Source organism: Triticum aestivum, chromosome 2D (assembly GCF_018294505.1).
Source record: "Triticum aestivum cultivar Chinese Spring chromosome 2D, IWGSC CS RefSeq v2.1, whole genome shotgun sequence".
Taxonomy (NCBI): Eukaryota; Viridiplantae; Streptophyta; class Magnoliopsida; order Poales; family Poaceae; genus Triticum; species Triticum aestivum.
Genome location: NC_057799.1, coordinates 577,507,301 through 577,651,479, shown reverse-complemented (window position 1 = coordinate 577,651,479; position 144,179 = coordinate 577,507,301). Strand labels below are relative to the sequence as shown.

General features: G+C 45.7%; 5 protein-coding genes, 2 long non-coding RNA genes and 3 pseudogenes across 8 annotated transcripts; 3 read left to right on the top strand and 7 right to left on the bottom strand.

Annotated features, from left to right (window-relative positions):
• Window positions 1-38,306: 38,306 nt before the first annotated feature.
• LOC123050090 (BTB/POZ and MATH domain-containing protein 2-like) lies at window positions 38,307-40,497 on the top strand (annotated as a pseudogene).
• A 3,632-nt stretch (window positions 40,498-44,129) lies between these two features.
• On the bottom strand, window positions 44,130-46,014 carry LOC123050088 (amino acid permease 6-like; annotated as a pseudogene).
• A 12,765-nt stretch (window positions 46,015-58,779) lies between these two features.
• Window positions 58,780-62,198, top strand: LOC123054647 (uncharacterized). 2 transcript variants are annotated; one of them, XR_006426281.1, is made up of 3 exons: window positions 58,780-60,191; window positions 60,500-60,581; window positions 61,846-62,198. It is a non-coding gene; the product is annotated as an uncharacterized lncRNA (long non-coding RNA). The 2 variants fall into 2 exon arrangements; XR_006426280.1 differs by having other exon boundaries at window positions 60,500-62,198.
• Window positions 62,199-67,954: 5,756 nt separating this feature from the next.
• Window positions 67,955-70,189, top strand: LOC123050087 (protein IQ-DOMAIN 19). Its single transcript, XM_044472931.1, has 4 exons — window positions 67,955-68,622; window positions 68,839-69,066; window positions 69,158-69,802; window positions 69,935-70,189. The coding sequence occupies exons 1-4, from the start codon at window positions 68,203-68,205 to the stop codon at window positions 69,953-69,955; spliced, it is 1,314 nt and encodes a 437-aa protein (XP_044328866.1). The 5' UTR covers window positions 67,955-68,202; the 3' UTR covers window positions 69,956-70,189.
• Window positions 70,190-99,392: 29,203 nt separating this feature from the next.
• LOC123050086 (BTB/POZ and MATH domain-containing protein 2-like) lies at window positions 99,393-100,309 on the bottom strand. The gene has a single exon (XM_044472930.1). The coding sequence runs from the start codon at window positions 100,289-100,291 to the stop codon at window positions 99,509-99,511; it is 783 nt and encodes a 260-aa protein (XP_044328865.1). The 5' UTR covers window positions 100,292-100,309; the 3' UTR covers window positions 99,393-99,508.
• A 1,000-nt stretch (window positions 100,310-101,309) lies between these two features.
• Window positions 101,310-101,855, bottom strand: LOC123050085 (BTB/POZ and MATH domain-containing protein 2-like; annotated as a pseudogene).
• Window positions 101,856-103,319: 1,464 nt separating this feature from the next.
• LOC123055957 (BTB/POZ and MATH domain-containing protein 2-like) lies at window positions 103,320-123,148 on the bottom strand. Its single transcript, XM_044479751.1, has 2 exons — window positions 122,588-123,148; window positions 103,320-103,960 (listed from the first exon to the last, which is right to left on the bottom strand). Exons 1-2 carry the CDS (start codon window positions 123,146-123,148, stop codon window positions 103,436-103,438), a joined length of 1,086 nt encoding a protein of 361 aa, XP_044335686.1. The 3' UTR covers window positions 103,320-103,435.
• A 1,029-nt stretch (window positions 123,149-124,177) lies between these two features.
• LOC123050084 (BTB/POZ and MATH domain-containing protein 2-like) lies at window positions 124,178-124,994 on the bottom strand. Its single transcript, XM_044472929.1, has one exon. It carries the CDS (start codon window positions 124,958-124,960, stop codon window positions 124,178-124,180), a length of 783 nt encoding a protein of 260 aa, XP_044328864.1. The 5' UTR covers window positions 124,961-124,994.
• A 984-nt stretch (window positions 124,995-125,978) lies between these two features.
• On the bottom strand, window positions 125,979-127,058 carry LOC123050083 (BTB/POZ and MATH domain-containing protein 1-like). The gene has a single exon (XM_044472928.1). It carries the CDS (start codon window positions 127,056-127,058, stop codon window positions 126,120-126,122), a length of 939 nt encoding a protein of 312 aa, XP_044328863.1. The 3' UTR covers window positions 125,979-126,119.
• A 512-nt stretch (window positions 127,059-127,570) lies between these two features.
• Window positions 127,571-128,915, bottom strand: LOC123050082 (uncharacterized). The gene is made up of 3 exons (XR_006423707.1): window positions 128,362-128,915; window positions 128,093-128,200; window positions 127,571-127,832 (listed from the first exon to the last, which is right to left on the bottom strand). It is a non-coding gene; the product is annotated as an uncharacterized lncRNA (long non-coding RNA).
• Window positions 128,916-144,179: the final 15,264 nt, after the last annotated feature.

The window sequence follows — 144,179 nt, the reverse complement described above, 5'->3', positions numbered from 1 at the left end:
CACACTGAGTGAAGTTTTCCTTTTTCTTTATCACCTGGACTCCAAAAGTCCACCTCCACCATAGCTCATGTACCAAGTAGAGTGAATTTTCCAAAATTCTTCAGCTCCACCAATTTGGCCTTGTTAGGAAATCTCATGAGAAAGGTTTTGGGGCTCTGAAATTTTGCTCTCCAAGTCCACCCCCAATCAAACATTTTGTTGAATCCATAAGCAACTGTGGTTTCATTTAGTTGACCAGAATGTATCGTAACCAATGCCATAGGATTTGTGTGTTCAGCAGCTACTATGTCTTTTGTATTTTAAACCAGAAGACACCCCAGGCCCCTAGCTCCATACCCAACATACTTAGAAACTGGTTTAACTTGTTTTAACACAGTGCATTCTTCAGTATTGTGGGGTGGCCTCTGACACACCACACAGAACACCTTGTTTTTGCAGTTAATCTTTAGATGTCCCTGTTCTTTGCACTTGACACAGAATATCTCTTTGTTATTCCATGTTTCTTTCTTTTTTGCTGCCTCTTTAGCTCCTTCCTCTTTTGTTCCCCCTTGTGTCTGTAGGATCTCCTGTTTTGGTATATTTGAGAGCAGGTACTGATATTGTTGAGCCATTTGTTCTTGTGGTATGAAGCCAAATTTCCCAAGACCCATTCCAACAAGAACCATTTGTGGGAAGTTGCTGTTACTCATCATTGGGAAACCTCCAGCCATCTGAACGTGTCCTCCCTACATTCCCATCTGCTAAATATTAGGATTGCCAACTGATACGTCCATTTTGCATCATGCTTTTATATCGATATTTATTGCATTATGGGCTGTTATTACACGTTATGTCACAATACTTATGCCTTTTCTCCCTTATTTTATAAGGTTTACATGAAGAGGGAGAATGCCGGCAGCTGGAATTCTGGGCTGGAAAAGGAGCAAATATTAGAGACCTATTCTGCACAACTCCAAAAGTCCTGAAACTTCACGGAGGCACATTTTGGAATTAATAAAAAATACTAGAGAAAGAATCAACCAGAGGCGGCCCACACCCTGGCCACGAGGGTGGGGGCGCGCCCTACCCCCTGGGCGCGCCCCCTGCCTCGTGGCCCCCCTGGCAGGCCTCCGGTGCCCATCTTCTTCTATATGAAGTCTTTTACCCTGGAAAAAATCATAAGCAAGCTTTCGGGAAGAAACACCGCCGCCACGAGGCGGAACCAATCTAGGGCTCCGGCGGAGCTGTTCTGCCGGGGAAACTTCCCTCTGGGAGGGGGAAATCATCGCCATCGTCATCACCAACGATCCTCTCATCGGGAGGGGGTCAATCTCAATCAACATCTTCACCAGCACCATCTCCTCTAAAACCCTAGTTCATCTCTTGTATCCAATCTTTGTCCCAAAGCCTCAGATTGGTACATGTGGGTTGCTAGTAGTGTTGATTACTCATTGTAGTTGATGCTAGTTGGTTTATTTGGTGTAACATTATATGTTCAGATCATTTATGCATATTAATGCCCCTCTTATTATGAACATGAATATGATTTGTGAGTAGTTACGTTTGTTCCTGAGGACATGGGAGAAGTCTTGCTATAAGTAGTCATGTGAATTTGGTATTCATTCGATATTTTGATGAGATGTATGTTGTCTTTCCTCTAGTGGTGTTATGTGAACGTCGAATACATGACACTTCACCATTTTTTGGGCCTAGAGGAAGGCATTGGGAAGTAATAAGTAGATGATGGGTTGCTAGAGTGACAGAAGCTTAAACCCTAGTTTATGAGTTGCTTCGTAAGGGGCTGATTTGGATCCATATGTTTCATGCTATGGTTAGGTTTACCTAAATACTTCTTTTGTAGTTGCGGATGCTTGCAATAGGGGTTAATCATAAGTGGGATGCTTCTCCAAGAAAGGGCAGCACCCAAGCACTGGTCCACCCACATACCAAATTATCAAAGTAACGAACGCGAATCATATGAGCGTGATGAAAACTAGCTTGACGATAATTCCCATGTGTCCTCGGGAGCGCTTTTCTCTATATAAGAGTTTGTCCAGGCTTGTCCTTTGCTACAAAAAGGATTGGGCCATCTTGCTGCACCTCATTTACTTTTATTACTTGTTACCCGTTACAAATTACCTTATCACAAAACTATCTGTTACCGATAATTTCAGTGCTTGCAGAGAATACCTTACTGAAAACCGCTTGTCATTTCCTTCTGCTCCTCGTTGGGTTCGACACTCTTAATTATCAAAAGGACTACGATAGATCCCCTATACTTCTGGGTCATCACCAACAACAAACCCATTTTCAGGTCCTGTCTCCCCAATCCCAGTCTGAGATATCTCTTGCTGATTTCCAAACCTGCCTAAATTGAATCTGCCTGGCTTGTTGTAACCATCTCTGTCATTTCCTGTCGATGCTCCTTCCCCACCAGATCCACTACTATTAGTCCCGGATCCCCCTCTAAAGTTCCCATTGATACGTCTCCAACGTATCTATAATTTTTGATTGCTCCATGCTAATATTATCTTCTGTTTTGGACATTATTGGGCTTGGAATGAAACCTTGGGGAACGTGATTTTTGGAACGAACAAGATCCAGGAGACATGGACCCTACGTCAAGCAAAAAGGAGGAGTCCACGAGGTATGGGGCGCGCCTACCCCCCCCCCCAGGCGCGCCCTCCACCCTCGTGGGCCCCCTGTTGCTCCACCGACGTACTCCTTCCTCCTATATATACCTACGTACCCCCAAACAATCAGATACGGAGCCAAAAACCTAATTCCACCGCCGCAACCTTCTGTACCCACGAGATCCCATCTTGGGGCCTGTTTCAGAGCTCCGCCGGAAGGGGCATCGATCACGGAGGGCTTCTACATCAACACCATAGCCTCTCCGATGAAGTGTGAGTAGTTTACCTCAGACCTTCGGGTCCATAGTTATTAGCTAGATGGCTTCTTCTCTCTTTTTGGATCTCAATACAATGTTCTCCCCCTCTCTCGTGGAGATCTATTCGATGTAATCTTCTTTTGCGGTGTGTTTGTTGAGACCGATGAATTGTGGGTTTATGATCAAGTTTATCTATGAACAATATTTGAATCTTCTGAATTCTTTTATGTATGATTGGTTATCTTTGCAAGTCTCTTCGAATTATCAGTTTGGTTTGGCCTACTAGATTGATCTTTCTTGCAATGGGAGAAGTGCTTAGCTTTGGGTTCAATCTTGCGGTGTCCTTTCCCAGTGACAGTAGGGGCAGCAAGGCACGTATTGTATTGTTGCCATCGAGGATAACAAGATGGGGTTTTTATCATATTGCATGAATTTATCCCTCTACATCATGTCATCTTGCTTAAGGCGGTACTCTGTTCTTATGAACTTAATACTCTAGATGCATGCTGGATAGCGGTCGATGTGTGGAGTAATAGTAGTAGATGCAGGCAGGAGTCGGTCTACTTGTCTCGGACGTGATGCCTATGTACATGATCATACCCAGATATTCTCATAACTATGCTCAATTCTGTCAATTGCTCAACAGTAATTTGTTCACCCACCGTAAAATACTTATGCCCTTGAGAGAAGCCACTAGTGAAACCTATGGCCCCCGGGTCTATCTTCATCATATTAATCTTCCAACACTTAGTTATTTCCTTTGCTTTTTACTTTGCTTTTATTTTACTTTGCATCTTTATCATAAAAATACCAAAAATATTATCTCATCATATCTATCATATCTCACTCTCGTAAGTGACCGTGTAGGGATTGACAACCCCTTATCGCATTGGTTGCGAGGATTTATTTGTTTTGTGTAGGTGCGAGGGACTCGTGCATAGCCTCCTACTGGATTGATACCTTGGTTCTCAAAAACTGAGGGAAATACTTACGCTACTTTGCTGCATCACCCTTTCCTCTTCAAGGGAAAACCAACGCAGTGCTCAAGAGGTAGCAAGAAGGATTTCTGGCGCCGTTGCCGGGGAGGTCTACGCAAAAGTCAACATACCAAGTACCCATCACAACCCTTATCTCCCGCATTACATTATTTGCCATTTGTCTCTCGTTTTCCTCTCCCCCACTTCACCCTTGTCGTTTTATTCGCCCTCTCTTTTTCGTTCGCCTCTTTTTCGCTTCCTTTTTGTTTGCTCGTGTGTTGGATTGATTATTTGTCATGATGGCTCAAGATAATACCAAATTATGTGACTTTACCAATACCAACAATAATGATTTCCTTAGCACTCCGATTGCTCCTCCTACCGATACTGAATCTTGTGAAATCAATGATGCTTTGTTGAATCTTGTCATGAAAGATCAATTCGCCGGCCTTCCTAGTGAAGATGCCGCTACTCATCTAAATAGCTTCGTTGATTTGTGTGATATGCAAAAGAAGAAAGATGTTGACAATGATATTGTTAAGTTGAAGCTATTTCCTTTTTCGCTTAGAGATCGTGCTAAAGCTTGGTTTTCGTCTTTGCCTAAAAATAGTATTGATTCTTGGAATAAGTGCAAAGATGCTTTTACCTCTAAGTATTTTCCTCCCGCTAAGATCATCTCTCTTAGAAACGATATCATGAATTTTAAGCAACTTGATCATGAACATGTTGCACAAGCTTGGGAGAGGATGAAATTAATGATACGTAATTGCCCTACTCATGGTTTGAATTTGTGGATGATTATACAAAAAATTTATGGAGGATTGAATTTTGCTTCTAGAAATCTTTTAGATTCGGCCGCGGGAGGCACTTTTATGGAAATCACTTTAGGAGAAGCTAATAAACTCCTAGATAATATTATGGTTAATTATTCTCAATGGCACACTGAAAGATCTACTAATAAAAAAGTGCATGCGATAGAAGAAATTAATGTTTTGAGTGGAAAGATGGATGACCTTATGAAATTATTTGCTACTAAGAGTATTTCTTCCGTCCTAATGATATGCCTTTGTCTACTTTGATTGAGAATAATAATGAATCTATGGATGTGAATTTTGTTGGTAGGAATAATTTTGGTAACAACGCGTATAGAGGAAACTTTAATCCTAGGCCTTATCCTAGTAATTCCTCTAATAATTATGGTAATTCCTACAACAATTCCTATGGAAATTTTAATAAGATGCCCTTTTAATTTGAGACTAGTGTTAAAGAGTTTATGAATTCGCAAAAGAATTTCAATGCTTTGCTTGAAGAGAAATTGCTTAAAGTTGATGAATTGGCTAGGAACGTTGATAGAATTTCTCTTGATGTTGATTCTTTAAAACTTAGATCTATTCCTCCTCAGCATGATATCAATGAGTCTCTCAAAGCCATGAGAATTTCCATTGATGAGTGCAAAGAAAGAACCGCTAGGATGCGTGCTAAGAAAGATTGCTTTATGAAAGCGTGTTCTTCAAATTTCTTTGAGAATAAAGATGAAGATCTAAAAGTTATTGTTGTGTCCCCTATTAAATCTTTGTTTTGCAATATGAATCTTGATAATGATGGGACTGAATATGATCCACCTTTACCTAGAAGGCGTTCCAAAAATTCAGAGGTTTTAGATCTTGATGCTAAATTTGATAAAAGTGGGATTGAAGAGATCGCGTTAGATGTTGATAAACCCACTATTTTGGATTTCAAGGAATTTAATTATGACAATTGCTCTTTGATAGATTGTATTTCCTTGTTGCAATCCGTGCTAAATTCTCCTCATGCTTATAGTCAAAATAAAGCTTTTACCAAACATATCGTTGATGCTTTGATGCAATCTTATGAAGAAAAGCTTGAGTTGGAAGTTTCTATCCCTAGGAAACTTTATGATGAGTGGGAACCTACTATTAAAATTAAGATTAAGGATCATGAGTTCTATGCTTTATGTGATTTGGGTGCTAGTGTTTCCACTATTCCCAAAACTTTGTGCGATTTGCTAGGTTTCCGTGATTTTGATGATTGCTCGCTAAACTTGCACCTTGCGGATTCCACTATTAAGAAACCTATGGGAAGAATTAATGATGTTCTTATTGTTGCAAATAGGAATTATGTGCCCGTAGATTTTATCTTTCTTGATATAGATTGCAATCCTTCATGTCCTATTATTCTTGGTAGACCTTTCCTTAGAACGATTGGTGCAATTATTGATATGACGGAAGGGAATATTAGATTCCAATTTCCATTAAAGAAAGGAATGTAACACTTCCCTAGGAAGAAAATAAAATTACAATATGAATCTATTATGAGAGCCACTTATGGATTGCCTACCAAAGATGGCAATACCTAGATCTATCCTTGCTTTTATGCCTAGCTAGGGGCGTTAAATGATAGCGCTTGTTGGGAGGCAACCCAATTTTAGTTTTAGTTTTTTTGCTTTTTTCTTCTGTTTAGGAATAAATATTTGATCTAGCCTCTGGGTAGATGTGTTTTTATGTTTTAATTAGTGTTTGTGCCAAGTTAAACCTATAGGATCTTCTTGGATGATACTTATTTGATCTTGCAGAAATTTCCAGAAACTTTCTGTTCACGAAAATAATTTTCAAAAATCACCAGAACGTGATAAAATATTTATTCCAATTGCTGCTGATCAATAAACAAATTTCCTAGGCCGTCCTATTTTGGATGATTTTTTGGAGTTCCAGAAGTTTGTGTTAGTTACATATTACTACAGACTGTTCTGTTTTTGACAGATTCTGTTTTTCGTGTGTTGTTTGCTTATTTTGATGAATCTATGGCTAGTAAAAGAGTTTATAAACCATAGAGAAGTTGGAATACAGTAGGTTTAACACCAATATAAATAAAGAATGAGTTCATTACAGTACCTTGAAGTGGTCTTTTGTTTTCTTTCGCTAACGGAGCTCACGAGATTTTCTGTAAGTTTTGTGTTGTGAAGTTTTCAAGTTTTGGGTAAAAGATTTGATGGATTAACGGAACAAGGAGTGGCAAGAGCCTAAGCTTGGGGATGCCCATGGCACCCCCAAGATAATCCAAGGACACCATAAAGCCAAAGCTTGGGGATGCCCCGGAAGGCATCCCCTCTTTCGTCTACTTACATCGGTAACTTTACTGGGAGCTATATTTTTATTCACCACATGATATGTGTTTTTCTTGGAGTGTTTTGTATGATTTGAGTCTTTGCTTTTTAGTTTACCACAATCATCTTTGCTGTACACACCTTTTGAGAGAGACACACATGATTCGGAAATATTAGAATACTCTATGTGCTTCACTTATATCTTTTGAGCTATATAGTTTTGCTCTAGTGCTTCACTTATATCTTTTTAGAGCACAGTGGTGGATTTGTTTTATAGAAACTATTGATCTCTCATGCTTCACTTATATTATTTTGAGAGTCTTAAAATAGCATGGCAATTTTCTTTAATTATATCATGAGGAATTTGATGCTTGATAATTGTTTTGAGATAAAAAGGTGGTAATATCATAGTTGTGCTAGTTGAGTAATTGTGGAATTGAAAAATACATGTGTTGGAGTTTGTGATTCCCGTAGCATGCAAGTATGGTGAACCGTTATGTAACAAAGTCGGAGCATGAAGTATTTGTTGATTGTCTTTGTGTGGCGGTCGGGATCGCGCGATGGTTAACTCCTACCAACCCTTCCCCTAGGAGCATGCGTAGTAGTTCTTTGCTTCGAGGGCAAATAATTTTTTGCAATAAGTATATGAGTTCTTTATGACTAATGCGAGTCCATGGATTATACGCACACTTACCTTTCCGCAATTTTCTAGCCTCTTCGGTACCGCGCATTGCCCTTTCTCACCTTGAGAGTTGGTGCAAACTTCGCCGGTGCATCCAAACTCCGTGATATGATACGCTCTTTCACACATAAACCTCCTTATATCTTCCTCAAAACAGCCACCATACCTACCTATCATGGCATTTCCATAGCCATTCCGAGATATATTGCCATGCAACTTTCCACCGTTTCATTTATCATGACATACTCCATCATTGTCATATTGCTTTGCATGATCATGTAGTTGACATTGTATTTGTGGCAAAGCCACCCTTCATAATTCTTTCATACATGTCGCTCTTGATTCATTGCATATCCCGGTACACCGCCGGGGGCATTCATATAGAGTCATGTTTTGTTCTAAGTATTGAGTTGTAATTCATGAGCTGTAAGTAAATAAAAGTGTGATGATCATCATTATTAGAGCATTGTCCCAAGTGAGGAAAGGATGATGGAGACAATGATTCCCCCACAAGTCGGGATGAGACTCCGGACTAAAAAAAAGAGGCCATAAAAAAAAGGCCCAAATAAAAAAATGAGAGAAAAAGAGAGAAGGGACAATGTTACTATCCTTTTACCACACTTGTGCTTCAAAGTAGCACCGTGATCTTCATAATAGAGAGTCTCTCATTTTTTCACTTTCATATACTAGTGGGAAATTTCATTATAGAACTTGGCTTGTATATTCCAATGATGGGCTTCCTCAAAATACCCGAGGTCTTCGTGAGCAAGCAAGTTGGATGCACACCCACTTAGTTTCTTTTTGAGCTTTCATATACTTATAGCTCTAGTGCATCCGTTGCATGGCAATCCCTACTCCTCGCATTAACATCAATTGATGGGCATCTCCATAGCCCGTTGATTAGCCTCGTTGATGTGAGACTTTCTCCTTTTTTGTCTTCCCACATAACCCCTACCATTATACCTTATTCCACCATAGTGCTATATCCATGGCTTGCGCTCATGTATTGCATAAGAGTTGAAAAGGCTGAAGCGCATTAAAAGTATGAACAAATTGCTTGGCTAAAACCGGGGTCGTACATGATATGAATACTTTGTGTGGGGAAGATGGAGCATAGCCAGACTATATGATTTTGTAGGGATAACTTGCTTTGGCTATGTTATTTCGATAAGACATAATTGCTTAGTTAGTATGCTTGAAGTATTATTATTTTTATGTCAATATTAAACTTTTATCTTGAATCATATCAAATCTGAACATTCATGCCACAATGAGAAGAATTACATTGAAATTATGCCTAGCAGCACTCCGCATCAAAAATTCTGTTTTTACCATTTACCTACTCGAGGACGAGCAGGAATTAAGCTTGGGGATGCTTGATACGTCTCCAACGTATCTATAATTTTAGATTGCTCCATGCTAATATTATCTTCTGTTTTGGACATTATTGGGCTTTATTATTCACTTTTATATTCTTTATGGGACTAACCTATTAACCGGAGGCCCAGCCCAGAATTGCTGTTTTTTGCCTATTTCAGAGTTTCGTAGAAAAAGAATATCAAACGGAGTCCAAACGGAATGAAACCTTTGGGAACGTGATTTTTGGAACGAACAAGATCCAGGAGACTTGGACCCCACGTCAAGAAATAAAGGAGGAGGCCACGAGGTAGGGGGCACGCCTACCCCCCCCCCCCCCGGCGCGCCCTCCACCCTCGTGGGCCCCGTGTTGCTCCACCGACGTACTCCTTCCTCCTATATATACCTATGTACCCCCAAACGATCAGATACGGAGCCAAAAACCTAATTCCACCGCCGCAACCTTCTGTACCCACGAGATCCCATCTTGGGGCCTGTTCCGGAGCTCCGCCGGAAGGGGCATCGATCACGGAGGGCTTCTACATCAACACCATAGCCTCTCCGATGAAGTGTGAGTAGTTTACCTCAGACCTTCGGGTCCATAGTTATTAGCTAGATGGCTTCTTCTCTCTTTTTGGATCTCAATACAATGTTCTCCCCCTCTCTCGTGGAGATCTATTCGATGTAATCTTCTTTTGCGGTGTGTTTGTTGAGACCGATGAATTGTGGGTTTATGATCAAGTTTATCTATGAACAATATTTGAATCTTCTGAATTCTTTTATGTTTGATTGGTTATCTTTGCAAGTCTCTTCGAATTATCAGTTTGGTTTGGCCTACTAGATTGATCTTTCTTGCAATGGGAGAAGTGCTTAGCTTTGGGTTCAATCTTGCGGTGTCCTTTCCCAGTGACAGTAGGGGCATCAAGGCACGTATTGTATTGTTGCCATCGAGGATAACAAGATGGGGTTTTTATCATATTGCATGAATTTATCCCTCTACATCATGTCATCTTGCTTAAGGCGTTACTCTGTTCTTATGAACTTAATACTCTAGATGCATGCTGGATAGCGGTCGATGTGTGGAGTAATAGTAGTAGATGCAGGCAGGAGTCGGTCTACTTGTCTCGGACGTGATGCCTATACACATGATCATACCTAGATATTCTCATAACTATGCTCAATTCTTTCAATTGCTCAACAGTAATTTGTTCACCCACCGTAAAATACTTATGCCCTTGAGAGAAGCCACTAGTGAAACCTATGGCCCCCGGGTCTATCTTCATCATATTAATCTTCCAACACTTAGTTATTTCCTTTGCTTTTTACTTTCCTTTTATTTTACTTTGCATCTTTATCATAAAAATACCAAAAATATTATCTCATCATATCTATCAGATCTCACTCTCGTAAGTGATCGTGTAGGGATTGACAACCCCTTCTCGCGTTGGTTGCGAGGATTTATTTGTTTTGTGTAGGTGCGAGGGACTCGCGCGTAGCCTCCTACTGGATATATACCTTGGTTCTCAAAAACTGAGGGAAATACTTACGCTACTTTGCTGCATCACCCTTTCCTCTTCAAGGGAAAACCAACGCAGTGCTCAAGAGGTAGCACCCATCTCTGTTCCTCCAATCATAACCATCTTGATCTCTCTCATCCTGCCTGTTAAATCCTCTGCCAAAACTACCATACTTGCCATAGAAATTACCACTTCCACCAAGGTTGGTCCCTGAAGGAGTCCTGGACTAAGGGGTCCTCGGGCGCCCGGCCTGTTATCCATGGGCCGGACTAATGGGCCATGAAGACATGAAGACCGAAGACTATGCCCGTTTCGGATTGGACTCTACTTGGCGTGGAAGGCAAGCTAGGCGACCTATTATGGAGATTTCCTCCTATGTAACCGACCTCATGTAACCCTAGATCTCTCCAGTGTCTATATAAACTGGAGAGCATAGTCCGGATAGGACAGAGATTCATTACCATATACTCATAGGCTAGACTTCTAGGGTTTAGCCATTACGATCTCGTGGTAGATCAACTCTTGTAACACTCATATTCATCAAGATCAATCAAGCAGGAAGTAGGGTATTACCTCCATAGAGAGGGCCCAAACCTGGGTAAACATCGTGTCCCCCGTCTCCTGTTACCATCGATCCTAGACGCACAGTTCAGGACCCCCTACCCGAGATCCGCCAGTTTTGACACCAACATTGGTGCTTTCATTGAGAGTTCCATTGTGCCGTCGACGAAAGTTTTGATGGCCCCTTCAATCGTCAGTAATGACGTGGTCCAAGGGGAAACCTTCCTCCCCGGACAGATCTTTGTATTCGGCGGCTTCGTACTGCGGGCCAACTCGCTCAGCCATTTGGAGCAGATCGATAGCTACGCCCCTGGCCATCAGGTCAGATTCGGAAGCCTGAACTACATCGTGGACATCCATGGAGACTTGATCTTCAACGGATTCGAGACCGCGGCAACCGCTCCCCTTTGCCCCGATGAACATGGCTTAAACCTGTCATCGGGCCGCATAAAGGAGATAGCTCCTGTAACAACTCTAGCCTTAGATCCGGAACAGATCAAGTCGTCCGAAGATGGGAGACTCAACCCCATCACGGTGGCTACCGAGTCTGCGGCGTTGGAGCCGCGCGCAGATCCCACTTCATACGATACCTGCATCAACAGAACCCCGGACTCGTCTCCGATATCGAGTTCTGAACCCTGCGAGCTCGCGGATACCGAACTCGATCATTTATCGATATTCAAGTTCAGCTCCGCAGATGTCTTCCAACACTCGCCCATGGGCGACCTACTAAACTTACTAAAAAAACCTATCCCTGGCAGACGGATCGTCGCCGAACTATGTTCGGTTCGACCTTACGGCGGATGATGGAGAATTTTGCTTCCCACCCGCCACCCACTTCATAGCCACCGTCAAGACCCAACCAACATGACGGGCCTCTGCTCCGAAGACATCGACGGTCTGGACGACGATGTGGGGCAAGGCCAGAGCTTACTATCCGCTAGATGCGGGGTAACCACTTCCTGGTATGACGTGTGCATGGTAGACACACCCAACGACGATCTCGACGATGACAAGGAAGATCTAGTCGAGGATAAGCCTCCTGGTACACAGTCCAAACACCTGCGCCCCCGGCGCCACTCTCAGTCACGTCACTCAAGAGAAAACAATACTAGCATCGGAGGCGATAACACTTCGGACAACGAACGCCCTGTTGAGACGGGATCCAAAGAGGAGGACTAGGAAAACAGGCAAGATAGCCCTGATGAACAAGTCACATTCGGAGACTCGGAGGATAGTAATTATCTACTACTCTTCGAGGAAGAGGAGAGCCTCGGCAACGAGGAATTCATCGTGCCTGAGGAACCTCTCGAGCAGGAGTGCTTTAAACGCCGACTAATAGCCACGGCAAGGAATCTAAGAATAAAGCGGCTGCGGCTTCAAGCAAGCCAAGATCTGCTCAATGATAAATGGACCGAGGTCCTGGCCGCCGAAGAATACGGCCTTAGCGGCCCAGACAAAAGCCACCACAAGTGTAGGTGGCTCCCTCAATACGATGGCAAGGCGTTGGAGCCCACACCACCATTGAATAAGCCGGTAGGCCGACAACAGTTCTGTCCGGACAAAGCAGCAACCCAAGCAGAGCACCATACCAACCCATCCGGCAGTCCAAGCAAGAATAAAGAAGCTCGGGGGAACACTCGCGACATCCAACAAGACCTGGAGGGTAGAACAGGACACACAAAATCGACACACAGATCGCGGAGACATGCCCCGGCCAGTAATAACGGTTATCTATTCGGACACAACAGACCCGAGCACGCTCGGTCCGAAAACCGTAAGAGGAGTCCGCCGGAGGTGCTTCACAGTGTGGCCCAACATAGAGGAGCCGCACACCCTCTTTGCTTCACCAACGAGGTAATGGAGCACGAATTTCCAGACGGGTTTAAACCCATCAACATAGCATCATACGATGGAACAACAGATCCCGCAGTATGGATTGAGGACTATCTCCTCCATATCCACCGGCTCGCGGAGACGACCTTCATGCCATTAAATACCTACCTCTCAAGCTTAAGGGGCCAGTGCGCTACTGGCTAAACAGTTTGCCAGAAAATTCTATTGGCAGCTGGGAAGATTTGGGAGACACCTTTTGTGACAACTTCCAAGGAACATATGTCCGGCCATCAGATGCCGATGACTTAAGTCATATTGTCCAACAGTCCGGCGAGTCAGCCAGGGAACTCTGGACTAGGTTCTTAGTCAAAAAGAACCAAATTGTCGACTGTCCGGACACGGAAGCCCTTGCGGCCTTCAAATATAGCGCCCGGGACGAATGGCTAGCACGTCCCCTCGGCCAGGAAGGACCTAAATCCATGACAGCCCTTACCGCTCTAATGACTCACTTTTGTGCGGGAGAAGACAACTGGCTCGCTCGTAAAAACAACAATGCCAGCGACCCGGGCACTTCCGAAATCCGAGACGGCAACGGCAAGCCATGACTAAACGAACACAACAGTCGCAGCAATAATGAAAAATTAAGCGACACAGCGGTCAACGCCGGATTTCGCAATCCGAAAACCGGTCAACGGAAGAAGCCATTCAAGGCAAACCAGGATGGACCATCCACCCTCGACAGGATATTGGACCGACCTTGTCAGATTCACGGTCACCCTAATAAGCCAGCTAATCACACCAACAGAAACTGTTGGGTCTTTAAGCAGGCAGGCAAGCTTAACGCCAAACACAATGGCAGGAGGCCACCAGGCGATAAAGACGACGGAGTGGCTCGCCGGCCGAACACCAGGGGCCAGAAACAGTTTCCCTCCGAAGCTCGACCACTCCCGGAACGGAAATAGCAGTTCGGTTTCCGCCACCCACCCGCCATACCGACAAGATTCACACCACGCATACATCACTATGCGCTCAAGATACCATGGGCACCGGCGGAAGCACAATACGGGCAACCCTGCAAACATTCCCGTAACGTTTTTTATCTGTTTTCCATATTTTTCTTTATTATCTCTTAAAAACAAGTGACCATCAGGACAACATCTAATCGGACTCTATTGGAGTTCGGATCCGTACACTCACCTAAGGGGCCACTTCTGTTAAGGACTCCCCTCCCCGAGGACGGGTGGCGCAGACGTGCGACAGGAGGTCCAAAACAGCCTTTTTGTAGACCGCACTCTTTATTTTGAGCCTGTACTATGCCTTTTTCCTCCGTTCTCGACCCCGAGCATGTCAAATAGCCGGGTTGTGGTTTTTCTCTTCTTTTTATATATATGAATTTATCATTGGCTTATTGCTCCACTCCCAGTAAACTTCATCCGAACAAATCTTCCATACTCTTTCTACAACGAGTACGCCCGTAACGGCGGTGTTACAAAGACGCACCTCGGCATAACTTGCCAGGGGCTCGGTATGGGAACAAATGAGTCGCCAATAAAAGTCCGAACAGCTCTATAGCGTAATTTGGCGTCGCAAGTTTGGTCTTATATGCATCAGCTCCGAATCATTGTCTTTGGTCAATAGTTGGGTTGCCCGGCTCCTGTGCTTGCTACCCTATGTTCCGCTCTATCGGCTAGGGTAGTAAAGCGAGAACTACTGCGATTGTGCCCTGGCTTTGACCAGATGAGCACCTCAGTAGAGAAAGCCGAAAACTGACTGTCATGATGCGGCGAGAGCTGGTCAACCACTTGACGATTTATCTGAATCTTTAGCGATTCTCCGTGTTACACGAAGGATCTTTTTCAGATCAAAACATGTAAGGCAAAATATTACGATACGCCACATACATACCAGGGGCTATGTCATAGCCCCACCATAAAACTCCTATGGCTAAGTGAAAGTGTTAACGCCCTATAGTCCGATTGCCTGGTTCGCTGCATTATCACCTCCTTTATGGACCAAGACGTTGGATAAAGAGTGATTCAATGCTTTTCCGAACACCCCCGTATTTCCTACGAGGGGGCTGAAGCCGACGACTGGAAAACTTTCAAATTACATTAAAACGGCCGCACAGGAGGAATACAAGCTTTCGAGCAAAAAATAGATTAACTATAAAGTTGTCTGTTACAACCCTTGTACACATCACTCGAATATTATGTCTTTCGAGCATTGACCCTCTATCAAGCGGGCGGCCTCTAGGACGTCTCCAAAATAATGCTCCGGTTCCGGACGGTCCTTGCCTTTGGGTGGACTCTTCGTTGCAACATCGATGGCCTTCATCTTCCCCCAGAATGTCTTGACTCGGGCGAAGGCCATCCGTGCACCTTCAATGCACACCGACCGCTTCACAGCGTCGATACGCGGCACCACGTCAGCAAGCCGCTGCACCAGGCCGAAGTAACTACTTGGAACAGGTTCAGTCGGCCACAAACTGGCCATGATGTTCTTCATGGCAGCGCCGGATATCCTATGTAGATCGGCCCACTGGGACATCTGTTCATTCAGCAACAGAGGGTGCTTCAACGCGCCAAATTGTGACCAGAAAAGCTTCTCCGTTGCATACCCCTCTTGCGCCTGATAAAACTGCGCCGCATCAGAAGAAATCTTCGGCAAGTCTAAAAAATTGTCCGGAGAACTCCATACTTGGTTAAGCTGAGCATAGTTCGGATCGCCGAACTTAGCCTGTAGAAAAAAGGGCTTGCCAGCCACAACCTCCCCAGCTTGCCGGATCTCCTCACGGGCTGCTCTGGATTCAGACCGCGTTTCTCTCGCCTCTCGTAAGGCCTTGTCAAGTTCAGCCGTTTTGGCTTCATTTTCCTTCTCAAGAAGTTTACAGTGGCCAGCTGCATTCTCTAACTTGCACGCCATGGTAGACATTGCCTCCTTGTCCTGGCGCCGCGCGGCTTGTTCGGCCTTCAATTCAGTCGATGCTTTGTCGGCAGCCGCATTATTAAACCGGGCCTGCTCCTTGGCCCGGGATAGCTCCGCTCGAAGGGCTTCCACGGCGGCAGCACCATCTGCATTGATGCACATTTCATATCAAACTCTCTTCAGAGTCAGGCTTACATTACAAGCATATTGGTGTAAGGAATGCTCGAAATATATACCTTGCGAGTCATCAAGACACCTGTTGATCAAAGCAATGTCATCCTCCGCAATATCCGGCTTTCGCCGCAGTTCGGTTACCTCCGAATTTCGGGCAGTGGCAGGAGGGGAGACAGCCTGCATTCCAAATTAAACCAAGGTTAGTAACTGAAAATACCTTTTCGATCCTCCGATCACTTCCTTTGGAAGGCGATCCGAGTCTCAGGGGCTACTGCATACACAACAGGTGCATTCTGTCAATATTATTCAATTGGCAACATTACATCACAAACCTCAAAACCTCTCAGAAGGCTCGTAAAGGCCTCGTTCAACCCGCTCTTCGCGGATACAACTTTTTCGACCACCGTAACCATTAAGGCACGGTGCTCCTCTGAAACGGACGCTCGTCGCAGCATGTCCGTCAGCGTCTCCGGCACTCCTGGGTCTTCGGACACCGCTGCCGGAGCACGACGTTCCTTTGAAGGAATCCGCTTACCCGCCTCCAGCATTGTCTCCGGTTGTAAACCAGACAGTTCGGGGCCGTCATTCTTAATCCCCGAACCCTGAGTGACAGAGGCACCACCTTCGGGTAGCTCCTTCCTCGTTTCCTGCGCTACTTGCCGGTTGGGAGGAGCCCTCCGGGACGACACCTCGAGATCATCCGCCCTGTTAGGCGAGGAGGACGGAGAAGGCGTGTCGCTCTCCATCATCTCCGGAAGAAGGTCTCCCGAGGAGGAGGATGATTGAGAAACACCAGGCGTTAACCTGCGAGGATGCACATATGTCGGAGGGTTATTCCAGTAATAAGAAAGGAATGAGGTAGGGTTAAAGCGCCCTACTCCACTTACGGTCTGGCCGGATGTTCGTCCTCATCATCAAGCTCAATGACGACATCGCTTGCCCGGCTCAAGCCGCCCGACGAGGGAATTTTCCCTTTCTTGGAAGGCTTCCCCTCCTGACCTCCAGAAGCGGCCCTCTTCTTGCCATGAAGTGCCCCCTCCACACCTTTGCCCCTGGGCAAAAGGGTTTCGGTTTCCCCGAACACGGCGCCTAAATCACCCTTAGGATGGGCATCTCCTCTGGGCTCCCCGCTCTCGCCTCCCTCTGTAGACACCAGGTACGGTGTCAGGATCAACATCCGCGTCAGTAGGGCGGACGCGGGGTCTTCGGGAAGGGGCGCCGGACACCAGATTTACACCGCTTTCTTTATCCAGTCCTGTATAAGGGCAGGTTGTTTAGTGTCTTGTCAAGAGATGCTTGAATGAAAGGTGTGCGGGGATTAAATATTTACCGGAGTGTCCGGATGATTGCAGTCGAGGCCAACGTCTTCGGTGGTGTCCGGCCATTGCTCTCGCTCCCCAAAATATAACTTCCACATTCCTTCATGCGTAGTACCGAAGAAGTGCTGAAGAGTCCGCCGCCCTTCTGGATTGAACTCCCACATACGGAGAGGCCGCCGTTGACACGGCAGGATCCGGCGGACCAGCATTACCTAAACGACGTTCACAAGATCGATGCCCTTCTCGGTAAGACTTCGGATGCGACCTTGCAGAGTTTGCACCTCATTAGCGGATCCCCAGTCCAACCCCTTGTTGATCCATGAAGCAAGATGAGTGATACGTCTCCGTCGTATCTACTTTTCCAAACACTTTTGCCCTTGTTTTGGACTCTAACTTGCATGATTTCAATGGAACTAACCCGGAGTGACGCTGTTTTCAGCAGAATTGCCATGGTGTTATTTATGTGCAGAAACAAAAGTTCTCGGAATGACCTGAAACTCCACGGAACTTATTTTCGGAAAATATTAAAAATACTGGAAGAAGAATCCACGTCAGGGGGGCCTCCACCTGTCCACGAGGGTGGGGGCGCGCATGCCCCCCTGGGCGCGCCCCCTGCCTCAAGGGCCCCCTGTTGCTCCACCGACCTCAACTCCAACTCCATATATTCGTGTTCGGGGAGAAAAAATCAGAGAGAAGGATTCATCGCGTTTTACGATACGGAGCCGCCACCAACCCTAAAACCTCTCGGGAGGGCTGATCTGGAGTCCGTTCGGGGCTCCGGAGAGGGGGATCCGTCGCCGTCGTCATCATCAACCATCCTCCATCACCAATTTCATGATGCTCACCGCCGTGCGTGAGTAATTCCATGGTAGGCTTGCTAGACGGTGATGGGTTGGATGAGATTTATCATGTAATCAAGTTAGTTTTGTTAGGGTTTGATCCCTAGTATCCACTATGTTCTGAGATTGATGTTGCTATGACTTTGCTATGCTTAATGCTTGTCACTAGGGCCTGAGTGCCATGATTTCAGATCTGAACCTATTATGTTTTCACAAATATATGTGAGTTCTTGATCCTATCTTGCAAGTCTATAGTCACCTACTATGTGTTATGATCCGGCAACCCCGAAGTGACAATAATCGGGACCACTCCCGGTGATGACCGTAGTTCGAGGAGTTCATGTATTCACTATGTGTTAATGCTTTGGTCCGGTACTCTATTAAAAGGAGGCCTTAATATCCCTTAGTTTCCACTAGGACCCCGCTGCCACAGGAGGGTAGGACAAAAGATGTCATGCAAGTTCTTTTCCATAAACATGTATGACTATATTCGGAATACATGCCTACATTACATTGATGAATTGGAGCTAGTTCTGTGTCACCCTATGTTATGACTATTACATGATGAACCGCATCCGGCATAATTCTCCCTCACCGATCCAATGCCTATGAGCTTTTCACATATTGTTCTTCGCTTATTTACTTTTCCGTTCCTACTGTTACAATCACTACAAAACCCAAAAATATTACTTTTGCTACCGTTACCGTTACTTCCATATTACTTTGCTACTAAATACTTTGCTGCAGATACTAAGTTATCCAGGTGTGGTTGAATTGACAACTCAACTGTTAATACTTGAGAATATTCTTTGGCTCCCCTTGTGTCGAATCAATAAATTTGGGTTGAATACTCTACCCTCGAAAACTGTTGCGATCCCCTATACTTGTGGGTTATCAAGGCTATTTTCTGGCGCCGTTGCCGGGGAGCATAGATCTATTCTTTGAGTCACTTGGGATTTATATCTGCTGGTCACTATGAAGAACTTGAAAGACGAGAAAACAAAAATTTATCCCTCAGCTACGAGGGGAGGTAAGGAACTGCCATCTAGCTCTGCACTTGATTCACCTTCTGTTTTGAGTAAGCTTGCGACACCTAAACCTGCTTCTGCTATTCATTCTGATATGTCGCATGTTATTGATGATGCCACTTCTGCTATGCATGATACTTATGATGAAACTACTTCTATGCTTGATACTACTGTGCCACTTGGTGAATTTCTTGATGAACAACTTGCTAGGGCTAGAGAGAATGAAATTATTGAAACTGATAATTTTGATGATAGTGATGATGAAGACTCCCCCCCTAATAAATATGAATTGCCTGTTGTGTCTGAGGGTTATGTTCTGGATGAAGAAGCTGCTAGAGCTATTCTTGCTTGCAATGATAGAAGTGATCTTAAGAAGTTATTAGTTAAATGGAAGCAGCAATCTATTAATGCTAGAATGAAACCTGACCCTGCTTTTGCTACTTCACCTATCTGTGTTACTGATAAGGATTATGAATTCTATGTTGATCCTGATATAATTACTTTGGTTGAATCTGGTCCTTTTTATGGCTATGAATCTGAAACTGTTGTGGCACATCTTACTAAATTAAATGATATAGCCACTCCGTTCACTAATGATGAGAGAACTCGCTGCTTTTATATCCTTAAAATATTTCCGTTCTCATTAAAGGGTGATGCTAAGATATGGTTTAATTCTCTTGATCCTGGTTGTGTGCGTAGTCCCCAGGATATGATTTGTTACTTCTCTACTAAATATTTCCCTGGTCATAAGAAACAAGCTGCTTTAAGGGATATATATAATTTTGTGCAAATTGAAGAAGAGAGTCTCCCACAAGCTTGGGGGAGGCTTCTCCAATTACTTATTGCTTTGCCTGATCATCCTCTGAAGAAAAATGAAATACTTGATATCTTTTATAATGGACTAACCGATGCTTCCAGAGATTACCTGGATAGTTGTGCTGGTTCTGTTTTCAGGGAAAGAACACCGGATGAAGCTGAAATTCTATTGAATAATATGTTGACAAATGAAAATAATTGGACACTTCCTGAGCTAACTCCTGAGCCTATTCCTAAACCAACTCCGAAGAAAAGAGGTGTTCTATTTCTCAGTCCTGAAGATATGCAAGAGGCAAAGAAATCTATGAAAGAAAAAGGTATTAAAGCTGAAGATGTTAAGAATTTACCTCCTATTGAAGAAATACATGGTCTTAATTTACCGTCTGCTGAAGAAATATATGATCTTAATTCATCACCTATTGAAGAAACACATGGTCTTGATAACCCGACACAGGTACTAAAGGTAAATTCTCTCTATAGATTTGATGAAGGTGATATCCCTCGTCATAAGTCTGCTAGCCAATGCTTAGATGAGTTCGATAATTTTATTGTCAAACAAGAAAACTTCAATGCTTATGTTGGTAGACAATTGAAACACAATTCCGATATGCTTGAACACTTGAGTGATTATATGTCTAGAGTTAAAGGTGAACTTAAACTCATTAGTAAACATGCTTCTATGGTTACCACTCAAGTAGAACAAGTACTTAAAGCTCAGAATGATTTGCTCAATTAATTAATAGTAAGAATAATGATTATGCTGTTAGAGTGGCTACTAGAACTGGTAAGATGACTCAGGAACCTTTGTATCCTGAAGGTCATCCTAAGAGAATTGAGCAGGACTCTCAGAGAAATAATTTAGATGCACCTAGTCCTTCTAAAAAGAAGAAAAAGAAAAATGATAGGACTTTGCATGCTTCTAGTGAACCTGATGCTAAAACACCTGAGAATCCAAATGATATTTCTATTTCTGATGCTGAAACACAATCTGGCAATGAACATGAAACTAGTGAAAATGTTAATAAAGATGTTCATGATGATGCTCAACCTAGTAACGATAATGATGTAGAAATTGAACCTGTTGTTGATCTTGATAACCCACAATCAAAGAATCAACGTTATGATAAGAGAGATTTTGTTGCTAGGAAACACGGTAAAGAAAGAGAACCATGGGTTCAGAAACCCATGCCTTTTTCCTCCCAAACCATCCAAGAAAAAGGATGATGAGGATTTTGAGTGCTTTGCTGAAATGATTAGACCTATCTTTTTGCATATGCGATTAACTGATATGCTCAAAATGAATCCTTATGCTAAGTATATGAAAGAAATCATCACGAATAAAAGAAAGATACCGGAAGCTAAAATTTCCACCATGCTTGCTAATTATACTTTTAAGGGTGGAATACCAAAGAAACTTGGAGATCCAGGAGTACCCACTATACCATGATCCATTAAAAGAAACTATGTTAAAACTGCTTTATGTGATCTTGGAGCCGGTGTTAGTGTTATGCCTCTCTCTTTATATCGTAGACTTGACTTGAATAAGTTGACACCTACTGAAATATCTTTGCAAATGGCTGATAAATCAACTGCTATACCTGTCGGTATTTGTGAGGATGTGCCTGTTGTGGTTGCAAACGTTACTATTTTAACGGACTTTGTTATTCTTGATATTCCCGAGGACGATAGTATGTCTATTATTCTTGGAAGACCCTTCTTGAATACTGCAGGGGCTGTTATTGATTGCAACAAAGGCAATGTCACTTTTCATGTAAATGGTAATGAGCATACGGTACACTTTCCGAGGAAACAACCTCAGGTCCACAGTATCAATTCTATTGGAAAAATTCCATCGATTATTTTTGGAGGTTTTGAATTTCCTCTTCCTACTGTCAAAAAGAGATACGATATTCTTATTATTGGGGATGTCCATCTCCCAGTTGAGGTAACATAGTGTTATTCGAAATTTCTCCGGTTCCATGTTAGTCGGAATGAGTTTGTTAACCAGACTTGATCAACCTTGTTAGTGGATTCCTTTTGATGAGCATGAGATGGATGAAACTAGAAGGCACAACCTTCTGTACCTTCTCTCTACTTTCTGTTATTTAGTTGAAATAAAGTAAAAATAGTTTTTTTTGTCTGTTTTCTGAATTATCCGTGCAATATAAAAATACCCCGATAAAAAAGTTCTCCAAATACCCCGAAATTGAAATATGATTTTTCTAGAATATTTGAGAATATCTGGCACTGAGAACACAGCAGGGGGAGCAAACACCTGGCCACGAGGGTCCAGGGTGCGCCCCCTGCCTCGTGGGCCCACGGTGGCTCCCCTCCACTTATTCCTGCACCCACACACTTCTTCTTCCTCCCAAAAAAACACTATCCAGCTCAAGCACGAGTTCTAGCTCATTTTGCTGCGATTTTTGATCTCCTTGCTCAAAGCACCTCTCACAAAACTGCTTTAGGGGATTGTTCCTTGGTATGTGACTCCTCCATTGGTCCAATTAGTTTTTGTTCTAGTGCTTTATTCATTGAAAATTTCTGCTGCCTAGGTGACCATGTTCTTGAGCTTGCATGTCAAATTTATATGGTTCCAAGTAGTTCTAATGCATGATATAGGCTCTAGGCACTCGTAGGAGTAGTTGCTATCAATTTTGTTGAGCTTGGTTCACTTTTGTTTGAAGTTACTAAAATTTTCAGAAATTTTTCAGAGGAAGAAATATGTTTAGGAAAATGTACCAAGGTGGTTCTTCAAGGAAGCAAGGACCCAGGCTTGCAATGCGTGATGCTGACGATGAACCACCAAGGGACGCTCCAGTGCGGCCTTGTGAATGGCCTTCAAAAGACTTTATGGATCGAGCGGAAATCAAGGAAGAATTTAACGCATATTTGCGTAACGCTGATCTTGTAAGCTTCGAGGCAGAAAAGTGCCGCCGGTACCACTATCTCACTAGTTCATTTGTGAGGAGGTTTGAATATTCATCTTCACGTAATTCTCAAACTGTCATGTTTGATCTTTATGAAAATTCTTATACTATGGACTTAGAGGATTTTACCACTGCTTGCAAACTTCCACAATGGGGTAGTACTAGTGAACCTTGCAAATCTGAATTTAGAGAATTTCTTGCTAGTATAATTGTGGGCGAATCTAGAGATATAGCGCAAGCTACCATAGGGAGCATTCATTTTCCTGCTATACATTATTTTGCTCTCTTTATAGGTAGGTGCATAAATGGTAAGGATGAAGCATGTCACATGTGTGCCTGACCTCAGTATTCTTAGGAGTGCTATGTTAGGAGATAAATCTTATAATTTGGGAGCTATTGTTGCACGTAGGTTGCATAATAATAGATTTAATGGAGATTTCTTTGGTGGAATTTATGCAACCCGCTTAGCTGATTTTCTTGGTGTAACCATACGCGATGATGATATTGAATTGCCTCCTACTTATCTAGACTTTAATGCTATGGTTTACCATCAAGTTGTCGAGAGGAATGAACCACCTCTCCAGTACAGACTAATCTTTGACAGGCGTCACGCCGTAAATATTGTTCTTCCTGCCCCTACTCTCTTTGACTTTCAGGCAAAGGGGAGACATTTTATAACCAGAGAGGAGGCGGAGGAGTATAAGAGGAGGGCTGAGATAGCTCGCCTCCAAGCTGCAGCACACGATGCAATGACCGCTGCATCTCAGTATGACCCCGGTTATAACTTTGGATATCCGCCAGGCCATCCGTGGCAATAAACCAACTTAGGCCAAAAGCCTAAGCTTGGGGGAGTACGTATTTCCCACCGACATTACATTTATGTTTACACACTCATTGCTAGATGTCGGTGCTCATACTCTTTCATTGTACTATCCATGCTAGTTTATTTTCTATTTATGCTTTCTTCTTGTGTGTTTGAAAAACCTTAAGAAAAACAAAAAAATAGTTTTAGCTTTTATTTAGTTTACTTTTCCTGCTGTAGTAATAATTAAAAAGAAAACCCAAAAAGATTCCCGTTCTTCTTTTGCTTGTTGGGAGCTTTCCCGTGTAAATAGTTTATTCTTTTCTTTTCTTTGGGGGTCTATAGGAGAAGACCATGATGAAATTGTTGAAATGGCTCTTATATGCATTATTGTTGATTTAACCAAGAGTCCATATTGCCTTGTCTTCTCCTGTTTATTGAATGCTCGCAGATTCTAGCTTAGTCCAATGCACGTGCACTCTTATTATTATTCACATCATTTGGTCGTGCAAGTGAAAGGCAATTATGACAATATATGATGGACTGATTGAGATGAGAGAAGCTGGTATGAACTCGACCTCTCTTGTTTTTGTAAATACGATTAATTCATCGTTCCTGATTCAGCCTATTATGAATAAACATGTTTGCAATGACAATTAGAGATTATAGTTACTTATGCCATGCTTGATTAGCTATGAGTTATAATGGTTTACCTTGCGTGCCAACATGCTATTAAAATGGTTGTGATGTGGTATAGTGGGGTGGTATCCTCCTTTGAATGATTCAAGTGACTCGACTTGGCACATGTTCACACATGTAGTTGAAACAAATCAACATAGCCTTCATGATATTTATGTTCATGGTGGATTATATCCTACTCATGCTTGTACTTAATGTTTATTAATTTTAATGCATGTTCATGACTGTTGTCGCTCTCTAGTTGGTCGCTTCCTAGTCTTTTGCTAGCCTTCACTTGTACTAAGCGGGAATACTGCTTGTGCATCCAATCCCTTAAACCCCAAAGTTATGCCATATGAGTCCACCATACCTTCCTATATGCGGTATCTATCTGCTGTTCCAAGTAAATTTGTATGTGCCAAACTCTAAACCTTCAAATGAAATTCTGTTTTGTATGCTTGAATAACTCATGTATCAACTAGGGCTGTCTGTATCTTCCATGCTAGGCGGGTTATTCTCAAGAGAAGTGGACTCCGCTCCTCACTCACGAGAAAATGGCTGGTCACCGGGATGCCCAGTCCCATGCTTTATGCAAACTAAATCAAAATAATTGCAAACAAAACTCCCCCTGGGACTGTTGTTAGTTGGAGGCACTCGTTGTTTCGAGCAAGCCATGGATTGATGCTTGTTGGTGGAGGGGGAGTATAAACTTTACCATTCTGTTTGGGAACCGCCAATAATGTGTGTAGCATGGAAGATATCGCCATCTCTTGGTTGTTATGTTGACAATGAAAGTATGCCGCTCAAAATATTATTTATCTCTGCTTTAAAATCGAGCTCTGGCACCTCTACAAATCCCTGCTTCCCTCTGTGAAGGGCCTATCTATTTACTTTCATGTTGAGTCATCACCCTCTTATTAAAAAGCACTAGCTGGAGAGCGCTGTTGTCATTTGCATCCATTACTATTAATTTATATTGGGTATGACTATGATTGGATCTCTTTTACCATGAATTACAATGTCTAGTCAGTCCTTGATCTTTAAAGGTGCTCTGCATTTATGTTTTGCGGTCTCAGAAAGGGCTAGCGAGATACCATCTTGTTATATCATATCATGATTGTTTTGAGAAAGTGTTGTCATCCGAGATTTATTATTATTGCTCGCTAGTTGATTATGCCATTGACATGAGTAAACATGAGACCTAAATGTTATTGTGAATATGGTTAGTTATAATCTTTGCTGAAAACTTGAATGCTGGCTTTACATATTTACAACAACAAGAGCAAACAGAGTTTGTAAAAGTTTTTCTTTATCACTTTCAGTTTATCAACTGAATTGCTTGAGGACAAGCAAAGGTTTAAGCTTGGGGGAGTTGATACGTCTCCATCGTATCTACTTTTCCAAACACTTTTGCCCTTGTTTTGGACTCTAACTTGCATGATTTGAATGGAACTAACCCAGACTGACGATGTTTTCGGCAGAATTGCCATGGTGTTATTTATGTGCAGAAACAAAAGTTCTCGGAATGACCTGAAACTCCACGGAACTTATTTTTGGAAAATATTAAAAATACTGGAAGAAGAATCCACGTCAGGGGGCCTCCACCTGTCCACGAGGGTGGGGGCGCGCCTGCCCCCCTGGGCACGCCCCCTGCCTCGTGGGCCCCCTGTTGCTCCACCGACCTCAACTCCAACTCCATATATTCGTGTTCGGGCAGAAAAAAAATCAGAGAGAAGGATTCATCACATTTTATGATACAGAGCCGCCGCCAAGCCCTAAAACCTCTCGGGAGGGCTGATCTGGAGTCCGTTCGGGGCTCCGGAGAGGGGGATCCGTCGCCGTCGTCATCATCAACCATCCTCCATCACCAATTGCATGATGCTCACCGCCGTGCGTGAGTAATTCCATCGTTGGCTTGCTGGACGGTGATGAGTTGGATGAGATTTATCATGTAATCGAGTTAGTTTTGTTAGGGTTTAATCCCTAGTATCCACTATGTTCTGAGATTGATGTTGCTATGACTTTGCTATGCTTAATGCTTGTCACTAGGGCCCGAGTGCCATGATTTCAGATCTGAACCTAATATGTTTTCACGAATATATGTGAGTTCTTGATCCTATCTTGCAAGTCTATAGTCACCTACTATGTGTCATGATCGGCCAACCCCCGAAGTGACAATAATCGGGACCACTCCCGGTGATGACCGTAGTTCGAGGAGTTCATGTATTCACTATGTGTTAATGCTTTGGTCCGGTACTCTATTAAAAGGAGGCCTTAATATCCCTTAGTTTACACTAGGACCCCGCTGCCACGGGAGGGAAGGACAAAAGAAGTCATGCAAGTTCTTTTCCATAAGCACGTATGACTATATTCGGAATACATGCCTACATTACATTGATGAATTGGAGCTAGTTCTGTGTCACCCTATGTTATGACTGTTACATGATGAACCGCATCCGGCATAATTCTCCATCACCGATCCAATGCCTACGAGCTTTTCACATATTGTTCTTCGCTTATTTACTTTTCCGTTGCTACTGTTACAATCACTACAAAACCCGAAAATATTACTTTTGCTACCGTTACCGTTACTTCCATATTACTTTGCTACTAAATACTTTGCTGCAGATACTAAGTTATCCAGGTGTGGTTGAATTGACAACTCAACTGCTAATACTTGAGAATATTCTTTGGCTCCCCTTGTGTCGAATCAATAAATTTGGGTTGAATACTCTACTCTCGAAAACTGTTGCGATCCCCTATACTTGTGGGTTATCACTGAATCGGAGGGCCGGGTCGGAACGCAGGCGTAGCCACCCACTTGGAGCCCCGCGGCTCGTTGACATAAAACCACCCCTGCTGCCATAGTTCGGAAGACTCGGCAAAGGATCCTTCAAACCAAACTGCGCTGGCAAGCTTGTTTATGACAACGCTGCCGTACTTCGCCTGCTCCCCCTCTATCACCCGCGGCCTCACATCAAAACTCTTGAGCCACAAACCAAAGTGTGGAGGAGTCCGGAGGAAGGCCTCACACGTGACGATGAATGCTGAGATAAGAAGAACAGAGTCCGGGGCCAGATCGTGAAAATCTAGCCCATAGTAGAACATGAGCCCCGGACGAAGGGGTTAAGCGCGAACCCTAACCCATGGAGGAAGTGGGACACAAATACTACCCTCTCGCCGGATTTGGGGGTGGGAATAATCCGCCCCTCGGCAGGAAGCCGATGAAGGATTTCTGGGGTCAGGTACCTCGCTACGCGGAGCTTTGCAATATCCTCCTCCGTGACGGAAGAGGCCACCCACCGGCCTGAACGGCTGGACCCAGACATGATTGGGGCTGGTGGTGATTGGAACTCGAGGTGGCTGGGGTTGAGGAAGAAGAAAGAGCGGAAGAAAAAGACATGTCTGGGTCCCTATATGAAGGCCCAGAATATCAAGCGTCCCCTCCTGGGTCTTGAAACTTACCTATCCCCAAAGAGTTGTACCCAGGGGACAGTTGGGTTATCCATACCCACATTGTCGAAAATCCCGTGAATAAGGGGACACGATCTCTGCTTTGACAAGATGTGCCAATAAAACCGGTTCCCGAGACGTGGGGCGACGGGCTAGCCAACGGTTGGAAACAATAACCGGGCAGGCGTGATACAATGTCATAAACAGTTGTCAGCAGATTGGGCTCGTGGAGTATTGTATTTTCTGCAATTATATACACAGGTCCGGATACAATCGTCACATCCGAAGACTACCTTGGGGTTTGGAAGAAGGGGAACCCGCCTTGCAATGTCGAAGACAATCTGCGCGCCAGACTCCTCGTCATTGAAGCCAGGTTCAGGGGCTACTGAGGGAGTCCTGGACTAAGGGGTCCTCGGGCGCCCGACCTATTATCCATGGGCCGGACTGATGGGCCGTGAAGACATGAAGATCGAAGACTATGCCCGTGTCCGGATTGGACTCTACTTGGCGTGGAAGGCAAGCTAGGCGACCTATTATGGAGATTTCCTCCTATGTAACTGACCTCATGTAACCCTAGATCTCTCCGGTGTCTATATAAACCGGAGAGCATGGTCCGGATAGGACAGAGATTCATTACCATATACTCATAGTCTAGACTTCTAGGGTTTAGCCATTACGATCTCGTGGTAGATCAACTCTTGTAACACTCATATTCATCAAGATCAATCAAGCAGGAAGTAGGGTATTACCTCCATAGAGAGGGCCCGAACCTGGGTAAACATCGTGTCCCCCGTCTCCTATTACCATCGATCCTAGACGCACAATTCGGGACCCCCTACCCAAGATCCGCCGGTTTTGACACCGACAGTCCCTCTCCCTGGTCTTGGTCTCCAATTATCCTGCCTGCCTGCCATGGTCTCGTCTTCCTCCCAGTAGTTTTCTTCCTCCTCGGAATTCACCCCCTGCTTGCCGCCGCCGTGTGTAGCGACCAGACCTCAAACAGTCTAGTCTCCGTGCATCAGTGTCATCCCTGGATCGGTAATGCTGACACGCACAGTACTTGAAGGATTTATAACAGAGTAGCAATCATACACTTATTACATCGAATAGTTCAAGAGAGAACTTATTACAATAAATATGGCTTAAGGCCATCTAAAACGATAACAGCGGAAGGCTTGGAAGATAAAGTGAGTCCATCAACTCCAACGGCATCACTGAGTATAAGACCATGACCTAAGGCTCCTTACTTGTCGTCTGAAAAGTCTGCAACATGATACGTTGCAGCCCGAAAACGGGTCAGCACATGGAATATGCTGGCAAAGTAACACATAGAGAGTAATGAACAGAGTAATGCTATCACTACATGCATATTTGGCTCCTGGAAAGCTCTATGGTTATAGTTTTGCGAAAAGCCAATTTTTTTCCTACATCAAAGGAATATATTTTATTTAACTACCAAGTTGGTTGAAAATATTGAGAAGGTAAACCCCCTCTCAATCCCAATTAAAAGTAATCATTAACAACCCAACAAAATTAATTAAGTACATGATGATGAGACTCACATGATAATCCAAGAACCAGATACTCAAGATGTCCATAACCAGGCACACGGCTAACCATGATTAGTTTGTACACTCTGCAGAGGTTTGTGCACTTTTCCCCACAAGACTCGATCTCCTCCGTTGGATTTCTCGCACTACATGGTGTTTGAGAAACGGATGACCGAGACACAGTCTTTCAGACGCGTTAGCACCTTACGATGGGTAGACAGTTACACCTACTTTCCCCTACATCTGCTAGTCTACCACTTTAAGAGTTCACACGACTTAATCAACTATGCTAGAGCCCATAATAGCATGTGGCTGCACACGGAAGTTTCTAGTATGAAAAATCTCATGATCCCTTTGAGCCTGGGTGGCGGTCCATAGGAGAATCACATGGTACCCCGGGATTTCCAAAAAATACAGGCAATCACTGGGTTCCCCGGGTGCCTCAATCCACCCAGATGTGAATTTAAGTAGCCACCTTAAGTTAACCATTGATTAACAATCTCACAACTGTCATGTAGTCACTCAAACCCAATCCACGTCTACGAGCATAGCATGGCAATATAAGCAAACGTAGAAGTAACTCCCAAGATTTGAATGCAGGGCAATAGGTTCCTACCTCATCAACTACTTCCCAATACCCACATGTTATCAATCCTACTCATGCAATGTTTGAGGGTGATACTAATGCATAAAAACTGAGTATGAAAGGGATATGATCAAAGTGTTACTTGCCTTGCTGATGATCCGTGAAACCTAGAGACTCGTAGTAGCACGCTTCGCACTCCGGGTACTCTATCGCAAACAAACAATACACACATAGGCAATCAAGCAAGGGTGCACGGGTAGAACTCGAAATAAGAGATCTAACCAGAAAGTTCAACTTAAGAACTCCGGTTTGCAAAAAGAATCAAATCGAACGAAGCAACGAAACTCAAACGGCGAAAGAAACAAGCTTCGTTTACTAATCTGGACCTAAGTCAAATTTTACAGTAGCAAAACTTATTTAAGTTGGTTAAACAGAAAGAGGGTTTCGAGACGAAACTCTTGGCGCTTGAAACGCCTGATTCCGATAAACGAGCGAACAGTTCTACTAAAACGAAAACCAGATCGGAAATCGCGATCGAAAATAATCGCGGAAAATCCGAGAAAAAGAAAAACTGACGAACAGGCTAACGAACGAACGTTCGCTGTCTGCGGTTAAACGACTAAAACCGTTCGTTAAAACGAACGTACGGACGAACGTCCGCTAAATAAACTAAACCAAAAAAAACCGATCTAATAAAAAATAAACCGGGTTTAAAAAAACCCGGGCGGTTCTCTAAAGAAAACCGCCGGCGGCGGCGGGTCGCTACCTCCGGCGAGGTCGGGCGGCGGCGGAACGGGGCGCCGGGCGGCGGGGGCGACAGATCAGGGCGGCAGCGGCTCCGGGGCGGCGGCGGAATCCGGCGGCGGCGGCGCGATCGGGCGGCGGCGGCACGGGTCTCGCGCGGGGCGGGGCTGGCGGCTAAGGTTTCATCCCGGGGCGGGGCGTTGGCCTTTAAAGGCCGCCCGGGCGCAGTGTCCAGGTCGGACACGGCCCGGTAAGGCGGTAACTTATTTTTTTAAATAATTCGGACGTGCAGAAAAAGAAAGAAAAGAAATACTAAACGGACTCCAAAAATCCCGAAATAAATTTTCACCGTCCTCTAAAAACAATCCGGACAAGATGAACATTTATTTGGGCCCAAAAATGCAAACTTGAAAAACGCGTATTTTTCCTAATTCAAATAAAATCCAAATAAAATCAAATATTTGTTTTTAATATTTTTCCTCCAATATTTCATTATTTGTGGAGAAGTCATATTATCCCCTCTCATATATGTTGATATGAAATATTTTTCAGAGAGAAAATAATTAAAACAAATTATCATATTTTCAAAATTTGAGAAAACCCAAATATGAAAATAACGAAATCCCCAACTCTCTCCGTGGGTCCTTGAGTTGCGTAGAATTTCTAGGATCGCAAAACAAAATGCAATAAAATATGTTATGCATGATGATCTAATGTATAACATTCCAAATTGAAAATTTGGGATGTTACACCGTGCCCTTGTCAGGGTTTGGTAGGTGGAGGAAATCAGGTTCTGGGATATAAGGTGGGATCCCTCCTTTATATAGGGCCTCTCCCCCTCTCCTTCTTATGGGCCACCCCCACCCACCACTTTTTTGGGCCTGGGAGCAGCAAGTCCCAACTTGCCAACTTTTCCCCAATTTCTGTGGTCCATAACGTTTCTCCCTCGTCTCTCCTCCCATGTTTCATGCTCTGTCCCTTTCCTCTGAACTTCATCAGCCACTTCTTCCAGCATAGTATTTTCTAGGATTTCAATATCCTTTATATCTTTGTGAACATTCTCAACCTCACAGAAAACCACATCTATGTTATCAATTTCCTCATCATTGAGTTTTTCTTCCTCAATCTTAATATCAGTTAAATATCCAGGGAGTCTGGTTAAATCCCAGACTTTGGTGGCCTTATGCCTAATTTTTATCAATGCCATATCTACTTCATTATTATGATATCTACCCCAATTAGGCGAGTCAATGTGTGTAAATTTTTCCTGACCATCTGTCAAAATTTTAACACTCTGCCCATTATCAACTTCTACTTCAGTTTTCAGAAGCAAACTCTGAACATATATGTTCATTTTTTTTCTTCATCTTACGATTAATCCGCCTAATTTGGCGCTGACTATCAATTTTACGAACTCCACCCCTAGATTCATATGCAGGAGATTTGTAATCAAGCATGGGACAGCAAGCATTACCTGAAGTGGCGACATCCTCGTCAGAATCATCGCCTGAATCTTCACTAGCCAGCCTCCAAAAGCGGTTGCTGGCTAGTGAAGAGTTCAGGCATCAATTCCGGCGAGGCGTGCTGAGCGGCGAGGCGTCGGAGTTGGAGGAGCCGGAGCGAGTCGAGCGGAGCGGCGCGGCATCCTCGCCACCTCCTGTGGTGGCTCTTCCACCGGGTCCTCGTGGAGCACGATCGGAGCCATGGCCGACCCTGGAGCAGGGAGGGCCAAGACCCCCTCGCGGGATCTGAGCGCCGATTCCTTCATGGCCGGGGCGAGATCCACGGTCTCGAAGGAGGTGAAGGCCACCCACTTCCTTGCCACGGATCTCACCGGCGAATCCGCCTGATCCATCGCCCACAACAGAACCTGCAGCGGATGCTTGCGCTCGCCGGGTCCGAAGAGCGATCTCTCCTCCGCCGCCGTCAGTCCCTCGAAAATCGCATCCGCCTCCGCATACATCTCTCGCTTTCTTGTGTACCACAATTCAATCTCTCTCAGACGGGCTTGCAGGCGCGTGTCCCTACCTGCAAACCTCTGCATCTTCTCCTCGTCTATCTCCACCATCTCCGTCACGGACGCCTGCGAGCGAAGGAGTAGATGGGGTGTGTGGGAGAAGAGGTGGGAGGCGAGGGGAATTCGGAGCGAGCTCACCAGATACGTCGCCCGAATTTAATCCCCCACCGGCCGCAATTCCTCTCCCACCGGCCGCATTTCCTCCCTTGCCGGCTCCCGAGGCACCACCCCTGTCCGGGGTCTCCCCTCGATATGAGCAACGTGACAGGGGAACACGATCGTGGCACCAGGGGCTAGCACGATCCCTCCCCCAGTACGCACGTCAACCGTGTACCCCCGCTTGTCGATGACAAGCACCGTCGCCGGGCGCGAGCGCAGAACCACCTCGCCGCAGTGGTACCTGAGAACCCTCACCGCCCTGAAATCCGTGGCGAACCACACCGGCTATCGCTGCGCTTCGGGTTCGCCCGCCGCGTCGCCAGGGAGACGTGTCGATTCGGTCATACCCGTTCGCTCATTTAGACACACTTAGGAAAGTATACCCAGAAATGGAACCTAGAGCCCTGGGAGACGCATTACTTGATGTTGTATGCTGCCACGTCAATAGGGACACGCTTACCCGTTGACCGAGCTCGCGCATATACGGTGTCAAAGGACGTGATGACGCCCTACGGACAGAAGTCTTTAGAAACAGAGATTGAAGGGAGAATGGTTTGAGAGAATCAAGTGCGATTGTATTGATGATTGAGTTGGGTATTTATATGTCCCCAATAGATGCATACAAAGGTTGCTTTACAAGGTTCGCGTCCTCTCAAAGGGGCGCAACATGTGGACAAAAGTAACTTCCTAGTTAGCTTAAGATGTTAGCCAATCTAATAAATTTTAGTTGGCTTAGGATCTAAGCTAATCTATTCCTAACATTCCCCCTTGGACAACACCATTTCTTGAGAATCTCTTGTATAATCTTCGGATCTTCTTGCATAGCCTTTAGAGTGTTCTTGTGTATCCATGAAGTTGTCCTTTCTAATCATCTTGCAATTCTTCATTTTTAGAATCTCTCCAAAAACCTGGTGAAAAAAATAGGAGAAAATGGTACAACATATAATGATTATTTTCTCCCTGATAACTCATATGAGAAAAACCTTGATAGGATAAATCTCATTAGTGAGTTTAGAGATCAATAAATATGCCTTATATACTTCCTTTAAAATCTCCGGTGGGGAAAATAGAAGTATGACATATGACAATGAAGATATCTTACCTCATTTAGCACCTTATATGAGAACCTTGAAAGTAAACCCATAAAGTGAAAAGGAGTGAAAATGAGTTTAATATGATGTGCCAATGTAATTCCTCTAAAACGAAGTGGGAAAATATAAGGAAAGCGAAATGGCATATGTGGACACTTGTATTTATATAGTCTCAAAAAACCTTTTATGAGAAACCATCAGGTAAAACTCATTAAGGGGGAAAAGAGTACAATATGTATGATCTGACGATCATCGACTCGTTATGATTTGGGAGTTTTACTCCCCCTGAAATTTGCAAATTTCAATAATTTTCTTTGCAATACTGTTCTGTATATAACCTTTATGCATTTGAGAAATACAAGTGATAATATCTTGATAGATAATGGTAGGTGATTCTGTTGAATCTTAACCACATAATCTTGAATGTAATCAATCATTTTGTGAAGCCATACAAATTTTATGACGACCCATATAAAGTAATTATACCATAATGATTAATAATAGTATACATTAAAGTATGTGCGAAGACATCCCTTAAAAGGATCTTCGGTGAATTCAGTCCACAATATGGCATTTTTGGGATCAAACAATTATAGCTAATATCTGTATATCACACAATGGTCAATTCTTGATGTTCCTGAGGGATTCAATCAAGATCTTTTGTGCCTTGAAGATATCAAAGGATGTTACTTACACTAACATTTAGTTGGGGTTAGCACTTTGGATAAATTGACAACAAAATATTGTCACACTTTGCAATAATAGTATTGCGATATGGAACTAGAGGTCCCGATGCCACTTCATCATAGATACTATGTATAAAATGAGTTTGCATTCCTGTTAGCTAGGGATAGTATGTGTGTTTGATATGATTTATCCATATTTAATTTCTATCATATTTTATGGATATGTTAAGACTCGTAGATAGGTATTCCTAAGGGAATATGCTCAAGTTATGAACTTGATAGTGTTTGATTTCATCCAAATCTCCGTCTTGATATGATTGTGAGCACCTTTCATGTATTTCGACGATAAAATCATCGACATATACATAGGCCATGTAGAATCCAGTGAGGGGTTTTGTAAATGACTACATGCAAGAAATCTTTATCCGAGTAATCCTTGTTCGTATGTGGTGCAAACCAAGCTGCTAAAAGTAGTGGCTGTAGATGCACTGAGTCTCTTTTCATTTTATACCCTTATTTGTTTTCCTGTGGTGCAATTGATCTGGTGAAGCCTAAAAATGTTAGTTGTAGGGACACTGAGTTTTTTAACATAAAAAATGGAAGTCCACAAGTGCTGACAGAATGTGATTGCTGCATGCAGGGACTGGCTCTCGGATGTTACTCCTTGAGGATGATGCACTTGAAACGCTCTCTGGTGAGTTCCTAGTCTCCCTCCTCTCTCCCTTGTGCCCGATAATGTCTGGCCATCAAGCCATGACTGATTGTGGTACCGACCATCAGGCCAACGCTTAAGAGCCTGGTTGTGTGGTTATGGTCTCTGTGGTGTTTTCCTTCGGCCACCGCAATCTTGTGATTGTGATGATCTTGTTGGCATGTTTATGTTACTTTCTATGAATTAGTTTTGGTAAGAACTAGTGTTTGTTTAGCCTTTTATTTCCAGATGACGTTACACCAGGTGTAATTTCATGAAGTGGCATGGAATAGTAACTAATTGATTAGGGTTATGCGATTGTTTGAGTTGTAATTCAATGAATATATTTGCTTCTTGGACATGCTAGGATTGACCTTTAGAGTTAATATTTCTCGCTATCATTCTTGTCGTGTTTCATAGGTATAAGAACAAATATTCTTTTACCAAGTTTTTGTGTTGATGATAAGAATGTGGCATGCTTCACCTGTTATCATGTGTCGTGTTATGATGTGCACAGTGATGATAGTAATCGTTTGACTTATGAGCTTGCTTTATCAGATTTGCAAGCAAAGTTTTGTATATGTGGCAGTGTAAGTCTGTTGTCAAATATGATTGCATGGGGATTAGGGAGCATTTTGTGGTTTGACATTTATTTGGTTGTCTGGTGGGCATCCTGGTATGGAACTAATAATCTGTGAGCGTGAATCCATCAAGTATCCTACTAACTGGCCCTGTAATGTCTCATGTTTCTACTGCGGCAATGGAGGATGCTATGAAGTGCCAATACCAGCAACTTTTTGTTGGTCGGTATTGTTGAGTACTGGAGTCGGCGCTTTGCATCGGCAACGGGGAAATCTGCCGTGCCGGGGATCTGGGTGGCGGTAGCCAAAGCATAGGACCTCCCCATGGATGAGGAGCTAAAGTGGTTAAGGAAACAAGGAAGTGATATCCCATCGTCCATCGCCGATAAAGAAATCAGGGACTGGCGCACGTACGCCCATCAACCATCGCCGTTTCTCTCCATCTTTGCCATGACCAACAACTCCACGGCCATCGTTAACCATGGCCACATCCTACCTGTGACGTCGTCCAGATGCTCCACGGAGAGCTTCACCGGAGGCCATGGTTTCGAGGTGGCCAGTACCTGCTGCTCGACGGCTTGGGCGTCGGCAAGTACATCAGCTCGTGCGTCTTCAGCGTTGGTGGCTACGACTGGACTATCCAGTTCTACCCAAGTGGTGAATCGGTCCATTTTGCCGCTAAGACTTTAGCATTTTTGTATTGTGTCAGCCAACAGGAAGGTACGAGGGCTAAGTTCACCTTGAACATGCTGGATTAAAAAAATGAACTAGATAAAAAATTCATGAATGGCTCACTTGCATGAAGCCCGGGGCTGGGGCTCCATGCTAAATAGCATGGCACCTTCGGTCTAGCATGACACCTCAGGACAGGGCGTCATGCTTATTTAGCATGGGTGCCATGATTTCTAGCATGACGCCCTAGCTCTGGGTGTTATGCAAATGGGCCATTTTGTGTTTTTATTAATCTATTTTATTTTGTGCTAAGGTTTCAGGAAAGGGAAAGACTTTTCCATTTTTCACCAGGCCAGATGCAGACGTCTGCACGTGCCTTCATCATCGAAATTATGCCACGGGAAATCGACTCGCGGAGGCTGGCTTCGTAGGAAAGATTCCGCAGATATCAGATATTTAGTTCGACAAAACAAGACCAGAGGTCAGCTGTCGTGCACTCGGTAATGCCGACCCTTGGATCTTCTACCATATTCAGAGACTGGCGGAACGCGTCACACATTGCCTCAAGAGCAAGTCGGCGCGTAACCCATCTTTTGGGGAACTTCGTGAACCAGTCAAGGCCTCGTCAAGCTATGGGAAGACAATGTGATCAAGTCAACCCTAGGCCGGAAGGTGCCAAGTCTGTGGGCTTGTTCAAGAGTTACTGGCGGTGCTATGACTCAAGAGTGACTCAAAATGTCGGAAGTCAGCCCAGAAGGCCGACCCAAGACCCCCAGGCCGCCTCACGGCCTCATCTTGTCAGTCCGCCCTAGTAGCCCTCCAGTGGAAGGAATTGTCATCCTTGTCGTGGAAGACGAGGAGGCCGGAGCAACCGGGAGATTCTGACTAGGATTCTATAACCATAGGCCCATGGTGTCATTTTAAGCCGGTGCCATTCTTGTCGATAGGCACCTTAGTCATCACCCTTTTGTATACCTATGATTTCTGATATCATCTTCGTACCTCGTACACCCCATTCAGTCAATACAATAAGAGACTGAGTAGAGTTTTACCTCTAGAGAAAGGGCCTGAATCAGGGTAAATTTCTCTCTTGTTTCCCCTCTTTGCTTTCCGGCTAGTCACAGCACCCTACCGAGGGGTTTGTCAAAATTCACACTGATACTATATCTCCAACCTAAAAACTCAAATATTCTAAAGCTCTATTTTTTGAGTTAATCGGTATTTTCTAAAGTATAATCACTTTTAATGTATTTTTTCAGAGAAACTTGTTGTATTAATTGAGTAGTCAATTTCTAAAGAATTTTGAACCAACTTGTGTAGTATTCCCAACCCAGGACGGTTCAAGTTCTAGCCTTGACATTGATGCTTATATTTTTTTGGATTTATTTCAGGCCTTCCAGCGTGTGCGTTCAGGAGGAGAAAACTTTTCCGTTGACTATGAAGGCGTCTGTTGTGACTTCGTCAACAGGGGTGAGTGTATGTGTGTATATGCATGCATGTTTGCTTCTGTACTGTGTTTTTTTTTTCTAGAGAATCTTTTTCTAGGGAACAAGGCCCCCATTCGGCTCCGGAGCGAGCCTAGTTTCTCATGGGCTGATTTCACTGAAAACTCTTTTCTTTGTCTGGTTGCCCAGCCACGAAGTAGACTCTCTCAGCCCGTCTGCTGCGCCTCTAGTCGACAAGCCGGCGGCTGGGGCGGCGGCGCCTGGGGTTTCTTCCTCTCAGCCTCCACCACCTTCGGGCTCGCCGCCGGTTGGACCTGATCAGCGTGCGGGATTGCGTCCTCTCCTGGCGACGTTGCCGTGCATTGCCCGTCGCGCCCTCGTTCCTCGGCGCGCCGCCCTCCCGCAGCTCCGTCGCCTTCTGTACCACGGTGCGCCGCTGCCCGTTCGTCGTGAACCATCAAGTTGGGTAGGCTTGGTTCAGATCTTAAATATTTTCCTCGATTTGAATGTTCCTCAACTTTTGTAGATGGGAAGCTGCTACGCGTCAACCAAAAGGTGACTTGTTTGGTGTTGAGATCTCATTGTTATCAGATTCATATCTGGGCTGTGTTTCGTTCAAGGTCCGATTTCGCCGGTTGAAACCTGTTGATCTCTCAGTTTAAGGCTCATATTTGCTAGTAGCTTGTAAACTGAATTTTGTCAGAGGAAGTTCTGTCTGCTTCGCAAGCCTGCAACACCCGTTGCATTTTTGTTCACCATGGCCAACAAATCCACCTCTGAAGTTAACCATGGCCAGCTACCCAAGACATCGTCCACATGCTTGACGGAGAGTGTCACTGCGGTGCATGATTTTGAGGTGGCCAGTTACCGTTTGCTGGATGGCATCGGCGTCGGCAAGCACGTTCGCTCAAGCACCTTCAGCGTGGGTGGCTTTGAATGGTTTATGAATTTCTTCCCGGATGGGAGGATGGCAGACTACGCTGGCTATGCATCAGTCTTTCTGGACCGTGTCATTCAACAGAATGACACGCATAATGTCAGGACTAAGTTCAGCTTAAACATGCTAGAGAAAGACAGCGAGGCACAATTAACTAAATGTGGTAAGATGGGTCATGTCTTTCCTCAGCAAAGTCATATTGGGGCTACTGCAGATTTGTTGCGAAAGAGAAACTGAAATCATCGTCGCAAGCCAACAATGGCTTCTTGATTATACGCTGTGTTCTCACCGTCATAAAAGAACCTCGCACCGAGGTTAAGAGGAACACTGTTGTGGTTCCGCAACCGAATCTGCAAGACCAGCTCTGCCAAATGTGGAAGGATGGCCAGGGAGCAGACGTGACATTCAGTGTGGGCGGCCAATTGTTCAAAGCTCACAGATGCTTATTGGCTGCATGGTCTCTGGTTTTCAAGGCGGAGCTCTTGGGTCCGATGAAGGAGAAGGAAACACACTGCATCAAAATTGATGACATCGACACTCAAATCTTTGAGGCTCTTCTTCACTTCATATACACAGATTCCCTGATAGTCGATGAGCACCAGAAAGAAGGTGAAATTGCAAAACTGCAGCATCTGCTAGTTGCCACGGATCGATATGGTTTGGATAGGTTAAATGTGATGTGTGAAAGTAAATTGTCTGAGTGCATTGACGTGGAGACTGTTGCAACAACATTGGTTTTAGCAGAGCAACACCACTGCAAGGATCTCAAAGAAGCCTGCGTTGAGTTTATGGCCCCACGGAATGTTCTACAAGCTGTCATGGCAAGCGATGGTTTCAAACATTTGGTAGCAAGCTGTCCTTTGGTCATGAAGGAGTTACTGGACATGGTGTCCCGTGGTGGCTAGTCCGGTACGTTCAGAGGTCAAATTATCATATGTGGAACTAGTTATGCAGACTGCTATTTTCAATCCATTGCTCGGTTTACCTATGACTTATTACACCGTGATATTGTGATGAGTCGTGTTTGCATTTTTGATGATATTTTTACCATATCAGTTTGATTAGTACTCCATGGCATAACTCCTATTTGAGGAAAAGGCTGTTATCCAAAGGAGTGCTTGGATCATTCACTGGCAGTATAAACTGTAAGATAATATACTGTTGCCCATGCAGTTTATTATTCAGTTCATTCAGAATTTTGCTGTATGATTGAATTTATTGTAGTGAGAATATTATTCGGGTATTATACTAGTACAATTGTCCAAAATTTAACTAATGATCCTCGTGCTTTATTATAGTACAACCGTTCAAATGGTAACTTCAGATTCATTCTATTTTAGACAATTCTGGAGTAACCAATTTTACATGATTGTAGTTCATATTTTATAGTATGCCAAAATAAACAGAATTCGTTCTACCACATATGAGCCAAAAAAAAAAGGTTCTTTCATATTACTAGACACATATGTCAACTAAGTTCGAAAGAAAAGGAAGGGTGTTAAATAATGTTTTTGACTCAATGGAGCATACCATGCATCTACCATAATTGGCTGTTTGCCAAGGTGTGTAGTAGGTAAGTTCGAAAAAAAAGGAAGGGTGTTAAATAATGTTTCTTCTATAATTGTTGTTTCTATTGCCAAGGTGTGTAGTAGGTAAGTTTGAGGTACAGTATCTGGTAGGGCTCCTGCAGTTTTTGGTCGTTTGGTTCTAGTTGTAAGTTTTTTATCTCTCTCTCTCTCTCTTAATATTACACATGCATCCTCCTGCATGATTTGAGAAAAAAAAAAGAGTAAATATCCTTTTCTCGGTTTATCCAAATGAACAAACATAAGTTAACAAAAGGTTTTTTCATAGAAAAACTAAGCTATTCTGTTCACAACTTTGGTTGTTTGGTTCTAGCTAGTTGTAAACTTTTGGTTGTAGGTAAGTTTTAGTACTCCCTCTGTACCGAAATATAGGTCGTTAAAGGATTCCACGTACAAATCTCGTTACACTACGAAATTTTTGAAGTTTCCCAAAATGCCCTCCCACTCGCTAGCCTCACCCACTCGTCACTCACCTCCCTCCCAGATCCCCTCCCTCGTCGCCGGCCTCTCCGCCCCGTCGTCGCCGACCCCCCCTCCCCTGTCGTCGCCGGCCTCTCCTCCTCCGACCACGATTTCTCCCACGGCCTGCGCCAGAAACCCACCACGATTTCTCCCAGGTCCAAAGATCGATATTTTAGGCGCCGGCAACGAGCTTCTAGGCGGCGGAGGCGTTGGTTCTGCGTGCGCCGGTGCTACTGCGACGGCCGGCGGCTTGCGTGTCAAGCCCGTCGCCCTGCTTCCCTCCGACGACCCCGACGCCGCCGCCTGCCCCCCGTGCGGAGTTGGCGGTGGCGGTGGAGAGCCCGCAGCCAGCGGCGTGGGACCAGTTCAAGGAGGAGGTGTGATCATGGAGGAGGACGGTGGCGGTGCAGCAGCAGCTGCTGCTGATGTAGGGGAGCTGTTGACCAGGGAGATCAAGAAGAGGTTGCTGGTCCATGCCCGTGAGAATGGGAATGGCCATGTCCATGTCAATGGAGGAGAAGCAGAGGAGCTCTAGTACAGGAGTACTCCAGTACTCCAGTAATTTTTCAGTAATTTTGCTTGGATATTTAACAAGATTGAACTGTACATGCGTGGAGTAATTTTACTTGGAGTATTTAACAAGATTGAACTTGTCAACATTTAACAGTATTTTTCAGTAAGTATTCTGAACATGCTTCTGGATATTTTTCAGTAAAATTAACTTGTGTTTGCAGTATAACTGTAACTTGTGCTTGCAGTATAAAAGTACAGTATATATCTCCAGGAACAGTACTCTTTTTCTCTACCTCAACAAGGAGTAATACAGTTCTTTTTTGTCACACAATGTTTGCACAACAACCTTTTCTCTCACACACACACATCTCACATGGATGCAATCCATGGCACATTAGACAGAGACATCCTTGTTGAATTATTAGCATCCTACTCCATTTCCAGGAGTACATGAGCAACCTACTGAGCATTAGGAGTATCATTGTGATGCCTGCTTTACATGGGCAAGAGTTTGAGCAAAACAAAAAAATACTCCAAATGCTTCCTTCAGTTCAGTATTTACTCCAAATGCTCAGTTCAGTTCAGTATGATCTCAGTTCTGTTCCAGTGTACTCCAAATGCTCAGTTGAGCACAGAAAGTATAAACTGAAAATTGCAACCAAATGCTAATTTCTGTATTTACTCCAAATTATTGTAAACTTATTCAAAGTTTCCAAATTGTTCAGACAGTAGATGCAGTGGATTCAAAGTTGTTCAAACTTAGCTTAAACTAAGACAGCTCTCGAAACTGGAGTACTGCTGCATCAGCATTCAGCAGATGCAGTAGATTCAAAGTTTTCTTTATCTTAAACTTAGTTTATGATTCAAAGTTTCCTTTAGCTTAAACTCAGAGCAAGTCTCAGTTTATGATCATCAAATTGTTTACTCAGATGCAGAGCGAGTACTGGGCGAGGAGATGAACCTAGGCGAGCAAAATTGATAACTGTGGTAGCAGCTCCTGTGCAGCGGCAAGTACTCCAGCGGCAGAAGATCCTGTGCAGCGGCAATTACTCCAGCGGCAGCAGCTTCGGTGCGCGGCGAGTAGTCCAGCGGAAGCAGCACCTGTGCGCGGGTGAGGGGCCTGGGCGGCAGCAGAGCATCAGCTCGCCTCCACCTGGGTGCGGGCGAGGAAGAGCCCAGCACCACCTCGCCTCCACCTGGGCGCGGGCAAGGAGTAGCGCCTGGACGCAGGGGAGGTGGGGTGGGGGTGGAGGTGGGGGTGGAGGTGGAGGGCGGAGGTGGCGGCGGAGGCGGAGGTAGAAGACGATAGGTGGATTCAAATCAGAGGGGTATTCATGTCATTTCGCCTGTTTTCACCTGGTCGGAACAAAACCTTCGGAACGGAGGGAGTATTACATATGCATTTCTCCTGCATGTTTAAAAAAGGACGCCGATATCGGCGTCCTTTTTTATGCATTTCTCCTGCATATTTAAAAAAAGACGCCGATAAGTGCCACACGTGAGCGTTAGGGGGTCTGCCCACACATTTTGTGTGATGTATAAGAAGAACAGGCCACACGCCTACGCGTGGGCAAAACAAGTAATGCCCACACACCTCTTTTTTTCCCTCCCGATCCCTCTCACACGCGTGCGTGTGGGCGAAATAGATAATGCCCACACGCCCCGTACGTCGGGCCTCGTACCTCGTGGTCCCGCACACCCCGCGTGACAGTCACCGCGCATCCCGCAGTTGTCATGGTCTAGACCCTCATCCATGTTCGTTTAACTGTAGTTGCCATGTCGCTGAACTCCGGTTGCCATGTCGGACAACTATAGTTGCCATGGTTACTCAACTGCAGTTGCTATGTATGGTCTGGTCTATTGCAGTTGCCATGATTTCAAAATTTTAGGAGTTGCCACCCACTAACACTAGGCAGTTGCCATGTAGCACTACAAAAAGGCATGGCAAAAAAACATGTTCGGGTAAAAGAGAGAGTTGCCATGTGCTCACAAGCACGCTAGGGCAGTTGCCATGTAAAGAGAAAGAGTTGACATCTGCTTACGTGCACGCTAGGGCAGTTGCCATGTACCATGCAAAAACACATGGCAACTCGGGTAAAAGAGAGTTGTCATCTGCTTACAAGCAAAGTTGGGCAGTTGCCATGTACCCTGCAGAAACACATGGCAACTGCCAGCTTTGGGTGTGGGCGAGGAGACGAGCGTGTGGGCGAAGTAATAAACGCCGACACACCAGCCCCCTCTACGTGCGTGAAAACTGGTGTGTGGGCGAATTGCTAAACGCCCACACACCAGCCCCCCGTATGGTGAAAAAGGACGTGTGGGCGACCGGATGAATGCCCACACACCAGCTTAATCCTACGTGGCACACAAAAACTGCTAGAACGCGCCAAGATTCATGCAGAATTGGTTGGACAAGGATCCATACGTGTGGGCGAGTTGCCAGACACCCACACGTGTGGGCGTTAGTATTTTCGTTAAAGAAAAGTAAATATCCTTTTCTCGGTTTATCTACGTGCTTCATATGAAACACGCAAATGCACAAACCAACAAGTTTTCTAGAGAAGGCTTGCACACAAAAAAAGAAGTTAACAAAGCTCTTTTTTTATCGAAAAACTAAGCTATTCTGTTCACAACTTGGTCTTGAACGGCACATAGTTTTTGAGCGACTGGGTGATCCCCTGCACGGACGCGACGGTCACGCCCACCGTCACCGCGAAACACACGAAGCTCAGGCTCTGCAGCGCCACCCACTTCCAGGAGGACCTCTTCACTTTGCTCTGCCGGATGTACATCTCCACGGGGAAGTACACGGTGAGCGGCTAGAACCCGAGCGCGCCGAGGAGCCCAAGGATGTCGTTGAAGAAGGGCAGCAAGATGGCAAGTATGGTGCTCACGACGACGAACGCCGTCCTCCACACCATCCTGAACATGTTGACGCCGAACCTGTCGGCGCCGAAGGGATGGTACTGGCGGACGACGAAGTCCGAGCCCGGCCACCGTGCCGCGGCCCAGCTCTCCACGGCGGCGTAGATGGGCTGGCAGTAGACCTGGTAGGCGCCGACGAGGTGCACGACGATGCAGACGTTGGCGAAGTCGATGAGCCAGAAGGGCTCGTAGAAGCCGAAGCCGGTGAGCATGTTCCCGTGCGCCGCGTTGCCGAAGGCGGCGTAGCCGAGGCAGCCGCAGAGCATGTAGAAGGCCGTGGTGGTGGAGACCCCCATGAGGTTCGCCTTCCTCATCGTCTTGTTCTCGGCCGGAGGTGCCCTCACCGTATCCTGGATTTCTATAAGGACCATGGAGTACGAGTAGGCAAATGCGATGTTGCCCAGCGCTTGCAATGTCAGCCATATCTTCTGGGCCGAACTTGCGACGTCTACCCCAATTACGGTGCCACCCATGGTCGTCTTGCCGGTAGCGCCTGATATGGTCTGCGCCAGGGAGAGGCCAACGCCGATGGTGGAGTAGGAGAAGGACATGGCCGCGGCCAGGATAGACAGCCACGCCATCTCGTGGAGGTTGGGGAGCTGGGAGAAGACGTTGCTGAACAATTGCATTGATTGGCACAACAGGCATTTGTTGGAATTAACCCCTGATGATAAAGGCATCGATGAACTAAATGAGAAACTAATTGTGGATGGTGCAAATGGTATTGGTGGGTTGAAGTTGGAACAAATAAAGCCAAATCTGGCCAGATTAGACATTCTTGTGAGAAATTCAGGAAAAGAAGGAGAAGGAATACTTAATGAGAGATGTGGTGCTGACTTTGTTCAAAAGGAGAAGGTTCTTCCTCTTGGATTTGGCCCTAATGATGTTGGTGTCAGGTGAGTCTTGGTTACTGTTTATATTTGCTGCGTTATGTTCACATTGATTGGGAGACCCCGAACACGACCATGTACATGGTGGTGTACACGCCGCAGTCGGCGGAGTGGCCGCCGCTGTGGAAGCAGTTGGCCTTATACAGAGCCGTGGCGCTGGTGGACGCCGTGATGGTGTACCCGATTGCGGTTCCGACGAGGTTGACGTACTGGCAGAGGCCGCAGAACCACACTTGCCCGCTGCCTAGGTAGGACTCGACGGCCTCCATGTAGGTGTAGTTCCTCTTCCCGGCGACGGCGTCGCCGCTGCGGTAGCAGTCGGTGAGGAGCACGGAGGTGTAGTACGTGACGCCGGCGAAGACAACAAGCGTGGCCGGCCCAGCGACCCAGCCAAGCTGCGCCATGGACCAGGGCAGGGACAACACGCCGGAGCCGATCACCGCCGTTATGATGTGCGCGCTAGCTGTCCATACGGTTCCCGTTCTCTTCGGCTTGCCGTCGTCGTCGACGGAACCGTCGCCGATGATCCGCAGACGGTGCTCCGCCGGCAGTCCCCCGATCTCCACATCGACGTCTGCTAGGGCCATCTCGCGCACTTCAGCTGGTCTCGGGGAGCAAGCTGCGATGCGCGCGCCGGGCAGCATCTTATAAGTTATAACAGCACAGGTGATTACTCCGTGTTCCGTCTTCAGTCGATCAAATTGCCTAAACCGACTCGGATCGGATTTGATTTGTTCCCGGGTCTCATCTTTAACTCTGAAGCACGCAACTGCCCTCGACGGCGGTGGTCGGCTGCACGCAGTTACATGTCCATGTGACACACAATTAACCTATCTTTTTTTCCATTATGTTTGCCTTTTCATTTCTTTGTCACATGAAAGATTTTTTTCAATAAAAATGTTTTTTTGGAAGAATGATGAGAAAAACAAAGAGGGAGCAAGTTGTTACGAGCACCAAGCCTAATCCCATTTGTAGTATTCTAGGCGCCGATCGACCGGCCCAAGGCGCCCCTGCACCGTTGGATTCTCCCTCTTCTCCTTCCTTGCGTAGCACGCGTTCCTCACCTGCCAAAAAATCGAGTCGTCGCATACCGCCGCATCAGGAAGAGAGCAACGGTGAGCACCGCTGAATCCGCCATGGATGTGTGCCCACCAACCCTCGAATCACCGCCGGCTCCCCACCACTCGACGCGCTGTCGCCACCCTTGCAGAGCCGGTGCATCACCCCCATCCCCCATCATGGGTGCTTGCAACATGGGGTTTGTCGACTCCGCCCCCCGTCATTGCCGCAGAATACCACTCTAGTTGGTTGCAGCAACCCGGGCTGCTGATTCCAGCTCTGGTTTCGGCCGATTGCAGCAAAACGTCATCGAGGTCGCCATGGGAGCTCGCTTGTGTCCTTCAGGTCGCAACAAATGCAAGTCGTGGTTCCAGCAAAAAAAATACGCTGGTTCCAGCACGGTCCTTTGCCTCGCCGCTGCCATTGCAGCTTCTGCGTGCGTTGGTCGAAGCTTTTCGCATAGCCGGTTGCAACATCTCACCCGCACCATGATCTCGCCTTTGCCCCGTTGTGGCTTCTGCGGTGCGATCCTAGCTTTTTGCTGCCCGGTTGCAGCTTTTCATGGCCTGTTTGCAGCACGGGTTGCCACCGCCGTTGTAGCAAGCATGGTTGGTAATCCTACTGGTCGCTGCTTCGGTTCCAGCAAACAGCGGCGACCAGCACAAAATATATGTCATCGTCGTCGTCACCATTGCCATTGCCATTGCCATCGCCGTCGAGGATCATGCACACTGTCGTCACTGGGGGTGTCTCCCATGGCAACAAACCAACACCCTGGGCTTTGTTGTCCAGTAGGGCTGAGAGCCGCTATGAGAGCCTCTAGGGTGAAGCCACCTTGGTCCATGACGGCGCGCTGTAGAGGTCAGGGTGGACGTCGACTGGCTTGCTCTCTCTGATGGCGGCGATGACGTCCTTCATATCATGAGTCATGTTGCTGAAGACTGTTAGCTCGTCCTCCATCAAGGCTCTCCTCTTCCGCTTCCTACCAAGGACAGGAATGTGCTCACCATCCTTCCTGGGTGTCCGGATACTCGGGCATAGGCGAGCCCAGCGGATGACCAGAGCCCAGGGCATGCTTACCGGTTGCCAGCCCGAAGGAGAAGATCTGCTGCATCTGGTGGTAGTTTTGGATGGGTGTGTTGAGAAACTCTGCGTGCTTGGGGTGAGCCTAAGAAAGAAACAAGACAAAGTGGTTAGTTGGAATGACAATGGTACATAGGATTAAACAGCTGGTTAGTTAGAATGCATGGTTTATGAGCTAACCATGATGTGGCCTTGGTTGTGTTCTGCCTCCAAAAGGATCGAGCAGGTGTCCTCATCCCATGAAGCGTCGCTCGGGTCTCCGAGCTTGGACGTTGTGATCCACCTTGCTCTCCACTTCCCGTGGTGGTTGTAGATCAGGGTCGAGCTGACCATGATGTAGGGTAGAACCCTAGGGGCCCGGTCTTTCACGAAATGGAGGGATCCTACGAAGAACACGAGGGGAACACGAGGGAAAATGCGAGAGAAATCACTCAACCAACAAGATTCGGTCACACATACGCTAGATCTTTGAAACACAAAGAGATACACGATCCACAATCAACAAGGGACGATACATAGGGTAACCAATTCTTCTCCGTGAGGAGGTCTTGAGTTCTTCCCGTTAGGGGTCTTGAATCCAAGTGGATCTTCTCCGTAGAGGCACGGTCTCTCTCGGAGGAGCAGATACAGATGGATGAGCAAGGCTCTATCTCACAAATAAGCTATCACTTTGCTAACCCTAACTAGGGGGAGGAGGAGGTCTATTTATAGTCTTAGTGCAAATGGGGGCGAAGTGAAAGGGTACATGGGCCTCGGGCCCGAAACTCTGCGCAGACAGGTACCGGACATCCGCTGGGGACCGGTTGTCCGGTGGCTCGTGGGCGTCCGGACGTCCGGTAGTCGCCCAACTTCCGCTATTTACATCATGTGAAGGTGTCGCCGGACGTCCGGTTACTTCGAACTTTCGCTAATTTTCCCTCGATGGTGATGGTGCCGGTCGTCCGGTGGGGGCCAGACGTCCGCTCGCTGGGAGGTGTGTCCGGTCGTCCGGTCCTGGCCGGACGTCCGCTCACTGTAGCCTGCGTTGGCTGGGACTTGGGCAGGTTGGGCTTCAGGTGACGGACGTCCGGTCCCGACCGGTCGTCCGGTGGCTGTAGCTTCAATGGCAGCTCTTCCTCTTGTCCCCCGTACTTGGTGTCCTCGCCGTCTTGTCCGTTGGATGTAGCTACTCCATGGCCTTCCTCCAAGTACCTGATCACACATAGTGTTTCCGTTTGAGGTAGCAGCCATGTCTCATGTGTAGAAAGTGGTAGTTCGGAGAGGAGCGAGTTCACCTTATCTTTGATAGCCTTTGCTCGAGCTCTTGTCATTGGTCCAAGTGGTGTCGTGGGAGATGTAGATACATCCATGGGGATGATCGTGGGATGCTCCGCGTCATCTCCCCCTGGGAATGATCCGACCTCGGACCGAAAATTTCATCACTATGGTAGGGCGAAAGATCCTTGGCGTTGAAGACGTCGCTCACGTTGTACTTGTCGCGCGGAGGTCGATCTTGTAAGCGTTGTTGTTGTAGCGTGCTAGCACCTTGAAGGGTCCATCGGCCCGTGGTAGAAGTTTGGACTTGCATTCGTTGGGGAAGCGTTCCTTGCGAAGGTGTAGCCACACAAGATCTCCAATGTTGAATATCATGGGTTGCTTGTTGACGTTGAGCTTGGTCACGAGTCATTGTACTTGGCGCTCGATGGTGTGCCTTGTATCTTCATGCATCTTCTTGAGATAGTTCACTCGTGCACTCGCGTCCATATTGGTGCGCTCTTGTAGTGGTAGAGGAAGAATTTTCAATGGGGACAATGGGTTGAAACCGTAGACGACCTCGAAGGGGGACTTGCCGGTAGTTGAATGTCTTGCACAGTTGTAGGTGTACTCGGCGATGGGTAGGCACTCTTCCCACTCCTTGATGTTCCTCCTGATCAACACACATAGTAGAGTGGAGAGTGTTCGGTTCGTCACTTCTGTTTGGACGTCGGTTTGTGGATGGTAAGCCGTGGAGAATAGTAGCTTGATTCCGAGCTTGGCACATAAGGTCTTCCAAAAGTAACTTGGGAACTTGACGTCGCGGTCCGAGACAATCGTCTTTGGCACTCCATGTAGGCGCAAGATTTCTCTACAAAAAAGATTTGCAACATGTGAAGCATCGTCTATCTTGTTGCATGGTATAAAATGTGCCATTTTAGAGAATCGGTCCACAACAACAAACACGGAATCCTTTACATTTCCAGTTCTAGGTAAACCAAGCACAAAATGCATGCTAATATCTTCCCATGGGTGGTATGGAATTGGAAGGGGTGTATAAAGACCATGAGATTGAGCTTTGGACTTAGCTTTGCGACATGTCAAACATCGGGTGGTGAAGCGTGAGACATCGCGGAACATCTTGGGCCAAAAATAGTTCTTATAGAGCGTAGCAAATGTCTTGTCGCGTCCAAAGTGTCCCGTTAGTCCTCCTCCATGAGATTCTTACAAAAGTAACAAACGAAGAGAAGACTCGGGGATGCAAAGTTTGTTAGCTCTCATAAGAAAATCATCTTTGATGTAATAGCGTTCCCAAGATGTATGGGTCAAACACTTGGCATAAGGAATTGCAAAAGTAGGATCATGCTCATACAAGTCTTTTATGTGCTCGAAGCCAATGACATTCAATTCAAGCTGAGTAACAAGCATGCATATACGGGAAAGCGCATCCGCCACAACATTTTCCTTGCCTTTGATATACTTGATGACATAAGGAAATGACTCAATGAATTCACTCCATTTAGCATGACACTTGTTCAACTTAGTTTGACCCTTAAGATACTTCAGTGTTTCATGATCGGTGTGAAGAATGTACTCATGAGGACGGAGATAATGCTCCCAAACATGCAAGACTGTCACTAAAGCATATAGCTCTTTGTCATAGATGGGATAATTGAGTTGCGCTCCGGAAAGTTTTTCACTAAAGAAAGCTATAGGTCACATCTCTTGCATTAACACACCTGCTATGCCATAACCGCTAGCATCGCAATGAATCTCAAATGGTTTATCGAAGTTGGGTAAAGCAAGCAAAGGAGCATGTCTAAGCAAATTCTTAAGCTCACTGAATGCGGTATCTTGGGATGGTCCCCAAACAAAAGGCGCATTTTTATTACTCAAAGCATGCAAAGGTGAAGCAATGGTGCTTAAATCCTTCACAAATCTACGATAGAAACCGGCTAAACCAAGAAAACTACGCACTTGTTGCAAGTTGGTTGGTTGGGGCAAAGTTTTAATGGAATTGATCTTAGATTCATGTACATGAACACCCTTAGAAGACACAACGAAACCCAAGAAAACAAGCTTATCAACACCAAAAAGGCATTTATCCATATTAGCATAAAGGCGCTCTTTCCTAAGGGTTTGCAACACGGTTCTAAGATTGGTGACATGATCTTTGAGAGATTTTCTAAACACAAGGATATCGTCAAAATAGACCACAACAAATACGCCAATATAAGGTCGAAGAACAAAATGCATGACTCTCATGAAAGTACCGGGTGCTTCGGATAAATCCATTGGCATAACAAGCCATTCATATAAGCCAAATTTGGTCTTAAATGCGGTTTTCCATTCATCACCTTCTTGGATGCGTATTTGATAGTAGCCACTCTTAAGATCAATCTTAGAGAAAATGGTGGCTCCGCTAAGCTCATCTAGCATATCATCTAGGCGTGGAATAGGGTAACGATAACGCACGGTAATAGCATTGATAGGGCGACAATCGGAACACATGTGAAATGTACCATCTTTCTTGGGAACAAGGATTACCGGGATGGCACAAGGGCTCAAACTTTCTCGTACATGGCCGTTGTTGATGAGTTGTTGTACTTGCCGTTGGATCTCCTTAGTTTCCTCGGGGTTGACGCGGTAGGGAGCCTTGTTAGGAAGGGGTGCTCCGGGGATGAGGTCGATTCGGTGCTCGATGCCTCGTAGTGGTGGTAGACCCAGAGGTAGCTCATCGGGGAATACATCTTGGAATTCCTGCAATAGAGAAGATAACACTAAAGGTAGATTGTGAGAGGTGTTAGCTTTTGGTGCCTCGGCCTTGCACAAAAGGACATAGTGCATGACACTTGATGGGTTCTCATACACTTCTCTCATCTCACTTTTGGTGGCAAAATAGGACTAGGTTTTTCTTGTCGCTCATTGTGGAGGCACTCAATTTGGGCTTGTGGCGCTCACTCTCTTTTTGGTGGTTCGCTCTCTCACTATTCTCTCCACGATGGGTGGCTTGCTTGTCGGCGATCACTTGGCTTCACTACAAGAAATATGTCAACTTGTGACCTTCTGTCAGTGATCCTGGAAGAATTGGTCATAAATCTACGACCATTTGAGACCAATTGGTCAAAAGCTATTCGGGGGGGGGGGGGGGGGGCTCCAAACCCTAAACTATATCGACCATTTTGGTCAGAAAGGTTGTAATTTCCTTACACGAAATGGTCATAAAGCAGACAACACTGGTCCGCTGCCTTATGTCTAGCTTATCACGACCAATATAGATGGTCATAACCTTGTAAATTGTGGTGGATTGCTATGACTAGGCGCCACCTCATCAGTTTTGCCTACGTGTCATGTCCATGTGTCAATTTTTGACCTAGGTTGTGAAGCAACCTATATTTCTGTCATTCCCAAAATTCCCAGAACAATCTCATAAATTCTTTGGGTCATATCTTCGTCAAATATGTAAAAATCCTTCCTTGCCTAGTTCAAAAATAATTCAACAATATTCATTTTCCTATTCTGTTCAGAACAACACTTTGTGAAGGAAGTGCTATTTATATATTCTTGATTGCCCTAAAAAATTTTGGGCACCCTTTCCTATCCAAATCATTTCCTCATGACAAAATTCAGCTCCATTTGCCCACTAAATCTTCCTCGGCAAATTTCCAAAGTTTTTGTCCACCTAGAAGCATTGTGAAGGAAGTACCATTTTTATATATCCAAATGACATGAAATTTATACAGTTCTTTCATATGCCCAAATTATCACCCTCCTCCAAATTGCAGCTCGGTCAAATAATCTATGTGAGCCCAGGTTCAATTTATATTTTATGGCCAGATTGGCACATTGCAAAGCAAGTGTTATCTAGACCCCTCCTATTACCCTCAAACTTTTTTGCCACTCTTCCATACCCAAATCATTGCCACATGATAATATTCAGCTCCATTTTCCTGGTAAATATTTCTCAGGAAATTTCCAAATTTTCTATCTCGAGAGAAGCTTTGTGAAGTAAGTACTAGCTAGGCTTACCCAATTGATCTGAAAATTTACCAGGGCATGACCATACCTATGTAACTTACCTACACCAAATTTGAGCTCATTTCATTTATCCAATTTCTCTCGCTAATTTTCCCAAGTTTCTGTCTAGAGAAGAGCATTGTGAAGGAAGTACCACTTTGGCATGTCCAAATGGTATCAATTTCCTATGCCCAAATAACGATCCTCCACCAAATTGGAGCTCAATCCATTCATTATTTTGAGCCCAACTTCAACATTCATATTTTTGTCCAGTGTGGTACTTTGCAAAGCAAGTACCACCTAGGCTCCTCCTTTTGAGCTGAAAATTTGTGAAGGCAGTCTTCTTAGTAGATGATCATCCTCGGCCAAAACTCACGCCCATTGGCCATGTACATTTCCCGTACCGCTAATCAAACACTTTGCTGCTAATTCATGTTTGAGCATAATTCGGTCTCCTCATGAGAATCTTATGTTGTAATTTTCTTCCTAGCACCTACCTGGGGAGTGTCCAACCCACTAGACATGCCTAGGCCGCCCAGAACGCATGGTAACGCCACGGTCACGCGGTGACCACGCGGCGGGCATGCGAGTACGCAAGGACAAAATTATTATAAAATGGACGACCTCCAGGTAATATGTTAACTCATATTGCCACCTAGGAAAAGATCAGAATTAAAATCCAACAGATATATTGGAGATGGAGACCAACTCTTACTAACCTTTCTTTGTTATAATTATTGAGTATCACCTACAGAGATAAGAATTTGCACGTGGCATCTTCTAAAATAACCTGCACACTGCACCACAACTACTGTAACTTAGTGAGTATATATAAAATAATATATAGGATTCATCTGCAGCAATAACAATTTCCACACAACATTCTGTAGATACAAATCTTCAAACAACATTTGCTATCGTTATTTGAGAGTAAAAGATGGCACTGCATCCTAAATTCAGTTCGTTTATCACCCCTTCCAAGTATATGTTGTTACCTACTTAGCTCTGAAATAGAATCATCCCCCGTTTCAACTATTTTATTCTAGGAACCTCCCTTCTGAATCATGCACAGTGCCTGTTACTATGGCAATGAATTTTATCTATGTGAGACTAGAATTTGAGTGCCATCATTCATCTCTTGGTATCTTGTTCTCTGTGATGACTGTTCATTGTTGAGTGCTATATATATACTTTAGTTGTCATGCAGTGCTTGTTGTTCCATATTTTGTTGATGCACCGATAGCTGTTCAAAACTTTAGTAGTGTAGTTATTTTTTTGAATGATTTGGTGTGCATGGAACACTGATTTCTCTTTAATACACTGTCCAAGTCATGACTTTTCTCAACTGGTGCATGTATATATATATATTTGGGTTATAGTCAATTAGAGAATGTCTGTGATACCATGTCTATACTATGTGCCAGTGTAGCTGTACTGATGCTTTGGGTTTCATCCGTGCAGTAGAGGACAAGGGCTTCATGGACAACCAAGGCGCATGGTGCTCGCAAGCGACGAATGGAGTTTGTTCAACATAGGCGCGGATGGAGGAGGACAGAGCACCTCTCTTCTTCCAGGTTCTTCTCCTTACCTTCACTTCTTGTATGTGCCTGTGCTGCAGCTCACCCATGGTCTTGTTTGTCCTGCCGGTTAGTGAGAAGCATCAGGAGGAGGAGCTCAAGAACGACCACCAAGAGGCACCACCGCAGCAGCAGGTAGCACGTCCATCTCCACCTCCCTCTCCCTCTGCTGCCAATCCGTTTTATTAGAATATATTGAGTACATTCTGTCAACTTGTGTGTCAGTAAATTATTGCTGTTCAAGTATAGTAGCTTCTGTCCAAGTGCTCTTCATCTTGTGTGTCGTCTGCAAGGCAATCAAGTTAATTAGATGTTGCTCTTTTCATGTTCTGCTTCATACATACATGCATATGTGATGGCTCCCTGCCTCCCTGCCTGCTACATCTCCGCTTGCATAAATCAAATAGAAGAAAGAAACACTCAGCTTAAAATAATTGTAATGAGCAGCAAATGCCTTTCATTTTACGGGATGGTCATTGTATCATGATAACTGGATCATGTCTATGCCACATACAAATCATTGAGCAGTGTTCCTGATGGCCTGTTACCTTGAATAATAATGTTGACAGGAGCATTTTGGTTGCACGTTCGCGACTTCTTGCTTGAATCCCAAAGTTTCAGATCAACATGGGGTTCAATGTTTGCTTTCCATTCTTATTGTTCGTCTTAGATCGTTCCCAGTTCACTGAATCAAGTTGCCTGACCTACCTATCAGGCAGGCTCACATAGCTGTATCTGTCGTGTCCTTTCCAGTTGGACATGCGCAAGCTGTGTTTTTACATAAGCTCATTTGAAAATCACATACTAGTAGCAGCAAAGTTTAGTGCAATAGTTGTCTGTCAACATTCAGTGCCAGCAGCAAAATTCAGTTATGCACAAGCACCATTTAGCAGCAGCATAGGTATATAGCATTCATTTAGCGGCAGAAAAATCCAGTTCATTTTACTCGTTGCTCTCTTTGGCATTTACAGTCTTGGACTCTCTGGCTGCTCCTCCTCTGGCCAATGGTGAAGCGCCCGACGAGCCCAGCAGCAAGGCAACGCGGCGGGATCGTGCTCCCGTGATCGTCTGAGGCGCCTGCTCTGCTGCTCAAGGTACGATTACCTGTTGATTCCATGGTCTCAATGTTTTTCTCCTACATGGTTCGGAAGGTGAATCTGCCATTTGAGAAGTCAGACTATTGTGGATGTAGCATTAAGCCCGTGGATGTAGCTTTTTTGGCTTACAAAATGTGTGTGTTCTTTGAATTTGGTACAAAATCAGTGCTTTGAAGGATTCAGACATGTAATCAACTGAATTTGTTGGCAAACTGATTAACAAATCTGAAGATGCTTTGATAGTTGGTCAAGGCACAAAGTGTGTGAGTAGCCATTGGTTTTCATTATCAGTAAACAGTCGGTTGCTGTGTAGGTTTTCGATGTGTTGTGGTAGCCCCATCGCTGTTGCGTTGAATCTCATGCCAGCGCTGGTGCACCTGTGGCTTGATGTGCTGTGATCTTTATCTGTGTAGGTTTTGTTTGATGATATGCTTAGATTATGATCATAAGCATGGTGGTTTGATGATGCTGAGGCTGGCTGTGAAATTGAACTGTCATTCATTACATGCTCTGTTAAACCATGATATAGTTGCTGGAACTGAGCTTAATATTCATGTGTGTATGTGTGTGTGTGTGGAGTAAAGTTGTGGTTTGTGCTGCTCCTTTGTAACGTGATGAAACAAAGAATGTCCTTTACTCCTTTACACCTTTTTTGAATGGAGTGTTCATAATATATTGGCTCCACTTTTTCTAATTCTTATCAGCTGATTCATGTAACAGGGTGTCCGTGGAAGGCCCGGTCCTGACTATTGAAGGAGCTACATGTAGAAGAAGAAAACACTTGTAGACCAGTGATTCCCATACTTGTAGAGCTTGTATCAACTAAGCTTGTATTACGTGTAACTTGTAGAACTTGTAAAGTACTGTATATGTAACAGCTTGTAGTACGTGTCATTTGTAGTACTTGTACTGAATCTGGCTATTGTTATTTGAAGTATCATGTGTGTTTTCTGCTTGCCAATTTAACTACTGGTTATTTTCTTACTGTCAAATTGAAGTGTGAAGAATCTAGGCCTAATAGCTGGGACCCACTTATAAGAACCTGACAAGTGGGACCTGTTTGACTAGTGGACCCATTTTATAAAAAAAGAAAACTAAAACTGTTGGTACAAAGAGGCCACGGCCCATGAAATAAGAAGGCTGAATTGCTGGGCTTAGCCCATGAAGTCGACCAAAAATTGATAGAAAAAATATAGAAAGGCTGAATTAATGGGCTCGGCCCATGTAAAACACCGAACTGGACCGGGATGATTCTTGTCAATGACCTTTTCATTTGGTCGCAATTTTGCCACGTCGGATCCGACGTGGCCTGGGCAGAGAGCTAGCGACCAAAACATAAGGTCGGAGGATCAACGACCTTTTGTTTTGGTCGTTGCCTTCCACGACCTTATCCCGTAGAAGGTCATTAATTTCAGTTTACGACTGCCAGCTTTTGACCATCTATTTTTGGTCAAAAAAAGGTCGCAAATGGATAACAATGACCATTCAGTGACCAATAGTGATGGTCGCAAGTTGACATATTTCTTGTAGTGCTTGGAGACATTGGTCGTAGCACATATTCCTTTCCTTTCATCTTGAAGCTATAGTGATTCGTTCGCCCGTTGTAGATGACACCTCGGTCAAATTGACATGGTCGTCCAAGAAGGAGGTGGCAAACGGACATCGGAAAGACATCACACTCCAAAGTGTCTTCGTAAGCTCCGATCTTGAAGGAAACTTGTACCATATGCTCGACTTGGATAGTGCCGGAGTCTCTAAGCCATTGAACTTTGTAGGGATGTGGGTGCTTCATCTTGAACAATTGGAGCTTGGAACATAGTTCTTCACTCGCCAAGTTATGACAACTCCCTCCATCGATGATGACCTTGAAGGACCTTCCATTGATGCCGACCTTGGTATGGAAGATATGGCATCTTTGGTCTTCTTCTTGTTGATGTGGAAGAGTCAAGACCTTGGAGACAACGAGAGCGGGGCTCGGATCTTCGTCACAAAAGACTTGATCATCTTCATCTTCGTTCACTTGTCGATGCATGTCGACTCCCTCAAGGGCTTCCATTTCTCCTTCACTCATGGATTCATATGTACCATCGTCGTTGAAGATCATGGTGCGCTTGTTTGTACATTTGAAGAACTTGTGGCCTCGGCCGCCGCATATGAAGCATTTGAAGGAGCTTGTCTTGATGGTCTCATCGGTTGGGGTAGATGATGATGAAGCTCTCGGCTTGAAGTTGCTTGTAGTATGAGGACGACTTGGGGTGATCGAAGTTTTCTTGTAACTTGACTTTTCGCCGGTGCTTGTAGATGGCTTGGTTGAGGTAGAAGGTATTGGAGTCGTTGAAGCTTGAGAGGTGAAGAAACCATAGGACTTCGATGAGAACTTGGCATACTTGAAGTCATCTTGCACTTGACGTTCCGCTGTGCACTAGCTCGATGAGGTTCGAGTATGGTTGGAAGTCGGCGATCTTCCTGATAGGATGATTGAGTCCATTCAAGAAACTTGCCATAGTTTTCTCATCATCTTCCGTGACATTGGCTCGTATCATGGCAATCTCCATTTCCTTGTAGTACTCTTCAACGGTCTTTTTTCCTTGCTCGAGGAGTTGGAGTTTCTTGAAGAGGTCGCGGTTGTAGTAGGTTGTCATGAAGCATGCTCTCATGACATCCTTCATGTGATCCCAAGTGGTGATGGGTGGTTCACCTCTTGCCGCTCGGCGCTCAATGACTTGTTCCCACCAAATGAGGATGTAGTCTTGGAACTCAAGGGATGCCATCGCGATCTTCTTCTCTTCCTCATAGTTGTGCAAACGGAAGATTTTGTCAACCTTCAATGCCCATGAAAGGTACTCTTCGGGATCATTGCTTCCGGTGAACTTGGGCATGGTGAACTTGAGCTTGCCGTAGTGTTGCTCTTCATTGTGTTGGGGTCGGGGATGATGACGCCTTTGTCGTGGAGGATTGTCAACCTCATGTTGGTCTTGACGTGGTAGATTTCCATTCACTACACCACGAAAAACTTTAGGGGCAATCAACTGCCGGGAAAGGTTAAGTATCCGAGTCACTTATACTGCCGGCAAAGCTTTAACTGCCGGGAAAATATCCATAGGGCATGCTATCTGCCGGCAATAGTTAACCTAGTAGGACAGTTTATCTGCCGGCATCTTCCGGTCAGCCCATCTGCCCGGGAAAGCAAACGAGGGCCGATGCACTGCCGGTATGCAACGTCAGCGGGTATGAAAATTTTGGCCCAAAAAGCCCGCGAGGCAGCCGCGGGAGACACGAAACGGTAGAAGTCACTGGAAGCGCCACGCAGCCCTAATCTCCTTCCCACCTCTTCCCTCAGCCGCCGCACTTACCATCCCCATCCTCTCGCACCGGATCCCGAACCTACGCCGCCGCCCAGTGCCTCGCCCCATCTTCTTCATCCTCACTGCCCCGCCCATCGTCGCCGCCCCATCCCCTTCATCGCCCATGCCGCCGCCAAGTGCCGTCGCGCTCGCATCCCCCACCCACGATGCCGTCTCCGCATCCCCATCCACGCCGCCGCCGGATGTCAGCGGCGAGTTTGGGGGCGACCTCCACGAACCGCCTGGCGGTCTCGCCTCCAGAGAATGCAGTCGAGGTGGGTTCAGCCTGGCGACCGCGGCGAGTTGGGGGGCGACCTCCACGAACCGCCTGGCGATCTCGGCAGGTTCGTTCACCTTGGCGGCCGCGCTGGCGGGTGGGCCTGGTCTTCGGCGCCCTCTACCCGCCCTTCATCTCTTGATGCCTATGGCGTGCCCCCACCATCTTGGGCAATCCTGCAGGTCCAGCTCCCACAATCTCTCATTTCTTCAGCTTTCCTCAGCATGTGTCTGTACTCTGTAAGATGCTCCCTCTTCTACCTTTTCATTCCTCTGTTCTGCTTCTTGCGAATAGTAACTGTATGTATGGTCCGGATAAAATTTATTGTGAGAGTTTTTCTGCATTATAACTATGTACTAAATATGCTCTGTTTTAGTCTCTCATTCCCTTTAAAATCAAATCCCCACCCCAGACATATCTTAATCAATCAAATTTAATGTCCTGTTAAAAAATTTCTGCAGTGCAAAAAGCCCTTTTGATTCTGGGGTCATTGCCTTAAAACAAATAATCATTCTAGTTGGTCTTCAGATATTTTGTTTGCGGTTCTGAATATACAGGGAGCCAGTAGAAGTGACAGAACATGGGCTTTTGTGCAGTAATGCATGGCTCAAGTTTGCTCTGTCTAGAAGCTGCTACTAGCAAATGCAGATGTGGCCAGATGACATCGTGTCAATTGAGTTTGAGTCAGCTAGCATAAAGATTTTGCTCTCAAATGTTGTTCTTTAGTTATACTACTTAATAACACATTTTGTGCCCTGTGGCGTGTTTGTGAGATACTGAGAAGTCTTGCTTCTTTCATTGCGTAGCTAGCCTTTTCTCCTAAAATTTACATGTGGGTGAACAAATTGACCAGAATACTATGTGCCATAAATTCACCTTTTTTCCTAACAGACTTATACTTAGCACTGTGATCTTTGTAGACAAAACCTTGATGGGTCGAAAGCTGTCCAGATGCATCGTGAATGATGGTTGAGATGTGGTGCAAAAAGGAATGGAAAGAAACTTGTGCTTGCAGGGAGCGGAAGCGGATGTGATTGGGGGTCACCATCAAGAGAGTGCTTCCGTGGCTCGCTACGAAAGGAAATAGTGAGTTTGTTGAGTAAAACTATCATCTTTGTTCTTAATTTTTATTGGCTCTCTAATTATTGGCTCTTTAATGAGTAGATACTATGTAGTATCTTGGCACCTCGTTAGGATTAAGACATACATCTATTGGCTCTCTGATCAATACATATTATAGTACTTGCTCTCTCCAAAAAATGGTTGAAAAATGTCAAACCGAAAGTAACAACGATGCTGGCAGTCGTTCATTTATTGTTCCATATACAAGATGCAAAAAACTGGAACTTCATGCTTTGACGTGTAACATACCAAAATTTTATGTTGTTTCTCAGTATGGAACACCCCGGGTAGTTAGCGCATGTTTTGCTCATGCTCCTGGCAAATCCTTTTGGGTCAGAAAGCTTCTGCGTTCTGGTATGCTCCATTGCTCCTTGGTAATTTTTATTCAGAGTGGCTAGTTTCTACTCATTCCTGTTTCGGTCTTTAAGAATAGTTTGGAAACTTAAATGAGGATGTGTTGCTTTCTGCAACATCTGTAAGCTATGTTGTTAAATATTGTTTCTTAAATTACTGCAGAGTTAAGGTTCTTTTTTCCCACTGTATTGCTTTAAAGAATAAGGCCTTAAAGGGTGTGTCTTTAAAACTCTACTAGTATTGTTGTACATTTATTATTCTTGTTGCCGTCACTAGGCATTTTCAATATATTTATTTGATATTCAGAGAATAAGTAGTTTATATGTATTATATGCTGGACGAAAAAAATTCCATATATAAACATGCCATGGCTAATTGGTAATTTTGCTACATGTTGGATGCTTTTTTGACCTTCTGGGAGATATGATATATGAGCAAGTGTTTCAAACTTTTGACCTTTTCGTTAAGTTTATATATAAACTACTACCCTTTGAATATATGAGAATGAATGCCATGTGATAAAAGTTAACCTTGCTTACTGTACTGTGAACTGAACCTGCCTTTTGTCTCTTGGGATGTTGAAATTTCTTAAATTTCTATTACTGCATGCAGACAAATCTATTAGCTAAGCTTCCGCGGAGCTTAGCTAATCGCTACAACTCTGTTGTTCTTAAAATTCTATTATCATCTAGGTTGAGCATTCGTATCATAGTATTTGCGTGAACTATGGTTTGGACTGTGAACAATGCAAAGCTTCTTTATTTGGTAAATAAATGCATAGACAATAGAGGAATCATTTGAGTAGTTCTATGGCATGGTTTGAGATCTTCTGTAGTGCAGAGTTTTCTTGCATTGCTTTGCCTGCGTAGAATCCACTTCCTCGTCACATTTTTCATTTTCTCAGATGCACAGAAGGTAATCTATGTCACTTTTCTCCATCTCCATTGCTTAATGCTCATTCCTTTACATTAGTGCATCTAAGTGGACCATCTATTAGTAATGAGTGTATGTGTTTTCATTCCAGTAAATAAATAATAAGCAATTACATTTGAGATGACTAGGCCTTATATCTGATTCACTCAAACAATTAAATGCATTGTTAAATGTAAAAGCCACATTGTAAATTGCTAAGATCATTGTTTGTTTATAACCTGATATTTGTTCTGTAATCTTTTATCTGGTTGAAGCGATGGAGTCTAGTGAGTAGGTTGTGCTTTTATTAAATACTTGTGAGATGTCGTAATTGGTTTGCTTCTTTTTTCAGGTCTGCTCTTGCACCCACAAGTTTTTAGCTGTGTGTTTTGCGAGCTAAAAGGACCTATTTGTAGAATATAACTCGGCTTTGGATTTTAATATCTTCTGATGGAGTAGCACTCTAGGATGGAATCAATTTCTAACTGAAACTAGATGTATACTGGAGACTTGAACCTATAGATGTATGTATGTATACATGTTGGTTTGTTGTCCTTTTGGCTGTGATGTAGTACTGGACTTATGAACCTGTATGTATGCTGTGATGCAGTACTAGACTCGTGTCCTACAAATGTATACATATGTATGTATGCAGACGTGATGTATTGTTGAGATATATATTATGATGCAACCTTAGTTGACATATGTGTTGTTCCGTGTATACATTGTATTCTATATTATGGCACATAATCGAGTGGAGAGAAATGACAGGTTGAATTAGTAGGTAATTTGTGCGTTGGCAGTGTACTTAATTAAGGGCACAAACACTGCCGGGAATTCTTCTATCTGCCCTGCATTGTCAATCTGCCAGGAAAAATCTATGTGCCGGGAATAGTTCTAACTGTCGGCAAAAGTTTCAGCAATGAAGGTCAGAGGAACTGCCGGGGTTTCCTGTAACTGCCGGGGATTGTATTTCCTGACAGGACTTTCAAGGGCAGTTCGTATATGCCGGCAAAAGGCATTCCCAGCAGTTCTTTTGCCACCACTGGCTGGTTTTCCCGGCAGATAAGGTGACCCCTTAATTTTTGTCATGGTGTAGTGATTGTCTTCTTGCTCTTGGTGAACTTGAGGTTCTTGTCGAGCTTGTGGAGGAGCTTGTCGATGCACACGTGATTGATAAATCCTCTCTTGAACTTCATCGCGAAGCGCTTCTTATTGCTCACGAGCTTGCCGGTTTCGAGTGGCTACGGCTCGACTTGAATCTCGGAGGGCATGTTGCGCCTCAAGTGCTTGAGCTTCACGTAGTTGTTGTTCTTGACGTTGTGCCTCGGCATCTTGTGCAGCTTGGTGTTGGCGCGCTCGCTCAGCCTCTTCTTGTTGTCGTAGGCATTGCCGTTCTTGTGCTTGCGCGAATGTAGCTTGGTTTTGACGATGTCGATGCTCTTGCGCGCGAAGTTGCTCTTGAGAGTCGTTGTCGTGTAGAGGATTGCCGTTTGCTTTATGATCTTGATGCGCGACACGACGAAGAGTGTTCAATATCGGAGTACATGAGCCGGAGATAGTGCCGTCGGAGTGTTGACTCGAGTGGCTCTGTCTTGAGTAGGACAAAGAGGTAGAAGAGCGGTTGACCAACAAGGCACGAATCTCGTCCATCCTTGCATTGCTCTCTTGCTTTTGTTCATCGATCTTGTTGTCGAAATAGTCTCTTGCACGTTGCTCGGAGAGTCGCAAGTCGGTGGCGAGATGGTCGATGCGGTCGCTCATTGCTTGTTGCTCTTGATGCAAAGCTCGTTGTGTGCCAAATAGGTGTATCTTGGTGACGTAGTTGTTGGGGTCGTCGGCTTGTTCTAGGAAGAGTGGGTTGGTAGAAGAACTTGGCCTATCCATCATTCCAAGCAAATATGTGAGTGGGAGGAAGAGAAGAACTTATACCAAATGTACCTTGACCGATGTTGAAGATGGATCATTGATCACTCAATGGGTAACAAGGAAATAGCACAATTGGTACCAATTCTTGTCGGTTCTCACACCTACACAAATAAAAGCTTATGGTGGAGCTTGGTTAGGATGGTGGCACAAAATTAGATGCAATTGTTAGTGAGCCTCGGTAATGTTGGAAAAGATTCACAATTTTGCAAATGCAACAAGTAGATCAATAGCAAGATATGGTACACGGAAACACACACGCAAATAGATAAGTGGGGTCATGCAACCAAGGAATGAGCCACAATGTGGAATCCACGAAAATGCTCTTGTTGCACAACACTAGAGAGACGCTAGCGCGATTGCACAATAGGCAGATATGAAACTTGTGCCCAACCTACTAAGCAAAAATGCAACGACTTCTATCCCAAGTATGCTATATGTATGGTATTCCGGTGATATGATCTAAGATGATCGAGTATGACAATCTTAATGTAGTATGATGCTATGGTTCTTGCTTATAAGCTCTTTGCTTATCTTTCCTCTTTGCTTAAAAGCTTGTTTGGCTCCTTCTCTTTTGAGTTCTTTTCTCATGCAAAACTTCATGAACCAAGATAGCAATTGTGTATGTGATGACAACCTTGTGACACCAGAGATGATACCAAGATATGCACCACAATGATATAGTATGTATGCTATGGGAAGTATGATCACTAATGTGCACAAGTAACATTGCCGGCAATACTCAAAGGCTAGTCTCGATGGGTAAGTTACGGAAAATGGGCTATGTGGTTATCCATGTAATGGCAAGGAGTAGACAAAGATGTCGTCGAAGTTACCGTCCTTGCGTACGGTTGAGGGTGTCAAAACGGTGAAGTGGTCGATGTCGAGTCCTTGGCGAAGATGAGCGGCGGTGATGTTGATGTCGAACCATTCCTAGTTAGCCGAAACACCCTAGGAAACGATGAACCACAACTCAAATTCTCAAAACCAAATGTGTCAAAATTGTGTTGGAGTGCGAAACAAGTAAGCAATGGTGGTTACGGAAAGCGATGGTGGTATCGGGGTGCGTATGCGGAAGTGGAATGGGTATTGGAGTGCGTATGCGGAGGTGGAGAGAAGTGATGGTGGCCGAACTAAACTTTTTCAGTTTTGTCAGGAAACGTCGGCCGTCCGATGGATGTCGGACGACCGGTGGTCAGACGTCCGGTAGCTGGCGGACGTCTGGTGCCTGGGCGATTTCAGGCATGGGATGAACAGCTAGGATTCGTGGTGGAGGATGCAAAATTGGTCAAATCCGAGTGATTTTGTGGATGGAAAGGGGGGAAACGAGGGGGGAAAAGCTAGATCCACTCGTGGCCAAGCAAATCCATGGATCAAATCCAACAAAACTTCATCACACCAACAAATCACAAAAAAATTTGGGGCTATTTTTGATGGGGATTTTCGAAATTGGGGAAGAACACAACAAAATCAAGATAGAAAACAAGGTGCAGGGGCTCCAAATTCGTGATCAACGTGGCTCATGATACCAAGATGATGTAGGGTAGAACCCTAGGGGCCCGATGTTTCACGAAATGGAGGGATCCTATGAAGAACACGAGGGGAACACGAGGAAAACGCGAGAGGAATCACTCAACCAACAAGATTCGGCCAAACATATGCTAGATCTTCGGAACACAAAGAGATACACGATCCACAATCAACAAGGGACATACATAGGGTAACCGGTTCTTCTCTGTGAGGAGGTCTTGAGTTCTTCCCGTTAGGGGTCTTGAATCCAAGTGGATCTTCTCCGTAGAGGCACGATCTCTCTCGGAGGAGCAGATCTGGATGGATGAGCAAGGCTCTATCTCACAAATGAGCTATCACTTTGCTAACCCTAACTAGGAGGAGGAGGAGGTCTATTTATAGTCTTAGCGCAAATGGGGGCGAAGTGAAAGGGTACATGAGCCTCGGGCCCGAAACTGTGCGGAGACAGGTACCGAACGTTCGCTGGGGACCGGTCGTCCGTTGGCTCGTGGGCGTCCGGACGTCCGGTAGTCGCCGGACTTCCACTATTTCCGTTCTGTGAAGGTGGCGCCGGGCGTCCTGTCACTTCGGACTTCTGCTAATTGTCCCTCGGTGGTGATGGTGTCGGTCGTCCTGTGGGGCCGGACATCCGCTCGCTGGGAGGTGTGGCCGGTTGTCCGGTCCTGGCCGGACGTCCGCTCGCTGTAGCCTGCGTTGGCTAGGACTTGGGCAGGTTGGGCTTCAGGTGACGGACGTCCGGTCCCAACCGGTCGTCCGGTGGCTGTAGCTTCAATGGCAGCTCTTCTTCTTGTCCCTCGTACTTGGCGTCCTCGCCGTCTTGTCCGTTGGATGTAGCTACTCCGTGGCCTTCCTCCAAGTACCTGATCAAACATAGTGTTTCGATTTGAGGTAGTAGCCATGTCTCATGTGTAGAAAGTGGTAGTTCTGAGAGGAGCGAGTTCACCTTATCTTCGATAGCCTTTGCTCGAGCTCTTGTCATTGGTCCAAGTGGTGTCGTGGGAGATGAAGATACGTCCATGGGGATGATCATGGGATGCTCCGCATCAGACCACCTATCCACAAAACTGGAACACCTGCTTTGCAACAATGTTCAAGTGCACCTCCTTGAAGCTCTTGTAAGTCATGACCCCACTAGCTGTGATATCACATATCTTGTTAAGCACGAACGTCGACGTGAACGGCTGCCACTTCATGGAGTTCCCCCTGTCGTCCTTCTTATACATCGCGGCTTCCTTTTGAGCAGCAGCATGAGCAGCATTTGGCCGAGCCAACACAAATGGAGGAATCGTAGCCGACACGTCTGAAACAGGAAGCATCTGGTCGATGGGAGGCTAAGAGTCCTCGATGTCGGATGCCGGGAACTGTCTCTAGGACAGGACGATGGCCTGAATAAACTTTTGTGTTCTCATCTCCTACAAGCGTAAGCATCATCAAGACCACACCACACTACACATGGATAGTACGAACTACCACTAAACATGGACAGTATGAACGAAGAGACAGATCGAACAAGCAGTACCACATGCACAAATGGATGATCTAGTTCAACACACCATCTCAAATCATAGCAAGGAGTTCAACAAACTAGCACAAATAGTTGCACACTAGCATACCAGACATCAAGCATGCTGCCAATCCATCCATCACCACTAGCTATCAATCCTTGCCGACATGGAAACAACTCCTAGCATCGGGGACGGAGCTGCCTTATTGGCATTGGGGTCAATAGTACTAATCACCGTTCATTTATAGAAGATGACCCATTGTCATAGATATGACCCCATCAAACTTTTTTTCTAGCTTCGTCCCTGCCTAGCATGCTTCAAATCCATCACGACTAGCTACTAGAACATCACAGTCACATAGACCGAAAGATCTAATCCTACCACATGCTCACAGATCTAGCTACAACTAGTAGAGAGAAGGGGGTGACTGAATTCAAAGACATCATCGGAGCAGCCGCGGAGGAGGGGCTGAACACATCAGAGAAGACGAATCGAATCGCCGCCGGCGGCAACTGGTGGCCGGAGCAGTTGCGTCGCTTACCTCGTCGTCGATGCGGATCCGCGCCGAAGGGAAAGCTCGAGAGGGGGCAAATGGTGGCGGGAGTTTTGCCGCTGCGGTCACGCTGGCTATATAGAGTGACCGAACCGGCGGGCGGTGACGCAAATTCGTCCCACCGCTTTTTCGGAGACGTGCGCGAGCTCCCGCCATCTCTGTGGGCGCGGGAGGTCAGCACCGCATTCCTCTCCTCTGCATCGCTGAAGCCTGGCTCGCTGGAAACAGTCGATCCAGACGTTCCTAGCGGGCTGGCTTAGGAGAGTGCTTTAAGGGGGTGTTTGGTTACAGGGACTTATTGGTATTGGGACTTAAAAAAGTCCCCTTAAGTCCCATCTAAACCAAACAGGAGGGACTTATAGGGACTTAAAGTGGGCATTTGAGACTTATAAAATAAGACTCTCAAGAAGAGTCTTGTAGGGACTTATAGTTGTAATATGGTCTTTTAGTCCATGTTAAGTCCCAGTAACCAAACAGGTAGGGACTTTTTAGAAACTTTGGACTTATAAGTTGGGACTAAAAAGTCATAAGACTTATGAACCAAGGCCTAAGATTCATGCGAGCTAAGATTCTAATGCAAGACAACCAACCAAACAACCCCTTTTCTTTTCGGACAGGTCTAACCAGGCCTAACGCGGGCAACCAACGCACCCTAAATTTTGGATCGTGACCCAAGAGGAATGCTTGGACCCTGGAGGCTGCCTGCAACTGCACATCAAAGCCCGAGCGACTGTTCCAGATTCACATCACGGGGAGCTAAGCAGCCCCAGCGCCTCGTCATCGTGATGCATGAGACAATGATCCATGATTGACATGGACCCCGGCAGGCCAGCTCTAGCTGATCTGAACTCAGCTCAGCTCTCCGAGTACAGTGCACTCACTTGCTGTGTTTGTTTAAAGGCGAAAGATTCTGACTGACAGCCAGCCTTTGTAGGGAAGCTCTCCACGTTCCTCCCGTCCCGCCCGCACATGCGCTCGCCGACCGGGCGCCAATGCCATTGCTCGGCGGCTCGCGTCGGTTGACTGACACGTTGTGCCACTGTTCCAAGCTCGCGCGGCGCGCCGGGGTGGTTGGCTGGTTGGTGATGGCGCTTCCAATGCCTAGCAGGCTTCTTGATTTGTCGCCGGGGGCTATAATATAGTCCGGTCCGTCGGTTCTGTTGTGGCTGAGGGCGGTTCATCGAAGGTGCTCGCAATGGGGAAGGCTGCGAGGTGGCTGAGGAGCATCTTGGCCGGGAAAAAGGATGGCGGCAGGAGAGGGGGCAAGCGGGGGCAGGCACAGTGTGACTCGACGCCTTTGGCTGAGCTGCCGGCGGCTGCCAGCCCGAGGGAGAAGAGGCGATGGAGCTTCCGGAGGCCTGCGGCGGCGGTCAAGACCGCTGCCGGGCCGTCGCCGTTGGCCCAGGAGGCAGGCGGTCTGTCGGTTACGGTGTCGGAGCGCGAGCTTGAGCAGAGCAAGCGCGCCGTGGCGGTGGCCATGGCGACTGCAGCGGCTGCCGATGCCGCGGTGATACGGCTGACACCCCCCGAGGCGGAGGACGACCTCAACCTGTATGCCACCCCTGTCCAGGAGGCCGCAGCCGCGAGGATCCAGGCCACCTTCAGAGGCTACCTGGTGAGCTTGACATCAACAAGTTTGATAATGTGTTACTCCATCCATCTTCATGTGATTAGCTCAGTTAAAACACAATGTTAATACAATGTTGATACATACTGTACTCCTGATTTAGCAATGCACGTTAAATCAAATGTCGATGCAATTGAACAAATTCTGCAGAAACAGAAGCATTTCTTTTCTGATTTGCGCTGAGCATGTGACGTGCTGGTGCAGGCAAGGAAGGCTCTGTGCGCACTGAGGGGTCTGGTGAAGCTGCAGGCGCTGATCAGGGGCCACCTGGTGAGGAAGCAGGCCAGAGCCACGCTCCGCCGCATGCAGGCCCTCCTCATGGCACAGAACCGCGTGCGCGCGCAGCGCATGCGCATGCTCGAGGAGGAAGACCACGCCGCCGCCCCTGTCGACCGCCGGTCGCCGCAGCACCCCAGACGCCGCCGCTCCTACGTAAGCCCGCACGCGAGCGCTAGTACGTAGAACCTTGAGATCGTGCAGGCCGGCATGGTTGAATCAGGGAATGTGTGGCTGCTGCATGCAGGAAATGGACAGGTCCGGCGAGGAGCATGCCAAGATCGTCGAGATGGACATGGGGGAGCCGCCGCGGCGGGGGCGGAGCAGCTGCTCGGTCGCGGCGAGCGAACCATGGTCGAGAGAGCGCCGGCGAGCCGAGTGCTACGGCCCCGGCCACGGCCAGTGCTCGCCAGCGCCGTCGGCGGCGTTCACCGAGATCACGACCCCGCGCGCCTACAGCGGGCACTTCGAGGACTTCGAGCCGGCGACGGCGCGCGTCAGCGCGTACGTGCCGGCAGGTTACGCCGACGAGGGCGAGTCCGCGTCCGAGTTCTGCCCGAACTACATGGCCAACACCCAGTCCTCGCGCGCCAAGGCCCGGTCCCAGAGCGCGCCGAAGCAGAGGCCCGACTCGCCGTCGCCGCTGGAGCGGCAGCCGAGCCGGCGCCGCGGTGGCCCGGCGCCCCTGCCGAGAAGCGTCAAGATGCAGCGGTCGTCGTCGCACGTCGGCGTGCCATCGTCGGCGGCCGCCATGTACGCACAGTACTACCCGTGGGCGGTGAAGCTGGACCGGTCCAGCGCGTCGCTCCATGAGAGCGAGTGCGGGTCGACGAGCTCCGTCCTCACCGCCGCTACCACCGTCGGTTACAGCCGCTCCATGGTCGGATTCGAGGTGCGCGACCATGATTGGATCACAACTTCACAACAAACACACAAATAAACAGAATTTCTTGGTTTCTTGTATTTCTTCATTTGATCGCTGACTGATGAGAACTTCTTGATCTTTCTTCTCGTGTTGTTTCAGGTGCACAGGAACCAGTACTGATGAGTCACTGCTAGCAGAAGCAAGATATAGTAACTCAACTTCAGAACATTCAAAGAAAATGTGCACTGTGTGCGCGTCAAATGTTGGCGCTTGATGCCCTGTGTCTCGATCCCGAGTTGTATGCTTTTTACGAGACTAGCAAATATGTACTATGTGTGTTGCAACGAGAAAAAAACTCATCATACTGCTGTAGGCAAATATACGGTCTAAAACACATCGGTTGATTTTGACGCGCGTCGAAGGTTCCCATGAAGAAGAATTGTATGCTTTCAGGCAGACCATATTTGCAGAACGGCTATGAAATGTATGCATTATTCGGTTGGGGCTAGAATACAACAGACAAAGAAACAATGATTGCTTTGGTAACATGGCCATGAGCGAGTGGACTTGATCAACGCCTGAGGCTAGTCATAGTGGGGAGTAACTTAGAGTAGTGTCATACATATGACACTAGTCTTTGTTACTACCTTCATAGTGCAAAGTAATATATAGATAGTATCATAGATGATTGCATTTATTATGTTATAGACTCATTTTGCTTTGGGTTGCGTTATGTTACAGTAACATATTATGTTACTCCAAACACCTCTCTCCTCATTAGCTATATGCCACATAAGCAAATTTGTCTTGAAATACGCTATGTTACTTGCTAAGTTACTCCCACTATGACCAGCCTGACGCACCTCCCCAGCTGCTAGCCCCGCAAAGATTGCATCTCTTCGTAAAATGATTTTAAGTGAACTTGACAAACTTATTAGGGCACTACTTATGCTACCTAACATCCAAAATTATAGGACCAAGAAGATGCACTGTGCATTTTTTCCCAAGAAAACTTTCCATTTATTTGTCATGTCATGGTAGTACAAAAAACACAGAAATGACAAAAATTGCATCCACATCGTAGACAATCTAGCGACGATTACATGCACTAAAGCGAGCCGAAGATGCGTTGCCGTCGTCGCCCCTCCCTCACCAGAGTAAGGTCAAACTTATATTATAGTAAACGGTCGTGAAGTCGTTGGGCAAAGGCCTCACAAGATTAGCGCACCAGAATAGCACCTGTCAGCGATGAAGAGAAGTATATATCGAAAGGATCAACTATGTATACACATGAACAAAGACTGGATCCAAGCAGATCCATCAAAGACCAGCACCGACCGAATCCCGTGGGATCCAGGAAGACACACCTAAACCAACCCTCCGCCATGCACTATGTATTTTAAATCAATTCACTTCCCAAGTTTAAAGCAATTCACTTCCCAAGATAACCTTATTAAGAGGAATTGGCATGGAAGTCCGCAATGTGTCTTTTGTCACCATGATGAGACAATAAAACATTTATTCTTTCAATGCAAATTGGCTCGTTCTATATGGTCAGTCATCCAAATAGCTTCTGGCTTATATCCTCCTTGTAGTGTTGCTAATGTATTTGACAACTGGTTACATGGGATTGATCACAGGTTTAGAACTTTTCTCAGGGTGGGAGCGCTTGTCGTTATTTGGTCGCTTTGGCTATGTAAAAATGATAAGGGTTTTAACGATAAAAGTACTTCCCTGATGCAGGTTATCTACAGATGTACCGGAACTCTTCGTTTATGGTCCTCTCTACAATGCGTGGAGAATCAAGACCTGTTTACGGAGGTGTGTACATGATTGGAGGCTACGGCGAGGGATACTTTTACCCAGCATGGGTGGCAGCATGATCTTAGGATTGACCACCCTCCGCTTTAGGCGTTATACGGACCCTTTGAAGGGTAACGCAGCAGAAAACAAAAATTTTCCGACCTACGCACCAGCCCAGGACCACTTGTAACACCCTGAGAATCATGCTACAGTAACCCCTGTGATTAAGCTAATCATGTTGCTAAACAGGGCTTGATCACATTGGAATCACCTTCCTTTCAAATTCCTAGCTCAAACTTCAAATATAATTAAAGTGAAAAATAAAAGTTTTCAAAAATTCAAACAAAAATGTTCAGTGGGTGCTAAATAATACACTGGTAATTATGGTGGAGAAAACACATTTTTTATAAAATGTCTAAATACTTTTAAATGAAATAAAACAGAAAAGGGAATAAGCAAATAAAGAGAAAACAGAAAACAGAACCCAGGCAGAGAAAAAGAAAAAAAAGGGGAAAAAGGCCCGCTTCCCCCCCACTGCCCCCCCGGCCCAAACTGGGCCGCAGCCGCGCCCCCGGCCCAGCCCACCTCCTCCCTCGCCCCTTCCCTGTTCCCCCGACCGGGTCGGAACAGGGGCGCGCTGCCGCCCGACCCCCTCGCCGGCACCGACGCCGGAGGGGATAAGGTCGCCAGCTCCCCCGCCTCCTCGGGCCTCTCTCCCACTCACCCCGCTCTCCCTCTCGGCCCCCGCGCCTCCCCCTTCCCTCCCCCGGATCTGCGCCGCCCCCCCTCTTCCCCACGCCCGACGCGCTCGCCGCCGTTCCCCTCGTTCACGCGGCCACCGTGCCCCACTCGCCACCTCGCCGTGTCGTACGACGTCGCCGCCCTCGACTACACCCCCTCCGCCTCTCCGTCGAAGCTCGGAGCCACTGCATCGGCCTCCCCGAGCTCGCCTTCATCTTCGGACGCCGGCGCACCCCCTTCTTCCCCGGCGACGACCTGCTGCTACTAAGCCACCCACGGGCTTTTCTTGCGCCGCGCGGTGAGCTCCTCTACCTCCTCCCCCTCTCCGCTAGCTCGCCCGCGCTCCCTAGCTTCTTCCCCGCGCGCGCCCGAATGCCACGCCGCGGAGCTCGCCGCCGGCGTGTCTCCGGTGACCTTTTGGTCACGGGCTCAAGCCCACAGCGCTCCCCACCGCACGTAGAAGCTCCCCAGCCCCTCCGCTTGGTCGACCGCCTGCCGTAGCCATGTTTCCGTCGGGCACCCGTGCGCGCCGCCGCCTCCGCCGCTCGCCGGCGCCGATTCCGGCCGAGTCCGGCGAAGCCCCGGCCACCCCTGGATGCGGCGCTGCGAGCTCTTTCGAAAGGGCCTATCCCCGTTCCTCCCCGAGCCCCGTAGCGCGATTCCGGCCAAATCCGGCGAAGGACCGCCGCTGTTTTGGGTCGCCGGAGTTGCGCCGGCGCCGGCCGCCGACGTGGCAGGCCTGGGGCCACCCCAGTGCCTCTGCCAGTGGCCCCCACGGGCCCCAGTTGACTGGGTTGACCCAGTCAACTGCTGACTGGGCAGGCCCAGTCACTGACATGCGGGCCCCGCCGCAAAATTAAAAAAAAAAAGAAAAGAAAAAGAAAATGTTTTATAAATAAAAACAATTAGTTTAAATAATCTCTCACTGACAGGTGGGCCCAGTAGTTAATTAACTAAAAGTTAATTAGTTTAATCCTCTGTTAACCCACTGTCTATGACAGGTGGGTCCCCCGTGTCAGTTTGACCAGTCAACCCGGACTGTTGACCGCTGACGTCACTCATACGTCATATCCCTTTTTCTGTTAATTAAATAATTCCAGAAAATCAAATAAACTTTGAAAATTCATATCTTTTAAACCGTAACTCGGATGAAAATGTTTTCTATATGAAAGTTGCTCAGAACGACGAGACGAATCCGAATACGCAGTCCGTTCATCCACCACACCTCCCTAACCTATCGAACTAGCAACTTTCCCCCTCCGATCCGTCTGTCCGAAAACGCGAAACATCGGGGATACCTCCCGGATGTTCCCCCCCTTCACCGGTACCACCTACTGTCGCGTTAGGACACCCCTAGCACCGCTCACTGTCATGTCACGCATCGTCATGCTTATGTTTGCATTGTATTTACTGTTTCTTCCCCCTCTTCTCTCCGGTAGACTACGAGACCGACACTGCTGCTGCCCAGTTCGACTACGGAGTCGACGACCCCTCCTACTTGCTAGAGCAACCAGGCAAGCCCCCCCCTTGATCACCAGATATCGCCTACTCTTCTCTATACTGCTTGCATTAGAGTAGTGTAGCATGTTACTGCTTTTCGATATCCTATTCTGATGCATAGCCTATCCTTGCTACTACTGTTGATACCTTTACATGCAATCCTACATTCTTAGTATAGGATGCTAGATTTCCATCAGTGGCCCTACATTCTTGTCCGTCTGCTGTGCTACACTATCGGGCCGTGATCACCTGGGCGGTGATCGCGGGTATATACTTATATACTATATACATGACACATGTGATGACTAAAGTCGGGTCGGCTCGTAGGAGTACCCGCAAGTGGATCTTTGTGGCGGAGCGACAGGGCAGGTTGAGACCGCCTAGGTAAGAGGTGGGCCTGGCCCTGGTCGGCGTTCGCGGATACTTAACACGCTTAACGAGATCTTGGTATTTGATCTGAGTCTGGCCATTTGGTCTATACGCACTAACCATCTACGCGGGAGTAGTTATGGGTATCCCGGCGTCGTGGTATCAGCCGAAGCCTTCGTGACGTCAGCGACTGAGTGGCGCGCGCCGTGTTGGACCGCTTTGACGTAACCGCCGTGATCGTGTGGGTTGCTAGGTCTGCTCGCGGCCGCGTTCGCAACGTGCAGGTGTGCATAGGGCGATGGGCCCAGACCCCTGCGCGCTTAGGATTAGACCGGCGTGCTGACCGCTCTGTTGTGCTTAGGTGGGGCTGCGACGCGTTGATCTTACGAGGCCGGGCATGACCCAGAAAAGTGTGTCCGGCCAATTGGGATCGAGCGTGTTGGGTTATGTGGTGCACCCCTGCAGGGAAGTTTATCTATTCGAATAGCCGTGTCCCTCGGTAAAAGGACGACCCGGAGTTGTACCTTGAGCTTATGACAACTAGAACTGGATACTGAATAAAATACACCCTTCCAAGTGCCAGATACAACCCGGTGATCGCTCTCTAACAGGGCGACGAGGAGGGGATTGCCGGGTAGGATTATGCTATGCGATGCTACTTGGAGGACTTCACTCTATTCTCTTCTATATGCTGCAAGATGGAGATGACCAGAAGCGTAGTCTTCGACAGGACTAGCTATCCCCCTTTTAATTCTGGCATTCTGCAGTTCAGTCCACTGATATGCCCCTTTACACATATACCCATGCATATGTAGTGTAGCTCCTTGCTTGCGAGTACTTTGGATGAGTACTCACGGTTGCTTCTCTCCCTCTTTTTCCCCCTTTCCTTTCTATCTGGTTGTCGCAACCAGATGTTGGAGTCCAGGAGCCAGACGCCACCGTCGACGACGACTCCCACGGCACTGGAGGTGCCTACTACTACGTGCAGGCCGCTGACGACGACCAGGAGTAGTTAGGAGGTCCCAGGCAGGAGGCCTTGCCTCTTCGATCGTTGCTACTTTTGTGCTAGCCTTCTTAAGGCAAAACTTGTTTAACTTATGTCTGTACTCAGATATTGTTGCTTCCGCTGACTCGTCTGTGATCGAGCACTTGTATTCGAGCCCTCGAGGCCCCTGGCTTGTATTATGATGCTTGTATGACTTATTTATGTTTTAGAGTTGTGTTGTGATATCTTCCCGTGAGTCCCTGATCTTGGTCGTACACATTTGCGTGCATGATTAGTGTACGGTCAAATCGGGGGCGTCACAAGTTGGTATCAGAGCCGACTGCCTGTAGGAATCCCCCTTTCCGCACTCCTTGGCCGAAGTCGAGTCTAGACATTACAAAAACTTTTACTAACATGGCTGTGTGTCTTACGGGCCCACGTCGCCATTGGGTGGTACTAGGATCTTTTACTCCTCGACCTTTACTCTGGGACTCTGAACTCTCTTCTACTCGGGTTAAACGAATTTACTAACTCTAACACTAGGATCCCGTGACCGCGTTCACCCCAAAGATGGATAAGCCATAGTTGTTTCTTAGAATAGTATTTTGAACAATTCACACACTGTCAATTGACTCCTTTGAAACGTCTTTGCTTTCAGATGGAACCCTCGAGGCAGGTCGTGCGCCACACGACGGCCATTGGTGCCTCGGGATCACCTGCGGTGCTAGCTGAGATGATGACCTATCTGGGTTATCGCTGGCACCCTGAGTACACCGTCTACGAGGAGTACCAGGACTTTAACCAGGAGCAGTACCGTGCCATCGTCCACCTCTACTCTCGGGAGTACGACTCCACTACTGTGCTGCACACCGCACATGGTGTTGGTGTGACCATCGATATGGCTGTCCACGATGCAGCCTATGCTGCTCTGACACGTCTTCGTGGAGAGTATCGGGAGTTGGACACCTCCCCTTTCAGGCACATTGCTATCGCCTCTGATGTTGGTGCGGAGGGATACTATATTGCTGCCTACTCCACTGTCACCCGGGAGCCCTTCTACCATCAGCACCTGGTTCTGCATGCTGATGGGCTGGATCGAGCTAACCGAGCTCTTCGCCATGAGATGTACACCACCCGTCAGCACCTTTACCGTGCTCTGACGCTACTGCACCCCTTTGTCCGGTCTGGACAGGTACCGCGTACTGCGATCTACCCAGCCAGGACCGTGATGCCCCACGGTGTTGGTTGGCCAGAGGTGGGAGGCTACTCTCCCGCACTTGGTCCTCTTCTGCCACCTGAGCGTCGGGCTCTACACTTGAGTATCCGCGGCCCCCAGTCTGCTGACGTCGAGGGCTATCCGTTGCCTCACTACCAGCTGCCGGGCTACGATTACCTCCACAGTACCTCTTGGGACTGATGTAGGCTTGATTGTAGTATTAGTTGCAGTCGCCGCGAGCCTGTGTGCCGCCTATGATGTTTTAGTCTATGTACTGAACTCTGTGTACTGAACTCTATGCATGACCCCTTTTGTAAACTATGCCGACTACTATGTAGTAGCTATCGTGCTCCTTTCAATTATGCATGTTTCATCATGAATGATTCTTGTCATTGCAAATTTTCTCAATGCTGAACTACCCCTGTTATATATTAGCAGGATGGTTAGACCAGGTGGTCGTGGTCGTGGTGGCGATGCCCCACCACCACCTGAGTACATGGCTGGTATGATCCAACAGTTCGAACTGAACCGCCAATTCATGGAAAATATGATGGCTCAGTTTCCTCGCCCCAATATGAACCAGCAGCCAGCCCAAGTGACTCTTCAAGATTTCATACGCCTCAACCCAACCATCTACCGCAGCTCAACGCAGCCTTTGGATGCTGATGACTGGCTCCGTGACATCACCTATGAGATGGAGTCTGCTGATGTAGCCCCTGCCAGCTATGTCAACTTTGCTTCCTTCTTTCTGAAGGGACCCGCAGCTCAATGGTGGGACAGCCACAGGCGTACTCTGCCAGCTGGAACAATCATCACCTGGCCAGACTTCCAAGCTGCTTTCCGTGCCCGCTTCATTCCTCAGGGAGTCATGGACCGGAAGAAGCGTGAGTTCCGCAACCTCACCCAAGGCAACAAAACTGTCGAAGCTTATCAGCGGGAGTTTCTGGACTTGTCCCGCTATGCTGAAGAAGACATTGCAACTGATGCACGCAGACAGGAGAAGTTCCGAGATGGACTACAAGCTGACATCAAGCTCGCACTTCTAGTGCATGACTTCGCCGATTTCGCCACCTTGGTGAATAAGGCCATCAATGTCGAGACTGGTCTGCAGGAATACCAGAGCTCTCAGAGGCGCAACCGTGACACGGGCTCATCTTCGGGCTCACCCTCACAGAAGCGTAAGATATGGATCCCGAACAGCATGTATCGTCCAAATGCACCTGCTCCCAGGAAATCTTATGCTGCACCGCGTCTGCCTCCTCCACCATCTAGGCAGTCAAAGCTACCAGCTCCCCCACCTGGGGCTCCTGTTCCCACTCCCGATAATGGTATGTGCTTCAAGTGTGGTCAACCGGGTCACTTTGCCAGGAACTGCTATCAGAACCAGAATCAACTGGCCCTTCCAGCAGCTGGCCGTGGTAACAACCAGCCCCGCAACAACAATGCTAAGTCTTATGGTCGTGCTCATGCCAACCACGTTGATCTCAGCGAAGCTCAAGACCAGCCTGCTACTGTGATGGGTACACTCCTCGTAAATACAGTACCAGCATCCGTTTTATTTGATACAGGAGCATCCCATTCATTCATATCTGCAGAATTTGCATTCCTGCATGGCATTAATTACGAAGAGATAAACACTCCGCTAGTGGTACACACCCCTGCGGGCCAATGTCAAACCACTATGGTTAGTCACGATGTTACTGTTGAAATTGAAGGACTGGAATTTCTTGTCTCTCCCATCGTACTGAAGTCCTGTAGCATTGATCTCATTCTGGGAATGAATTGGTTAAAAGCGCATACTGCTTCAATCGTTTGCACCACTAAGACCGTCCATCTGCTACACCCTTCAGATGAGATAGTTACTTACCAAGCCCATCTGGTGCAAAATGCCGAGGCAAGGCTCTATGCATTGAATGCATTGAACGCTGCACCACTCGAGGGCATTGAAAACATTCCCGTCGTGCGTGAATTCCTCGACGTCTTTCCTGAAGAACTTCCGGGGATTCCCCCTGCTAGAGCTGTCGAATTCATCATCGACTTGAAACCAGGCACCACTCCTATAGCCAAGCGACCTTACAAAATGCCGCCGCATGAACTCCTTGAGCTTAAGGAGGAAATCGACAAGTCTCTTCGCAAAGGATTCATTCGCCCAAGTTGCTCTCCTTGGGGAGCACCTTCTCTCTTTGTCAAGAAGAAGGACGGGACAAACCGGTTAGTTCAAGACTACCGTCCTATAAACCAAGCTACCATTCAGAATAAATACCCTCTTCCTCGGATCAATGATCTGTATGATCAACTGGCGGGTTCGTCAGTGTTCTCTAAGCTCGACTTGAGGTTGGGCTACCACCAGATCCGTGTTCGCGAAGAGGATATCCCAAAGACCGCCTTCGTGACTCGCTATGGTTCATACGAGTACACCGTCATGTCTTTCGGTTTAACCAATGCTCCAGCCACCTTCTCTCGTCTGATGAACTACATATTCATGGATTACCTCGACAAGTTCGTCGTGGTTTATCTGGATGATATCCTGATATTCTCCAAGAACGAAGAAGAACATGCTGGACATCTTCGACTTGTGCTGGAAAAGCTACGAGAACATCAACTATATGCCAAGTTCTCCAAATGTGAATTCTGGCTACCCGAAGTAACCTATCTTGGGCATGTCATCTCTAAGGATGGTATTGCCATCAACCCTGAACGAGTTCAGGCTATTCTTGATTGGACTCCTCCCAAGAACGTTAAGCAAGTCAGAAGTTTTCTCGGTCTCGCCAGCTATTGCCGTCGATTTGTCGAGAACTTCTCTAAGATCGCCAGGCCTCTGACTAACCTGTTGCATAAGGGCGTCAAGTTCCAATGGACAGACAAATGTCAGGAAAGTTTCCAGGCACTCAAAGACAAGTTGACTTCTGCTCCAGTTCTAGCTCCACCTGATACTAAGAAGGACTTCGTCATTTACTGCGACGCTTCCCGTCAAGGGTTAGGCTGTGTCCTAATGCAAGACCGCAAAGTGATTGCTTATGCCTCTCGACAATTGCGCCCTCACGAAGAGAACTACCCAGTTCACGACCTCGAACTTGCTGCAGTCATTCATGCGCTGAAGCAGTGGCGACATTACCTTCTCGGTAATCGTTGCGAGATCTTCACTGACCACCAAAGTCTGAAGTATCTGTTTACTCAGCCAGATCTGAACCTCCGCCAGCAGAGATGGATGGAGCTTGTTGCAGACTTTGACTTGGGTATTTCCTATACGCCAGGCAAGGCTAATGTAATGGCTGATGCCTTGAGCCGCAAGTCTTACTGCAACCACCTCCAGGTTCACAAAGTTCAGCCCTCGCTTGTTGAAGAATTTAGGAAGCTGAACCTCCATATTGTTCCTCCGGGTGCACTCGCTCCCCCTCCTAAGGAGTTTCGCAAGATGAACCTCCACGTTGTTGCCCAGGGTTCCCTCAATACCCTAGTTGCTAAACCAGATCTCGAGGACAGCATCAAAAGGCTACAGAAGTATGACTCTGAAGCCTACAAGATTAAGCGCTACCTCGCAGAAGGAAAGCCCTCATTCTTCACCATTTCTGAAGATGGCACCCTATACTTCAAGGGCCGCCTAGTGGTGCCATGTGCAGAGAAAAACCTGGATATGACACAGGAAGTTATGAAAGAAGCTCATGATACGCCTCTATGTATCCATCCTGGTAGTACAAAGATGTACCAAGACATCCGTCAGAGATTCTGGTGGACTAATATGAAGCAAGACATTGCTCGTTATGTTGCTGAGTGTGACGTTTGCCGTTGAATCAAAGCAGAACATCAAAGGCCTGCTGGAACTCTGCAACCTATCTCTATTCCTGAATGGAAATGGGACCATGTTGAAATGGACTTCGTCACTGGATTTCCCAAATCACAGAAAGGTAATGATGCTATTCTTGTCGTCATTGACCGACTTTCCAAAGTTGCACATTTTCTGGCAGTCAAAGAAACGATCACTGCTAGCCAGTTGGCAACGCTCTATATGTCCAGGATTGTTTCACTCCACGGTATTCCATTGGTTATCAGTTCAGACCGTGGTAGCTTATTCACTTCAAGATTCTGGGCAAGTTTCCAAGAAGCAATGGGAACTCATCTGCCATTCAGTACTGCGTTTCATCCTCAATCGCAAGGACAAGTTGAACGCGTCAATCAAGTTCTCGAAGACATGCTTCGAGCTTGCGTTATTTCCTTCGGCAAGAAATGGGAGGAATCTCTCCCGTATGCTGAGTTCTCTTATAATAATAGCTATCAAGCTAGTCTGAAGATGGCCCCCTTCGAAGTGTTATATGGACGAAAGTGCCGAACCCCCTGAACTGGTCAGAAACTGGGGAACGTCCACTCATCGGACCGGATATTATCCAAGATGCCGAAGAACAAGTCCGCATTATTCGCGAGAATCTCAAGACTGCTCAGTCACGTCAGAAGAGTCAGTATGACCGTCATCATAAAGACATGGTCTATCAACCTGGCGAAAAGGCTTATCTTCGAGTCACACCTATGAAGGGTGCTCACCGCTTCGGGATCAAGGGCAAACTAGCTCCTCGCTATATTGGCCCATTCACTATTCTCGAAAGGCGTGGAAAAGTGGCATACCAACTGGAGCTACCGCCGAACCTTTCTCAGGTTCACGATGTGTTCCATGTGTCACAGCTCCGCCGTTGCTTCAAGGATCCAATCCGAGCTGTGGATCATGAAGTGCTCGAATTACAGCAAGACCTCTCCTATAAGGAGCATCCGGTCCGCATTCTCGACCAAGCTGAACGCCGCACACGTCAGAAGGCGATCAAGTTTCTCAAAGTCCAGTGGTCGCACCATTCTGAAGATGAGGCCACTTGGGAACGAGAGGATCGTCTGCGCGAAGAATACCCCGCACTGTTTCCTTCTACCTCCTAAATCTCGGGACGAGATTTCTTGTAGTGGAGGAGATTTGTAACACCCTGAGAATCATGCTATAGTAACCCCCTGTGATTAAGCTAATCATGTTGCTAAACAGGGCTTGATCACATTTGAATCACCTTCCTTTCAAACTCCTAGCTCAAACTTCAAATATAATTAAAGTGAAAAATAAAAGTTTTCAAAAATTCAAACAAAAATGTTCAGTGGGTGCTAAATAATACACTGGTAATTATGGTGGAGAAAACACATTTTTTTATAAAATGTCTAAATACTTTTAAATGAAATAAAACAGAAAAGGGAATAAGCAAATAAAGAGAAAACAGAAAACAGAACCCAGGCAGAGAAAAAGAAAAAAAAAGAGGGGAAAAAGGCCCGCTTCCCCCCCCCCACTGCCCCCCCGGCCCAAACTGGGCCGCAGCCGCGCCCCCGGCCCAGCCCACCTCCTCCCTCGCCCCTTCCCTGTTCCCCCGACCGGGTCGGAACAGGGGCGCGCTGCCGCCCGACCCCCTCGCCGGCACCGACGCCGGAGGGGATAAGGTCGCCAGCTCCCCCGCCTCCTCGGGCCTCTCTCCCACTCACCCCCGCTCTCCCTCTCGGCCCCCGCGCCTCCCCCTTCCCTCCCCCGGATCCGCGCCGCCCCCCCTCTTCCCCACGCCCGACGCGCTCGCCGCCGTTCCCCTCGTTCACGGCGGCCACCGTGCCCCACTCGCCACCTCGCCGTGTCGTACGACGTCGCCGCCCTCGACTACACCCCCTCCGCCTCTCCGTCGAAGCTCGGAGCCACTGCATCGGCCTCCCCGAGCTCGCCTTCATCTTCGGACGCCGGCGCACCCCTTCTTCCCCGGCGACGACCTGCTGCTACTAAGCCACCCACGGGCTTTTCTTGCGCCGTGCGGTGAGCTCCTCTACCTCCTCCCCCTCTCCGCTAGCTCGCCCGCGCTCCCTAGCTTCTTCCCCGCGCGCGCCCGAACGCCACGCCGCGGAGCTCGCCGCCGGCGTGTCTCCGGTGACCTTTTGGTCATGGGCTCAAGCCCACAGCGCTCCCCACCACACGTAGAAGCTCCCCAGCCCCTCCGCTTGCTCGACCGCCTGCCGTAGCCATGTTTCCGTCGGGCACCCGTGCGCGCCGCCGCCTCCGCCGCTCGCCGGCGCCGATTCCGGCCGAGTCCGGCGAAGCCCCGGCCACCCCTGGATGCGGCGCTGCGAGCTCTTTCGAAAGGGCCTATCCCCGTTCCTCCCCGAGCCCCGTAGCGCGATTCCGGCCAAATCCGGCGAAGGACCGCCGCTGTTTTGGGTCGCCGGAGTTGCGTCGGCGCCGGCCGCCGACGTGGCAGGCCTGGGGCCACCCCCAGTGCCTCTGCCAGTGGCCCCCACGGGCCCCAGTTGACTGGGTTGACCCAGTCAACTGCTGACTGGGCAGGCCCAGTCACTGACATGCGGGCCCCGCCGCAAAATTTAAAAAGAAAAGAAAAGAAAAAGAAAATGTTTTATAAATAAAAACAATTAGTTTAAATAATCTCTCACTGACAGGTGGGCCCAGTAGTTAATTAACTAAAAGTTAATTAGTTTAATCCTCTGTTAACCCACTGTCTATGACAGGTGGGTCCCCCGTGTCAGTTTGACCAGTCAACCCGGACTGTTGACCGCTGACGTCACTCATACGTCATATCCCTTTTTCTGTTAATTAAATAATTCCAGAAAATCAAATAAACTTTGAAAATTCATATCTTTTAAACCGTAACTCGGATGAAAATGTTTTCTATATGAAAGTTGCTCAGAACGACGAGACGAATCCGAATACGCAGTCCGTTCATCCACCACACCTCCCTAACCTATCGAACTAGCAACTTTCCCCCTCCGGTCCGTCTGTCCGAAAACGGAAACATCGGGGATACCTCCCGGATGTTCCCCCCTTCACCGGTACCACCTACTGTCGCGTTAGGACACCCCTAGCACCGCTCACTGTCATGTCACGCATCGTCATGCTTATGTTTGCATTGTATTTACTGTTTCTTCCCCCTCTTCTCTCCGGTAGACTACGAGACCGACACTGCTGCTGCCCAGTTCGACTACGGAGTCGACGACCCCTCCTACTTGCCAGAGCAACCAGGCAAGCCCCCCCCTTGATCACCAGATATCGCCTACTCTTCTCTATACTGCTTGCATTAGAGTAGTGTAGCATGTTACTGCTTTTCGATATCCTATTCTGATGCATAGCCTATCCTTGCTACTACTGTTGATACCTTTACCTGCAATCCTACATTCTTAGTATAGGATGCTAGATTTCCATCAGTGGCCCTACATTCTTGTCCGTCTGCTGTGCTACACTATCGGGCCGTGATCACCTGGGCGGTGATCGCGGGTATATACTTATATACTATATACATGACACATGTGATGACTAAAGTCGGGTCGGCTCGTAGGAGTACCCGCAAGTGGATCTTTGTGGCGGAGCGACAGGGCAGGTTGAGACCGCCTAGGTAAGACGTGGGCCTGGCCCTGGTCGGCGTTCGCGGACACTTAACACGCTTAACGAGATCTTGGTATTTGATCTGAGTCTGGCCATTTGGTCTATACGCACTAACCATCTACGCGGGAGTAGTTATGGGTATCCCGGCGTCGTGGTATCAGCCGAAGCCTTCGTGACGTCAGCGACTGAGTGGCGCGCGCCGTGTTGGACCGCTTTGACGTAACCACCGTGATCGTGTGGGTTGCTAGGTCTGCTCGCGGCCGCGTTCGCAACGTGCAGGTGTGCATAGGGCGATGGGCCCAGACCCCTGCGCGCTTAGGATTAGACCGGCGTGCTGACCGCTCTGTTGTGCTTAGGTGGGGCTGCGACGCGTTGATCTTACGAGGCCGGGCATGACCCAGAAAAGTGTGTCCGGCCAATTGGGATCGAGCGTGTTGGGTTATGTGGTGCACCCCTGCAGGGAAGTTTATCTATTCGAATAGCCGTGTCCCTCGGTAAAAGGACGACCCGGAGTTGTACCTTGAGCTTATGACAACTAGAACTGGATACTGAATAAAATACACCCTTCCAAGTGCCAGATACAACCCGGTGATCGCTCTCTAACAGGGCGACGAGGAGGGGATTGCCGGGTAGGATTATGCTATGCGATGCTACTTGGAGGACTTCACTCTATTCTCTTCTATATGCTGCAAGATGGAGATGACCAGAAGCGTAGTCTTCGACAGGACTAGCTATCCCCCTTTTAATTCTGGCATTCTGCAGTTCAGTCCACTGATATGCCCCTTTACACATATACCCATGCATATGTAGTGTAGCTCCTTGCTTGCGAGTACTTTGGATGAGTACTCACGGTTGCTTCTCTCCCTCTTTTTCCCCCTTTCCTTTCTATCTGGTTGTCGCAACCAGATGTTGGAGTCCAGGAGCCAGACGCCACCGTCGACGACGACTCCCACGGCACTGGAGGTGCCTACTACTACGTGCAGGCCGCTGACGACGACCAGGAGTAGTTAGGAGGTCCCAGGCAGGAGGCCTTGCCTCTTCGATCGTTGCTACTTTTGTGCTAGCCTTCTTAAGGCAAAACTTGTTTAACTTATGTCTGTACTCAGATATTGTTGCTTCCGCTGACTCGTCTGTGATCGAGCACTTGTATTCGAGCCCTCGAGGCCCCTGGCTTGTATTATGATGCTTGTATGACTTATTTATGTTTTAGAGTTGTGTTGTGATATCTTCCCGTGAGTCCCTGATCTTGGTCGTACACATTTGCGTGCATGATTAGTGTACGGTCAAATCGGGGGCGTCACACCACTATGGAGACTGCATACATGGTTTGATCTTTTTCGTTACCGACTCGTAGCGCAGCGGGAAGTAGAGTCGATGACGATCGGCGGTGCAGATCCCCGCAGCTAGGATTTACAATCTCCCAACCGCGAGGATGTATACCCTCATCTGCTCCTCAGACAACCCTCCGGGAGGCGGTCGAACAGCCCCCCGGACGGTGTCGCGGACAGCCCTTCGGGAGGACCTTTGAAAGTCGAACGGTCACTCGGACAGCCCTTCGGGAGGACCTTCGAAACTTGGACGGTCACACGGACAGCCCTTCGGGAGGCACTCACGAACTAGGACCGAAACTACGACCTCTCTACAGAGTTGCACACATACAGTGTCATCTATCCGGCAGGGCTTCGCCGTCCAGAACTAGTTCCTGCCGGAACCCAGACAGCCTTACGGCTCTACGAAACTCTTTTCGTGGGAGGGAGAGAAGAAGCCAGATAATGCATGGCATGTGTATGAGAGCAAAGGATGAGTGTGGAGGGCTGCCCGTCCACCTCTATTTATAGGAAATCCCAAGGGGGTAGGGTAGTTTCACAAAAAACCCAAAATGCACATGAATGAAGTCCTTCCACAAGGACCTAGGAGTGAAACCAATGAACAAGAGGGTCCCCAAGGGGGGATACCCCATGTGGCCGGCCACACCCCCATGAGGGACCCAAAAAATGGCTCCTATCCATCCATGTCATCCCCAAGATTTTTGGAGCAAAGCCCCAAAAGGTGGCTTTCCATAAAGTAACCATAAAGCTGATTTTCACTATTCACGACGACATTTTTCAGCGTCTGATCGAACTGAAAATATTTATGTGGGCTAAGAACATTTCCAGTACCCACTAAAATGATTTTCAACGCGTTCCGAAACAATTCCGGTTTTAGTGATTTTCATCTGCGAAACGCATCTGAAGTGGCTCCGGCAGCTCCGGAACATTTCCGGTTTTTATCTCAGAAAATTCCAAAAAGCTTCCAGAATGATTCTGGCATCCTCCAAGAATTATCAGGCATGTGCCGAAACCAATTTGACTTAATGGTCTATCCCGAAACAACTTTTCGGTATCATCGAAACTTATCCGATGACCTCTCTCTGCGGTACGATCCGCTGTCCGAAACTTTTCGGTGTCCGAAACTTTTTCGGTGATTTTCTCTCAGTCCCTGTCTAGTATTCAGCAGATAGATGACCCTTAAGCATGTGACCCTATAGGTTCGGTGAAGTATAGACATGACCCGGAACCCCTTCCGATCAATGATCAACATCGGAGCCGTGGACACCCATATTGACCCCTATACCCACACGAATAAATATTCGAGTGAACCACCAGTTGCCATGTGTTATTCCTGTTGCTTCGCAATATGTTACAAATACCCGAGGTGAGACATGTTGGCATTCCCGTGGATCAACAACTTGTCCACTATGCTAGTTACCTCGTTACCAGTTTTGTTCTCTTTTCTCGTTTCGTGTTCCGGCATCCCCGTGATCAAATCACAATGTGTCTGGCCAGATGATGATGGACACCGTAACACCGAGAGGGCCCGAGTATATCTCTCCATCGTTGGAGGAGCAAATCCCAATCTCGAGCTATCAACTCACTTAACATACTTTCCCATGAACCCGTAAGCCGCCGTAATAGCCATCCAGTTACGGATGATGTTTAACAAACCCCAAAGTTCATGAAGCAAGCATGAAGAAACTCGATACTCTCATGGTCTAAGGAATGATGCAAAGATTAACTATCTCTGTGTTATAAACCATTAACTTGTGACGAATGTATCTCATAGCATAACATCAATTCGGGTCGATTTAACACAAATGTCCTTCCTGACATTGTGCCCTCAAAATTGCTTGGCATAGACATCCCCATGATTGGGAAAACATAATCATCATGCAACACTTGAGCTAGTCTTAGAGGCACGACTAGGAATACATTTTACCGTTTATTATTCCACGCGTGCATATGGGTTCTCCCAGAGCCTTTATGGATATACGGGCTCGGGAACCACAGCAGTTATAGCATGGAACATAAACATAATTATGAACAGGGAGATAATCAATAACATTTATTATTGCCTCTAGGGCATATCTCCTACAGACTCCCACTTGCACTAGAGACAATAATCTAGCTTACGCTAATGCACTTCACACCTGTGGCACACCGGTGTAAATATGCTTCGCTTGTGGTATAGCCTAATGTCCAGCGGATCTGATGACTTCAGTTCCGTGTGTATCTTTGCATGTCCTCGCGTTTTCACGTTTTCACAAAATTCATATTTTGTGTGGACTTGACTTTGTATGTATGTGAATCACAGGTCGAACCTGGATTCCTCAGACTGAGTTATGGAGCAACTACCTGCAGTAGTGTCCCATTGTCAAAAGCCATCTTGGAACTATACTAAGTTCATGAATGAACTATATGATTCAACATCTTCTTTGTCGCTTCTAAAGCGTCAACATACTTAGCCTTGTTATAGAATTCGCCACAGTAACTAGTTTGAACAAATTCCAACTAACTGTGCCACCACATTGTGTGTTACACAAAACCCTTAATTTAAATCGAAAATCGCATGGAGAAAAGATGAAGACTGTATCGATGTAACATTTTACAACGAACTCTTCATGATCTCTGCTTGCGAGAAAACCATGTCATCAGTGCTTACTCTAGTACTCTGTGACATCTTTCACTGTTGTCCCATGATCAGTAATTTGATCACTTTGGTATCCATACTCGCAACACCTTGGGAGTATCGGACATATCTGGTTGTTTTACATACCATGGAATACATGATTAATCCAAACACAAAAGTGTGTGGAATCTGCATCATGTATTTTACTCATCAGTGTTTTGGGACACCGAGTCTTGCAAAAACTCTTTCCATGTGACTTTGGCAAGAATCACTCCTTGGCGTTTTAAATGCTAAAAGGTTTTAGCATCTTGTCAATATGTATTCCTTGCTTAGCCCCATTAGGTAAATCTATCTCCATAGATCATCATGCCTAATATTGAGGCTATTTAGCCTAAGCACTTCATCGAAAAACTATTTTCAAATGAAGTCCTAATTCATGTCAAGAAATTTATTTCCAATTACCAATGTGCCAAGCACATAAGGTTTTTAGAAATATTATTACGCTCCCACTTACTTTCTTGAATTACAAGCATCTTCGTTACCCATTGATGAAGTCAAAACCCCTTTGACCATTTCATCAAAACACGAAGATTCCAACTCCATTTTGCTCTCTTCTGTCCATTGCTGGAACTCTGAAGTTTGCATACCAACTAGCATCCTCTGGATCGACAAATTACTTTGGACTGTATCATATACAAGTCCTAGCTTTCATTTCCATCAGATGGAAATCCTCTTATCATCCATGTTTCATATCTCATGATTGGAATATGTATTAATTGCTAGTTCAACCCGAACCGACTTTAAGCATCGCTACGATGAAAACAACCTCATCGTAGTCAACTCTTGAACTTGTTATTTCAACAAGTCAAGCTTTATGGATAAAACATTTTTATCCGTATCAGTTTTAAGTTCCATAAATATTCGTTAGACTCTAAGTCTTCCGAAAGGTGTATCAAGGTTTAAATCTTGAATCACTTATATGGAAATTAACTCGGGTTGTATTGGCATTTAGCCAATTCCGGAGTCAGGGCCCATCAACGCTTCCTTGTATATCGTAGGTATAATGTTGTCTAACAACAATATCTCGTTTGCGCACCTGAGAGGTTTGCACGAGCCTTGCCTACGTGGTTCAGCTGCAAGTTCGACCGAAGTTCATACATTTTACTGTAGAGACGTCCGTATCAGTCGCAGTAGGAAACTCTGGAATTACTTCCAAGGTCTCTTTCCTTTGATCTGATGACGTAGATACTGTTTATCTCGTCGAGTTGCACTATTCTCCCACTCACCTTTTTGAAAGAACCATTCTCTTTAAAAGCACACCGTTTCGCGGCAAAACTATTTGCCTCGGTATAGTGAGGGAGGAATACCCAACATTTTTGTATAACCTACAAAGTAGCACTTGTCTGATTTGGAATAGGTTTGTAACCTTTTACACAAGCCCCATATTCCAAATGTTAAGAAAAGATATAACATGGTTGGGCGTACCATACCATGGCTTCATTTCAACAGACCCGATGTAGCTCTTTTCAGTGTAAAAGCCGCAGTCTCTAAAGCATCACTTTAAAAGGGATAATGGCAAATTTATTTATGTCATCTTTGACCTTACCATGTCATAAATGGTTTGATTACATCTCCACGGACTTTCCACTTGCAGTGGTGTTCCGGGAGGTGCAAGTTATGAAACCCCTTTCACAACTCATCAGACATTCGCTAAACATGTAACTCAAATATTCCTTTGTGCAATCAAATTGCAGAAACATAATTTTCTTGTTACAATAACTTCTACTTCATTTTTGAGAACCTTTCGAATGATTTCAAAAGATCCAGACTTACGTCTCATCAAATAAATATCCATATATCTAGTTGAGTCATTTCTGAAGATAAATAAATCCACCACTAACAAGACTTATCGGACTACACACATCAAATGTATGATCACTAATAAGTTTGTTGTTCGTTCCTTATGGCCTGTGAACGGTATTTTAGTCACTTCATTCTTCGGAGGAAAGTTGCAAGTGTCAGATGATTCAAAATCAAAAAGACTTCAAAATCCATCATAATGGAATTTTCCATGCGGGTTCTCCAATGTGACCAAATGTAGTGCCACACTTGTGTGGTATTCTTTTAGTCTTGCGACATTTAGCGTCAGTGTTATGGATGTATCATATTACCATCAATATTCATAACATACGTCCCATCGATGATGGAAGTATGGCCCTTATGTTATTCATAATACTTAACAACAATTGTTGTTTTTATGAACAACTCTTTTGCAACAAACATTGTGCAATGGGCTAGAGTGTATGAAACTCTAAAATGAATTATGAAAGTAAACCCAGAGGTATTGTATTATTATCAATATTCATAACATACATCTCATTCATAATTAAAGTATGGCCCTTGTGTTATTCATAACATCAAACATAAAAAGTTCTCTTATGAACAACCTTCTTGCAAGATACCTTATGCAATGGGATAGAGTTTGTAAAACTCTAAATGAATTATGAAAATAAATACAGACGGCAATACACCGATGGAAGGTATAGTAACATTTACTATGTTCCCTGTGTATACCTTAACCTCATTTCTAGCTAGTCTTTCAGGCCATAGTAGTTCTTACATCGAGTTGCAACAGAATGCAATCGAGCGGGCATTTTTGTGATGAACTCACAATACCCAAGAATTAGTGATTAACATGTTTAACCATAATTCGCAAGAACTATATCTTTGACCAGCCTTCTATACATCAAAAACTTGTATGACATTCATACATGAGCTGGGTATTCCAGTCTTCTTTCCTTTTGCCTTTATACTTCTAACAGTTTAACTTTTAGTATTTCTCCTACTCTCAGAAGAATCACCCAACTTAAGAGTGGCATTAGCCCCGAACTTCCTAGGCGTGTAAGTCATACTAACACCCTTTGGGCACTTCCTTTCTCTTTAAGTTGTTGTTTTATTCACCTTTCATTATATGACAGGCGTTCTTCTGGATCCCTTTCCCAACAGTCAAATGCATAGTAAACACTTTTACTAATACTTGCAAACAAACATTGCTTTGTTTGTATCTGAAAATAATTTTCAGTTCCATGAATATCATATAACTATCCCAACTTTCGAAGTTTGGGTTTCATGGAAGCAAACATATTCCACTTGACCGTAACAGAATTCTAGCTTTTGGATCGAAGGATGAGAGTCACATGATCCATAGCATTAGCGGGAGGATACGGAAAGCATGCGATAGGACAAAGTCCTTCTCGGCACTTTTGAGGACTAGCCTCATATTATGTTACCAATCGTAAAGTTTTAACCAGATATTTAACAACTATTCAATTTTAATAGGGAAGGTGGAAATGCGAGCCATTATTCTACAACTATTATGCAAACCACACTTAGACAGTGTTCAAAATTAATTGCATTGAGAATTAAACATGTTAATTCAATAGTGCGCTCCCACTCAAATCAATATCTCTCAAAATTGATTGTGAGTGATACAAGACCCACATTTGAATTGTTCGCCATTTGTGTAACACCACTGATGACGAAAAATCTCAACCGGTAGGCCAACTTGCCAATCACATCTCTATGTGACTCTTGTTTATCTTTCGATGCGTGTGTTCCGAGCTCATGACGGTCATGCCTGAACGTCAAGACAACCAAGTGATCTCGCTGCGAGGTCTCAACTCACCCGCCTCACACTTCTCTAATCGTTCGTACCCGTGTGACACGGCGCACCCCGAAAAGATAGGTGCCGTGACGGTGCTACACTTGGGAGAACACTAACTACTTGGTATTTTTGTGAGAGAACACCCTAATAAAAAGAGACTACCGCGCAATCAAGAAGGGTGCATCATAAGGGATAAACATCTCAGGCAATTCATAATAGCATGATATGGTATAGCCCTTTCTGACGGAGAAGTATTTCATTTCTTCGTCTTCGGCATTCGTGTTGGTGTTCACCTTCGCGAAGATTGCCACCACCTTGTCGATGCACCAGATAATATTGCTATCTCCATAGCGTATAAAATTAATGCATTACTTAAGGTTGACACGCAGGTCATTAAAGTGCAATCATATGGCTCCAGCCATCATGCCGAATCATGACACGCAGGTCATGTTAATCAAATTACATCATATAGTCATCTCATACATAATCGAATTAGTATGAGCACTGCTATACCACATCACATGCACATCCTGCAAAACCAAGTTAGACGCCTCTAATCGGTTTATGCAAAATTTATTTTATGTGGCTTCTAAGGTTTTGACTTAAACCGCAGCGACCAACGTTCATCATCAAGTATGATAGTTCATGTCGCTAGATTAACTTTGCAGGGTGTATGAAGCACGAGACAATAAAATCTCGAACCCCATACTAAACTTCGTCATACGCATGACCCCCGTGCAGATCATATCTGCATTGCCCTGTCGTCTGCGAATTTCATCTTTCTTTTGACTACGGCAGAACCCAAAGAATTGATAGCACTTCCATGATCAATCAGGATCACGGATTGCCAGAACTTTGTCAAATTCCATCATGCTGTCTCGAGATTGAGCAAACGCAAATTCTAGGGAAGCAACAAGAACATCGGGTAACAGATTTCATCTGTCACCCGCATAAATAATTTTCAGCAATAGATCTCATCTACTACCTAATTATATTATGCAATACCCATACATCTCTATGTATTCTAGATGGCAACCTGCATCTACGCATAGCACAGCTCATGATGCCACTGAAGGGTAACGCAGCAGAAAACAAAAAAATTCCGACCTACGCACCAGCCCAGGACCACTATGGAGACTGCATACATGGTTTGATCTTTTTCATTACCGACTCGTAGCGCAGCGGGAAGTAGAGTCGATGACGATCGGCGGTGCAGATCCCCGCAGTAGAGTCGAAACTCGGACGGTCACACGGACAGCCCTTCGGGAGGCACTCATGAACTAAGACCGAAACTACGATCTCTCTACAGAGTTGCACACATACGGTGTCATCTATCCGGCAGGGCTTCGCCATCCAGAACTAGTTCCTGCCGGAACCCAGACAGCCTTACAGCTCTACGAAACTCTTTTCGTGGGAGGGAGAGAAGAAGCCAGATAATGCATGGCATGTGTATGAGCGCAAAGGATGAGTGTGGAGGGCTGCCCCTCCACCTCTATTTATAGGAAATCCCAAGGGGGTAGGGTAGTTTCACAAAAAACCCAAAATGCACATGAATGAAGTCCTTCCACAAGGACCTAGGAGTGAAACCAATGAACAAGAGGGTCCCCAAGGGGGGATACCCCATGTGGCCGGCCACACCCCCATGAGGGGCCCAAAAAATGGCTCCTATCCATCCATGTCATCCCCAAGATCTTTTGGAGCAAAGCCCCAAAAGGTGGCTTTCCATAAAGTCACCGTAAAGCTGATTTTCACTATTCACGACGACATTTTTCTGCGTCTGATCGAACTGAAAATATTTATGTGGGCTAAGAACATTTCCATTACCCACTAAAATGATTTTCAACTCGTTCCGAAACAATTCCGGTTTTAGTGATTTTCATCTGCGAAACGCATCTGAAGTGGCTCCGGCAGCTCCGGAACATTTCCGGTTTTTATCTCAGAAAATTCCAAAAAGCTTCCAGAATGATTCTGGCATCCTCCAAGAATTATCAGGCATGTGCCGAAACCAATTTGACTTAATGGTGTATCCCGAAACAACTTTTCGGTATCATCGAAACTTATCCGATAACCTCTCTCTGCGGTACGATTCTGCTGTCCGAAACTTTTCGGTGTCCGAAACTTTTTCGGTGATTTTCTCTCAGTCCCTGTCTAGTATTCAGCACATAGATGACCCTTAAGCGTGTGACCCTATAGGTTCGGTGAAGTATAGACATGACCCGGAACCCCTTCCGATCAATGATCAACATCGGAGCCGTGGACACCCATATTGACCCCTATACCCACACGAATAAATATTCGAGTGAACCTCCAGTTGCCGTGTGCTATTCCTATTGCTTTGCGATATGTTACAAATACCCGAGGTGAGACATGTTGGCATTCCCGTGGATCAACAACTTGTCCACTATGCTAGTTACCTCGTTACCGGTTTTGTTCTCTTTTCTCGTTTCGTGTTCCGGCATCCCCGTGATCAAATCACAAAGTGTCTGGCCAGACGATGATGGACACCGTAACACCGAGAGGGCCCGAGTATATCTCTCCATCGTCGGAGGAGCAAATCCCAATCTCGAGCTATCAAGTCACTTAACATACTTTCCCATGAACCCGTAAGCCGCCGCCGTAATAGCCATCCAGTTACGGATGACGTTTAACAAACCCCAAAGTTCATGAAGCAAGCATGAAGAAACTCGATACTCTCATGGTCTAAGGAATTATGCAAACATTAACTATCTCTGTGTTATAAACCATTAACTTGTGACGAATGTATCTCATAGCATAACATCAATTCGGGTCGATTCAACACAAATGTCCTTCCTGACATTGTGCCCTCAAAATTGCTTCGCATAGACATGCCCATGATTGGGAAAACATAATCATCATGCAACACTTGAGCTAGTCTTAGAGGCACGACTAGGAATACATTTTACCGTTTATTATTCCACGCGTGCATATGGGTTCTCCCAGAGCCTTTATGGATATACTGGCTCGGGAACCACATCAGTTATAGCATGGAACATAAACATAATTATGAACAGGGAGATAATCAATAACATTTATTATTGCCTCTAGGGCATATCTCCTACACTCTTCATGTTTTTGTATTTCGCCTTTTTATTTTTTATTTGTGTGAGAAGACATGTTTTGGCTGTGTGCATCTTAGTAATGCAGAGGCCGGGTGTAATGCTTAAATCTCTTAAGTAATAAAGCGCCCCTTTTCGAAAAATAAAATGAACATACTCCCTCCGTTCAAATATATAAGACGTAATACATTTTTAAAGGTTGCCTTTAACTACCAGTTACAGCAATAATAAATGACATGATTATCAAAAACTATCCTATACGCGAAAGTTCTATTGATATACCTATTAAATCTTATGTCTGGTATATTATAAATCTTATCAATGGTCAAAGACAACCTCAAACAGTGTATTAGGGCATCTCCAACACGAACCATCAAACCGCCTGGAACCGTTCCGACCGCCCGGTCTGAATGTGTTTTGCCATCCAAAATGGTCATGTATCCGTCTGCTTGCTAGTCCGGACGTTTTTGCCCCGCAAACCAGAAGCAAACCAGGTAGGGGTGTCTGGACCGTTGTCACGCATGCCTCCCATAACTTGGCCTCACCCAAAACCCTCTCCCTCGCCCGCGCCTATTCCTGCCCGAAGCGCCTATTCCCGCCCGGTCTGCATTGACGTCGGCCTAGGGCATACATGGCCTCTCACTGGCATCGGCATTGAAGTGGCCCGCTGGCCAAGGGCGCCACCCGTGCCACGTCCTTGCTGTCCACGCCTATTCAGTGCCAGAGTGATGTTACTGGATGGGACGGGAGGGGACGGATATCTACCGCGCTTGATCAATGCATGTCCATCTATGTGCCGTCATTTAACATGCACGTCGGCCTAAAAACTAACTCTGGCTCCCTCGCATTGACACCCCCGGACGTCTGGCCTCGTCGGTATGCGCTATTTAAAGGCACCCATCTCCATGCTCGAACCACAGCACACCAAATCTGCTCCACCTTATCCTCCCATGCACCACATCCGCCATGACCACGAGCGGAAACGCATTGTGCGAGAGCCTCTCAATGGAGCAGAAGCTCGAAGTGGCTCCCCTTGCGGCTGCCTGGCAGATCCTTCGTGCAAGAAGAATAGAGCCTCTTAATGGTGTTATCGTACATCCACGTTGATGGAGACTTCAACCCACGAAGGGTAACGGTTGCGCGAGTCCACGGAGGGCTCCACCCACGAAGGTTCCACGAAGAAGCAACCTTGTTTATTCCATCATGGCCTACGCCCACGAAGGACTAGCCTCACTCGGGTAGATCTTTATGAAGTAGGCGAGCTCCCTGCCCTTACAAACTCCTTGGTTCAACTCCACAATCTCTTGGAGGCTCCCAAGTGACACCTAACCAATCTAGGAGACACCACTCTCCAAAAGGTAATAGACGGCGTTGTTGAAGATAAACTCCTTGCTCTTGTGCTTCAAATGATAGTCTCCCCAACACTCAAACACTCTCTCACAAATTTGGCTTTGGTAGATGAGAGGATTGAATGGAAAGCAACTTGGGAAAGACTAGAAATCAAGGTTCAAATGGTTGCATTGGAATTTCTTGATCTCAACACATGATTAGGTGGTTCTCTTCTTAGAAAATGAGTACTGGAAGTTGTGCTTCGTTATAATGGCTCTCTTAGAGAGTAGGTGGTGGTGGAGGGGTATAAATAGGCAGCACCAAAAATCCAACTGTTACAAGCCTTTGACCCAACTCGGTGACACCAACGTGAAAATCTCGGTGAGATCGACTAGTGTAAAAGACTTGACCGTTAGGCTTTTCAGCGAGATCGAACAGAACATCTCGGTGAGACCGAAGTGCAATGGTTAGGTGAAGACCTCGTTTTGGAAATTCCGATCGGTTCATCTCAATGATGCCGAAATGAAGCGGCTTCATTACAGAAACTTGGTCAGGCTATCTCGGTGAGACCGAGATACATTTCGGTTGTACCGAAGTGTTAGGGTTTCGCGTGTGGCGGTGTATGGAATCATCTCGGTGGGTCCGGATGGGAACTTTTTGGTGGGACCGAGATGCACATTTAGGGTTTTGGATAGGAGTGAAGTGGAGAAGTAGTTGAGGATTTTGGAGCAATACCACTAAGCACTTGAGCAATTGAGTCATTATTGAAACCCCATCCCCTTTTAATAGTATTGGCTTTTCTATGGACTCAATGTGATCTTGGATCACTTAACCAAAAATATAGAGTCTTGAAGCTTTGCCAATCTTTGTCCTTAGCATTTTGAGGGGTCCACATTTACTAGCCCTTGCCGTGTCAATCATTGATCTTCTCTAAAATCTGTCATCAATAAGCATTAGATCAACGACTTATATGTTGTTATTAATTATCAAAACCATCCGGGGATTAGTTGCACTTTCACAAGTGTGCTTGCCACTTTTCATACGAAACCGAATATGATGCTTCGTCGGTGAAAAAAAAACAAAAATAAGTGAAACATTTGGAGGTAACATTTGTCGTTCAAATTGTTCTTTTTGCACAGATCAAAATACTTAAGCTTTCGTCCTAAAAATTTGCAGGTAAGGTTTTGGTGTGACAATGAACACATTAAAAAAACAATTTTTTTACATTTGCAAAAAAACATTTTTGGTGGGAAGGAGCATATACTCTCAAGAGCAGAATTGGATTTCCGTAAAATAGAGTAACATGATATGTTACCATCACATAAGGCTTTCCAACGTAAAATGAGTCTACAAAGTAATGAATGATGATACTGAAAGTGCCTTGGAGCACTCGGCGACTACGCCCACTGGAATCGCTCCCATTCAATCGTCTTGAGATCCCAGCCACTATATTAAGGTCGTATGTATTAGATGAATTTGCACCATGTATAGATTTCCAGCGTTTTCGTATAAACGAACTCCACGCGCTATCTGCAACAACTACCAACGCCCACCAAACCCAGCATCAATTCAATGCACCCCCGCTCCTCATCCTCCCATTACTGCCCTTCCCCTCCTTCCCCACAACCCAGGACACCTGATTCTTCCCATCGAGCTTGCCATGACCGGCGACCCTGTGCTGCCATGGCCGGCGACACCACGTCCTCCATGGAACCAAGTCTTGCGTTCTGAAGGCCAGTGACAACGTGTGTGTGTGTGGAGAAAGCCAGGTAGCCGTCGTTGCTGTGCTTATCACGTTCTGGCACCGCGTCTGCCCTAGGCGCCGACTCCATGTTCTGCGTTCCGGCGGCCAGCGACAACATCGCTGCCGGCACCGCTTCCTAGCAAACCTCGTCCGCGTCACGGTCATCCCCGTCGCCATAAAACTCGGTATGGCCATGCTCCGCCTCGGCAACGGTGCCATGTACACCGTGCTCGCCCTGCTCGTCGTGGGCTTCATGCTCGTCGTGGCCGGCGTCCTGGACCTTGGCTTGCGCATGGCTCGCGTGCACCGAGTCTCCGACCCTGCCCCCGCTTGATAGCCAAGAATGTGATGTCAATCCACTTTGCCTCAGCTGAGCTAGCTCGCATGTGACACAAGTACACAACAGATTCGTGGGGGCCTAATAAATGTGATTCAATGTATACCAGCAAGTATCTACTGCGTATAGGTTCAAAGCAAAATTAAACTGCATTTATAGAAGCCATCCCGAGACAAAAACGTACTCCCTCCGTCTAGGTGAGTAAGTCATCTTAGGTTGTGCACCATGACCAAGGAGGAGAGGAAAATGAGAGACTTTAATGTTTATTTGCTAATTAATAGCATTGCATGCAATGAGCTAACCACTGCATGTCGTGTTTGGTAGTCTCAAGTCAATAAAAGCATGCACACCCCTCATCTCTTATTGGTTGATATGTCAAGAAACAAGAAACGAGATAGAAGTTAATGCACCGCGCCTAAGTGTTTTGGGATTATTTGGTTTTTCGTAAGATGACTTACACACCTAGACGGAGGGAGTACGTGTGGATTTCAGGGGGGGTGAGCTCCCACGAGCTCCTCGTCCGCGTCCATGATGATACCTATGTTATCACATCTATGACACTAGTACTCACTATGCATGTTACCAATCTAAGTTACTCCCCATTATGACAAGCCTAATATTGCACTCTCTCCGATTTATATTAATTGTCAAATCAACAACAATTAATATGGATCAAAGGGAGAAGCATATTCACTCATGTTCAGATAATCATACCTCCTTTGCTCCTAAATACTAGAAACAACAATTACGGAAGAAAACCGCCAGAGTCAGTAGTGAGAGTTGGCAAACGCCCATTTACTCGCATCAGTTTTTAACATCCATTAGATTGAATCATTTCACAAATCAGCACCGTTCAAGATATGCATCGTTTAGATTTCTGTCATGTGCAGAGCAATTTCGAAACATTATTGAAGACCCTTCTTTTTCTTTCAAACTTTGTTTACATATGTGTGTGAGTGTGTCTAGTAATATGAACGAACTTAATGATAATAAGAGGACTTCTGACAGTTTGATTTTTTGGGGGGCTTAAAATAGAACAAATTCTCTTTATTTTGGTAAACTAAAATATGAACTACAATCGTGTAAAACTGGTTACTCTAGAATTGTCTAAAATAGAATGTATTTGAAGTTACCGGTGATACAGTAAAGCATGATGTACTATGTAAATACATAAACTGGTTACTCTTTAATTTGAAGTTACTGGTGATACACTCAAGAAGTTACCGGTGATACACTCAAGAATTATTCCACAAGGTTCATTAGTTAAATTTTGGACAGTTGTACTACTATAATACATGAATAATATTCTCACTACAATAAATTCAATCATACAGCAAAAATCTGAATAAACTAAATAATAAAGTGCACGGCCAACAGAGCATTATCTTGCAGTTTATACTGCCAACGAATGAGCTAAACACTCCCTTAGAGGAAAGGTTAACTACTTTTTTCATCAAATAAGAGTTATGCAGTGAACAAGTAATCAAACTGATACGGTAAAAACAGCATCAAAATGCAAAGAAGAAACATCACAATATCACGGTAAAAAGTCATAGGTAACCAAGGATGATGGATAGAAACTAGCAGTCTGCATAACTAGTTGCACATATGGCAATTTGAGCTCTGAACCGGACTAGCCACTACGGGACACCATGTCTAATAACTCCTTCATGACCAAAGGACAGCTTGCTACCAAATGCTTGAAACCATCAGTTGCCATGGCAGCTTGCAGAACATTACGTGGAGCCATAAACTCAATGCAAGCTTCTTTGAGATCCTTGCAATGGTGTTGCTCTGCTAAAACTAATGTTGTTGCAACAGTCTCTACGTCAATGCACTCAGACAATTTACTTTCACACATCACCTTTAGCCTATCCAATCCATATCGATCCGAGGCAACTTGCAGATGATGCAGTTTTGCAGGTTTGCTTTCTTTGTAGTGCTCATCGACTAGCATGGAATCTGTGTATATGAAGTGAAGAAGAGCCTCAAAGATTTCAGGGTCGATGTCGTCGATTTTGATGCACTGTGTTTCCTTCTCCTTCATGGGACCAAAGAGCTCCGCCTTGAAAACCAGAAACCATGCAGCCAATAAGCATCTGTGAGCATTGAACAATTGGCCACCCACACTGAATGTCACATCTGCTCCCTGGCCATCCTTCCACATTTGGCAGAGCTGGTCTTGCAGATTCGATTGCGGAACGACTACATTATTCCTCTTAACTTCCGTGCGAGATTCTTTTACCACTGTGAGGACACAGCGTATAATCAAGTAGCCATTGTTGGCCTGCGACAATGATTTCAGCTTCGGCTTCTCAATGAATTTTCTGTAGCCCCTATATTTTTTTGTCCCAGAAAAGACATGGTCTACCTCATCGAATGCAGTTATTTGGGCCTTACCGTCTTTCTCCAGCATGTTTAAGGTGATCTTAGTCCTCACATATTGCGCGTCTTTCGCTTGGGTGACATGTTGGAGTATAAGTCTTTTTAGAGATTCCACTAGAAACTACATACAGATGTATATATAAATACTTTAGAGTATAGAGTCACTTATTTTGCTTCATATATAGTCCATAGTGGAATCTCTAGAAATATTTATATTAAGGAACGGAGGGAGTAATAAACTTAACAACGGAGAACACTGACGCATCATATATATACTCTCGCAATTTAATACTATACTGCAAGTAATCAGCCAGCACTCTCTTAATAAAGTGAACCATGATTATGTTACTTAGTAACATGAATTATGCCTTGAAGTAGATAAAAGTTGTCATCTGCATACATGCATTGTAATATACTTCATCACGTAGCAAAAATCTGAGGTCTGTTTTGAAACTGTCTCCACATTTTTACTGCAAGTCTGCAACTAATCTGCCACATGCTCTCTAAAAAACCCGAGATAACAACAATGTTAGTTACTATCATAATTATGTATTTAAGTAGTAATAAAGATTATATGATATAAAAATGGCATTACAAAGCGTCCATGGATGCATCATAACATCATGGTAACACATGCATATTATAATGTACTCCCTCTTTTCTGGTTTATAGGGCTCAATTTAAAAATCTCACCAACCAAGATAGATGGTGAGTGGTGGAATACTTTTTGTAGTTTGCAAAAACACCTAATTAATACTCTTGTTTTCCTCAAAAAATTATGTTTATCAATGCATTAATTGTAATGCATGCATGCATAAAGTACATGCATTGGTCAATTTTCTCTTAATACTTGCATGCAATGATTTAATGCACTTTGAAATCTAAACATGTGATGGAAAACAACCAAATTGAGCCTTATAAAATGGAAAAACTAAAATTTTAAGATAAGCCCTATAAACCGAAAAGAAGGGAGTAGATAACTGAACATGGCTAACAAAAATCTAGTACCCTGCATAAACATAATTAAGCACATGATCATCTGTCCACTGTCCTCTAAACTATTCACCATGGGACACCTTGTCCAATATATCCTTCATGACGGAAGGACAAGTTGCTACCAAATCCTTGAATCCATCAGTTGCCATGACAGCACGTAGGACTTTAGGTGGAGCCATGAACTCAACGCAAGCCTATAGGACATCCTTGCAACCGTGTTTCTCTGCTAAAACCAGGGTCGTTGCAACCGTCTGCACGTCAATGCTTTCACACAGTTTGCGTGCACAAAGCACCTTCAACCTGTCCAATCTAAACCGATCCGCCGCAACCAGCAATTGCTGTAGTCTCGCAGTTCTGCCTTCTTCGTAATGCTCGTTGTCATCTGGCAAGGAATCTGTGTAGACAAAGTGAAGTAGCCCCTCGAAGCTTGAAGGCTCAATGTCTTCAATATTGATGCATTGTGTTGCCGTCTGCTTTGTCGGGCCAGAGAGTTCCGCCTTGAAGACCGGAGACCGTGCAGCCAACAAGCATCTGTGGGCTTTGAACGATTGGTCACGAACAATGAATGTGGCGTCTGCTCCTTGTCCACCCTTCCACATCTGCTGGAGATGGCCTGCCAGATCCGGCTGCGGAAGCAAGAATAGTTTGTTCCTGTTAACCACAACGTCGGGCTCTGTGATGACGGTGAGATCGCACCTTATGGTCAGGGAGTGGCCACCGCTGTCGCCGGCTGACGGTTCCAGCTTCGATTTCTCGACTAATTTGAAGTAGCCCCAGCAGTCACTTTTGGGCGAGAAGACATGCTCGATCGCGCCATGGTTGGTTAGCGATGCCCCGCCATCTTTCTCCAGCATGTTGAAGGTGAACCTGGCTCTCACATCCTGAGCTGGGTCGACACAAAATAAATTGGCCGAAGCATGGTTGAAACTATTTGGGCGAAACCCGATGACCCAGTTGTGGCCGCTGACGCTGAATCGGCTCGAGCGAACATACCTGTGGGCGCCCGTGCGGTCGAAAAGAGGGAAACTGGGCATCTCGAAATCGTGAGTCGCGGTGAAGCTCTCCGCGAGGCATCGCAACGATGTGCGGTTTCTAGCAATGGCGGAAGAAAATCGCCGGACCGTGGGCACTCGTATCATCATGCGCTTCATCGGGAATCACGTACGGGATACCTTGCTTGCACTTTCAATTGTCAAATCAGCAACAATTAATATGGATCAAAGGGAGAAGCATATTCACTCATGTTCAGATAATCAAACCTCCTTTGCTCCTAAATACTAGAAACAACAATTACAGAAGAAAACCGCCAGAGTCAGTAGTGAGAGTTGGCAAACGCCCATTTACTCGCATCAGTTTTTAACATCCATTAGATTGAATCATTTCACAAATCAGCACCGTTCAAGATATGCATCGTTTAGATTTCTGTCATGTGCAGAGCAATTTCGAAACATTATTGAAGACCCTTCTTTTTCTTTCAAACTTTGTTTACATATGTGTGTGAGTGTGTCTAGTAATATGAACGAACTTAATGATAATAAGAGGACTTCTGACAGTTTGATTTTTTTGGGGGGCTTAAAATAGAACAAATTCTCTTTATTTTGGTAAACTAAAATATGAACTACAATCGTGTAAAACTGGTTACTCTAGCATTGTCTAAAATAGAATGTATTTGAAGTTACCGGTGATACAGTAAAGCATGATGTACTATGTAAATACATAAACTGGTTACTCTTTAATTTGAAGTTACTGGTGATACACTCAAGAAGTTACCGGTGATACACTCAAGAATTATTCCACAAGGTTCATTAGTTAAATTTTGGACAATTGTACTACTATAATACATGAATAATATTCTCACTACAATAAATTCAATCATACAGCAAAAATCTGAATAAACTAAATAATAAAGTGCACGGCCAACAGAGCATTATCTTGCAGTTTATACTGCCAACGAATGAGCTAAACACTCCCTTAGAGGAAAGGTTAACTACTTTTTTCATCAAATAAGAGTTATGCAGTGAACAAGTAATCAAACTGATACGGTAAAAACAGCATCAAAATGCAAAGAAGAAACATCACAATATCACGGTAAAAAGTCATAGGTAACCAAGGATGATGGATAGAAACTAGCAGTCTGCATAACTAGTTGCACATATGGCAATTTGAGCTCTGAACCGGACTAGCCACTACGGGACACCATGTCTAATAACTCCTTCATGACCAAAGGACAGCTTGCTACCAAATGCTTGAAACCATCAGTTGCCATGGCAGCTTGCAGAACATTACATGGAGCCATAAACTCAATGCAAGCTTCTTTGAGATCCTTGCAATGGTGTTGCTCTGCTAAAACTAATGTTGTTGCAACAGTCTCTACGTCAATGCACTGAGACAATTTACTTTCACACATCACCTTTAGCCTATCCAATCCATATCGATCCGAGGCAACTTGCAGATGATGCAGTTTTGCAGGTTTGCTTTCTTTGTAGTGCTCATCGACTAGCATGGAATCTGTGTATATGAAGTGAAGAAGAGCCTCAAAGATTTCAGGGTCGATGTCGTCGATTTTGATGCACTGTGTTTCCTTCTCCTTCATGGGACCAAAGAGCTCCGCCTTGAAAACCAGAAACCATGCAGCCAATAAGCATCTGTGAGCTTTGAACAATTGGCCACCCACACTGAATGTCACATCTGCTCCCTGGCCATCCTTCCACATTTGGCACGGAGGGAGTAATTATGTATTGTAATATATTTCATCACGTAGCAAAAATCTGAGGTCTGTTTTGAAACTGTCTCCACATTTTTACTGCAAGTCTGCAACTAATCTGCCACATGCTCTCTAAAAAACCCGAGATAACAATAATGTTAGTTACTATCATAATTATGTATTTAAGTAGTAATAAAGATTATATGATATAAAAATGGCATTACAAAGCGTCCATGGATGCATCATAACATCATGGTAACACATGCATATTACAATGTACTCCCTCCTTTCTGGTTTATAGGGCTCAATTTAAAAATCTCACCAACCAAGATAGATGGTGAGTGGTGGAATACTTTTGGTAGTTTGCAAAAACACCTAATTAATGCTCTTGTTTTCCTCAAAAATTTATGTTTATCAATGCATTAATTGCAATGCATGCATGTATAAAGTACATGCATTGGTCAATTTTGTTGGGGAACGTAGTAATTTCAAAAAAATTCCTACGTACACGCAAGATCATGGTGATGCATAGCAACGAGAGGGGAGAGTGTTGTCCACGTACCCTCGTAGACCGACAGCGGAAGCGTTATCATAACGCGGTTGATGTAGTCGTACGTCTTCACGATCCAACCGATCAAGTACCGAACGTACGACACCTCCGAGTTCTACACACGTTCAGCTCGATGACGTCCCTCGAACTCCGATCCAGCCGAGTGTTGAGGGAGAGTTTCGTCAGCACGACGGCGTGGTGACGATGATGATGTTCCACCGACGTAGGGCTTCGCCTAAGCTCCGCAACGGTATTATCGAGGTGTAATATGGTGGAGGGGGGCACCGCACACGGCTAAGAGATCTCAAGGATCAATTGTTGTGTCTATGGGGTGCCCCCCTGCCCCCGTATATAAAGGAGCAAGGGGGAGGCAGCCGGCCAAGGGGAGAGGCGCGCCATAGGGGGGAGTCCTACTCCCACCGGGAGTAGGACTCCTCCTTTCCTTGTGGGAGTAGGAGAAGGGAAGGGGGAAGGAGAAAGAAGGAAGGGTGCGCCCCCCTTCCCTAGTCCAATTCGGACCAGACCATGGGGAGGGGTGCGGCCACCTTTTGAGGTCTTTCTCTCCTTTCCCGTATGGCCCATTAAGGCCCAATACGAATTCCCGTAACTCTCCGGTACTCCGAAAAATACCCGAATCACTCGGAACCTTTCCGAAGTCCAAATATAGTCGTCCAATATATCGATTTTTATGTCTCGACCATTTCGAGACTCCTCGTAATATCCCCGATCTCATCCGGGACTCCGAACTCCTTCGGTACATCAAAACTCAATAACACTGTCATCGTAACGTTAAGCGTGCGGACCCTACGGGTTCGAGAACTATGTAGACATGACCGAGACACGTCTCCGGTCAATAACCAATAGCGGGACCTGGATGCCCATATTGGCTCCCACATATTCTACGAAGATCTTTATCGGTCAGACCGCATAACAACATACGTTGTTCCCTTTGTCATCGGTATGTTACTTGCCCGAGATTTGATCGTCGGTATCTCGATACCTAGTTCAATCTCGTTACCGGCAAGTCTCTTTACTCGTTCCGTAACACATCATCCCGCAACTAACTCATTAGTCACAATGCTTGCAAGGCTTATAGTAATGTGCATTACCGAGTGGGCCCAGAGATACCTCTCCGACAATTGGAGTGACAAAGCCTAATCTCGAAATACGCCAACCCAACAAGTACCTTTGGAGACACCTGTAGAGCACCTTTATAATCACCCATTTACGTTGTGACGTTTGATAGCACACAAAGTGTTCCTCCGGTAAACGGGAGTTGCATAATCTCATAGTCATAGGAACATGTATAAGTCATGAAGAAAGCAATAACAACATACTAAATGATCGGGTGCTAAGCTAACGGAATGGGTCAAGTCAATCACGTCATTCTCCTAATGAGGTGATCCCGTTAATCAAATGACAACTCATGTCTATGGCTAGGAAACATAACCATCTTTCATTAACGAGCTAGTCAAGTAGAGGCATACTAGTGACGCTCTGTTTGTCTATGTATTCACACATGTATTATGTTTCCGGTTAATACAATTCTAGCATGAATAATAAACATTTATCATGATATAAGGAAATAAATAATAACTTTATTATTGCCTCTAGGGCATATTTCCTTCAGTCTCCCACTTGCACTAGAGTCAATAATCTAGTTCACATCGCCATGTGATTTAACATGAATAGTTCACATCACCATGTGATTAACACCCATAGTTCACATCGTCATGTGACCATCACCCAAAGGGTTTACTAGAGTCAGTAATCTAGTTCACATCGCTATGTGATTAACACCCAAAGAGAACTAAGGTGTGATCATGTTTTGCTTGTGAGATAATTTTAGTCAACGGGTCTGTCACATTCAGATCCGTAAGTATTTTGCAAATTTCTATGTCTATAATGCTCTGCATGGAGCTACTCTAGCTAATTGCTCCCACTTTCAATATGTATCTAGACCGAGACTTAGAGTCATCTAGATTAGTGTCAAAACTTGCATCGACGTAACCTTTTACGACGAGCCTTTTGTCACTTCCATAATCGAGAAACATATCCTTATTCCAGTAAGGATAATTTTGACCGCTGTCCAGTGATCTACTCCTAGATCACTATTGTACTCCCTTGCCAAAATCAGTGTAGGGTATACAATAGATCTGGTACACAGCATGGCATACTTTATAGAACCTATGGCCGAGGCATAGGGAATGACTTTCATTCTTTTTCTATCTTCTGCCGTGGTCGGGTTTTGAGTCTTACTCAATTTCACACCTTGTAACACAGGCAAGAAACTCTTTCTTTGACTGTTCCATTTTGAACCACTTCAAAATCTTGTTAAGGTATGTACTCATTGAAAAAACTTATCAAGCGTCTTGATCTATCTCTATAGATCTTGATGCTCAATATGTAAGCAGCTTCACCGAGGTCTTTCTTTGAAAAACTCCTTTATGCTTTGCAGAATAATTCTACATTATTCTGATCAACAATATGTCACTTACATATACTTATCAGAAATGTTGTAGTGCTCCCACTCACTTTCTTGTAAATACAGGCTTCACCGCAAGTCTGTATAAAACTATATCCTTTGATCAACTTATCAAAGCGTATATTCCTACTCCGAGATGCTTGCACCAGTCCATAGATGGATCGCTGGAGCTTGCATATTTTGTTAGCACCTTTAGGATTGACAAAACCTTCTGGTTGCATCATATACAACTCTTCTTTAATAAATCCATTAAGGAATGCAGTTTTGTTTATCCATTTGCCAGATTTCATAAAATGCGACAATTGCTAACATGGTTCGGACAGACTTAAGCATCGCTGCGAGTGAGAAAATCTCATCGTAGTCAATCCCTTGAACTTGTCGAAAACCTTTCGCAACAAGTCGAGCTTTATAGACAGTAACATTACCATCAGCGTCAGTCTTCTTCTTGAAGATCCATTTATTTTCAATGGCTTGCCGATCATTGGGCAAGTCAACCAAAGTCCATACTTTGTTCTCATACATGGATCCCATCTCAGATTTCATGGCCTCAAGCCATTTTGCGGAATCTGGGCTCACCATCGCTTCTTCATAGTTCGTAGGTTCGTCAAGGTCTAGTAACATAACCTCCAGAACAGGATTACCATACCACTCTGGTGCGGATCTTACTCTGGTTTACCTATGAGGTTTGGTAGTAACTTGATCTGAAGTTACATGATCATCATCATTAACTTCCTCACTAATTGGTGTAGGAGTCACAGGAACAGATTTCTGTGATGAACTACTTTCCAATAAGGGAGCAGGTATAGTTACCTCATCAAGTTCTACTTTCCTCCCACTCAGTTCTTTCGAGAGAAACTCCTTCTCTAGAAAGGATCCATACTAAGCAACGAATGTCTTGCCTTCGGATCTGTGATAGAAGGTGTACCCAACTTTCTCCTTTGGGTATCCTATGAAGACACATTTCTCCGATTTGGGTTTGAGCTTATCAAGATGAAACTTTTCCACATAAGCATCGCAACCCCAAACTTTAAAAAACGACAACTTTGGTTTCTTGCCAAACCACAGTTCATAAGGCGTCGTCTCAACGGATTTTGATGGTGTCCTATTTAACGTGAATGTAGCTGTCTCTAATGCATAACCCCAAAACGATAGTGGTAAATTGGTAAGAGACATCATAGATTGCACTATATCCAATAAAGTACGGTTATGATGTTCGGACACACCATTATGCTGTGGTGTTCCAGGTGGCGTGAGTAGTGAAACTATTTCACTTTGTTTTAACTAAAGGCCAAACTTGTAACTCCAATATTTTACCTCTGCGATCATATCGTAGAAACTTTTATTTTCTTGTTACGATGATTCTCCACTTCACTCTGAAATTCTTTGAAGTGTTCAAATGTTTCAGACTTGTGTTTCATCAAGCAGATATACCCATATCTGCTCAAATCGTCTGTGAAGGTCAAAAAATAATGATACCTGCTACGAGCCTCAATATTCATCGGGCCACATACATCTGTATGTATGATTTCCAACAAATCTGTTGCTCTGTCCATAGTTCCGGAGAACGGCGTTTTAGTCATTTTGCCCATGAGGCACGGTTCACAAGCATCAACTGATTCCAAAATCCCATCAGTATGGAGTTTCTTCATGCGCTTTACACCAATATGACCTAAACGGCAGTGCCACAAATAAGTTGCACTATCATTATTAACTTTGCATCTTTTGTCTTCAATATTATGAATATGTGTATCACTACTATCGAGATCAAACTAACCATTTTCATTGGTGTGTATGACCATAGAAGGTTTTATTCATGTAAACAGAACAACAATTGTCCTCTAATTTAAATGAATAACTGTATTGCAATAAACATGATCAAATCATATTGATGCTCAACGCAAACACCAAATAACACCTATTTAGTTTCAACACTAATCCCGAAAGTACAGGGAGTGTGCGATGATGATCATATCAATCTTGGAACTACTTCCAACACACATCGTCACCTCGCCTTTTACTAGTCTCTGTTTATTCCGCAACTCCCATTTTCGAGTTACTACTCTTTAGCAACTGAACCAGTATCAATTACCGAGGGGTTGCTATAAACACTAGTAAAGTACACATCAATAATCTGTATATCAAATATACCTTTGTTCACTTTTACTAGTCTCTGTTTATTCTGCAACTCCCGTTTCAAGTTACTACTCTTAGCAACTGAACTAGTATCAATTACCGAGGGTTTGCTATAAACACTAGTAAAGTACACATCAATAATCTGTATATCAAATATACCTTTGTTCACTTTGCCATCCTTCTTATCCACCAAATAGTTGGGGTAGTTCCGCTTCTAGTGACCAGTCCCTTTGCAGTAGAAGCACTTAGTCTCAGGCTTAGGACCAGACTTAGGCTTCTTCACTTGAGCAGCAAATTGCTTGCCATTCTTCTTGAAGTTCCCCTTCTTCCCTTTGCCCTTTTCTTGAAACTAGTGGTCTCGTCAACCATCAACACTTGATGTTTTTCTTGATTTCTACCTTCGTCGATTTCAGCATCACAAAGAGCTCGGGAATTACTTTCGTCATCCCTTGCATTCTGTAGTTCATCACGAAGTTCTACTAACTTGGTGATGGTGACTAGAGAATTCTGTCAATCACTATTTTATCTGGAAGATTAACTCCCACTTGATTCAAGCGATTGTAGTACCCAGACAATCTGAGCACATGCTCACTAGTTGAGCGATTCTCCTCCATCTTTTAGTTATAGAACTTGTTGGAGACTTCATATCTCTCAACTCGGGTATTTGCTTGAAATATTAACTTCAACACCTGGAACATCTCATATGGTCCATGACGTTCAAAACGTCTTTGAAGTCCCGATTCTAAGCCGTTAAGCATGGTGCACTAAACTATCAAGTAGTCATCATATTGAGCTATCCAAACGTTCATAACGTATGCATCTGCTCCTGCAATAGGTCTGTCACCTAGCGGTGCATTAAGGACATAATTCTTCTGTGCAGCAATGAGGATAATCCTCAGATCACGGATCCAATCCGCATCTTTGCTACTAACATCTTTCAACATAATTTTCTCTAGGAACATATCAATAATAAATACAGGGAAGCAATAACGCGAGCTATTGATCTACAACATAATTTGCAAAAATACTATCAGGACTAAGTTCATGATAAATTTAAGTTCAATTAATCATATTACTTAAGAACTCCCACTTAGATAGACATCCCTCTAATCCTCTAAGTGATCACGTGATCCATATCAACTAAACCATGTCTGATCATCACGTGAGATGGAGTAGTTTCAATGGTGAACATCACTATGTTGATCATATCTACTATATGATTCACGCTCGACCTTTCGGTCTCCGTGTTCCGAGGCCATATCTGTTATATGCTAGGCTCGTCAAGTTTAACCTGAGTATTCCGCGTGTGCAACTGTTTTGCACCCGTTGTATTTGAACGTAGAGCCTATCACACCCGATCATCACGTGGTGTCTCAGCACGAAGAACTTTCGCAACGGTGCATACTCAGGGAGAACACTTATACTTTGATAATTTAGTGAAGGATCATCTTATAATGCTACCGTCAAACAAAGCAAGATAAGATGCATAAAGGATTAACATCACATGCAATCAATATAAGTGATATGATATGGCCATCATCATCTTGTGCTTGTGATCTCCATCTCCGAAGCACCGTGCTTGTGATCTCCATCTCCGAAGCACCGTCATGATCACCATCGTCACCAGCGCGACACCTTGATCTCCATCGTAGCATCGTTGTCGTCTCGCCACCTTATTGCTTTTACGACTATCGCTACCGCTTAGGGATAAAGTAAAACTATTACATGGCGATTGCATCTCATACAATTAAGCGACAACCATATGGCTCCTGCCAGTTGCCGATAACTCGGTTACAAAACATGATCATCTCATACAACACATTATATCACATCATGTCTTGACCATATCACATCACAACATGCCCTGCAAAAACAAGTTAGACGTCCTCTACTTTGTTGTTGCATGTTTTACGTGGCTGCTACGGGCTTAACAAGAACCGTTCTTACCTACGCATCAAAACCACAACGATAGTTTGTCAAGTTGGTGCTGTTTTAACCTTCGCAAGGACCGGACGTAGCCACACTCGGTTCAACTAAAGTGAGAGAGACAGACACCCTCCGGTCACCTTTAAGCAACGAGTTCTCGCAACGGTGAAACCAGTCTCGCGTAAGCGTACGCGTAATGTCGGTCCGGGCCGCTTCATCTCACAATACCGCTGAACCAAAGTATGACATGCTGGTAAGCAGTATGACTTATATCGCCCACAACTCACTTGTGTTCTACTCGTGCATAGCATCAATGCATAAAACCTGGCTCTGATACCACTGTTGGGGAACGTAGTAATTTAAAAAAAAATCCTACGCACACGCAAGATCATGGTGATGCATAGCAACGAGAGGGGAGAGTGTTGTCCACGTACCCTCGTAGACTGACAGCGGAAGCGTTATCATAACGCAGTTGATGTAGTCGTACGTCTTCACGATCCGACCGATCAAGTACCGAACGTACGGCACCTCCGAGTTCTACACACGTTCAGCTCGATGACGTCCCTCGAACTCCGATCCAGCCGAGTGTTGAGGGAGAGTTTCGTCAGCACGACGGCGTGGTGACGATGATGATGTTCCACCGACGCAGGGCTTCGCCTAAGCTCCGCAACGGTATTATCGAGGTGTAATATGGTGGAGGGGGGCACCGCACACGGCTAAGAGATCTCAAGGATCAATTGTTGTGTCTATGGGGTTCCCCCCTGCCCCCGTATATAAAGGAGCAAGGGGGAGGCAGCCGGCCAAGGGGAGAGGCGCGCCATAGGGGGGAGTCCTACTCCCACCGGGAGTAGGACTCCTCCTTTCCTTGTGGGAGTAGGAGAAGGGAAGGGGGAAGGTGAAAGAAGGAAGGGTGCGCCCCCCTTCCCTAGTCCAATTCGGACCAGACCATGGGGAGGGGTGCGGCCACCTTTTGAGGTCTTTCTCTCCTTTCCCGTATGGCCCATTAAGGCCCAATACGAATTCCCGTAACTCTCCGGTACTCCGAAAAATACCCGAATCACTCGGAACCTTTCCGAAGTCCAAATATAGTCGTCCAATATATCGATTTTTACGTCTCGACCATTTCGAGACTCCTCGTCATATCCCCGATCTCATCCGGGACTCCGAACTCCTTCGGTACATCAAAACTCAATAAAACTGTCATCGTAACGTTAAGCGTGCGGACCCTACGGGTTCGAGAACTATGTAGACATGACCGAGACACGTCTCCGGTCAATAACCAATAGCGGGACCTGGATGCCCATATTGGCTCCCACATATTCTACGAAGATCTTTATCGGTCAGACCGCATAACAACATACGTTGTTCCCTTTGTCACCGGTATGTTACTTGCCCGAGATTTGATCGTCGGTATGTCGATACCTAGTTCAATCTCGTTACCGGCAAGTCTCTTTACTCGTTCCGTAACACATCATCCCGCAACTAACTCATTAGTCACAATGCTTGCAAGGCTTATAGTGATGTGCATTACCGAGTGGGCCCAGAGATACCTCTCCGACAATTGGAGTGACAAATCCTAATCTCGAAATACGCCAACCCAACAAGTACCTTTGGAGACACCTGTAGAGCACCTTTATAATCACCCATTTACGTTGTGACGTTTGGTAGCACACAAAGTGTTCCTCCGGTAAACGGGAGTTGCATAATCTCATAGTCATAGGAACATGTATAAGTCATGAAGAAAGCAATAGCAACATACTAAATGATCGGGTGCTAAGCTAACGGAATGGGTCAAGTCAATCACGTCATTCTCCTAATGAGGTGATCCCGTTAATCAAATGACAACTCATGTCCATGGCTAGGAAACATAACCATCTTTGATTAATGAGCTAGTCAAGTAGAGGCATACTAGTTACACTCTGTTTGTCTATGTATTCACACATGTATTATGTTTCCGGTTAATACAATTCTAGCATGAATAATAAACATTTATCATGATATAAGGAAATAAATAATAACTTTATTATTGCCTCTAGGGCATATTTCCTTCCAATTTTCTCTTAATACTTGCATGCAATGATTTAATGCACTTTGAAATCTGAACATGTGATGGAAAACAACCAAATTGAGCCTTATAAAATGGAAAAACTAAAATTTTAAGATAAGCCCTATAAACCGAAAAGAGGGAAGTAGATAACTGAACATGGCTAACAAAAATCTAGTACCCTGCATAAACATAATTAAGCACATGATCATCTGTCCACTGTCCTCTGAACTATTCACCATGTGACACCTTGTCCAATATATCCTTCATGGCGGAAGGACAAGTTGCTACCAAATCCTTGAATCCATCAGTTGCCATGACATCACGTAGGACTTTAGGTGGAGCCATGAACTCAACGCAAGCCTGTAGGACATCCTTGCAACCGTGTTTCTCCGCTAAAACCAGGGTCGTCGCAACCTTCTGCACGTCAATGCTTTCACACAGTTTGCATGCACAAAGCACCTTCAACCTGTCCAATCTAAACCGATCTGCCGCAACCAGCAATTGCTGTAGTCTCTGTTGGGAATCGTTGCATAATTTAAAATTTTCCTACGTTCACCAAGATGCATCTATGGAGTATACTAGCAACGAGGGGAAGGGAGTGCATCTACATACCCTTGTAGATTGTGAGCGGAAGCGTTCCAATGAACGTGGATGACGGAGTCGTACTCGCCGTGATCCAAATCACCGATGACCGAGTGCCGAACGGACGGCACCTCCGCGTTCAACACACGTACGGTGCAGCGACGTCTCCTCCTTCTTGATCCAGCAAGGGGAAAGGAGAGGTTGATGGAGATCCAGCAGCACGACGGTGTGGTGGTGGATGTAGCGGGTCTCCTGCAGGGCTTCGACGAGCTTCTGCGAGAGAGAGAGAGAGAGAGAGAGAGAGAGGTGTTGCAGGGGAGGAGGGAGGCGCCCAAGGCTGTTGTGTGCTGCCCTCCCTCCCCCCTTATATAGGCTCCCTGGGGGGGCGCCGGCCCCAAGAGATGGGATCTCAAGGGGGGGCGGCGGCCACAAGGGGGGAAGGGGTTTCCTTGCCCCCCAAGGCAAGGGGGAACTCCCCCCTAGGGTTCCCAACCCTAGGCGCATGGGGGGAGGCCCAAGGGGGGGCGCCCCAGCCCACTAAGGGCTGGTTCCCTTCCACTTTCAGCCCACGGGGCCCTCCGGGATAGGTGGCCCCACCCGGTGGACCCCCGGGACCCTTCCGGTGGTCCCGGTACAATACCGGTAACCCCCGAAACTTTCCCGGTGGCCGAAACTGGACTTCCTATATATAATTCTTCACCTCCGGACCATTCCGGAACCTCTCGTGACGTCCGGGATCTCATCCGGGACTCCGAACAACTTTCGGGTTTCCGCATACATATATCTCTACAACCCTAGCGTCACCGGACCTTAAGTGTGTAGACCCTACGGGTTCGGGAGACATGCAGACATGACCGAGACGCCTCTCCGGTCAATAACCAACAGCGGGATCTGGATACCCATGTTGGCTCCACATGTTCCACGATGATCTCATCGGATGAACCACGGTGTCGAGGATTCAATCAATCCATATGCAATTCCCTTTGTCAAACGGTATGTTACTTGCCCGAGATTCGATCGTCGGTATCCCAATACCTTGTTCAATCTCGTTACCGGCAAGTCTCTTTAATTGTACCGCAATGCATGATCCCGTGACTAACGCCTTAGTCACATTGAGCTCATTATGATGATGCATTACCGAGTGGGCCCAGAGATACCTCTCCGTCACACGGAGTGACAAATCCCAGTCTCGATCCGTGCCAACCCAACAGACACTTTCGGAGATACCCGTAGTGCACCTTTATAGTCACCCAGTTACGTTGTGACGTTTGGCACACCCAAAGCACTCCTACGGTATCCGGGAGTTGCACGATCTCATGGTCTAAGGAAAAGATACTTGACATTGGAAAAAGCTCTAGCAAACGAAACTACACGATCTTTTATGCTATGCTTAGGATTGGGTCTTGTCCATCACATCATTCTCCTAATGATGTGATCCCGTTATCAATGACATCCAATGTCCATAGTCAGGAAACCATGACTATCTGTTGATCAACGAGCTAGTCAACTAGAGGCTTACTAGGGACACGTTGTGGTCTATGTATTCACACATGTATTACGATTTCCGGACAATACAATTATAGCATGAATAATAGACAATTACCATGAACAAAGAAATATAATAATAACCATTTATTATTGCCTCTAGGGCATATTTCCAACAGTCTCCCACTTGCACTAGAGTCAATAATCTAGTTACATTGTGATGAATCGAACACCCATTGCGTCCTGGTGTTGATCATGTTTTGCCCTAGGGAGAGGTTTAGTCAACCAATCTGCTACATTCAGGTCCGTGTGTACTTTACAAATATCTATGTCTCCATTTTGAACACTTTCACGAATGGAGTTGATGCGACGCTTGATATGCCTGGTCTTCCTGTGAAACCTGGGCTCCTTCGCAAGGGCAATAGCCCCAGTGTTGTCACAGAAGAGAGTCATTGGGCCCGACGCATTGGGAATCACCCCTAGGTCGGTAGTGAACTCCTTCATCCAGACTGCTTCCTGTGCTGCCTCCGAGGCTGCCATGTACTCCGCTTCACACGTAGATCCCGCCACGACGCTTTGCTTGCAACTGCACCAGCTTACTGCTCCTCTATTCAATATATACACGTATCCGGTCTGTGACTTCGAGTCATCCAGATCTGTGTCGAAGCTAGCGTCGACGTAACCCTTTACGACGAGCTCTTCGTCACCTCCATAAACGAGAAACATATCCTTAGTCCTCTTCAGGTACTTCAGGATATTCTTGACCGCTGTCCAGTGTTCCTTGCCGGGATTACTTTGGTACCTTCCTACCAAACTTACGGCAAGGTTTACATCAGGTCTGGTACACAGCATGGCATACATAATAGACCCTATGGCCGAGGCATAGGGGATGACACTCATCTCTTCTCTATCTTCTGCCGTGGTCGGGCATTGAGCCGTGCTCAACTGCACACCTTGCAATACAGGCAAGAACCCCTTCTTGGACTGATCCATATTGAACTTCTTCAATATCTTGTCAAGGTATGTACTCTGTGAAAGACCAATGAGGCGTCTTGATCTATCCCTATAGATCTTGATGCCTAATATATAAGCAGCTTCTCCAAGGTCCTTCATTGAAAAACACTTATTCAAATAGGCCTTTATACTTTCCAAGAATTCTATATCATTTCCCATCAATAGTATGTCATCCACATATAATATGAGAAATGCTACAGAGCTCCCACTCACTTTCTTGTAAACACAGGCTTCTCCATAAGTCTGTGTAAACCCAAACGCTTTGATCATCTCATCAAAGCGAATGTTCCAACTCCGAGATGCTTGCACCAGCCCATAGATTGAGCGCTGGAGCTTGCATACTTTGTTAGCATTCTTAGGATCGACAAAACCTTCCGGCTGCATCATATACAACTCTTCCTTAAGGAAGCCGTTAAGGAATGCCGTTTTGACGTCCATCTGCCATATCTCATAATCATAGTATGCGGCAATTGCTAACATGATTCGGACGGACTTCAGCTTCGCTACGGGTGAGAAAGTCTCATCGTAGTCAACCCCTTGAACCTGTCGATAACCCTTAGCGACAAGTCGAGCTTTGTAGATGGTCACATTACCATCTGCGTCCGTCTTCTTCTTAAAAATCCATTTGTTTTCTATGGCTCGCCGCTCATCGGGCAAGTCAGTCAAAGTCCATACTTTGTTTTCATACATGGATTCTATCTCGGATTTCATGGCTTCTAGCCATTTGTCGGAATCCGGGCCTGCCATCGCTTCTTCATAGTTCGAAGGTTCACCGTTGTCTAACAACATGATTTCCAGGACAAGGTTGCCGTACCAATCTGGTGTGGAACGTGTCCTTGTGGACCTACGAAGTTCAGTAACTTGATCCGAACCTTCATGATCATCATCATTAACTTCCTCCCCAATCGGTGTAGGCACCACAGGAACATTTTCCCGCGCTGCGCTACTTTCCGGTTCGGAAGGGGTGACTATCACCTCATCAAGTTCCACTTTCCTCCCACTCAATTCTTTCGAGAGAAACTCCTTCTCCAGAAAGGACACGTTCTTGGCAACGAAGATCTTGCCTTCGGATCTGAGGTAGAAGGTATACCCAATAGTTTCCTTAGGGTATCCTATGAAGACGCATTTTTCCGATTTGGGTTCGAGCTTTTCAGGTTGAAGTTTCTTGACATAAGCATCGCATCCCCAAACTTTTAGAAACGACAACTTAGGTTTCTTCCCAAACCATAATTCATACGGTGTCGTCTCAACGGATTTCGACGATGCCCTATTTAAAGTGAATGCGGCAGTCTCTAAAGCATAACCCCAAAATGAGAGCGGTAAATCGGTAAGAGACATCATAGATCGCACCATATCCAATAGAGTGCGATTACGACGTTCGGACACACCATTTCTCTGAGGTGTTCCAGGCGGCGTGAGTTGTGAAACTATTCCACATTTCCTTAAGTGTGTACCAAATTCGTGACTTAAAAATTCTCCACCACGATCTGATCGTAAGAATTTTATTTTCCTGTCACGTTGATTCTCGACTTCACTCTGAAATTCCTTGAACTTTTCAAAGGTTTCAGACTTGTGTTTCATTAGGTAGACATACCCATATCTACTTAAATCATCAGTGAGAGTGAGAACATAACGATATCCTCCGCGAGCCTCAACACTCATTGGACCGCACACATCGGTATGTATGATTTCCAATAAGTTGGTTGCTCGCTCCATTGTTCCGGAGAACGGAGTCTTGGTCATCTTACCCATGAGGCATGGTTCGCACATGTCAAATGATTCGTAATCAAGAGACTCCAAAAGTCCATCTGCATGGAGTTTCTTCATGCGCTTGACACCAATGTGACCAAGGCGGCAGTGCCACAAGTATGTGGGACTATCGTTATCAACTTTACATCTTTTGGTATTCACACTATGAACATGTGTAACATCACGTTCGAGATTCATCAAAAATAAACCATTGACCAGCGGGGCATGACCATAAAACATATCTCTCAAATAAATAGAACAACCATTATTCTTGGATTTAAATGAGTAGCCATCTCGAATTAAACGAGATCCAGATACAATGTTCATGCTCAAAGCTGGCACTAAATAACAATTATTGAGGTTTAAAACTAATCCCGTGGGTAGATGCAGAGGTAGCGTGCTGACGGCGATCACATCGACCTTGGAACCATTCCCGACGCGCATCATCACCTCGTCCTTTGCCAGTCTCCGTTTATTCCGTAGTTCCTGTTTTGAGTTACAAATATGAGCAACCGCACCGGTATCAAATACCCAGGAGCTACTACGAGTACTGGTAAGGTACACATCAATTACTTGTATATCACATATACCTTGGGTGTTACCGGCCTTCTTCTTGTCCGCTAAGTATTTGGGGCAGTTCCGCTTCCAGTGACCACTTCCCTTGCAATAAAAGCACTCAGTCTCGGGCTTGGGTCCATTCTTTGACTTCTTCCCAGTAACTGGTTTACCGGGCGCGGCAACTCCCTTGCCGTCCTTCTTGAAGTTCTTCTTACCCTTGCCCTTCTTGAACTTAGTGGTTTTATTCACCATCAACACTTGATGTTCTTTTCTGATCTCCCCTTCCGCTGATTTCAGCATTGAATATACCTCGGGAATGGTCTTTTCCATCCCCTGCATATTGTAGTTCATCACAAAGCTCTTGTAGCTTGGTGGAAGCGACTGGAGGATTCTGTCAATGACCGCGTCATCCGGGAGATTAACTCCCAGCTGAGACAAGCGGTTGTGCAACCCAGACATTCTGAGTATGTGCTCACTAACAGAACTGTTCTCCTCCATTTTACAGCTGAAGAACTTGTCGGAGACATCATATCTCTCGACCCGGGCATGAGCTTGAAAAACCAGTTTCAGCTCCTCGAACATCTCATATGCTCCATGTTTCTCAAAACGCTTTTGGAGACCCGGTTCTAAGCTGTAAAGCATGCCGCACTGAACGAGGGAGTAATCATCAGCACGCTGCTGCCAAGCGTTCATAACGTCTTGGTTCTCAGGGATTGGTGCTTCACCTAGCGGTGCTTCTAAGACATAATCTTTCTTGGCTGCTATGAGGATGATCCTCAGGTTCCGGACCCAGTCCGTATAGTTGCTGCCATCATCTTTCAGCTTGGTTTTCTCTAGGAACGCGTTGAAATTGAGGACAACGTGGGCCATTTGATCTACAATACATAGTGTAAAGATTTAAGACTAAGTTCATGATAATTAAGTTCATATAATCAAATTATTTAATGAACTCCCACTCAGATAGACATCCCTCTAGTCATCTAAGTGAAACATGATCCGAATTCAACTAGGCCGTGTCCGATCATCACGTGAGACGGACTAGTCAAGATCGGTGAACATCTTCATGTTGACCGTATCTTCTATACGACTCATGCTCGACCTTTCGGTCCTCCGTGTTCCGAGGCCATGTCTCTACATGCTAGGCTCGTCAAGTCAACCTAAGTGTTTTGCGTGTGTTCCGAGGCCATGTCTGTACATGCTAGGCTCGTCAACACCCGTTGTATTCGAACGTTAGAATCTATCACACCCGATCATCACGTGGTGCTTCGAAACAACGAACCTTCGCAACGGTGCACAGTTAGGGTGAACACTTTCTTAAAATTATTATAAGGGATCATCTTACTTACTACCGTCGTTCTAAGCAAATAAGATGCAAAAACATGATAAACATCACATGCAATCAAATAGTGACATGATATGGCCAATATCATCATGCTCCTTTGATCTCCATCTTCGGGGCACCATGATCATCTTCGTCACCGGCATGACACCATGATCTCCATCATTGTGTCTTCATGAAGTCGTCACGCCAACGATTACTTCTACTTGTATGGCTAACGCATTTAGCAACAAAGTAAAGTAAATTACATGGCGTTATTCAATGACACGCAGGTCATGCAAAATAATAAAGACAACTCCTATGGCTCCTGCCGGTTGTCATACTCATCGACATGCAAGTCGTGATTCCTATTACAAGAATATGATCAATCTCATACATCACATATATCATTCATCATGTCTTCTGGCCATATCACATCACATAGCACTTGCTGCAAAAACAAGTTAGACGTCCTCTAATTGTTGTTGCAAGTTTTTACGTGGTTTGTAGGTTTCTAGCAAGAACGTTTTCTTACCTACGTATGACCACAACGTGATTTGCCAATTTCTATTTACCCTTCATAAGGACCCTTTTCATCGAATCCGTTCCGACTAAAGTAGGAGAGACAGACACCCGCTAGCCACCTTATGCAACTAGTGCATGTCAATCGGTGGAACCTGTCTCACGTAAGCGTACGTGTAAGGTCGGTCCGGGCCGCTTCATCCTACAATGCCGCCGAAACAAGAAACGACTAGTAGCGGCAAGAAGAATTGGCAACATCAACGCCCACAACTTCTTTGTGTTCTACTCGTGCATAGTAACTACGCATAAACCTGGCTCTGATACCACTGTTGGGAATCGTAGCATAATTTAAATTTTTCCTACGTTCACCAAGATGCATCTATGGAGTATACTAGCAACGAGGGGAAGGGAGTGCATCTACATACCCTTGTAGATTGCGAGCGGAAGCGTTCCAATGAACGTGGATGACGGAGTCGTACTCGCCGTGATCCAAATCACCGATGACCAAGTGCCGAACGGACGGCACCTCCGCGTTCAACACACGTACGGTGCAGCGACGTCTCCTCCTTCTTCATCCAGCAAGGGGAAAGGAGAGGTTGATGGAGATCCAGCAGCACGACGGTGTGGTGGTGGATGTAGCGGGTCTCCTGCAGGGCTTCGACAAGCTTCTGCGAGAGAGAGTGAGAGGTGTTGCAGGGGAGGAGGGAGGCGCCCAAGGCTGTTGTGTGCTGCCCTCCCTCGCCCCCTTATATAGGCCCCCTGGGGGGGCGCCGGCCCCAAGAGATGGGATCTCAAGGGGGGCGGCGGCCACAAGGGGGGAAGGGGTTGCCTTGCCCCCAAGGCAAGGGGGAACTCCCCCCTAGGGTTCCCAACCCTAGGCGCATGGGGGGAGGCCCAAGGGGGGGCGCCCCAGCCCACTAAGGGCTGGTTCCCTTCCACTTTCAGCCCACGGGGCCCTCCGGGATAGGTGGCCCCACCCGGTGGACCCCCGGGACCCTTCCGGTGGTCCCAGTACAATACCGGTAACCCCCGAAACTTTCCCGGTGGCCGAAACTGGACTTCCTGTATATAATTCTTCACCTCCGGACCATTCCGGAACCTCTCGTGACGTCCGCTCATCCGGGACTCCGAACAACTTTCGGGTTTCCGCATACATATATCTCTACAACCCTAGCGTCACCGGACCTTAAGTGTGTAGACCCTACGGGTTCGGGAGACATGCAGACATGACCGAGACGCCTCTCCGGTCAATAACCAACAGCGGGATCTGGATACCCATGTTGGCTCCCACATGTTCCACGATGATCTCATCGGATGAACCACGGTGTCGAGGATTCAATCAATCCGTATGCAATTCCCTTTGTCAAACGGTATGTTACTTGCCCGAGATTCGATCGTCGGTATCCCAATACCTTGTTCAATCTCGTTACCGGCAAGTCTCTTTACTCGTACCGCAATGCATGATCCCGTGACTAACGCCTTAGTCACATTGAGCTCATTATGTTGATGCATTACCGAGTGGGCCCAGAGATACCTCTCCGTCACACGGAGTGACAAATCCTAGTCTCGATCCGTGCCAACCCAACAGACACTTTCGGAGATACCCGTAGTGCACCTTTATAGTCACCCAGTTACGTTGTGACGTTTGGCACACCCAAAGCACTCCTACGGTATCCGGGAGTTGCACGATCTCATGGTCTAAGGAAAAGATACTTGACATTGGAAAAAGCTCTAGCAAACGAAACTACACGATCTTTTATGCTATGCTTAGGATTGGGTCTTGTCCATCACATCATTCTCCTAATGATGTGATCCCGTTATCAATGACATCCAATGTCCATAGTCAGGAAACCATGACTAGGCTTACTAGGGACATGTTGTGGTCTATGTATTCACACATGTATTACGATTTCCGGACAATACAATTATAGCATGAATAATAGACAATTACCATGAACAAAGAAATATAATAATAACCATTTATTATTGCCTCTAGGGCATATTTCCAACAGCCTCGCAGTTCCGCCTTCTTCGTAATGCTCGTTGTCATCTGGCAAGGAATCCGTGTAGACAAAGTGAAGTAGCCCCTCGAAGCTTGAAGGCTCAATGTCTTCAATATTGATGCATTGTGTTGCCGTCTGCTTTGTCGGGCCAGAGAGTTCCGCCTTGAAGACCGGAGACCGTCCAGCCAACAAGCATCTGTGGGCTTTGAACGATTGGTCACAAACAATGAATGTCACGTCTGCTCCTTGTCCAGCCTTCCACTTCTGCTGGAGATGGCCTGCCAGATCCGGCTGCGGAAGCAAGAATAGTTTGTTCCTGTTAACCACAACGTCGGGCTTTGTGATGACGGTGAGATCGCACCTTATGGTCAGGGAGTGGCCACCGCTGTCGCCGGCCGACGGTTCCAGCTTGGATTTCTCGACGAATTTGAAGTAGCCCCGGCAGTCACTTTTGGGCGAGAAGACATGCTCGATCGCGCCATGGTTGGTTAGCGATGCCCCGCCATCTTTCTCCAGCATGTTGAAGGTGAACCTGGCTCTCACATCCTGAGCTGGGTCGACACAAAATAAATTGGCCGAAGCATGGTTGAAACTATTTGGGCGAAACCCGATGACCCAGTTGTGGCCGCCGACGCTGAATCGGCTCGAGCGAACATACCTGTGGGCGCCCGTGCGGTCGAAAAGAGGGAAACTGGGCATCTCAAAATCGTGAGTCGCGGTGAAGCTCTCCGCGAGGCATCGCAACGATGTGCGGTTTCTAGCAATGGCGGAAGAAAATCGCCGGACCGTGGGCGCTGGTATCATCATGCGCTTCATCGGGAATCACGTACGGGATAGCTTGCTAGCACTTTCAATTGTCAAATCAGCAACAATTAATATGGATCAAAGGGAGAAGCATATTCACTCATGTTCAGATAATCATACCTCCTTTGCTCCTAAATACTAGAAACAACAATTACGGAAGAAAACCGCCAGAGTCAGTAGTGAGAGTTGGCAAACGCCCATTTACTCGCATCAGTTTTTAACGTCCATTAGATTGAATCATTTCACAAATCAGCACCGTTCAATATATGCATCGTTTAGATTTCTGTCATGTGCAGAGCAATTTCGAAATATTATTGAAGACCCTTCTTTTTCTTTCAAACTTTGTTTACATATGTGTGTGAGTGTGTCTAGTAATATGAACGAACTTAATGATAATAAGAGGACTTCTGACAGTTTGATTTTTTTTGGGGGGCTTAAAATAGAACAAATTCTCTTTATTTTGGTAAACTAAAATATGAACTACAATCGTGTAAAACTGGTTACTCTAGAATTGTCTAAAATAGAATGTATTTGAAGTTACCGGTGATACAGTAAAGCATGATGTACTATGTAAATACATAAACTGGTTACTCTTTAATTTGAAGTTACTGGTGATACACTCAAGAAGTTACCGGTGATACACTCAAGAATTATTCCACAAGGTTCATTAGTTAAATTTTGGACAATTGTACTACTATAATACATGAATAATATTCTCACTACAATAAATTCAATCATACAGCAAAAATTTGAATAAACTAAATAATAAAGTGCACGGCCAATAGAGCATTATCTTGCAGTTTATACTGCCAACGAATGAGCTAAACACTCCCTTAGAGGAAAGGTTAACTACTTTTTTCATCAAATAAGAGTTATGAAGTGAAGAAGTAATCAAATTGATACGGTAAAAACAGCATCAAAATGCAAAGAAGAAACATCACAATATCACGGTAAAAAGTCATAGGTAACCAAGGATGATGGATAGAAACTAGCAGTCTGCATAACTTGTTGCACATATGGCAATTTGAGCTCTGAACCGGACTAGCCACTACGGGACACCATGTCTAATAACTCCTTCATGACCAAAGGACAGCTTGCTACCAAATGCTTGAAACCATCAGTTGCCATGGCAGCTTGCAGAACATTACGTGGAGCCATAAACTCAATGCAAGCTTCTTTGAGATCCTTGCAATGGTGTTGCTCTGCTAAAACTAATGTTGTTGCAACAGTCTCTACGTCAATGCACTCAGACAATTTACTTTCACACATCACCTTTAGCCTATCCAATCCATATCGATCCGAGGCAACTTGCAGATGATGCAGTTTTGCAGGTTTGCTTTCTTTGTAGTGCTCATCGACTAGCATGGAATCTGTGTATATGAAGTGAAGAAGAGCCTCAAAGATTTCAGGGTCGATGTCGTCGATTTTGATGCACTGTGTTTCCTTCTCCTTCATGGGACCAAAGAGCTCCGCCTTGAAAACCAGAAACCATGCAGCCAATAAGCATCTGTGAGCTTCGAAGAATTGGCCACCCACACTGAATGTCACATCCGCTCCCTGGCCATCCTTCCACATTTGGCAGAGCTGGTCTTGCAGATTCGATTGCGGAACGACTGCAGTGTTCCTCTTAACTTCCGTGCGAGATTCTTTTACCACTGTGAGGACACAGCGTATAATCAAGTAGCCATTGTTGGCCTGCGACAATGATTTCAGCTTCGGCTTCTCAATGAATTTTCTGTAGCCCCTATATTTTTTTGTCCCGGAAAAGACATGGTCTACCTCATCGAATGCAGTTATTTGGGCCTTGCCGTCTTTCTCCAGCATGTTTAAGGTGATCTTAGTCCTCACATATTGCGTGTCTTTCGCTTGGGTGACATGTTGGAGTATAAGTCTTTTTAGAGATTCTACTAGAAACTACATACAGATGTATATATAAATACTTTAGAGTATAGAGTCACTTATTTTGCTTCATATATAGTCCATAGTGGAATCTCTAGAAATATTTATATTAAGGAATGGAGGGAGTAATAAACTTAACAACGGAGAACACTGACGCATCATATATATACTCTCGCAATTTAATACTATACTGCAAGTAATCAGCCAGCACTCTCTTAATAAAGTGAACCATGATTATGTTACTTAGTAACATGAATTATGCCTTGAAGTAGATAAAAGTTGTCATCTGCATACATGCATTGTAATATATTTCATCACGTAGCAAAAATCTGAGGTCTGTTTTGAAACTGTCTCCACATTTTTACTGCAAGTCTGCAACTAATCTGCCACATGCTCTCTAAAAAACCCGAGATAACAACAATGTTAGTTACTATCATAATTATGTATTTAAGTAGTAATAAAGATTATATGATATAAAAATGGCATTACAAAGCGTCCATGGATGCATCATATCATCATGGTAACACATGCATATTATAATGTACTCCCTCCTTTCTGGTTTATAGGGCTCAATTTAAAAATCTCACCAACCAAGATAGATGGTGAATGGTGGAATACTTTTTGTAGTTTGCAAAAACACCTAATTAATGCTCTTGTTTTCCTCAAAAAATTATGTTTATCAATACATTAATTGTAATGCATGCATGCATAAAGTACATGCATTGGTCAATTTTCTCTTAATACTTGCATGCAATGATTTAATGCACTTTGAAATCTGAACATGTGATGGAAAACAACCAAATTGAGCCTTATAAAATGGAAAAACTAAAATTTTAAGATAAGCCCTATAAACCGAAAAGAAGGGAGTAGATAACTGAACATGGCTAACAAAAATCTAGTACCCTGTATAAACATAATTAAGCACATGATCATCTGTCCACTGTCCTCTAAACTATTCACCATGGGACACCTTGTCCAATATATCCTTCATGACGGAAGGACAAGTTGCTACCAAATCCTTGAATCCATCAGTTGCCATGACAGCACGTAGGACTTTAGGTGGAGCCATGAACTCAACGCAAGCCTATAGGACATCCTTGCAACCGTGTTTCTCTGCTAAAACCAGGGTCGTTGCAACCGTCTGCACGTCAATGCTTTCACACAGTTTGCGTGCACAAAGCACCTTCAACCTGTCCAATCTAAACCGATCCGCCGCAACCAGCAATTGCTGTAGTCTCGCAGTTCTGCCTTCTTCGTAATGCTCGTTGTCATCTGGCAAGGAATCTGTGTAGACAAAGTGAAGTAGCCCCTCGAAGCTTGAAGGCTCAGTGTCTTCAATCTTGATGCATTGTGTTGCCGTCTGCTTTGTCGGGCCAGAGAGTTCCGCCTTGAAGACCGGAGACCGTGCAGCTAACAAGCATCTGTGGGCTTTGAACGATTGGTCACGAACAATGAATGTCGCATCTGCTCCTTGTCCACCCTTCCACATCTGCTGGAGATGGCCTGCCAGATCCGGCTGCGGAAGCAAGAATAGTTTGTTCCTGTTAACCACAACGTGGGGCTCTGTGATAACGGTGAGATCGCACCTTATGGTCAGGGAGTGGCCACCGCTGTCGCCGGCCGACAGTTCCAGCTTGGATTTCTCGACGAATTTGAAGTAGCCCCAGCAGTCACTTTTGGGCGAGAAGACATGCTCGATCGCGCCATGGTTGGTTAGCGATGCCCCGCCATCTTTCTCCAGCATGTTGAAGGTGAACCTGGCTCTCACATCCTGAGCTGGGTCGACACAAAATAAATTGGCCGAAGCATGGTTGAAACTATTTGGGCGAAACCCGATGACCCAGTTGCGGCCGCCGACGCTGAATCGGCTCGAGCGAACATGGGCGCCCGTGCGGTCGAAAAGAGGGAAACTGGGCATCTCGAAATCGTGAGTCGCGGTGAAGCTCTCCGCGAGGCATCGCAACGATGTGCGGTTTCTAGCAATGGCGGAAGAAAATCGCCGGACCGTGGGCGCTGGTATCATCATGCGCTTCATCGGGAATCACGTACGGGATAGCTTGCTAGCACTTTCAATTGTATCGTTATCTGTATATTCTGTTTATTAGTTATCCCCGATTCCTTGCAAGTCCGTTATGATTATGTGGTTGTTGACAACAAATTTCTGTATCCTGGTTTTCCAAAATATAGACAAGGGTATCAAAATCTTACAAAGCTCTTGTACTCCCTCTGTAAACTAATATAAGAGTGTTTAGATCACTACAATTTATATTAGCTTATGGAGGGAGTATTCTTTAATTTGCTTTTGAGGGGTGTATTCGGGAAATTATTAGCAATGTGGAATCTCTGCTCCGTGCACACTGGCTGGGTCCACCACGTTGGTTTGCCCTCTTTTTGTTGCGAGAAGACTTTCAGTCTATTCATCTTCAATCATAACAGTACAATGAATACCAAAAAAATAAAAATTACATCTAGATCCGTAGATCACCAAGCGACGACTACAAGCATTGAAGCGAGCCGAAGACGCGCCGCCGTCATCGCCGCTACCTCGCTGGAGCCAGCAAAACTTGTTGTAGTAAATAGTCGGGAAGTCGTCGTGCTAAGGCCCCGTAGGTCCAGCATAGCAAAACAACAACTGTTGCTGATGAAGAGTAGCGTCGATCAAAACGATACAACCTGAAGACACACGAACATAGACAAACTACGACAAGATCAAAGCAAATCCACTAAGGACAGAACCGCCGCAGACACACCCCCACATGCCCACCGTCCAGTGGCGGAGCCAGAATTGAAGCAAACCCTGGGCCAAAAAAATTCAACGAGATGAAAAATCTTTACTGCGTAAAACTACCATCAAAATGTGTCATATATACCAAAAAAAATGTAAAGTTTGTCAAATTTTACAAAGCTTGACTTTGACCAAAGTTTATATGCAAACTTAAAACAACGCAGGGAGTACTATAGCATGAATTAGCTTTTTTTGCATTAAGGAAAAAACATCCTTTCTGTCAAAAGAAAACACACTTCACTTGGGTACGTGATACATTAGTAATGATTTACCTGAAAGAAATATGTCGGAAGTTCTTGTCGGGTGTATTCATTTGCTCGGACGAAAAATTCTCCTGCTGCAACTTTTTGGCACCGTGCACAAGGTCAGGCAAACAGGTCCTGTGAAGAAAATGAACATACTAAATACAAGAAATCTGCTTCAATTTAAAGCAACAAAAACGAGCAGATCTTAGACATCGCTGTGTGCACATCAGTTTGAACCAGCCAATGCATTGAAATGTATGAAGAATAAATCATCAGAAACACGTTCAAGTTCTCACCTTCATATAATCAATCTGGTCAATACGCCCACTCGAGAACTTCGCTAGCGCTGGAGTAATCTGTCAAGAAGGGCGACGGGGCAACGCGCTGGCAGCCCAGGAGAGGCGGCCGCCGTGGCAGCGGGGAGCAGGAGCCGGGAGGGGGAGCACCGGTGCAGGGGACGGACGGCTGGTCGGGGAGCATTAAATCGACTGCACGGCTGCTCGTCGCACGAGTTAGGTCAAGGCCGCTCCTTGCGCGTGGAAGGAAACTGGGAGGACAGAAGACGAGACCACGTCTTCGGCCCCTTCGTGCGTGGCTGCGTGCAGTGCTTGGTGGGCTACAACCCGGGCCCAACTCGAATCCTAGGTAGTATGGCGTGAAACAAATTTCTCGGAAAGAAGTATACAAATCACCCCCAAATCCAATCTTTGGGATATATGCCCCCCTGAACTCAAAACCAGGACAAATCACACCCTTAAATTATTAAAACCGGGTTAATAGCACCCTTTAGTGGTTTCAATCAAATCTTCAGCGGTTTTTGTCTCCACTGATGCCAATTAGATGCTGACAGGGCAAGAAAACTTTGAATGGGTCCCATTAGCCAGTTCTCCCCTTACTTCTTTCTTTCCTTTTCCCCTCGTTCCCTTCCTTTCTTTCCTTTTCCCCTCGCCTCCAGAATCGCTCTTCCGTTCGCTAGGGCTCGGCCGCCGTCGCCGTCCGCCGTCGCCTTCCGCTGTCGCCGCCCGTCGTACCCGCCGTCGCCTGCTACTTGCCTGTCTCCGAAAGAAACAATGTGTCCAGGTGCGTGCGCCTCCATCTCCGCTGCTCCTCTGCTTCATTTCTGGTGTCGTTCGTCGGCAAAATCGCGAGCGCCGGTGTACGATCGTGTGCGCCGCAGAGGTGTGGGTTTGGGTGAGGGGAATGGGGTGTGCAAAATTCTGCCCATTCCGTAGTCAGCCTCCTCACAATGAAACTGTAGCTTGCCTACTGTCCAACTTTGTTGTGGTTTTCACTGTACCACATGAGAGCAGCCGCTGACAGCTTGCTCCGTTCAAGTGGCAGCGATAGGATTTGTGGCGTGAGAGCAAACTGCCCCGTTCAAGTGAAAAGAGGGATCTTCCTATATGCCCTGTTCAAGTGCATTTTGGGTGATGCCCTGTTCTGTATATGAAAAGAGGGATCTTTTCGTTAGGAAAAAGGTGCAGAACTTGGTGCAGGACAAACTAGTCTCTATTGTGCAAAGTAAATGGGGCTGAATGAACTCCCATTGCTGGAGATTTATTGTAGATGACTACCATGTTTGGTTTTGGAGAAAAGTGCACTTTTTTGTCTGAATGAACTGAATTTGCACTGTTTCTATGTTAGTTCAGAGTAAATTATCTGCTATGCTAGTTCTTTGTGTATATCACAACAAGAATTTTTCTCTGAATGTTAGTTCTTTGTGTCTCAATTTGTAGGTTCACCTGGTCCCGATCCATTGGACAACTTCTTTGTCAGGTTTCACTATTGTGGATCATTTCAGCAAGTGCATGGAAAGCTGGATTACATTGGGGAATTGGTGGTAGAGTTGGCCATCCCAAGGGATTATTTCTCCTATGCAGAATTATGTAACTATGCAGAAGATATGTATCACGTGGAAAGAGGTCACTGCAAAGGTACTTACACCTACAAATTGCATTGGTTACCTCCAGGAAAAAAACCTCAAGGATGGTCTGATGTTCATATGTGATGATGAGTCAGTGAAGAGGATGGACATTGGAATAATAGATGGCTATGCTGATGTTTTTGTTGAAGAATTGGACATGCCAATTCAGCAACACTTTGACAGTGATGAAGAAATGCACCAAGAACAAACCATGTTATCCGCTAGTGATGAGCAATTTGACATACATGCAGGTGATGAACAGATTGACATATGTGCAGGTCTGTTGTCAGTAAATGTAGGAGAAACTTACTCTAGGCACAGTGGGACAAAACTACCACTTATTAGTGTGCAAGTTGTTGACACTGCAGTGGTTGATGAGTTGTTCCTTGAAAAGGTGGCAGGTGCAGCTGGAAGTGCTCAAGTTAGTGCATCATCTGCTCATGAAACACAGAGAGAAGTTGCTAGACCTGTTAAGTTGCAAGTCAGAAGAAGGGCAGTGGCACAATCTACTGCCACTACAACTGAACATGAGACCATCACTGAACAAGTTCCAGCAACAGAAGCACCTCCTACTGCTACACTAGTTAGTGCAGATCATGAGATTGCAACTGAACATGTTCCAGCAACAGAAGCACCTCCTGTTGACAAATCTGATGAAGAGGACACTGAGTATGAACCAATACCTGATTGCAGTTCTGGAGAAGATTCAGAGGCAGAGGAACTGAGAAAACTTGCAAGAGAGATTAGCAGGAATGAGAGAGCTAAGAAGCTTGGACAGAGAAGTGGAATTATAATGCAAGACAATAAAGTGCAATGTAAATCTGATGAGGATTTGGATGCTAGTTTCGAAACTCCATATTTTGACTCTGATGAGGATGATTTCTCTTATGATGAAGAAAGTGATGGAGAAGGAGGTACCACTATGGTAAGAAGGAAGAGCAAGTGGCCTAGGTTTGATAGCAAAGCTGAAAAACCCAACTTTCAACTTGGCATGGTCGTTTTCCGAAGCAGAGAGCACATGAAGAAAGCAGTGATTTCCAGAGGTGGCTGAGGAGCATCTTGGCCGGGAAAAGGGATGGCGGCAGGAGAGGGGGCAAGCGGGGCCAGTCACAGTGTGACTCGGCGCCTTTGGCTGAGCTGCCGGCGGCCGCGAGCCCGAGGGAGAAGAGGCGATGGAGCTTCCGGAGGCCTGCGACCGCCGCCGCACCGTCGCCGTTGGGCCAGGAACCAGGCGGTCTGTCGGTGTCGGTGTCGGAGCGCGAGCTTGAGCAGAGCAAGCACGCCGTGGCGGTGGCCATGGCGGCCGCCGATGCCGCGGTGATACACCTGACGGCCCCCGAGGCGGAGGACGGCCTCAACCTGTATGCCACCCCTGTCGAGGAGGCCGCGGCCGCAAGGATCCAGGCCACCTTCAGAGGACCTGGGTCGTATGCCCCCTGTCGTGAGACAGTTGGCATTCACCGCACGCAAAAAACTTTATTTCTTCTCAACCTTCCAGTGTTACAAACTCACGCCATAGTGCATGTATATATATGTCCACACGTATGGCTCTAGAACTAACCATGATGGCAAGACCTACTCGCACTCGGCTTGATTACTTTTCTAATATAAACTCACGGGCAACCTTGATTCCTATTTGGACATATAACCAAACTAAGCTATCTAAGCCTACTCGAATACTTGTTGCATGCAAGCCGGACTCACTAGGAGATTAACCTACTATCAGTCGAACTACTACACCAACATGAACAAGGCTAGTAGTAGTACCCAGCGTGGAAACCAACCGGATATACTAGTACACTAACTAAACTAATTACGTGACAGTAATCATACTAGTACACTAAGGCCTTGTACAATGGGAGGTGCTTAAGAAGATGCTTAGTAAAATAAACCGAGTTCTTCTTAAGCATCGATGCTTCTTTCTATAGGACAGACACTTAATTAAGCGTCTATCCTATACAAATAAGCACCGGTGCTTATGAAAAAATCGGTTTATTTCTCTAAGCACCTATCCCAAGCACTTTGCATTGTACAGGGCCTAAGTAAACTAATTCCTTTTGCGGACCGGACATTGGCCCCCTTCACTCCCTCCCGTGTGGCGACCAGGAGGGACAACCCTAGCGTCGTCGACCTCGGCCTCCTCCTCCCCTCACCCCCCCCCCCCCCCCCCCCCCCCCCCGTCTGGCAAAGCTTGGTCGGCATCGGTGGCAGCGGGGCTCCTTCTCCCCTCGCTAGTTGGTGGTTGCACGGGTCGGTTACTTCCAGCGGTGGTGGTGCGCTGGCGGCAGGGCGCAGCGGCACGGTGGTTGGTGGTCGGCGGCAGATCCACATGCATGTTGCCTTTACCTAGGGCTGGAGGGCTGCGCGCGAGGCGCCCTCATGGTGGCAGTGACGGATGCATCCGGGGCGGCGGCGGTCTCCTTCTTCTCTGGATCTGGTGCAGCGGGATGCAGGTGGCGGCGGGCCTGCTCGGCTTCGGCTAGATCCGGCCGGATTTGTTGCGGGACGCCGGCAGGTGGCGCCGGGTGGCGCGGGGAGGCGGAGCTGGCGCTCGCGCGGCTGTTCGACGGCCGGAGATGCCGGACGCCATGACACTAGTAGAAAAAGGGCCATTTGTCCCGGTTCGTAAGGCCCATTTGTCTCGGTTGGGGAACCGGGACTAAAGGGTCGGTACTAAAGCCCTATACCTTTAGTCCCGGTTCTTATACCAACCGGGACAAATGGGCCTTCACGTGGCCGCTGCGGCGAGCCCAGGCAGGAGGGCCTTTGGTCCCGGTTGGTAGCACCAACCGGGACCAAAAGGCATCCACGCGTCAACAGCTAGCAGGAGCTGAGGTTTTTGTTTTTTTAAAGGGGGTGGGTTTAGGGGGTTTTGGGTGGGTTAATTTAGGTGTTTCATATATTGTGTTAGCTAGCTAATTAATAGAGAGAAGTGTCCTCTCTTATCTCCGTGCTTGCTCGACACTACGTACTATACGTATAGAGAGGACTCGACACGCTAGCTAGTAAGCAAATGAAGGAAACCATTAAGTACAGAAGATCGTCATGAACATATGCATACAGAGAGAAGTGATATCGACCTCTCCTTCTCCGAGAGATTGGTCGAACAACAAGTTTTCGTATATCTATCCGACGCTACTGGCTACACATATACAATATAAGATCTCTTACAATATAATCCCCTAATTATATATGAACTCAAGTTCCACATGGTATTCTCCGTCTTTATTGATCATGTGGTCAAGAAAGAATCCCGCCAATTCCTCTTGAATTGCTCGCATACGATCTTGTGCTAGGAGTTCATCCCGCATCTGAAACATCTAATTTGAAGAAGAGGGTCAATACATATATATGAATGAATGAAACTCAACACAAATGATGGTAATAAAATAAAATTGTGAATATTATTGCTTACGCACTTCATATTGTTTTTTAGAGTAACCCCGCTCACAGGTCGTGTGGCGGAGGGACTCGCAAACGTAGTATCCACAGTAATTATTCCCGGCTTCCTGTCACAACCACTTTACAAGAAACATAGGTCAATCAAACTGATAAGCAAGCATGCTAAATGGTATTGATGAAACTAGTGCTTTAATCACTAGGAGATGCGCGGAACTAGCTAGTAGTACTTACTTTCAGGTGTGTACATCGCAGGTTCCCCGGCAGTCCCGGAGCTTGTGCGGTGAATTTTTTCCAAACCTTGCCAGACAAAGAAAACAATTACTTGATATCAGGAAATGAACAAAGTTGCCGATATGGTGCGATAATTATCGATTTAACTTACTTCTCGAGCATTTCAGTCATGTCCGCATACTCCTGGTGATCTTTTCGTCTCGAGTCTAAGACAGTTACTAGTCCCTGCTCAAGCTTAATCTCTAGGAGAATATAGTGGAACCTGCGCACGCATGCATAACTCATCAATTACATTACTATAACCTCGACTAATAAGGGAAACCGAATATGCACAAGACAATAACACTCACTTGAAGTTTTAAGGAAAGAGTATTATATCTTTGTTTTGATTTATTACCAATGATCGTAGCAAGTTGGCCTCGGTATCTTTGTCATGAAATTTAACCGTAAATGCATCTATGAGATTTGTGTTAATGAACCCAATATCACCGATTTGTCTTTTCTTCAATTCGTCGATCTTCAATCTGCATAATATAGTGAGGATAATTATATATACATGCAATGAAAGAGCTGAGCTATATATAGAGACTTAATGACAGAAGTAGTACTTATAAACAATAGCAAGTGACCGTTAATTTATCGAGGGCCTTTTGATTGAAAAACTGGAAGAACTCCTCAAATGGAACAGACAACAGATCAATTCCAACAAGGTCATGCTCCTCTTTAACTCTCAGCGTCAAAGTATCCTTCCCCCCAGACTCTCTGCAGGTTTTCATGTACCAATCATGGAATCTTCGCATCGTCGTTGTTAGAGATCTTTCATCTTTGACGAGAGGTTTCCCGTAATGGTATTTGTGTTCGTCCACCTCCATTGTATCATAATGTACATCATCGGGCAGGTAATCTCCAAGATTGGTACTGGGCAAAATCTCTGGATGATTAGCGACGATATCGCTAGACACCTTGAGCGGGGGGCACGATTGGTTCGCTTGTTCGCCGAGCTGGGCAATTTTTTTCCTAGCCCATCGTTTTGCTAACCTTTGATCACTGATAGTACTTCTCGACCACTCCGCTTCGATATATTACCTTTGAATAATGCGATCATAGTTGGATTGCGGCAGAGAAGGTGGTGGTCGCTTCAGGGCATCGATAGTGCGCTTCGCTTTCACCGGATCTATCTTCTCCTCCGGAGGTGGATGTTTCTTTGCGTTCACCGCTTCAAAGAAGTCCCTCACTTCGGCTTTCATGATCTTCGCGTTTTCCTCCACGGTCCTCTCGCATGGTAACTTCTCTAGAGGCTTGAGCGAGGGACCGAATCTGTATTGCCTCTCGCATCTGGCTGTACTACTAGACGCCAGAGCAGATGGAGCGGCTGCAGCTGTCTTCTTTCCTTGCTTACGAGGCGGAAGAGAAGGACTACGACGCGCCGGAGCAGCCGGAGCGGCGGCGGGTCTCTTCCGCCCTTGCTAACGAGGCGGAAAAGGAGGAGGCTGGCTACTCGGGCGCGCCGGCGCGGGCGGAGAAGGAGGCGGAGTGCCGCCACGCGCCAGAGAAGGAGGCGGAGTGCCCTGATCACTCGCCGGGGGAGGAGGCGGAGGAGGAGGCGGAGTGGCCTGACTCGCCGGAGGAGGAGGAGGAGGCGGAGGCGTCCAGTTAGGAAGGTTGATGAGCTCCTTCCACCATAGGCATATGGAGTCTTCAAAGCAGAACCCAGCCGAGTCTCCCCTTCACCGGTAGGGTGGTCAAGCTCGAGGTCCTCAAATCCCTCCGTTATTTCGTCCACCGTCACCCTAGCATATCCTTCTAGAATTGGACGGCAGTGAAAAGTTGCGCCGGGTTCAGGAGGTCAAACAGAGCTGACAGCCACCTTGACTTTGAAGTTCTACCGTTGCGTCATAAGGTGGCAATGTTGATGAAGGAAATATGCCCTAGAGGCAATAATAAAGTTATTATTTATTTCCTTATATCATGATAAATGTTTATTATTCATGCTAGAATTGTATTAACCGGAAACATAATACATGTGTGAATACATAGACAAACAGAGTGTCACTAGTATGCCTCTACTTGACTAGCTCGTTGATCAAAGATGGTTATGTTTCCTAGCCATAGACATGAGTTGTCATTTGATTAACGAGATCACATCATTAGGAGAATGATGTGATTGACTTGACCCATTCCGTTAGCTTAGCACTCGATCGTTTAGTATGTTGCTATTGCTTTCTTCATGACTTATACATGTTCCTATGACTACGAGATTATGCAACTCCCGTTTACCGGAGGAACACTTTGTGTGCTACCAAACGTCACAACGTAACTGGGTGATTATAAAGGTGCTCTACAGGTGTCTCCGAAGGTACTTGTTGGGTTGGCGTATTTCAAGATTAGGATTTGTCACTCCGATTGTCGGAGAGGTATCTCTGGGCCCTCTCGGTAATGCACATTAGTTAATCCTTGCAAGCATTGCAACTAATGAGTTTGTTGCGGGATGATGTATTACGGAACGAGTAAAGAGACTTGCCGGTAACGAGATTGAACTAGGTATTGAGATACCAACGATCGAATCTCGGGCAAGTAACATACCGATGACAAAGGGAACAACGTATGTTGTTATGCGATCTGACCAATAAAGATCTTAGTAGAATATGTGGGAGCCAATATGAGCATAAAGGTTCCGCTATTGGTTATTGACCGGAGACGTGTCTCGGTCATGTCTACATAGTTCTCGAACCCGTAGGGTCCGCACGCTTAAAGTTTCGATGACAGTTATATTATGAGTTTATATGTTTTGATGTACCAAAGGTTGTTCGGAGTCCCGGATGTGATCACGGACATGACGAGGAGTCTCGAAATGGTCAAGACATGAAGATTGATATATTGGAAGCCTATGTTTGGATATGGGAAGTGTTCCGGGTGAAATCGGAATTTTACCGGAGTACCGGGAGGTTACCGGAACCCCCCGGGGGCTTAATGGGCCATAGTGGGCCTTAGTGGAAGAGAGGAGAGGCGGCCAGGGCAGGGCCGCGCGCCCCTCCCCCCTAGTCCGAATAGGACAAGGAGAGGGGGGTGGCGCCCCCCTTTTCTTCCTCTCTCCCTCCTCTTTCCCCCTCCACTCCTAGTCCAACAAGGAAAAGGGAGGGAGTCCTACTCCCGGTGGGAGTAGGACTCCTCCTGGCGCACCCCTCTTGGCCGGCCGCACCTCTCCCCCTTGCTCCTTTATATACGGGGGCAGGGGGCACCCTAGAGACACAACAATTGATCGTTTGATCTTTTAGCCGTGTGCGGTGCCCCCCTCCACCATAGTCCACCTCGATAATACTGTAGCGGTGCTTAGGCGAAGCCCTGCGTCGGTAGAACATCATCATCGTCACCACACCGTCGTGCTGACAAAACTCTCCCTCAACACTCGGCTGGATCGGAGTTCGAGGGACGTCATCGGGCTAAACGTGTGCTGAACTCGGAGGTGCCGTGCGTTCGGTAGTTGATCGGTCGGATTGTGAAGACGTACGACTACATCAACCGCGTTGTGCTAACGCTTCTGGTTTTGGTCTACGAGGGTACGTGGACAACACTCTTCCCTCTCGTTGCTATGCATCACCATGATCTTGCGTGTGCGTAGGAATTTTTTTGAAATTACTACGTTCCCCAACAGTGGCATCCGAGCCTGGTTTTATGCGTTGATGTTATATGCACGAGTAGAACACAAGTGAGTTGTGGGCGATATAAGTCATACTGCTTACCAGCATGTCATACTTTGGTTCGGCGGTATTGTTGGATGAAGCGGCCCGGACCGACATTACGCGTACGCTTACGCGAGACTGGTTCTTCCAACGTGCTTTGCACAGAGGTGGCTGGCGGGTGTCAGTTTCTCCAACTTTAGTTGAACCGAGTGTGGCTACGCCCGGTCCTTGCGAAGGTTAAAACAACACCAACTTGACAAACTATCGTTGTGGTATTGATGCGTAGGTGAGAACGGTTCTTGCTAAGCCCGTAGCAGCCACGTAAAACTTGCAACAACAAAGTAGAGGACGTCTAACTTGTTTTTGCAGGGCATGTTGTGATGTGATATGGTCAAGACATGATGCTAAATTTTATTGTATGAGATGATCATGTTTTGTAACCAAGTTATCGGCAACTGGCAGGAGCCATATGGTTGTCGCTTTATTGTATGCAATGCAATCGCCCTGTAATGCTTTACTTTATCACTAAGCCGTAGCGATAGTCGTAGAAACATAAGATTGGCGAGACGACAACGATGCTACGATGGAGATCAAGGTGTCGCGCCGGTGACGATGGTGATCATGATGGTGCTTCGGAGATGGAGATCACAAGCACAAGATGATGATGGCCATATCATATCACTTATATTGATTGCATGTGATGTTTATCTTTTATGCATCTTATCTTACTTTGATTGACGGTAGCATTATAAGATGATCCCTCACTAAATTATCAAAGTATAAGTGTTCTCCGTGAGTATGCACCGTTGCGAAAGTTCTTCGTGCTGAGACACCACGTGATGATCGGGTGTGATAGGTTCTACGTTCAAATACAACGGGTGCAAAACAGTTGCACACGCGGAATACTTAGGTTAAGCTTGACGAGCCTAGCATATAACAGATATGGCCTCGGAACACGGAGACCGAAAGGTCGAGCGTGAATCATATAGTAGATATGATCAACATAGTGATGTTCACCATTGAAACTACTCCATCTCACGTGATGATCGGACATGGTTTAGTTGATATGGATCACGTGATCACTTAGAGGATTAGAGGGATGTCTATCTAAGTGGGAGTTCTTAAGTAATATGATTAATTGAACTTAAATTTATCATCAACTTAGTACCTGGTAGTATTAGCATATCTATGTTGTAGATCAATAGCTCGCGTTATTGCTTCCCTATGTTTTATGTATGTTCCTAGAGAAAACTAAGTTGAAAGATGATAGTAGCAATGATGCGGACTGGGTCCGTGATCTGAGGTTTATCCTCATTGCTGCATAGAAGAATTATGTCCTTGATGCACCGCTAGGTGACAGACCTATTGCAGGAGCAAATGCAGACGTTATGAACGTTTGTCTAGCTCAATATGATGACTACTTGATAGTTTAGTGCACCATGCTTAACGGCTTAGAATCGGGACTTCAAAGAAGTTTTGAACGTCATGGACCATATGAGATGTTCCAGGAGTTGAAGTTAATATTTCAAGCAAATACCCGAGTTGAGAGATATGAAGTCTCCAACAAGTTCTATAGCTAAAAGATGGAGGAGAATAGCTCAAGCAGTAAGCATGTGCTCAGATTGTCTGGGTAGTACAATCGCTTGAATCAAGTGGGAGTTAATCTTCCAGATAAGATAGTGATTGGCAGAATTCTCTAGTCACCATCACCAAGTTAGTAGAACTTCGTGATGAACTATAATATGCAAGGGATAACGGAAACAATTCCCAAGCTCTTCGTGATGCTGAAATCGACGAAGGTAGAAATAAAGAAAAACATCAAGTGTTGATGGTTGACGAGACCACTAGTTTCAAGAAAAACGGCAAAGGGAAGAAGGGGAACTTCAAGAAGAACGGCAAGCAAGTTGCTGCTCAAGTGAAGAAGTACAAGTCTGGTCCTAAGCCTAAGACTAAGTGCTTCTACTGCAAAGGGACTGGTCACTGGAAGCCGAACTGCCCCAGGTATTTGGCAGATAAGAAGGATGGCAAAGTGAACAAAGGTATATTTGATATACAGATTATTGATGTGTATTTTACTAGTGTTCGTAGCAACCCCTCTGTATTTGATACTGGTTCAGTTACTAAGAGTAGTAACTCGAAACAGGAGTTGCGGAATGAACAGAGACTAGTTTAGGGTGAAGTGACGATGTGTGTTGGAAGTGGTTCCAAGATTGATATGATCATCATCGCACGCTCCCTACACTTTCGGGATTAGTGTTGAACCTAAATAAGTGTTATTTGGTGTTTGCGTTGAGCATGAATATGATTTGATCATGTTTCTTGCAATACGGTTATTCATTTAAGTTAGAGAATAATTGTTGTTCTATTTACATGAATAAAACCTTCTATGGTCATACACCCAATGAAAATAGTTTGTTGGATCTCGATCGTAGTGATACACATATTCATAATATTGAAGCCAAAATATGCAAACTTAATAATGATAGTGCAACTTATTTGGGGCACTGCCGTTTAGGTCATATTGGTGTAAAGCGCATGAAGAAACTCCATGCTGATGGGATTTTGGAATCACTTGATTATGAATCACTTGATGCTTGCGAACCATGCCTCTTGGGCAAGATGACTAAAACGCATTTCTCCGGAACAATGGAGCAAGCAATAGATTTGTTGGAAATCATACATACTGATGTATGTGGTCCGATGAATATTGAAGCTCGTAGCGGGCATCATTATTTTCTGACCTTCACAGATGATTTGAGCAGATATGGGTATATCTACTTAATGAAACAGAAGTCTGAAACATTTGAAAAGTTCATATAATTTCAGAGTGAAGTGGAAAATCATCGTAACAAGAAAATAAAGTTTCTACGATCTGATTGTGGAGAAGAGTATTTGAGTTACGAGTTTGGTCTTCTGTTAAAACAATGTGAAATAGTTTCACTGCTCACGCCGCCTGGAACACCACAGTGTAATGGTGTGTCCGAACATCGTAACCGTACTTTATTAGATATGGTGCAATCTATGATGTCTCTTACCGATTTACCACTATCGTTTTGGGGTTATGCATTAAAGACAGCTGCATCCACGTTAAAAAGGGCACCGTCTAAGTCCGTTGAGACGACACAATATGAACTGTGGTTTGGCAACAAACCAAAGTTGTCGTTTCTTAAAGTTTGGGGTTGTGATGCTTATGTGAAAAAGCTTCAACCTGATAAGCTCGAACCCAAATCGGAGAAATATGTCTTCATATTATACCCAAAGGAGACTGTTGGGTACACCTTCTATCACGGATCCGAAGGCAAGACTTTTGTTGCTAAATTCGGAATCTTTCTGGAGAAGGAGTTTCTCTCGAAAGAAGTGAGTGGGAGGAAAGTAGAACTTGATGAGGTAACTGTACCTGCTCCCTTATTGGAAAGTAGTTCATGACAGAAATCTGTTCTTGTGACTCCTACACCAATTAGTGAGGAAGCTAATGATGATGATCATGTAACTTCAAGATCAAGTTACTACCGAACCTCGTAGGTCAACCAGAATGAAATCCGCACCAGAGTGGTACGGTAATCCAGTTCTGGAGGTCATGTTACTTGGCCATGACGAACCTACGAACTATGAGAAAGCGATGATGAGCCCAGATTCAGCAAAATGCCTTGAGGCCATGAAATGTGAGATGGGATCCATGTATGAGAACAAAGTATGGACTTTGATTGACTTGCCCAATGATCGGCGAGCCATTGAGATTAAATGGATCTTCAAGAGGAAGACAGACGCTGATAGTAGTGTTACTATCTACAAAGCTAGAATTGTCGCAAAAGGTTTTCGACAAGTTCAAGGTGTTAACTACGATGAGAGTTTCTCACTCATATCTATGCTTAAGTCTGTCCGAATCATGTTAGCAATTGCCGCATTTTATGAAATCTGGCAAATGGATAAACAAAACTGCATTCTTTAATGGATTTATTAAAGAAGAGTTGTATATGATGCAACCAAAAGGTTTTATCAATCCTAAAAGTACCAACAAAATATGCAAGCTCCAGCGATCCATCTATGGACTGGTGCAAGCATCTCGAAGTTGGAATATACGCTTTGATAAGTTGATCAAAGCATATAGTTTTATACAGACTTGCGGTGAAGCCTGTATTTACAAGAAAGTGAGTGGGAGCACTACAACATTTCTGATAAGTATATGTGAATGACATATTGTTGATCGAAAATAATGTAGAATTATTCTGCAAAGCATAAAGGAGTGTTTGAAAGGAGTTTTTCAAAGAAAGACCTCGGTGAAGCTGCTTACATATTGACCATCAAGATTTATAGAGATAGATCAAGACGCTTGATAAGTTTTTTCAATGAGTACATACCTTGACAAGATTTTGAAGTAGTTCAAAATGGAACAGTCAAAGAAAGAGTTCTTGCCTGTATTGCAAAGTATAAAGTTGAGTAAAGACTCAAAACCCGACCACAGCAGAAAATAGAAAAGAGAATGAAAGTCATTTCCTATGCCTCAGTCATAGGTTCTATAAAATATGCTATGCTGTGTACCAGACCTATTGTGTACCTCACCATGATTTTGGCAAGAGGGTACAATAGTGATCTAGGAGTAGATCACTGGACAGCGGTCAAAATTATCCTTAGTGGAATAAGGAAATATTTCTCGGTTATGGAGGTGAAAAAAGGTTCGTCGTAAAGAGTTACGTCGATGCAAGTTTTGACATAGATCTGGATGACTCTAAGTCTCGATCTAGATACATATTGAAAGTGGGAGCAATTAGCAAGAGTAGCTCCGTGCAGAGCATTGTAGACATAGAAATTTGCAAAATACTTACGGATCTGAATGTGACAGACCCGTTGACTAAAATTATCTCACAAGCAAACCATGATCACACCTTAGTACTCTTTGGGTGTTAATCACATAGAGATGTGAACTAGATTATTGACTCTAGTAAACCCTTTGGGTGTTGGTCACATGACAATGTGAACTATGGGTGTGAACTAGATTACTGACTCTAGTGCAAGTGGGAGACTGAAGGAAATATGCCCTAGAGGCAATAATAAAGTTATTATTTATTTCCTTATATCATGATAAATGTTTATTATTCATGCTAGAATTGTATTAACCGGAAACATAATACATGTGTGAATACATAGACAAACAGAGTGTCACTAGTATGCCTCTACTTGACTAGCTCGTTGATCAAAGATGGTTATGTTTCCTAGCCATAGACATGAGTTGTCATTTGATTAATGGGATCACATCATTAGGAGAATGATGTGATTGACTTGACCCATTCCGTTAGCTTAGCACTCGATTGTTTAGTATGTTGTTATTGCTTTCTTCATGACTTATACATGTTCCTGTGACTATGAGATTATGCAACTCCCGTTTACCGGAGGAACACTTTGTGTGCTACCAAACGTCACAACGTAACTGGGTGATTATAAAGGTGCTCTATAGGTGTCTCCGAAGGTACTTGTTGGGTTGGCGTATTTCAAGATTAGGATTTGTCACTCCGATTGTCGGAGAGGTATCTCTGGGCCCTCTCGGTAATGCACATCACTTAAGCCTTGCAAGCATTGCAACTAATGAGTTTGTTGTAGGATGATGTATTACGGAACGAGTAAAGAGACTTGCCGGTAACGAGATTGAACTAGGTATTGAGATACCGACGATCAAATCTCGGGCAAGTAACATACCGATGACAAAGGGAACAACGTATATTGTTATGCGGCTGACCGATAAAGATCTTCGTAGAATATGTGGGAGCCAATATGAGCATCCAGGTTCCGCTATTGGTTATTGACCGGAGACCTGTCTCGGTCATGTCTACATAGTTCTCGAACCCGTAGGGTCCGCACGCTTAAAGTTTTGATGACAGTTATATTATGAGTTTATATGTTTTGATGTACCGAAGGTTTTTCGGAGTCCCGGATGTGATCACGGACATGACGAGGAGTCTCGAAATGGTCGAGACATGAAGATTGATATATTGGAAGCCTATGTTTGGATATCGGAAGTGTTCCGGGTGAAATCGGAATTTTACCGGAGTACCGGGAGGTTACCGGAACCCCCCAGGGGCTTAATGGGCCATAGTGGGCCTTAGTGGAAGAGAGGAGAGGCGGCCAGGACAGGGCCGCGCGCCCCTCCCCTTAGTCCGAATAGGACAAGGAGAGGGGGGCGGTGCCCCCCTTTTCTTCCTCTCTCCCTCCTCTTTCCCCCTCCACTCCTAGTCCGACAAGGAAAAGGGAGGGAGTCCTACTCCCGGTGGGAGTAGGACTCATCCTGGCATGCCCCTCCTGGCCGGCCGTATCTCTCCCCCTTGCTCCTTTATATACGCGGGCAGGGGGGCACCCTAGAGACACAACAATTGATCGTTTGATCTCTTAGCCGTGTGCGGTGCCCCCCTCCACCATAGTCCACCTCGATAATACTGTAGCGGTGCTTAGGCGAAGCCCTGCGTCGGTAGAACATCATCATCGTCACCACGCCGTCGTGCTGATGAAACTCTCCCTCAACACTCGGCTGGATCAGAGTTCGAGGGACGTCATCGGGCTGAACGTGTGCTAAACTCGGAGGTGCCGTGCGTTCGGTATTTGATCGGTCGGATCGTGAAGACGTACGACTACATCAACCGTGTTGTGCTAACGCTTCCGCTTTTGGTCTACGAGGGTACATGGACAACACTCTCCCCTCTCGTTGCTATGCATCACCATGATCTTGCGTGTGCGTAGGAATTTTTTTGAAATTACTACGTTTCCCAACAGTTGAGACTCCGTGATAGCATCCACGGGGTAGCTAGCAGGAGCCGTGAAGACAGGCTCCAGCTGAAGCAGCTCGGTGGAAGCCACGCTACTTCTCCGCTGAGATGGCGGGGTAGCTTCG

What these genes read in the sequence shown, in the direction of transcription:
- LOC123050084 (XM_044472929.1), bottom strand. Translation starts at nt 124,960, where the DNA reads ATGCTGGAGAAAGACGGCAAGGCCCAAATAACTGCATTCGATGAGGTA.
- LOC123050086 (XM_044472930.1), bottom strand. Translation starts at nt 100,291, where the DNA reads ATGCTGGAGAAAGACGGTAAGGCCCAAATAACTGCATTCGATGAGGTA.
- LOC123055957 (XM_044479751.1), bottom strand. Translation starts at nt 123,148, where the DNA reads ATGAAGCGCATGATGATACCAGCGCCCACGGTCCGGCGATTTTCTTCC. An exon ending in ATCTCCAGCAGAAGTGGAAG is followed by an intron (nt 103,961 to 122,587) that starts GCTGGACAAGGA and finishes CAAATGTGGAAG; the next exon opens with GATGGCCAGGGAGCAGATGT.
- LOC123050087 (XM_044472931.1), top strand. Translation starts at nt 68,203, where the DNA reads ATGGGGAAGGCTGCGAGGTGGCTGAGGAGCATCTTGGCCGGGAAAAAG. An exon ending in CCAGACGCCGCCGCTCCTAC is followed by an intron (nt 69,067 to 69,157) that starts GTAAGCCCGCAC and finishes TGCTGCATGCAG; the next exon opens with GAAATGGACAGGTCCGGCGA. An exon ending in GCTCCATGGTCGGATTCGAG is followed by an intron (nt 69,803 to 69,934) that starts GTGCGCGACCAT and finishes GTGTTGTTTCAG; the next exon opens with GTGCACAGGAACCAGTACTG.
- LOC123050083 (XM_044472928.1), bottom strand. Translation starts at nt 127,058, where the DNA reads ATGATACCAGCGCCCACGGTCCGGCGATTTTCTTCCGCCATTGCTAGA.